Below are 144,179 nucleotides of genomic sequence, written 5' to 3'. Positions count from 1 at the left end.
AAGACAGTATGTTTATGGGTCGAAATCACACCTGAATACTGCGGTTGATTAATTTCTTCATGCAGGAAGCATCTTGAAGCTGTCATTAGAAACGAAGTCTTCTCCACTAAGTATTAAATAAATTTAAGTTAGCGTGTTAATATTTTTTATGTCATTCCGCTTTATTAAAATTTTATCGACTTTAATGTTTGGATTTCTTTATATGTGTGGATTTCTTGAGTCTGGTAAAAATGTCATGTGAATAACCTCATTGGAAATATATTTGCTGAAAAAATTTTTGACGTGTTCAATACTTATTTTCTCCAATGCATATAGTGTCTTTCACAAATTTTAGTCCATTGTTCCCAGGATAAAGTGGTTACTGAGGATGAATTAATTTATGATGTTTTGAGAGTACTTATTACAAATATCATTTAGTCCTGAACTAAGTTTAGTATGTGCCTGGGATCCAACCCTATGCTACCCTCTCAATAAATCAGACTCTTAACATTTAAAATGGTGAGACATGCCTTTATTTGGTTAATTATTGTCAACTGTGTCTATAAATCAAGTGATTTGTACAACATAGCAGTTGGAGAATATGACTGTAATCTTTAGGGCTACACCCTGTTCTTATCTTCAGGCATAACAAACAGGAAGTACAACACATTAAACCATTTTATTGGCTGGACTCATATGAACACATGTCCTTTTGTGGAACAATGTCTGATAAGGTATCAGTCAGAGGGAGTGTCAAATAGGACGTCCCTCTGTGGATTCCTACGCAGATCAATCTCCATGAAAAGACTCACAGCAAGATACAAAGGACAAAGAGAGACACTGAGCCAAGTCACCAAGAAAAGACAGATGACTTAAAAGAGGAAAGCAATTCTGAGATTGTATTCATATTCTAACTGAGTGAGTATCAGTGTAAACTAAATAAAAAAAAAGACGCATTAAAATTGCGAGAGGAACTTCACATCGGGAAAGGAACTCTATAAGACATCACCCGTTATAAAGAAGGACAGCATTTTTCAAGGACATTTAATTCATCATGGTTACACTCGACACTCGTTCTGTGACCACACCTGTTGGCATTCTACGGATGTTTGAGGTTGTGCTGTCATGTGTCATCTTCAGTCTGGTGGCCTCTGTGGGGCACAGCAACTCATCATACTGGGCCTGGTGCATGTTTACTTGGTGCTTCTGCTGCTTCATGACTCTTTTAATCCTTATCCTGGAGTTAACTAGTCTCAATGTAAAGGTGCCCATCTCCTGGGATGACTTCACTACTGCATTTGCTATGCTGTCTACACTAATGATATTTGCTGCCTCAGTCATCTACCCAACCTTTTTTATTTCTTCATCTTGTTCTCGCCAAATTGTTGCTACCATCATGTCCTGCCTGTGCTTTATTGCATATGCTGTGGAGGTAGGCCTGACCCGGGCAAGACCTGGTGAGATCAGTGGCTTCCTTTCGACAGTTCCAGGCCTTATGAAGGTTCTTGAAGCTTTTGTTGCCTGCATCATCTTCATCTCCCTCACCCCAGTCAAAGAACCTGCCTTGCAGTGGTGTGTGGCGGTTTACTCACTTTGTTTCATTTTTGCTCTCCTCATTATCATCCTCACTATCTGCAGGCTGCTGACTTTGTTCCCCTTTCCTTTTGACAAAGTCCTTACTGGTTACAATGTGCTTGCTGTTATGATGTATATGACAGTAGTAGTTATATGGCCTCTTTACAATTTCCAAAATAATCCAAGACCGGCAAACTGCAGTCACTGTTATTGGGACAACCAATTGGTAGTGTCCTTTATGTCCTGTGTTAACCTCATTGTTTATATTGTGGACACATGCTACTCAATCCGCCTAGTATTCATCACACCTGCTTAAGAGAAGACAATTGTTATGGTAACTTTGCAAGCATAATAAATAAGTGTGTTTTGTTTATTTCTGTAAGATTAATTAAGGAAATTCAATACAAATTCTTGTGATAACCTGGCAATACAAATAATAAAACTACATCTATCTATCTATCTATCTATCTATCTATCTATGTCTAACTAGTAAAACCTACATATATATTTTTAAAAGCACTCAAAATAGAATCCATAGAGTGTCAAACTACACTGCTCCTCTTTCTTTCTTTAATTTTTAAATGATAATATTTTGCTCACTGGAGCTAGTTTGGACTGTTTTTATGATGATTTTACATTCTGTTGTGTTGTTTACCATTTCATAAATCACAAAAATATAATTATAAATAAATTATATTTTAATACGCAAGTCTTGTAGTCATAAAATTTGATTTAGGCATGTGTGTGTGTTTGTAATATGTGTATATGAACTTTATATAGCGTCTTTCACAGATTCAGGAAGTTGATTCCATAAAAATAATACTTTGAATGTGAAATCCTGACTACCTGCTGAATTTTTCTTAATTCTTTGAATAGATTGAAAACTAGATCCACATAAGTGTAGCTAGTGTGTTGTACAGTACTCAACAAGTAAGTCAGACAGATACTGTGGAGCTAAGCCATGCAAGGATTTGTATATCTGTAATAGTAATTTGTAGACAAAATGCAATTTTATAGGAAGCCAATGTAGTATGGATAGGATTGAGTGAGGTGGTCAAGGTTCCCGGCTCTGGTAAATACTGCGGAAGCCACATTCCGGACCAGCTGTAGCTTATTTACAGACACAATAGGATAGTACAGTAGTCAAATCTTGAAGTTACAACTTCTTAGCTGAACAAGCTGCACTGTTGTTTAGTTCAGCTTAAATTTATTAGAATAGCATTTTTAACAACAAATAGTCACAAAGTGTATGAATGGGTGTGTGAGTGTGTATGTGAGTGTGCCCTGCGATGGTCTGGCACCCTGTCCAGGGTGTACCCCGCCTTGTGCCCGATGCTCCCTGGGATAGGCTCCAGGTTCCCCCGCGACCCTGAAGAAGGAGTAAGCGGTAGAAGATGGATGGATGGATGGATGGATAGTCACAAAGCATATTTTGTGTTGAATAAAAAGGTCAAATTGACCTAACTAATAATAATTTGTTCAGCCAAAACTACCCCATAACTAAATAATTGGCATACATAAGAAATATAGGTTGAACAGACATAGCAAAGATTGAGTTAACTTTAAACTGCTTGTTCAGTAGATGACTATATTGTGTAAACTCAAAATACCTACTGTAATCAGATACTTTTTAAAGATTTTTAAAGCTTAGAGCAAAATGTCCCATTTTGAACAAAAAGGCCATGCTTTTAGCAGTGGTTGAAGCGGTTTTATTTGTATACTTAAAACAGTAATTTAGCAAATTAAAAAAAAAAAATTATTCAACAATAGTCACATGAGAATTTTTCGAATGTTGCTTGTATAGACAAACAAGACAAAAGTGCAACTTTATGTTTAATAGATATTTTAATAAAATCTGCTTTTTTCCCCCTAAATGATCACAAAAATATGAATGTGGAATTTACATATAGATTGCGACAAACCCATAATACAATTACATATTTAAACAAGAAAAATACTGCAGCGCATGAAGAGTCTAAAATGGATGACAGAAACATTTAAAATAAGGCATGACCTGTAGCTCTGCTAGTAGGTTTGGAGATGGATCAATGCAGGCCAATTTGTGCCATAGCTCTGATGCTGCTAGATTGTTTATGACCAAAGTTCTTTCTCTATGGCATTTTTGGCAACAATACATATGGCAACAATCTATTTCCATTTATTTAAACCTCCTTTTATTTTCTCAGCTGGTTCTTCCTAGTACTCCCTCCCTCCAATGTACACTCCCAGATATTTAAAACCTCCATGATACATTAACTGGAAGGTTCAGTTTCCCATCTGTCACTTTTGTTCCACTTAACTGTAGCAGATGATAAAATGTTAAAATCATTTATAATAACATTTAAAACATTAATGTCACCATCACCGTGACCATGACCATATCAGCATCTGACACACAGTAATGGGAATTACAGTTTTACATTGATAGGCCAGTGATCTTGCTTCTTAACTTGCATAGTAAAGGTTCTATGGCTAGGGTGTATACAGTGGTGCTTGAAAGTTTGCGAACCCTTTAGAATTTTCTATCTATCTGAATAAATATGACCTAAACTTCATTAGATTTTTACACAAGTCCTAAAAGTAGACAAAGAGAACCCAATTAACAAATGAGGCAAAAATATTATACTTGGCAATTTATTTATTGAGGAAAATGAGCCAGTATTACATATCTGTGAGTGGCAAAAGTATGTGAACCCCGTGGATTAGCAGGTAATTTGAAGGCGAAATGAGAGTCAGGTGTTTTCAATCAAAGGGATGACAATCAGGTGTGAGTGATTGCCTTGTTTTGTTTAAAGAAGAGGGATCCATCAAAGTCTGATCTTCAAAACACATGTTTATGGAAGTGTTTCATGGCAAGAACAAAGAAGATTTCAGAGGACCTCAGAAAAAGAGATGTTGATGGTCATGGTTAGACTCCACCAATCGACAGTCAGACAGATTGCTTACAAATGGAGGAAATATAAGGTCATTGTTACCCTCGCCAGGAGTGTTCAACCAACAAAGATCACTCTAAGTGTAATAGTCCGAAAGGTCACATAACTTGTAAGCAACTAAAGGACACTCTCACATTGGCTAATGTTAATGCTCTTGAGTCCACCATCATGAGAACACTGAACAACAGTGGTGTACATGGCAGAAGAAAGTCACTGCTCTCCAAAAAGAACATTGCTGTCCATCTGCAGTTTAAAGATCATGTAGACAAACCAGAAGGCTATTGGAAAAATGTTTTGGAGATAGATAAAACCAAAATAAATCCTTTTTGGTTTAAATGGGAAGCGTTATGTTTGGAAAAAGGAAAACACTGCATTCCAGCATAAGAACCTTATCCCATCTGTGAAACATGATGGTGGTAGTATCATGGTTTGGGCCTGTTTTGCTGCATCTGGGCCAGGACGATTTGCCATCATTGATGGAACAATGAATTCTGAATTATATAAGCAAAAGCTAAAGGAAAATATTAGGACACCTGTCTGTGATCTGAATCTCAAGAAAAAGTTGTACATGCAGCAAAACAACCCTAAGCACACAAGTCATTTTAGCAAAAAAATAGTTAAAGAAAACTAAAGTTAATGTTTTGGAATAGCCAAGTCAAAATCCTGACCTTAATCCAAAAGAAATGTTGTGGAAGGACCTGAAGCAAGCAGTTCATGTGAAGAAACCCAGCAACATCCCAGAGTTGAAGCTGTTCTGTACTGAGGAATGGGATTAAATTACTTCAAGCTGATGTGAAGGACTGACCATCAGTTACCAAAAATGTTTACTTGCAGTAATTGCTGCACAAGGGGGTCACACCAGATATTGTCCGGTGACAGGGTACGCTGGCGCATTTTGCTGCCGCTCCTGTTACCGTTTTGTTCGTTTCGTTTGTTTTTTAAGTCATATCGTTTTAAATATCTGCAAGTTTTTTAAGTTATATTGTTTTTAGCACCGTTACGATTGCGATGTAGTGGTGCCATTTTATATACTTTGGTCTGTTGTTTTTATTTCTGTGTTCCACCTGGAATAACCTGCAGCGTGCAACGCGGAATCAACGCGTCGGTTCGGCTGCATGTGTGAATTATACGACTTTGTGCTCGCTGTGCGCTTCGGAGTATCAACGCCTTGGCCTTGTGAGTGTGCACTCAATAACCATGGCCTTAAGGCAGGGGTTCCCAAACTTTTCCAGGGCAAGGCCCCCCAAATGGCATTAACATTTGACCGAGGCCCGCCTTTTGCAAGATGTCTTTAAAACACATTAAAAATACAGACCTCTGAATATATTCCCCTTTGTTTAAAAATTATAATTACATCTTACATATTTACATTACATTACATTAGGAATTGATTGTGTGTGTGTGTGTGTGGCTGTCTGAGAGTGAGAAAGAGAAAATCATGTATTTATTTATATTTCACACCAAATTGTTGAGGCCCCCCATGCGCCCCCTGGCGGCCCCCACTTTGCAAACCACTGCCTTAAGGTACACTACACGCCAGCTTCTGAATTTAAAACAGAGCTCTTATTGTCTAGCCAAAGACTCTTACAAACTCTGTCGAGACGCTGGATTGCTACATCCTAAACCATAGATCCATCGGGGTTTGAGGTGCAGTTTTGCTGGCTCATCCTCTGCTAACATCTTTGTCCCTACCTGTCGACGTAAGACCAACAAATTGCTCCATACTGGTGTTGATCACAGTAATTTAATATTGGTTCCCCGTGTGGAGAATAAACCACTGTCGTCTCCGCTTCAGAGCCTGGCTTACGCTGCATTATTCAATGCGTGGTCCGTGAATAACGAGTCATTGCTTTTATCGGATTTTCTTGCCGATAAGAAGAAGGACCTGTTGTTTTTAAACGTAACCTGGCATAAAGAAAATAATGGACTCTTGTTTAACCAGATTACTCCAGCGGGCTTTGGGGTATTTGACCTCCCAAGGTTATCTGGCAGAGGCGGAGGCATTATTGTGATTTACAACCTGAAGTTCAAAATAAGCTCTGTGTCCGTTCCCCAGTTTTCATCATTTGAATGCCTGGTCTTGAGTATTTACGCTCCTATATCTACCATCATTGCTACAGTCTATAAACCACCTAAGGCTAAGACACATGCAACTTTTATGACAGAGTTTGCTGACTTCCTGTCAATGTTGAGAATGAAGTTTGACAGAATTCTAATTGTGGGAGAATTTAACATTCATGTGGACCAGAGTGACTCTGTGGTGGCTAAGGAATTTTTGTCGCTAATTGATTGTTTTAACTTCACACAGTTTGTAACTGACCAGACTCATAACAACGTCCATACCTTGGATCTCGTGATTGCAAACGGCTCTTTTGTATCGCAGTTTTCATCTATTGACATTGGACTGTCGGACCACTCAGCTGTCTTTTTTAATCTGGAACTATATCATCCAAGTGAGCCTACCAACCGAACAGTAACCTTCCGGAAGTGGAAGTCTATCGATCAGACAGTTTTCTCCAATTCGGTTGTTTCCACCTTAAGTGATCTGCATCCCTCATCGCTGGAGGAGAAAGTTCTGCAGTTAAAGTCTGCTCTTGCTACTAACCTAGACTCTTTTGCTCCCCTAACGTCACGTAAGGTCACATTCGCCCGCTCTGCTCCCTGGTATAATAACAATCTGCGCTCTAGAAAGGCTGCTTGTCGGAAATTGGAGCGCAAATGGCGCCTTACCGGACTGAATGTCTACTATCAAGCGTGGAAGTATCTTCTGGGTGATTACCGAGCACTAATGTAGACTGAAAGATCATCTTACTTCTCTCAGGCTATTGGAAACAATCAAAAAAAATCCCAGACACTTGTTCCAAACTATAAACAGATTGCTTCAAGTTAATGCTGTTACCACTTTGCCTGTTTCTCAGCAGCTATGTAATTCTTTTCTTCAGTTTTTTAATTTTAAGATTGATAATGTTCGCAAAGAAATTTCTGTTAGACCCGACTCTGCCTCTTCACTCCTTCATCTATCTGGGTTCATTGGTGTTTCTTTCACTCATTTCACACTGCTTGATTCTGAGGCTCTCACAAGGGAGGTATCCAGCATGAAATCAACCACTTGCTTGCTTGATCCAATTCCCATAAACCTATTTAAATCGTGCTTCGATGCTTGGTGCCCTACTATCCTCAGCATTATAAATGAATCATTGGAGACTGGGGTCGTTCCAGCAGTACTAAAGACTGCTGCTGTTACACCTGTGCCAAAGAAAGAAAATGTTGCTGTGGATGATTTTAACAATTTTTGTCCCATCTCAAATCTTCCGTTTTTGGCAAAAATGCTTGAGCGTGTTGTTGCCTCTCAATTATGTAATCATCTTACAATTAATAACCTCTTTGAACCCCTTCAGTCAGGTTTTCGTAAATTTCACAGCACTGAAACGGCGTTGGTCAAAATTACCAATGACTTGTTGATGGCCTCAGATTCTGGCGCTACTTCCATTCTTATGCTACTTGATCTTAGAGCTGCTTTCGATACTGTGGATCATGGTCTTTTACTTACCTGCCTTGAAAGTGTTTTTGGTGTGTCTGGGACAGTTTTAATCTGGTTTAAATCCTATTTTACTGACCGTTCCCAGTTTATTTCTCTGGGTGGTTACAGGTCTGACACTAGCTCTGTGCTCACTGGTGTTCCTCAGGGTTCAGTTTTAGGCCCTCTACTCTTCTATATTTATCTATCTCCACTTGGGCATCTGCTGCAATTGCTCGGCCTCCATTATCACTTTTATGCTGACGATACCCAACTCTACATTCACTCAAAATCTGGTGAAAACCTTGTTTTGTTTTCTTTCTGACTGTATTTCTGAGATAAAAACATGGATGAATAATAAATTTCTGTGCCTGAACAGCGGGAAAACCGAAGTTATGCTTATAGGTTCCCATCATCAAATTCTCAAAGCTGGTCCACTGTCTCTGTTGGTTGATGGCTCTGTTCTAGAGACTCAAAGTAAAATGAGGGACCTTGGAGTAATTTTCGACACCAGCCTTACATTTGATTCTTTTGTTCAGAGCACTGTTAAAGCATCCTTTTTTCACCTCAGATGTATAGCTAGACTGCACCCAATGCTAAACTTCTCCGTGGCTGAAAAGCTGATTAATTCATTTGCTGTAACTCGGCTAGATTACTGTAAAGCCGTTTTAGCCAGAGTGTCTAAATCCACAATCAACAAATTGCAATATGTTCAAAACTCTGCTGCCAGGATCCTGACAGGAACCAGGAAATGTGAACATATTACTCCTGTTTTGGAGTCCTTGCACTGGCCCCCGGTCAGGTTCCATGTCGATTTTAAGATCATGATGTTGACATACAAGGCAGTACATGGCTTGGCTCCTCATTACTTATCTGGTTTATTAATCCCTTACACCCCAAATCGCAGACTGCGCTCCTCACAGTGCAATTTGTTAACTGTTCCACAAACCTGCCTAAAATCTATGGCTGACAGGGCTTTTTCTGTCTATGCTCCTTCCCTTTCGAACTCTCTTCCTCCTGTATTCAGGGAAGCTCAGACTTTTGGAATTTTTAAAGCTCAACTTAAGACACACTTTTTAAAACTTGCATTTCACTGCTGATGTCTTCTTTTATTATTATTATTATTATTATTATTATTATTATTAATGTTGTTATTCTTATTAACTTTTATGTTTTATTTTTCTGTGTATTGCTTATTTTGTGTACAATGCTTTGAGAAGTAGCTTTTAAAGGTGCTTTATAAAATAAAGTTTATGTTTATGTTTATTATTATTACTGAAAACAAAATTTCACATTCTTTTGCCACTCACAGATATGTAATATTGGATCATTTTCCTCAATAAATAAATGACCACATATAATATTCTTGTCTTATTTGTTAAATTGGGTTCTCCTTATCTACTTTTAGGACTTGTGTGAAAATCTGATGATGATTTAGGTCATATTTATGCAGAAATATAGAAAAGCCAAAAGGGTTCACAATCTTTCAAGCATCACTGTAGTATGCTGGACAGTGAGCAGCTCTGCCTGATACCCCTGTACACTAAGGTGTACATAAAGCACTGCTAACGTCTGTACCATCTCAATGTCACTGTACAAAACCTTGATCATGGCTATGAAAATGGAGTTTAATCTGAAATTCTCCAATGTCCTCCACAAATATTCATGTTCAACCCGGTCAAAGGCCTTTTCCTAGTCCATAAATATAAGACCAGTCTTCAAGGCCCAATAACCTGGAGACGACCAAAATTGTATAAATAAAATGTACACTGTCGAAGATTGACCTGCCAGACACACAGAATGTCTCGTTAAAGTGAATGACTACTTGTTCAGGAATGGTTTGAGGAACCATTTTTGTTTTTTATTTTTAATAAATTTGCAAAGATTTCAAACAAACTTCTTTCTCTGTGTCATTACGGGGTATTGTTTGTAGAATTTTGACAAAAATAATTAATTTAATCCATTTTGGAATAAGGCTGTAACATAACAAAATGTGGAAAAAGTGAAGTGCTGTGAATATTTTCCGGATGCACTGTATGCTGGACTATACTCTGTGAGTGTGCATCAGAGGGACTGTATGTACTGGAGTAGCTGATCACAGTACTCAGAGTTGCGCTGTTTCTCTCTCAATTCCTCCACTTTCTGCTGCAGGAGAACAGGATCTGCAACACAGCTGGCTTTCAAAACCTCTGGAGAGAAGAGGGAGATACACAGAGGCACATGAGCTATGTGACATGATTGCACTGAGCTTATCAGTGCCAGTTTCTAGTTGAGGAAAAGGTAAAAACAAAACTAACTAACAATAAACACATTTAATTGATTCCTGTTAGGTGAGTTATATAAAAGTTCATGATACACTTAAACAGAGGACATATATATATATATATATATATATATATATATATATATATATATATATATATATATATATATACACATACATACATATATATACATACATACATATATATATACACACACACACACACACACACACACACACACACACACACACACATATATATATATATATATATATATATATATATATATATATACACACATATATACACACACACAGAGTATCTCACAAAAGTGAGTACATCCCTCAGATTTTTGTAAATATTTGATTACATCTTTTCATGTGACAACACTGAAGAAATGACACTTTGCTACAATGTAAAGTAGTGAGTGTACAGCTTGTATAACAGTGTAAATTTGCTGTCCCCTAAAAATAACTCAACATACAGCCATTCATGTCTAAACCGCTGGCAACAAAAGTGAGTACAGCCCTAAGTGAAATGTCCAAATTGGGCCCAAAGTGTCAATATTTTGTATGGCCACCATTATTTTCCAGCACTGCCTTAAGCCTCTTGGGCATGGAGTTCACCAGAGCTTCACAGGTTGCCACTGGAGTCCTCTTCCACTCCTCCATGATGACATCACACAGCTGGTGGATGTTAGAGACCTTGTGCTCCTCCATCTTCCATTTGAGGATGCCCCACAGATGCTCAATAGGGTTTAGTCCATCACCTTCACCCTCAGCTTCTTTAGCAAGGCAGTGGTCGTCTTGGAGGTGGGTTTGGGGTCGTTATCATGCTGGAATACTGCCCTGCGGCCCAGTCTCCGAAGGGAGGGGATCATGCTCTGCTTCAGTATGTCACAGTACATGTTGGCATTCATGGTTCCCTCAATGAACAGTAGTTCCCCAGTGCCGGCAGCACTCATGCAGCCCCAGACCATGACACTCCCACCACCATGTTTGACTGTAGGCAAGAAACACTTGTCTTTGTACTCCTCACCTGGTTGCCACCACACATGCTTGACACCATCTGAACCAAATAAGTTTGAGATGAGACAAGACAGCCATGCAGACCAATTTGATGCAGTGTGCCACGTATGGTCTGAGCACTGACAGGCTGACTCCCCCACCCCTTCAACCTCTGTAGCAATGCTGGCAGCACTCATACGTCTATTTCCCAAAGACAACCTCTGGATATGACGCTGAGCACGTGCACTCAACTTCTTTGGTCGACCATGGAGAGGCCTGTTCTGAGTGGAACCTGTCCTGTTAAACTGCTATATGGTCTTGGCCACCATGCTGCAGCTCAGTGTCAGGGTCTTGGCAATCTTCTTATAGCCTAGGCCATCTTTATGTAGAGCAACAATTCTTTTTTTCAGATCCTCAGAGAGTTCTTTGAGGTGCCATGTTGAACTTCCAGTGACCAGTATGAGGGAGTGTGAGAGTGATGACACCAAATTTAACACACCTGCTCCCCATTCACACCTGACACCTTGTAACACTAACAAGTCACATGACACCGGGGAGTGAAAATGGCTAATTTGGCCCAATTTGGACATTTTCACTTAGGGGTGTACTCACTTTTGTTGCCAGCGGTTTAGACATTAATGGCTGTGTGTTGAGTTATTTTGAGGTGACAGCAAATTTGCACTATTACACACGCTGTACACTCACTACTTTACACTGTAGCAGAGTGTCATTTCTTCAGTGTTGTCACATGAAAAGATATAATCAAATATTTACAAAAATGTGAGGGGTGTACTCACTTTTGTGAGATATATATATACACACACATACACACACACACACACACACACACACACACACACAAGGTGCATAAAGTGAAGTTGACTTTGTGCTACCTGGAACCCATTTTTGTTGAGTTGTTTTGGTTTTGTGAAGGTTTTGAAAGTGCGCTAAAAAACTCAGGCTGAACAAACGTGAGCCCATAGCTCAGCTAAAATTTTGCCTGTCTTCCTCAACACCCTCACACACCAGGTTCTAAAGTTCCTATACATCCATGCTTCCAAGCTTTTCCTTTGCATACCTTTGCTGCTCAACCTCACTCAAACTGAGGATAAAATTGGACAGTTATGTGAAAAAAATAAGTACACCCCATGAAAATGGTTGGCTTTTTTGACATATTTGGACAAGCAAATCCTCTTTGAAACAGTGTCTATTAATAAAGTTGGTAGACTCTATAAAATGACATCTTAAAATTGACATTTTGTAGTAATTTTCACAATTTAAATGAACAAAAAAAACCCAACAGATCAGTAAAATGGAAAAAGTCAGTACACCCCTTCAAATCCATAAAATTAGAATCAGGTGTTCAAGATTGGATGCCTGCCAGTGATTAGAACCTTCTTAGGTAGTGCAGGTGAAGCCTGTCTTATTTAAATCTCTCACATCTAGTGTCTGGTGTTCCCTTTGTTATTGAAGTGTGTGGTGTCATCATGCCAAAATCTAGAGAGTCCTGTAAGGCCTTCAGGAAAAAAAAGTTTGTGGATGCCTTGGAGTCAGGCAAGGGATTTAAAAAGATCTCCAAATTATCTGAAATACAACATTCCACTGTAATGAAAATCATCTACAAGTTGCACAGATTTCAAAAGACTGCCAATTTGTCCAGGACTGACCGTCCCAACAAATTCAGCCAAGAACAGTCTGATGCAAAATGAAGTCTTAAAGAACCCCAAATTTTCATCACAGGACCTGCTAGTAAGTATTGCAACTGTTGGTGTCAAAGTACATGCTTCTAGAATCAGAAAGAGACCGCACACATTTGACCTACATGGGAGGCATGCCAGGAAAAAGCCTTTGCTGTCTAAAAAAGAACAGACTAGACTGCAGTTTGCCAATAACCATATAGGCAAAGACCAGGCCTTTCGGAATAATGTGCTCTGCACAGATGTATCAAAGATAGAGTTGTTTGGCCACTAAAACAGGAGACATGTTTGGCGCAGACCAAAGACAGCTTTTCAGGATAAGCACCTCATAACAACTGTGAAGCACAGTGGTGGAAAAATTATGGTTTGGAGTTGCTTCAATACCTCAGGGACTGGACAGCTTGCATTCATTGATTCAACTATGAATTCTGCATCAAATCAAAGAGTGCTTAAAGATAATGTAAAACCATTAGTTGACCAAAAGTTGAAGTTTAACCGAAAATAGACCTCACAATAGGATAATGATGCTAAGCACACTAGCAAATCCACCAAAGAATGGTTCATAAAGAAGAAATGGAGGGTTATGGAATGGTCTAGTCAAAGCCCAGATTGAATCCCATGGAAATGTTGTGGGGGTTTTGAAACGGGCAGTACATGCAAATAAACATCTTGCAACTGAAAAAATATTGCTTGGAAGCGTGATCAAAAATCCCAGCAAGCCTGGTGGACAATTATGCAAAATGCCTACAAGAAGTTATTTCTGCTAAAGGGAACAATATTAGCTTCTGAGGCCAAGGGTGTACTTACTTTTTCCACAGAATAATATCACATCTATTGATATTTCTATTGAATTAATGATTGAAAAAGATACATGAACAAAACCACAAGGAAATGTAGAACAACTTTATTAAAAGGCACTGTTTTGAAGATGATCAAATGTTTGCTTGTCCAAATATGTCAAAAAAGCCAACAATTTCCATGGGGTATATTTATTTTTTTCACATGACTGTATACCACCAATGTAGAAATGAAAGCAAACATTATGTCTCTGAATTACAGAGACCAGGGGGTTTAAAGAGAACTTTGTGGTACATTATATTTAAGCTCTGAAGAATCTCCATTAATGCTAACAACTGACGGGCTGTCAAATAGGATCTAAACCAGGCAAGATATTTACTGTCAAACCAGACCATATCTTCAAGCTTGATGATTAAAATATGCTCAGTAGTGTCAAATGCTGCATTCAAGTCCAACAGTGCCAAAATAATAGCACATCCATAATCTGAGACAAGCAGTAGGTTATTCACTTATTCTTTACCTATTCAATTATTCTTTTAATGTATTAGTGTTTGACTTAAACAACTTTGCTCTCTCTACAATTGAAACATCAACAGCTATTGCCGACAGGGAGAATTCACATGCACATTCTCTCATTACTTAAATGATGAAAAATGGGTCTACATGTCTGCAGATATCAAGTAAACACATTTTAGGACTTTTAGGACAAATAATTTTAGAACCTGTAGACATTGTTATACCTGACAACTAGGGAAAAAACTTTTCTGGCTTTGTCAAATACTAACATTTTATTAACACCATAAAAACAGTCATGATTTTACATCAACATATGACATTAATCCTTACCCAGTACTATAAGCTGGATTTGGTGGTCAGGGTCATCCAAGTACAGCAGCAAATGCTGGAAAATGAACTCCAGATTGGGGCGGTATGTGTGTGTCTTATGGTTCTTGTCTAAAGATGAGAGCCACACACTCAGAGCTTTCAGAGCTTCTGCTCGCACTTCCTGGCTGCTGTCATCTATCCGTTTTAAAAGCACTACAGTGCACACAAATAAGTATATACAATATGTGGTTCAGAGATAAAATTAATGTATTAAGAAATGTATAAGGATCAACCCTTTAAAGAGAAGAGAAGCTTGTGATTGATGAGATTGTGAGTGAAGGCTGTATCTGGGTAGATCTTGTTGAGCATGTCATGGTAAAGCTGTGTTGTAGATGTTTTAGTGTTATTTTGCATGTGTGTACCTGGGTAGATCTTGCTGAGTGTGTCTGGGTTAAGGCATTGTTCTGTAACAGTAATGAATGAGGAAATTGATCTGCAGGCCAACAGGCGAGAAAGCTGCGAGTCTTCCTCCAGTGCTGAAATTAGATAAGCACTGAATTCTGCCTCCATATTCAGAACCTAAAAGAAAACACACACCAATTAACATGTGACCCAGGCTGTGCAACACTTCAAGGCTTTTATATGTATGGATAAAAACCCCCAACAATGATTAAAGTGAGAGGAAGCTTTATGACTGAAAATTCATGTCTGTGGAGTCTCTCTTCAACATGTATGTACCACACATTAAGCATTATAAAGTCCAAAAATTATGAAAAAGGTGGTTTTAAAAAGATTGTTCTGTAGATACACATAAGTATAAAAATGTCATGGAAATGTTCTGGGGGCAGTGAGCAGAGAAGTTAAAATGTAAGTAGAACAGTGTAGCTGAGACTTATTATTATTGATAATAACTGCTTCCAAATCAGACATGGCCACAATTAGTTTAAATCTCGTCACTTCAATTACCATCTGAACTGTCACTTTTGTGCATGGCAACCTGCAAAAACCCTTCATGTGGTCAAATTTTTATATTTTGTACATATAGTTAGTACTGCATAGTTCTAAAAACTACAAGTTTCCCTGAACTGAAATATGTTTCCATTTTGAACACATCAACCACAAATAAAGTTATATCATTATAAAGTGCCCCCAAAGGTAAAGAGAAGAAAATAATATTTAAAGATTTAATTTCAATTCCACTAAAGACTCCCACTTACATCTGCATTTCTAACCTAATCTAACTTATAGAAAAACATTATTAATGCCAAATTTTAATTAATTATATATTTACAGTGGGAATGAGTTTTCAATTTTGTTTTGTTGGCTAAATTTCTTGGTATTGTCTTTTCATTATGACATTTTCCTTCAGAATCTGCTGATATAATTCAGAATTCATTGTTCCATCAATGATGACAAGCTGTCCAGGTCCAGATGCAGCAAAGCAGGCCCAAACCATGACACTACCACCACAATGTTTCATAGAAGAGTTATGGTTCTTATGCCCAAATGCAGTGTTTTCTTTTCCTCAAACACGGTAAACCAAAAAGTTCTATTTTGGACTTATCCATCCACAAAACATTTTTCCATTAGTCTTTAGCAAACTGCAGAGGGGCAGCAATGTTCTTTTTGGAGAGCAGACTCATGAACATTAAAATTAGCCAATGGGAGAGAGGCCTTTTGTTGCTTTGAAGTTACCATGGGTTCCTCTGTGTCGTCCATTGTCCATTACACATTGTCATCCCACTGATCGAAAACACCTTAATCTAATTTCACCTTCAAATTAACTGCTAATTCTAGAGGTTCACATACTTTTGCCACTCACAGATATGTAATAATGGATCATTTTTCTCAATAAATAAATATAACATTTTTGTCTCATTTGTTTAATTGGGTTATCTTTTTCTACCTTTAGGACTTGTGTGAAAAATCAGAGGTTGTTTTAGGTCATATTCATGCAGATATATAGAAAATTCTAAAGGTTTCACAAACTTGTTCAGGAGGGTCTTCTTCCATGCTGTTTGAAATACTAACATTACTGAGATTCGAATTTCAATGGAGTTCAATGGAGTAGGACGTGAAGCTGGAGGCTCCTGCTGATTTCGATTAAAATTGTAATTAATTAGCGCGTTTCGGTCATACAATAGATTTTGACTTATTCTACACCGTTTCCTTGTTTGCACTTTTAACTTTGTGGTACGTTAAAATGTCTGGAAAGAACATGAAAACCCGTGGTAGCATTCAGACAGGAGTGAGGCCAAGTGTGCGCGCCGCGAGCGAGTCCCTTTCTTCCCCTGAGTCCGCGTCGCCGAGCGGTGACCCAGACTACGTCGCACTCGGGCTCAAGCTGTTGGCTTTGCTGAGGAGGGACATCGCCGATGTTTTTGAAGGGGAGCTCCAGGAGACTTTCAGGGTTGCGCTGTCTGCTGTTCAGCTTGACCTGCAGGCCGTGAAAACACAGCTGGCTAGTGATAAAGTTGTTACCGAGGCTACCATATCAACACTGAAATGTATTGTTGGGGAAATGGAGCACGCTCTCTCCGGTTGCACCGATGACATAGCTCGAGTGAAGACTGCTGTCGAGTCTCTCACTGCGACCGTGACTCAATTAGAGAATAAATGTGAGGATTTGGAGTTGAGGTCATGGCACAATAACGTTAGGATAGTGGGAGTTCCAGGGTGCTGACACATGTACAACTGCTGCTGTGGCGGCCTTGTTGGGGGAGGCGTTTGGTCTGGAGAAGGAGCCGGTTTTGGACCGGTCCCACCGGACCCTTCAGCCGAGGCCTGAGCCTGGTGGGTGACTACGAGCGATTGTGTGCGGATTCCAGTGTCACAGTGACTGTGGTGACATTTTACGCCGTGCGAGAGAGATCCAGCGGATTAAAGTGAGGGATTTGATCATCTCCGTTTTCCCTGACTACACAGCCAAGACAGCCCGGGCCTGGGCCGCGTTTAACGAGGTTTGACGTCAACGTCGGGTTATTGAGGGCGCTCGCTATGGAATACTTCACCCAGCTCGGCTTCGCATTACATTTAACGGTGTTCAGAAGGAATTTATTTCAGCGGAGGAAGCAGGAGACTATGTTAAACTCTTGATATCAGGGTGAACTGCATCACCTACACAGCTGCGTCTTTTTCGCTCTTCTTTTATTATTTTTTACACTCTGCCTTCCAGCTCTACAGTATTTGGATTTTTATTGAAGATATTGTCGTTGCATTACTTCGCCTAGATTTTGTGGACTCACTCCTATTAAATCTACTTCTTTATTAATGTGGTTCACTGTTTTGAGGCTCTGACTGGGTTAGAGTTTCTGTTTATTTAATTGTATTAGTGTTTTTTCCTCGGCTTTACGTCCTACACTGTTATGTTATTTGGTACAAGTCTTTAAAAATTAAGGACATTATATTTGTTATTGTGCGCAGACTGTTTATCAGACTTGAAGTCAGTAGGGGTTTTTTCCTCTTACTGGAACTTTTTGTCTTGGTAATTTTGTTGGTTAGTTCAGCTTACTCTCTGAGTTGTTTTCACATTGTGGACAACTTTTGGTTATTGTGGGGAACACTGCTGTCTCATTTTTTATTCTTATTTTTATGGAGACTTTTTTTGGGTGTGTGTGTGTTTGGGGGATTGTGAGAGTAAACAAAACATGTCAATGCTTTGAAGGATGCGAACTGGAACGGAGTAATGTTAGCCAATTGTGAATCTGTTTTTAGAGGATTTAAACCTAATATGGTGAACAAATTATATTATAGAATTCAGGCAGTTTTTCTGGGGTTATCTCATACAGTGTGGAAAGTAATAATCTGGAAAGACCTTTGTTATATCACAGTCTAAAACTGGATTTAAAGAGAAGCAAATCAGTAAATGAATCACATGAAAATGAATCACATGAAAATGTATCACATATAAATGAATCATATGTAAATGAATCACATGAATATGAATCACATGAAAATGAATCACATGAAAATGTATCATATGAAAATGAATAAATAAATTAAAATGAAAAGAAAACCATAGAAATACTAACAATTTAGTTTATCACCATTTATGTTGTAATTTCTGAGTGGTCTATTTTAAGGTGCATGTGTGATTGCTATACCAGGGTGCTGTTTTTTTTCTCCAATTATTTTTCTTTTAAGTGGAGCTACATTATCTAGCATGTAGCGGAACATGCAGTTGCCTGATCAAGTTCTATAGGATTAGACAGTGATCCAGTCATAGTTTATCACTCGATGAGATTACTGGTAAAACTCTATGCAGTAGCTGATGTGAATGTACGTTTGACACAGTAGTGTGACAAGGTGCATATATTATGATTTAGACACATTTGAGATAATGATCTGAGATAGCTTCAGACTGTGGAGATGTTACTATATTTTCTATATTTAATCCAATGTTAGTATTAGATCAAAGTGTCATCACCATTATGAGTGGGTCCTATTACGTTCTGATTAACCACTACTGAATCTAGACTGGAGACAACAGCTGTTCTTATAGGGTCATCTGGGTTAATAAAATGAATATTAAAGTCTCCAACAATTAATGCTTTGTCTAAAGAAACAACCAGGTTAGAGATGAAATCCGCAAATTCACGAAGGAATTCAGAATATGACCCTGGGGGTCTGTAAATAATAATTAGTGGAATCGACTAAGTGAACTTACTTTTTTTGTGGCTACATATGTTATGTTAGTGTAAAGAACTTATTGACGCACTGAATTTATGACTAGGTTTGTTTGTGCGACACCTAGATTATCATTATAAATAACTGCAATACCTCCTCCTCTGCCAGTTAGATGGGAATGATGTATAAAGCTGTATTTGGGAAGGCTAGCTACAAATAATGTTACATAATCATTTGGTTTAATCCACATTTCTCTTGGATATAGTACATTAAACTCCTTATCAGTAATAGTTTTGTTAATTATTAAGCGTTTTTGATGTAAGAGATCTAATATTTAACAGTCATAATTTCAGACCAAAGGTGTTGGCTGTGCATTCGGTATAATTTAATTTATTCTTAATTATATTGCTAAAACAAACTTTGAATATTCCTACATTTTTGTTTAGCTAGGGGAACAGACAGTCTCAATATAGTGGAACCTAAGTGATGATTCAGTGCACCTAGCAGTTGGTCGGTTTAGCCTGCTTGTCTGCTCCCTGGTCTTGGCTCTGAATAGTCACCAATTAACTAGACCTGTTCTGAGACTAAGCTATGCTGCAAGAATTGAGAACAGCACTTCCCAAGTGGGATGGATACCGTCAGTCCCTAACAGGCCAGCCTCGCCCTCAAAACTACTCCAATTATCTATAAAGCCTGCATTGTTTTTGGAGCACTGACTGGACATCCAGCAGTTCAGCAAGCATAACCTGCTATAAGCTACATCGCCACGTAGTATGAAAGCGCATACTACTGCACTGGACATCACCTTCACTAATTTACACAACTCTACAATTTTACTCTTAGTAACCTATGACTGACAAAGATGTATATCATTAGCTCCTACGTGAAAAACTATCTTTGAAAACCTATGCTTGCCTAAGACCCTAAGATGTCTGGTGTCCTAGCTCCCAGTATACACCTAACTAGTGCTGGTGGTGCCCCTAAAGGCCTAGCTAATTTCATGTGCCTTAAGATAGAGTCTCCAATAACCAGAGCTCTTTCAAGCTTCTCAGCAGGTGCCTCACTGAGGAGAGCAAACCTGTTATGCACATGAAGCGGAGAGGAATGGTGCTCCTGTGAGTGAGCCTTAGCTTTGATTTTGTGATTATGCCATTGAATTGTCGCCCACTGTCCCACTGTGAGGCTCTAATGGCAGAGTTGGGGGATTGCTAACTCTGTCTAAGCCATCCAGACTTTCCCCTACAGAAACTATGCTGCTCTCACTCTTGCTAACCTTCTCTAGAGCCTGGATGTGCACCTCTAATGCTGCAATCTTCGTCAGAGAGCTAACTAAGATACACTTATCACAAATAAAGCTATAACTAAGGACAGTGGAAGAATGACTTAACATCCTGCACTCAACACACTGAACAAGCTGAATGTTTGCCATGTTGGGTATTCAACGTTCCCTTATTATGATTATTGATTATTTTATTTTATATATATATATACGATTGTTTTATATATTTTATTTAATGATATTTTATATATATAATTATTTTATATATATGATTATTTTATTTTATTTTAGACAGATCCAACATGGATGGGTCTCTGCTTGCTATCTTTAAACAAGAGAACAAAAGCATAAAAATGAAAATGTGGGAGAAGGGGAAAGTGAAAAATACAACAAATGAAACGATAACGCAAAATTATTGATGAAAAAGAAAAAAGGGTATAATTTAAATGCTGACACCGGCAAGAAACGCCCAAAAAATTATTTAAAACTAGAAACTATGTCACCCCCTTGATATTAGACTATCGACAGCCTCTTTTAAGAGACAGCTTAAAAACTGTTGCTGTATTTTAGTTTTTATCAATCACGATCACAGGTAGTGTGCATGTGTGTGTTTTTTTGTGTGTGTACATTTCTTGGTGTTTTACTGTTTCTATCTGTTGGTGGCAGTATTGTGCGTATTATTTTATGGTGTTTTTTCCCCATTAATATATGGATTTAATATTTTATTGTGAAGCATTTTCTAGCCTTAGAAACATATGTAAATAAAGCTTTACTTACTTAATTACTTATATTCGACTTATAGTTGTCTGTTGGACCAACTATTGGTGGTGCACTTCAATCAATGGATCATGCCAAAAGTATTGAAATGAATGTTATTTTGCATGTGAAGTTTCCTTAACTAAACGTGGTTCTTATTGCAGGTGTTTGTTTTACACATTTTATACAATTTCTGGTACTGCTGAGTGGGATTAGTGAAATAAAATTCATTTTTCTTATAATGTCTTTTCTATTTATTATAAACCAGATTTAATGTTTTGTGGTAGAGTTTCACATGAAATGTGTTTTTCAGTTTAATGGCAAAACTTAATACTTCTTACTACTGATTTTCATTAACGTTTTTGTTAACGTCAGAAAGTTTTATCATTCACAGTTTAGTTGCAGTTCTTGACATTAATTGTGATCTTTTAGTTTAATGGCATAACTTAATATTTCTTAGTACTGATTTCCAATTTACTTTTTTTTTGCTAACTCAACTTCAAAAAGCTTTGTTAAGCAAGCAAGAATGTAGTACTCATATAAACTTGTTTTTCTTGCAAATTAATACAACTCTAAACTAGTTGCACTTTTTAGTCCAACAATATTTATTTTAGTGCTGACAACAGAATGTCAGTCAGTAACAGTATTTACTTACAGAAGTTGATACGAAAAAGCAAGTGGTACTAAGATTTTTTGTTGCACAAAATTTTCTTTGCTGCACAAAAATGTAACAGTCCCACCAGTCCCAACCCAGAGAAAGCATAAAACTAATGTATCCGTTTGTGTTACCTGTTCCTTTGAAACAGTTCCACCCTGCAGCATAGCTAGTAGACAGCTGAGAGCTGAAGTCCGAACTGCGGCAGCAGTATGGCCCGCATGCCACACCAGATTAGGCAACAGAAGCTCCTGCAGAAATACCTCTAGGTACTTGTAAAAATTCCTAAAGAAATGGAGGTAGATATAGATACATAATGATTCACTTCTTGCATTAGCCACAAATCAGCATTTCGTTCGCTTACAGCCCACAGTAAATGGGAGAAAAGCAGCAGCCTACTGCTTCCTCTGCCAGTGCTCCTCACTGTCTGAACTTCTGATATAAAACCATTAATGCAAACTGTAATGCCATTTCCATATGTTAAATAAACAAACCAGGAACAACACTGATGGCCATAAAAAGTATATTATACATTATACAAAAAAGTATATTATACTCTATAGATGCTGAATGAATATCTGCCTATAATTATTTGCCAGAGTCAATGACCATTTGCTAAAGTAAGTCACATTTAGCATAAAATTAGAGAGTCAGCAATAAACATTATTGGACATAAATCATTAATGTTTATTGCGGACTCTCTAACGTTATGCTAAATGTGACTTATGTATCTCTCACACATTCTGTCAACACGCAGGTACAAATTTGTGCCTAGGGCTGTCTTTTAATATGTCTCTGAATATGCTGTATATTTCTTATTTCTCGTGTTTCAGGTACCCACCACAATTGACTTGGCCAGTCTAAAACCTTGCACTTTTTCCCCTGATGAAGTCATTTGTTATTCTGGCAGTGTCATTGTCTTACTGCATTTTGAAGCTCCTGCTAATTAGAACAGATGGGTTTCCCTGTAAACTGGCAGACTGAATGTTTCTGAAGTCACGCTGCTACTACCATCATGAGTTACATCATCAATAAAGATTAGCGAGTACGTTCCAGAAGCAGCCATGCAAGCCAAAGCCATGGCACTACTTCCGCCGTGCTTGACCGACCAGCTTGTACGATTGGGATCATGAGCAAACCCTTTCTTTCTCCACAGTTTGGCATTTCCATCACTTTTGAGGATCATCTCTGTAGTTCTTTGTGAATTCTAATCTGGTCTTCTGATTCTTGGTGCTGATGAGCGGTTTAAAACTTGTGATATGAATATATGTCTGCACTCAATGTCTAGATTGTGATGCATTCACCACTGCTCTGTGGAGGTGGTTGGTGATGTCACTGACTGTTTTGGGGTTTTTCTTCACAGCTCTCACAATGTCATCAACTGCTGTTGTTATCCTTGGCAATCTGTTTGATATCTAGTTGTTTAGTACACTAGTGGTTTCTTTCTTTTTCAGAACATTCCAAACGGTTGTATTGGCTATGGCCAATGCTTGTACAATGGCTTTAATTGATTTTTCCTCTTTTCTCAGCTTCAAAATGGCTTGCTTTTGACCAATAGACAGTTCTCTGTTCTTCATGTTGGTTTATCCTTTTTATTGAACAATAAATACAGTCCACAGAGCCAAAACCCAGGGCTCAGACCAAGATTAGATATTCAGAGCAATTAATTGTTTAAACACTCTATCAGGGCACACCTGGGCAAAAAGAAACATCAGGCACAACTCAATATTTTTGACCACTTGAAAAATGGGTGTATTGTGTAATGCAGCAGCACAAGTATAGCAGCAATACTGGTAGCAAAAGCAAGTGCCATGGAGATCAAATAAAGAAATAAATTTATATATATATATATATATATATATATATATATATATATATATATATATATATATATAATATATATAAATTTTTGTCCTTTTGATTTGATTTGTCATTATGACTGATTTGATGTCACTGTTATTTTCAAATCTAATTAGGACAATGTACTTGAACCGAACGTTTTTGCTTGTACTCCGTTACTCCATCAACCATACTTATTTATGTTATTTAAAAGGTTAATTTCACTTATTATTTTTTTTTTTTATTTTTTCCTCATGTCTTTCAAAATGTAGTTATGTTAGTTCAACCCAAAGAACACAAAACATGCGAATCAAACTGTTATTTGGAGGGCTAGGTACAAAGGTGGAAACAGTACTGAGCTGGGCCTGCCATCCAAATGAATTATAGATGGAAAATAAAAGAACCAATATACAAGTCTGGAGCTCAACTAATGCTGCAGGCAGCGGGGTGCAAACTGAGGAGCTCGTGTGCCCCATTCCGACACAATAACCACTGGGCTATCTGCAGGAATATTGAGCTGCGAGCATATGTTTTTACAGTGTAGCTATAAATGAATAAATATGAAATAGATATAATTATCAATAAAGGGTGGATTTTGAATTGTGCTTAATTTTAACACCATGTAATTCTTATATACATTTTGTTAAAGATCCATTCGGTAATCAAATCAGGGGATGCATCGACAAATGAGAATTTTATTTAGATGTAAATTTATCATTTTATTTATTTATATACAGTGGTGCTTGAAAGTTTGTGAACCCTTTAGAATGTTCTACATTTCTGCATAAATCTGACCTAAATCATCAGATTTTCACACAAGACTTAAAGGTAGATAAAAAGAACAATTAAAAAAATGAGTCAAAAATATTATACTTGGCTATTTATTTATTGAAGAAAACGATCCAATATTACATATCTGTGAGTAGCAAAAGTATGTAAACCCTTGTATGTGGTGTGACCCCCTTGTGCAGAAATAACAGTAACTAAACATTTCCAGTAACTCTTGATCAGTCCTGCACATCTGATTGGAAGAATTTTAGTCCATTTCTCAGTACAGAACAGCTTCAACTCTGGGATGTTGGTGGGTTTCTTCACATGAACTGCTTGCTTCAGGTCCTTCCACAACATTTCTATTGAATTAAGGTCAGGACTTTGACATGGCCATTCCAAAACATTACCTTTACTCTTCTTAAATCCTTCTTCGGTAGACTTGTGTGCTTAGGGTCTTCTTACTGCATGACCAACTTTCTTTTGAGATTTAGTTCATGGACAGATGTAATTACATTTTCCCTTTTTTTCACTGGTTATTCACTGGTTCACTGGTATAATTCAGAATGTATTGTTCCACCAATGATGGCAAGCTGTCCCGGCCCAGATGCAGCAAAAGAGGCCCAAACCATGATACTACCACCACAATGTTTCAAAGAAGAGTTATGGTTCTTATGCCCGAATGCAGTGTTTTCTTTTCCTCAAACAACATGTTAAACCAAAAAGTTCTATTTTGGACTTATCCATCCACAAAACATATTTCCATTAGTCTTTAGCAAACTGCAGAGGGGCAGCAATGTTCTTTTTGGAGAGCAGACTTATGAACATTAAAATTAGCCAATGGGAGAGAGGCCTTTTGTTGCTTTGAAGTTACCATGGGTTCCTCTGTGTTCGAAAACACCTTACTCTAATTTCACCTTCAAATTCACTGCTAATCCTAGAGGTTCACATACTTTTGCCACCCACAGATGTAATATTAGATAATTTTCCTTAATAAATAAATATAACATTTTTGTCTCATTTGTTTAATTGGGTTCTATTTTTCTACCTTTAGGACTTGTGTGAAAAATCAAAGGTTGTTTTAGGTCATATTCATGCAGATATATAGAAAATTCTAAAGGTTTCGCAAACTTGTACAAACTTCCACCACTGTACATTTATGAGATGAACAATAGGGTTATATTATTGCACTTGTTTTAACACGTTATCGCTCAAGGACCTTTTTACCCCTCCCTGAATTAAAAAATTGGGTGTTGGTCTGCCATTTTGTTTAAGTCTCTTCTCCTAAGTATGAGCATCAAAAGACAAGTGAACAATAGAAGTGTCTGCCATTTCTTTCCAAAAAGAAAGAATGACAATTAGCTAGTTTATTTCAGAAATGAATGCAAATAATCAAACAGAACTTTATACTTACAGTTTATTTAGAATATTTACAAATTACACCTACAGTGGCTTCCAAGCTGTTCCAACTGATGCTGATTAGTTTCAGATTGAGATGTCAGCCTTGTTCATTCCTGATTTACTGATTAACAGCTGTTTACGAGGTTCTGCCCCTTTGAGAGTTCTACCAATAATCATAAAGGAGAAGCCATGTATTCAGACAAGACAATCAAAGAGCACAATGTCCAATAAACATTGAGCTGTTTTTTTTCCCTGTGCAAAACCCACCTGTCCATACTCCAATCACTCCCGATGAAGTCATGTGCCCGGGCAGGACTCAAAAGGAAGCGTTAAAAGCCTGTTTTCCTATGAGTGTTAATATTTTGTCCCATTAAAACAGTGAGTACATGAACATCTAATCAGACACTAATTGATGCACTGGCTTCAATAGCTGTGTATGTTGGGGCTTCAAAGGAGATTTTCATGCAGACTGCTCTGTTCGCCTTTAAGAGTTTGAGTTTAATGAATGAACAGTGCAATATTGCAGAGATATTTGATCATTTGATTTGTTCAAATATTGAATTCCACCAAAATTAATGAATAATATAGACACTTTGATAAACATTTCATTGCTACATTTGAATAAAATTTTAGGGGAAGCCAGGCTTCCTATGTAGTCTTAAAGCAATTACCTGTGTGCCGCACAAATATGTGCTATAAATTATAATTGTTCTAGCGAGGTACAAACTCAATTGTTCTAGCCAGACTGTGGAATATTGGAGCCTCAGTATTTCAGGGAGTTTTTTTGTTGCAGTCAAAAATGCTTGCTTTTGCTGCGGCCTTTTATCAAAATCACAGAGTTTTTTGTGCTTTTTTTATGGAAAACTACTTGAATTGGTGAAATTGCAAATGCACTGTCTTTTGCAGTGATGTTTGGTGGTACATGAGACCTTTTTCCTGTATTCATGTTTAATGCACTTGAATCGAAGAGCGCTTTGAATGAATGTGCGCTGTGATGACATAACATTAAAATAGCAAAATCCTAGAGGGACTGCTCAGTTACTTTCCGATATAGCTGTGTGTGAAAGAGTTAGTAACTTACCCCTGTGAATCCAGTGTATTGCTAGAATTCAACAGAAGCTTGGAAAGCATAGTGAAAATGTGTAGCCGCATCTCTGGGTCTTGACTGGGCGATAAACAATTCTTCAATAGAGGCATGAGCTCTGGGAGAAATTCTCCAACCACTGGGCCTGGGGAAACATCCTCACACAATTAGCAACATACTAATATCCAAAACATGTCCATAGGACATGATATTTCTCCAGCAGCAGTGATTATAGCAGTACTAAGACAACCTAAGATTTTTGCAGTAGTTCCTGTGAAACAGCTATGGTGACAGGCATTTACCCCTGCCAAGCTGACATTATTCCATACAAAAGGACCCCATCCAAGTTATAGTGTTGAGCTAGCTTACATAGCAAATATTTAGCTTTTGCATTGATACTTATTGCTGTGATAGCCAAAAAAAAACACACACATTACACTAGGGGCTAACAGCAGAACTTCCAACACTGAAAAAATTTGTGATATCAGGTCCCAACTTGGGGTTAATATGGAGAACACAGTGCCCGTGAAAATTTTGTCTTGTTAGTCAGTGAACATAGGAAGACATGACATATTGAAATATTTAATTGCATCATATTCCAATGTTGTAATAAAACAACAAAAAACAACAACAATTTAGCTATTTTTGGTGTAATCACTGGACATTCTTGCATTGTCATTCATGGTGTACCACTGTAGCTGTAAATGTATACAGACAAGTCACACTAAGCACTAATTTCTCTTGATTTTCAGCCTCCAAAGGTACAGCAACGACAAACAATCTCCTCAATCTGATTTAACTGTGGGCCTAAAGGAGCCAGCTACTTACTGGCCACTAAATTACAGAGTTCAGCTACTTACTGGCCACTAAATTAATTACAAATCACAAACTGTGGTGAATTTCCAAAAGAGAAAGGTTAACTATGGAAGATTTTTTTTAAAGCCATGCCTTGGGCTGCTTTCACAATAGGCATTTTGCTATAACTGCCAACACACATGTACATGTAATCAAACATGTGGCTGCTTTTAAAAAGCACTACTGTTGTCTCTTTCATCACAGTAGACTGCCTCCAAAAGTTTATAAAGTTTAACTTTCAGAAAAGCACAGAGTGACATCAAGTGATTTTCTGTATGTTTCATATCTCAAATATTGAAGAATCAATTTAATCTTGTTATTGATGTTAATAATTCTAGATCGATAACCATTCAGATTAGCAGATACAATCGGAAGGCAGAGGAAGTGGTGTTATGGTTACAGTGTGAGTGTCATACAAGTTGATTTTTCATAACAGGGCTTTTGGAATTGCCGTTGATTTAAATGCCAAACAACGTTTGTGTGTGTCCCTCACCCACAGAGCATGGCCAGTTTTGCCTTGGATGGCTGTGGAATCCTAGGGATTCAAATTCGCAATCTCCTGATGATAGCCTGGGAGCCCTAATGTCAAATGTCTCTCCATTGACAATGATTAATGCGGCTAATTAATCTTCGTTTAAAAAAAAAAAAAACGTTTTACAAATGTTCCTCACAAGGTCAAAACTGTCAGATATTCCCACCAAGATATAAAAATATGCCAACACATACCGGACTGAAAGGTGATAATTTCCAGTTGGGTTTTCTGGATAGAGTGTGTGGACCAGGAGTTTTGGGATTCCAACAGCCACTGCAGCAACTGTGCCATGTGCTGTCTGTACAGCTCATGCACATTACTGAGACCAAGCACTAGAGACAATCTCAATACACACTCCTCTGCCTGAAAAAGAGAACATGTAAGAGATATTGTTTTATATATATATATATATATATATATATATATATATATATATATATATATATATATATATATATATATATATATAATCATTACTTTTAGACATTAACAGTTGGTTATTTTATTGTCAAATATTGCATTGGTTTGCATTTACACAGGTCAAAATAATAAACACAGTAGAGAGGAAATGAAATCAAGTTAAAGAATGCAAACGTAGTGTAAACATACAACTCTATGATTCTGAGGCCATGTGAGCTGGCTGCAAATCGTGAGACCACCCCTCTTCCCACACAGAGCTGTTACAATGATTGCGTTTATGGCGAACATTTCTTTAGAATGAAAATTATAATCAATTATAGAATTATTGGCTTTCTTCATGAAAATGAGCAAAATGAAGAGATAAAATGGATAACAGATGAAATAAAACTGCTTTGGTTTTCTCAGATGTCACTCTGTGGCACTGTTTGCAATAATGATCATGTTTGTTTACAAGCTTAATTCATTTTTAGGTTAAATTTAAATGAATTCTTTTTACATACGCGCACAGGTCAGCCATAACATACTCTACTAACATGCTGAGGTTGCTGAAGACAGTTTCATCTAAAAATTTTTTTACAACATAGCAAGACTGAGCACAGCAACAAGACACAAGGTATGTTCCTAGATGTGCTGTCCAAGTTCTTCTGCAAAAACACGAAGAAACGGGCAGCAGTGAGGACCATAGACCACAGGTCGGCCAAGGAAACTTGGTGGAGCAAATGAAAAACATCATGCAGACATCCGTTCTCAATCAGATGTAGTACAGCGGCACCATCAGCTCAGACCTACACTACTCACACACCTTACGCACGATAAAGTAGCCGGAGCTACTTTTCTCTGTTTATGGATATGACAAGACACACATGGGCGAAAGACGCATGCACATAATTTCCCACAAAATCCATCCTGACAGGTCTAAAATATAAATTCTTAAAACAGGCTTACCTTAGTGAATCAGAGTAAGACAAAAACATGGTTTAGAAGATGGATTTATGATGTACATGATTTCAATTTTGAATATTTTGAACAAAAAAAGTTACATAGTGTACCTTTAACACCAAACCTGTAGCTGTTATTTTTTTATTTTATTTTTTTATTTTTTAAAAAATAATGATTCTACAGCAGTGGATATACAAATTTGAGGCTAATAGTAGCTTGCTTTTAAGTGCAAAAACATGAATTGCACCCCTCAGAGGCCAAGTTGAGTAAAACTATCAATTATTAGGGGCTCCTTAGAGGGACCATACTTTCAAGATTGTCAAATGGCTGATAGCAGCCATGTATTTTACGCAACCAGGTCATCATCAAAGATCCACTTGCAGATTAGCATAGAGATGCAGTACAAAGTTTCAGCTCAAGAGGATGTACAGTTCTTGAAAAATAGTTATCCGACCTTAGCTCTGTCCCTTATGCATGACCACGTACCAAACTTTGCACATGACCTCAGAATCTTGTCCTGTATAGCTGTTTCAAGCTTTGTGCAAACCCAGTCAAAGTCATGAGGTAGAGCTGTTTGAGTAAATTATACTCCACCTCATTAGAATTACTTGTGCAAAATGGTAAATGGTTCTTGAGGTTTTTTTTTTTGTTTGGGAGAAGGAATAAGGAGCAAAACCAATTTTCACAATAAGACATACGGAATCCAAGGCACAAGCCAAAATGTGTGCTTCGCTACAGCACCACCATTAGAATTTTTTGTTATTAAATTTTTTTTTTAGAAGAAAAAAAAAAAACGTTATGCATTTTCTGTCTAAAAGCATGTGTTTTTGGCACATTTTGAAACTAGTAGACATTAAAGACACTGCATATACCCAATATAAACAGAAGCATTTCCCACATTACTTTAAGGTGGTTGAACATAACATTGTTTTACCTTAGTATGGATCTGCAGATCTGTGGATACACATTGCACGGTCACTAGAACCTTTAGCAGTGGAAGACTGATGATGCCACAATCTTCCTCACACACCTCCAGAAGAACCTCCACACATGCAAGCAGCTGCTCAACGTACACGGTCTGAGAAGAATGTGCAACAGAGATTTAAAATAGATATGGGGCCTATTTTAGTCATCATAGCACAAAACTAAAGCATAAAATTGATTTTATATATATTTTTTTATATTTACATGACTGTAAAGTGGTAAACTGGCTGTAAATTGGGAAAGAGCAGTTAAATTGTTAAAGAAGTGGGATTAACATAAACAAAAATTTGTGGACACCTCAACATCAGACCCATATGCGGGCCTACCCCAAACTGTTGCCTCAAAATTGTAAGCACACAATTGTCTGGAATGTTATTTGCTTTCACTGGAACATAGGAGCCTCAAGTGGCCTGCACAGAGCCCTGACCTAAACCCCACTGAACACCTTTGGAATGAATTAGAATGGTGACAAATCCCCATAAACATGTTTTAAAATCTAGTGACTTTTTACATTCACAAATAAAAAAATCTAGACTTTTTACATTCACAAATGGCTATATAACAGACTACATGAAAGGTAGCATAATGGGACACTTTAAATAAGAATCTAGGTTTATTTTTTTTTCAATCTTCAATTAGGGTGGATAGATACATTGATCAAGCATAAAGAGATTTTCTATAGTTAAGGAGGCTCTCCTTCTGTTAGTTTGATGCCATCTACATTCTAATTTTCAAGTGGTCTGTTGGTGTGCGTCTGATTATTATACCAGGGTACTAGCTTTTTCTTTCTAATTAATTTTCTACCTTATCTGGAGTAGGATTTGAAGGTGTGATAAATGTAGGGGTATACTTAACTTTATTAATAGGCACTGTTTCAAAGATCAAATGTTTGCTTGCCCAAATATGTTTAAAAAACAAACAAACAACAATTTCCATGGGGTATACTTATTTTTTCACATGACTGTAGGTCATGAGATAATGCCCTGATTATAACTTCAGACTGCAGAAGTGACAATATTTTCTATATTTAATCCCGTTAGTATTAGATCAAGAAAGTGACTACCATTATGAGTAGGCCATATTACACTCTGATTGACCCCTATTGTATTTAGAATGGACAAATCTGCTGTTCTCAGAGGGTCTTCTGGGTTATCAAAATTAATATTAAAGTCTCCAACAATGAATGCTGTGTCTACAGAAACAGCCAAGTTAGAGATGAAATCCACAAATTCACAAAGGAATTGAGAATAAGGCCCTGGGGATCTGTAAATAATAATTAGCGGAATCAACTGGGTAGACTTATTTTTTGTGGCTACGTATGTAAGTATAAAGAACTTCAAAAGTGTTGAATTTATGAATAGGTTTTTGTGTGACACCTAGATGATTATAATAAAAAAGAAGTGACCCCTCCTCCTCTGAAAGTTAGACCATCTCCATTTAATGCTACATACTCATTTGGTTTAATCCAGGTTTCTGTTAAACAGACTACATTAAACTCCTGTTAATGGTTTCATTGACAATAAGCACTTTAGACATAAGATATCTAATATTTAACAGTCCTAGCTTCAGATGAAAGGTCCTGGCTGTATATGATAAATTTTATGTTAATCAGGTTACTAAAACTTTGAGTAGATCTAAATTTTTGTTTAGCTCAGGGAACAGACACAATATTTTGGAACCTAAGTGAACATAAGTGCAGCTAGCAGACGATTGGTTTGGCCTGCTTGTCTGCTCCCTGGCCTTGGCTCTGGATTGTCACAGACTAACTAGACCTTTTCTGAAACTTTACCTTATAGCTAGGCTGAACCACACTCAAACCAACTAGGACAGCCAAAAACCTTGGGGTAACTTTCAATGACCACTTGACCTTTACAGACCACATTTTAAAAACTGCACAGTTCTGTAGGTTCATTCTGTACAAAATCAAGAAAATCAGACCTATCTCACTGAACAGACTACACAGCTACTAGTCCAGGCTCTTGTTATCTCAAAACTGGACTATTGCAATGCACTACTCACAGGCCTCCCAACCAGCTCCATCAAACCCATTCAGATGATTCAGAATGCAGCAGCACACCTTGTTTTCAACCAGCCCAAAAGAACCCCCTCTTCATCTCCCTCCACTGGCTTACTGTAGCTGCCCACATCAAATTCAAGGCCTTGGTGCTCACATACAAGACCTTGCCTGGAACAGCACCCCCTTACCTCAACACTCTCCTTGAAGTTTATGTTCCCTCATGCAACCTGTGATCAGTTAACGACTGATGCTTAGTAGTGCCTACTCAGCGTGGCTCAAGGTCCCTTTCCAGAACATTCACACTAACTGTCCCTCAGTGGTGGAATGAACTTCCAACCTCAATCCAGACAACAGAATCTGTCACTATCTTCAAAAAACCGCTAAAGACCCACCTCTTCTGTGAGCGTATAACTAAGCCCTAAACTGCCAACCCCACATTATCCAAAAAAAAAAAACACACTACTCTGCACACTTTCCTTCTCTAGAACTCAATTTAAAATCTTGTATGGTAGCGCTACTTGTATTGTTTATTGCTTTGCTTGTATTTTCTCATTTGTAAGTCATTTAAAAAGTGGTAAAAAGTGCAGACCATTTACCATCTATAAAGGCCACATTGTTTTCAGCGCATCAGCTGGACATCCAACAATTCAGTAACCATAACCTGCTGTAAGCTACACTGCCAACGGCCAGAGCATATTACTGCATCGGACATTGCCTTCGCTAATTTACACACCTCTACAATGTTACTCTTAGTAACCTCTGACTGACGAAGGCATATATCATTAGCTCCTACATGATAAATATTTGAAATCCTGTGCTTGCCGAAGACCCTAAGATTATTTGTTATGTCCGGCACCGTGGCTCCCGGTATACACCCAACTAAAGCTGCTGGAGCCCCTGAAAGCCTAGCTAACCCTCTCTACCATCTGGATTCATACCTCTAATGCTGCAATCTTCTCTGTCAGAGAGCTAACTAATATACACTTAGCACAAATAAAGTTATTACTAACGACGGAGGAAGAATGACTAAACATCCTGCACTCATACTGAACAAGTTGTATCTTTGATATGTTGAGTGTTTTTCGCACCTAGGTCAAAGATTAGTTGAGATTATTTTAGATGGATCCGAAGTAGATGTCCTCCGCTTGATGTCTATAGACAAAAAAAAAAAACAGAAAAAGTGTTCTCCGAAAAAAATTTAAATACATCAGAACTGAAAGTGAAAAATGCGACAAATGAAAACGATAGCGTAAAATCATTGATGAAAAAGAAAGAAACAGTGTATAGTTTAAATGCCAACACTCCCGGCAAAAATTCGAAAACTACATCAAAGGACATGGGGACACGCGAGTTAGGTTTGGAGTGTACTTACTGGTCTGTTCAAGCTTGTCTACATGTAATTAAAAAACAGTCCTGCACACTCCTCTCAGGGTATCTGCAGGTATCAGCACTTCAAATGTAATAATTTTTAATACCATATTCAAGATATATCCAAATAATTTTTTAGGTCTGCATGTCACTTCAATCAGGCTACATGATACATCAGCTATAATGGATTGTGTTCATGCATTTACATCCATTTCCGGGTTTAATAAACTATAGCAGGTTAAACTTCTATAGCGATATATGGGCGACTGTAGCAAATATCCTTTTTGAGTTACCATTTGCTCAAACAGTGAAAGAAAAATAAATGCAGTATTTCCTTCCCATGATTTTCCAAGGTAGTAAAAAATATATAGAGAGATGGATTATGGCAGTCAGAACAGAAAAAGATGTCAAATTTACAATCACTCCCTCAGCACATGTATTAGAAACCTCTCGCAGCAATGTTTACGAGTTTTTTTTGTAATTTAATGCAAGGGTAAAGTAACAAGTAATGTTATAAATGTACAGAAATTTTTGTAAAGAAGAAAAGATATATATTAATAAATCTTTGCTATTTTGTAATATTACTATTGCACTGAAAAATACTTAATAATAATAATAATAATAATAATAATAATAATAATAATACATTTTTATTTGAGGTACAAATAGTAATATAACAATAGTAATATTTTTCTGTCTTAATTCACTTTGTTAGAACTGGTGTTAGAACTGGTGGCTTTTAATTTGGCGGAAAACCACAGGAAGTCCTCCTGCAACAGTTTTTAAAAATTCACTTCTCATTACCAATCAGGTGAAATGCTGTAAACTGCTACCCACAAAAATGTTTGAGATTGCACCATCGTAAGTGAACCTGGCACGTATCGTGTCTAAATGCACATTAAAAGCGACTCAAACTCACAGCACAGACGGAGATGAAGTTGGTGTTGAGTGGCATTTACTGCGAAACGAGCCGCTCTAACACACCGATGAGCCACACACACGCTGAGTGCAACACAGTCACATGGATTTACCATCTCAAAAAGCAACAAGCAAAAATAAAATCCAAATCTTTACAGACTTTTTAAGGACCCACGGACACCCTGCCTCTAGACCAATAGATCAACAAAATCATTATTCATTGTTTTACCTGCTGAGACTCCTGGCAAACATCAGGATGGGCAAGTACATGTCCAACCTGGAGAAGTTGTGGACCCAGAACCTTCCTGTTGCTCCCCTTTAGCATTGCTGCCAACACCATTAGAGGAGCCCAAGGAGAAGAACGGGAGCAGGAGGAAGAGCTCTTCACATGAGCCAGCAATAGCTTGATGAAGACCTCTGGGCTAACAAACACCCCTAGGAGCCTGGCTGACTCCAAACCCTGGGGGGAGGAAAGATGCAAAAGAGAGAGAGACCAACACATGCACACACACAGAGAGAGAGAGAGAGAGAGAGAGAGAGAGAGAGAGAGAGAGAGAGCAGGTAACAGTAAGATAAGTAAAAATAAAATCATTAATCTGAACATTTATAAACAGCTCCTGTTGGTAGTGTCAAGTGCATCTATTCAATACTCACACTATTTGGATGCAACTATGAATATATAACTCATAGATGCTCACACAGTAGATAAATTATGTACAAAATGATCTAATTATTATTATTATTATTATTTTACATAATTATCTGCAAAAAATTTGAAAACTAAACTTTCATGCACTTAAGTAATCTGGGCCTACATAAATAACTCAATTATCTGATTTATTTTAGTAGTATCACTATACATAGCAAAGCTATTACTTCAGTTACCACAAAGTGTCTGCCCTTTATTAAATGTAGAAATTTGTAAGTTGTATGTTTTTTTTCTTAACATATGCTAAATTTATTTTTAATCCATCCCATTATATAAAATTTCCAATGTCCACTGTTGTGTCAGTTAAGGGATCTGTGGAAGTCAAGGCAAGATCTGGAAGACCAAGAACACCTTCAAAAAGAACTGCCAATATGTTGGCCAGAAAGTACTGCTTGCTCAATCATGATCTGCATGGAAGAGTCATCAAAAGGAAACCTTACCTAAACTCTAACCTAAAAGTGAACTGTTTGAAATATGTGAAACAACATTTAAATAAACCTGAGGCATCTTGGAAGCAAGTACTGTGGACCAATAATGTACAAATTAAATCATAATCACAAAAGGTATGTTTAAAAAAAAAAAAAAAAGGCAGCATTTGATGAAAAGAACACCTTGCCATTAAGCATTTAATCCTCATCCTAGCACAGAGACAGCATATTATGCTTTGGGCTTGTGTGGCAGCCAGCTGCACAAAAAACATTGCATGGGTAGATGGAAGAATGGATTCCAGTAAATATTAGCAAATTCAGGCAGCAAATATGACAATCAATCATGAAACTGCAAAGCTGACAATTGAATGGGGGCTGGCTTCTACAACAGGAAAATGGCCCAAAACATACCTCAAAATCTACCATGAATACTTCAAGAAATGGTAGCTTAAGTTCTTGAAATGGTTCACAGTTCCCTGAGATTTTAATCATGCTATGCATGCAAGATGGCCGAAAATATCTTAAAACTAGAAATGTTCTGCAAGGAAAAGTGGATGAAAATTCCTAAAACAAGAATAGATATAATCCAAACTGGCTAAAAAAAATTAGGAAAAAAGTGTTTGCAAGCTGTGATATGTCCATACTTTTGCTCATGTGATCAAAACAACTTGACAATATAATTACACAATAATTGTAGTATATGGTTACACAACCATGTTATAGCATTAAAAAGAGCTCTTCAGTAGCTTTGCGATTTACAATGCGAAAGAAAAAAGAGGATACAGATCTCAGCCATTTTAGCTGACTTGGGAGCTATTTCTGGTTAAAATGATGCCTTAGGCACTGCTACAGAGCTGATTATGTTTCAATCGATCATTTTGTCCTGGGTCAGAGACTTTGTTTATTCAATCAAATTTTTGGGAGAATTTATAAATGTATTTATTTTTATGATATGGTTAACCTGTTGTAAATTTTATTTGCAATATTAAACCTCATAGCAATATTTATTTATTTAGTTAGCATAAGTGCACACGATCTTTTCAGTTAATAATTTTTCCTCATGTGCCCTGCGATGGACTGGAACCCTGTCCAGGGTGTACCCCGCCTTGTGCCCGATGCTCCCTGGGATAGGCTCCAGGTTCCCCCGCGACCCTGAAGAAGGAGTAAGCGGTAGAAGATGGATGGATGGAATTTTTCCTCATTCAAATTTTGTTCAAAATATCCTGAGAATCAAACTGAATCAAATCATGATGCCAGTATTGTGAAGCCAGTATCATGAAGCAAATCAAACCATGACCAGAGTATATGATGACACCCTTACTCTTGAGTCATCTTTTATTTATTTGGCAAATCCTATTGTTTCAAATTGCAAACAATAATAACCTTTGTTAAGGTACTATTTGGATCTAATATAAAGACATGATTTTCCCTCTCTATGTTTGCACATGTGCAGATGTGAAAAAGTGAGATATCAGCTTATACATGCACTATAAAATTACTATTAGACTAAAATCCAGATGGCTTTATCAGTCTTCCTGAATCCTTGGAGATTTTTAAACAGTTTTAAAATTCAGCATAATTTGCAAGTGCATCAAGTTTTGTGTCAAAAGAACACACCAGAGTTTGACGACACATTTTGCTGCAACAATTTTTTGCTGCTCTAAAACCTCCTATCATTTTAGGCTCATTTTAATTTTAAAACAGTGATTTATTTTTGATTCACAACAGACAGAAACGACATGGTAAAGCAGCCCCTTTTCTGAGTACACCCATCTTCGGCCTGTGGTTTGGGCAAACTATACCTGTGGTTTGGGCAAACCATTCCATAAATAATAAACATTGCACTGAGGATTTACAGTACATAGAGTAAAAATAAGAATGCTTTATTTATCCTGAATTTAAAAAATAAGTACCCACATTATCAATACAAGGACAAGGATTAAAAAAGAGTAGCTTACGTTTGTTCTAACATCTTGTTCAGAGTCAGTGCAGGCATGGTAGAGAGTTGTGAGCAGTTGTTGGAGGTGTTGCGTGCAGTGGTCTTCGGCATGCAGCAGGAGAACATGCAGTAGCTGCACTGTCTTCACACGTGTCTGACCAAGCCAGTCACAAGCATCACGACACAAGGCTGGCATTAGCTTAGACAAGTTCCTCACCACCAGCTCCCTGCAGCCCAGCCCTGGACGCTCCACTGAGAGGAGAAAAGAGGAGAAGTGTGCAAAGTAAACCAGTGACCAGAAAAGGGACAGTTTTAAGTGATGCGTGGTCTGCCCTGCCTATCTCTTGTACTTCCTAGATTGGGAACACTCAAACACACACAAAGCATTCACTTTCCATTATAATAGTTAATTCTCAGCATATCTGATGACAAACTAACAAGTGGGTGTGGCAGCAGGGGCATAGTCGACCATTGGCTGTTGAGGAGGCAGGTTGAACCAGCGGTAATGCATGATAAATCTTACATGAGCGTAAACATGGCAGGTTTATCCATGTCTGCTTTGCGCTGCCTTTTCGGAAAGAATGCTGTGAGTCAGAGAAAGATGGAGCTGACACAAACAACATGCTCAGATTGAACTTAACCTTGAGCATAGCATGCTGTGAGCAGCTTTTGATTTTTATTTGTGTAATATGTGAACAGTGCACACTGAAAAGTGCTCATTCTAATTGCTCGATTTTATTCAACAATGGATTTAACCAAGGAGTATTGGCAGATTAACAACGCATAGAAAACCTGTTGGGTGAACTGAAGAGGAGAGTCCACCAGCATGTAGCTTGAATTTTGAAGGATCTGGAGAGATCCTAATGGAGGAATGGTCTCAGATCCCTTGCCAACCTCATCAGGCATTAAGGAAAAGACTCAGAGCTGTTATCTTGACAAAGGGAGGTAGCACATAGTATTGACTAAAAGCATGCCAATAATTGTGGCACACATATATTTAACAAAGATTTGTTTTGATAAACCTGTTTTGTTTGCAATTGTGTGATATCCATGAGAGCAGCAAAAGATTAACAATAAAGATTAAACAATAAAGACACTTTTCCACAGCCTTCTTTGCTCATATTTACCAAGGGTACCAATTTTAATGGAGGGCACTGTACAGTAGGTAAGGGATCTAGTATACTGTACAAGTTAATGATTTTGATGAGGAATTAGCTACATTTGTTTGGTCTCTCAAAGGGGAGTAAAACATTCGAATCGTTGTTCTGATAGTTATACTATTATCTAGAGACTTAAAACTGGTTTTAAATTAATATTATTTTGTCTAATAATATTTTGTCTAATATTTAAAATTTTTCCAATGAAAAAAATTCATGAAATCATTGCTGCTATATGATGACTGTGTGCATATTTCTGTTATGGTCTTAGTCCTAGTTAATTTTGCTACAGTATTGAATAAGTATCTAGTATTATTTTTATCATCTTCACTTAGGGTTGAGAGATAGATTGATCTAGCAGCACTAAGAGATTTTCTATAGCTCAGGAGGCTCTCCTTCCATGTTGTTTGAAATACTACCAATTTGGTTTGATGCCATTTACATTCTAATTTTCAAGGGGTCTGTTTTATGGTGTGCGCCTGATCATTATACTAGGGTGCTAGCTTTTTCTCGCAAATTATTTTTCTTTTAAGTGGAGCTATGCTATCTAGCATATAGCAGAATGTTGACTCGAAGCATTCGGTCACCTGGTCAGGTTCTTTGGGGTCAGACGCTGATACAATTTATAACAATATTATACAATATTTGATAACTATGGGAGGGGGAGGGGCGGGGTTATTGCTAAAACCACACATTTTATTAATAAAAATACACGTCTGATGCAGTAGCGTGGCAAGGTGAATATATTATGGTTAAGACACATTTTAAACGAGATGAGATAATGATCTGAGGTAGCTTCAGACTATATCTTTTATATTTAATCCATATGTTAGTATAAGATCAAGAGTGTGACCAACATTATGAGTGGGTACTATTACATTTTGATTGACCCCTACTGAATCTAGAATGGACACAACTACTGTTCTCAGAGGGTCTTTTGGGTTATCAAAATGAATATAAAAGCCTACAACAATTAATGCTTATTCTAAAGCAACAGCCAGGTTCAAGATGAAATCTGCAAATTCACAGAGGAATTCAGAATATGACCCTGGGGATCTGTAAATAATAATTAGCGGAATCGACTCAGTAGACTTATTTTTTGTGGCTCCGTATGTTATGTTAGTATAAAGAACTTCAAAAGTGTTGCATTTATGACTAGGTTTTTGTGTGATGCCTAGATTATCATTATAAATGAGTGCTACATCTTCTCCTTTAGACGAATCCAACGTGGATGTACTCCGCTTGCTGTCTTTAGTAAAAACAAAAAAAAAACAAAAGCGTTCTATGAGAAAATTAAAATACGGCAGAAGGGAAAGTGAAACTACAACAACTGAAAATTATAGCGCAAAATTATTGATGAAAAAGAAAGGAACAGTATAGTTTAAACGCTGACACAAGCAAGAAGCTCCTGGCAAACTAATCGAAAACAGGAACGACGTCACAGGAACTAACGCGGGTAGACAGACTAGACTTCAAAAGTGGCCAACCTTCCAGCTACTCATCCAGGAAGTCACAAAAGAGCCAAGGATAACAGCAAATGACAAAATTTGTTAAACTCACCTCCAGGAGGGTACTGCAAAGTTGGGGAAAGTAAGAAGTCCATTTTGTCCTTCAGATCATCTTCATTTTCTTTCTCCCACTGATTACCAACTTGTCTCCAAAGCTCACATGCCAAAGCCCTGAACAAAGAAAATAATATCCACTTAGCTGTTTTATGTTTTTACCAAACTTGCAACACCAAACTTAAAAAGGTTATATATAATTATGATCAGGAATGGCATAATAATGTAATTGCTTAGTGATACCTTATCTCTAGATCTTCATCAGTGAGGCTGCTCAGCAACAGTGGAATAAGCTTGTGAAAGTATGAGTATCTGTCCTTGAGGTTGAGAAGCCAGTCACCAGAAACCAAAGTCACAGCCTTCCTCACCTAGAAAGAGCCATGGCAAAGAATAGCAAGATGCAGACTATTAAGAGGTTATTTCAACATCTCACTATTACCCTGAGTGACTGAGAAATGTGACCCTATTTCCATGATGCAAAGCACAACATCCTATGACAAAGAGCTACTATAAACTACAAAATGATAAAGATCTGTCCGAAGTAAAATTATAAAATTGTAGAAAAACATAACACATTAAGGTTTTTTTTTAATATAATCCTTTTACATATCAACCTCTTACTTGCAGAACAAATTAAATAAACTGTGTTTCATTCACTGTCTAATGATCATTACAATTAAAAAGCTTTTATTTATTTTTGGCCAAAAACCAAATGTTGGGTTTTTGACCATTTCTGGCTAAACATTTTCAGTGGCATCCATAATAAATATAGTTAATTGATGACAACCATTTACTTGGCTAATGTCATTTAAGTCAAACATACTTTGATATATTTGTAAACCCTAATTACGAAAAAGTTGGGACAGTATGGAACATGCTAATAAAAACAAAGAGGAGTGATTTGTAAATGTACTTTGACTTGTATTTAAACAAACAAACAAAACATATAAAGACAAGTTAAGTTTTACCTAATTAACTGCATAGTTATTTGAAGATAAACATTTGTTTTGAAATTGATGCATGCAACATGTTCCAAAAAAGTTGGGACAGGGGCAATTTAGGACTAAATAGCAATGTGACAACTTGAAATAAGAAGGTGATGTGAAACAGGTGAGGCAATCGTCTAATCATAGTATATAAGGAGCCTCCAAAAAAGGCCTACTCCTTCAAGAGAAAGATGGGTCGAGGCTCGCCAAGCTGCCAACAGATGCATCAGTGAATAATCCAACACTTTGAGAACAACATTCCCCAAAGAAAAATTGGCAGGATTTTGAGCATTTCACCTTCTACAGTGCACAACATAATTAAAAGATTCAAAGAATCCGGTCAAATCTTGGTGCGTAAAGGGCAAGGCCAAAAACCACTTCTGAATACGCGTGATCTCTGATCCATCAGACATCACTGTCTTAAAAACCGTCAAGACTCTGTAATGAATATCCTGATATGGGCTCGGGAATACTTTGTTAAACCTTTGTGAGTCAACACCACTCGCCGCTGCATCCACAGATGCAAGTTAAGGCTTACTATGCAAAGCAGAAGCCATACATCAACTCTGTCCAGAAGGGCCGCCGACTTCTCTAGGCTTGGTCTCATCTGAAATGGTTTTGTGCTTTTGTGGTTCGACGAGACAACTTTTGAAATAGTTTTTAGACAAAACAGCCATCATGTTCTCCAGGCAAAAGAGGAAAAAGACCATCCAAGCTGTTATCAGTATAGTTTGGGTACTCGATCCTGGACTCGAGTCAATATGAACGAACTTGGACTTTCATGCACTTGGTAAATTTGTAATCAACTTGACACAGACACTGACATTTTGGACTCAAAAGAGCGAATCTTGAATCTGTGAATGTTCAATATAAAACTATGACGGCGTTTTTGTGCCAACTAAAAACACTTTTTTTTTTTCCTCACAGATTCGAGATTTGCACTTCTATTTCACAATAAACACACAAAAGGACAAAATGTGTATTAAAAATATATTCAGTTGTACTTTGTTTTCTGTCCACTCTAGAGCAAGAAAATACACTATTAAAATAAAAGGTGATTTTACACAGTGGTAAACAGTCAGCTGTCCCAACTTTTTTGGAGTTTGTTGCAGTTATCATATTTTAAATGAGTGTATATTTAAAAAATAAATTACATTCACAAAGTAAAACATTAAATAATGTCTTAATAATGTGTTTTAAATATAGTACAGGGTGAATTGAATACTCAAATGACTGTTTTTTTGCATTTTCCATACTTTCCCAACTTTTTTGTAATTGGGCTTGTATTACACATTAATTAACTCAAACATTCTCCAGTTAACTTGACAGAAAGCATCTTTTAAGCTGGAAAATCAAGTTGACACAAGAGCACTGATCAAAAGATTATTCATTTATGATGGAAGTGGGGCTTCCCCTTCCAGTTCGAAACATATATACGTAATTAAAAATCATTCCAGATTAATATGCTGGTGCACATCTGTATTTTTTTATGCAGGGAAAAAAAGAACACTGTACTTCTGATGCATTTTTGCTCATACTACCTTACTTTAATATTAAAATGTAGAGCTCCACCACAAAATGTGGAAAAGTTGGCAGGTCTGCAGTTCATGAATGGCATGATAATTAGCTGAGATAGATCAGGTGTGTTAAATTAGGGAAAACACAACATTATTAAATATGAGAATCTAATCTAGAAAAATAATCTTGCCTGGGGTGAGTTATCAAACAGCCTTTGTGCCATGTGAGCAAGCACATCGTCCATAGTCTTTGCTGTGCCATAGAGGACAACAGCCCCAGTGGCCTCTATGACAGCAATTCGCACCCGTGAATGCCGGTGTGAGATAGTCTGCATCAAGGGCTTAACCAGGCACTCTGCTTGCATGTGGAAGTGGTCTGTCAATTTTCAAACAACAAATAACAAAAGATTAAGTCAATAAAGAGAAAATCTTAGAAACAACAATACAAAACAAGTTTTAGGCAGCTTAACAGAAAGGGAAAGGAAGAAAAAGAACCATGTCTAAAAAGCACTGGGGATAGGGTGATGCAACCTGTTATCTTTTTGATCCAATACCAAGACTAATATCTACATTCTAATACTTTGAATTATGTATCTAAATTATGTATGTATCTATAATTATGTATATAAAACAGGAAATTTACAAAAAGGGACCAAGAAATAAGTAATTATGTTGGCTTGAGAAAGCCAAAATACTGAAACGCTATTTAAACTTATTATTCTTCTCTTTTCTTTTTCTTCAGAGACTAAAATTTCTGACTTTAAATAGTCCTCTGCTAAATTAATAAATGTAAACATAAATGCCATAGAGCTTTAAAGCTACAACCACCAAACTCGGGTCAGACCTTCAGTTTTGACTCATGTTGCTATATCTTTTCTAACTGATTGGACTTAAAGTTTTCCTAAGAATGACGATTAAATATCCCAAAAACTCCCACTCACTTAAACTGACATAATATTCAGAGCCTGGCTCGGAGTGCTAAAATTACTGAAAAAACTATGAGTTTCACTTTGGAGTGTATTTTTGTAGGTTTGATGGGTTTTTAAAGTAACGTGAAAGTAAAGTAATTCTTTTTTTTTTTTTTTTTTTTTTTTTTTTTTTTACATGCAGTAATCAGTAATTTAATCAAATTGCAATTTTAAACTAATAATTAGTAATCTGTAGTGGATTACTTCTTTTGAGTAATTTACCCAACACTGATCATGAATCATCGTAAGAGCTTATTTTGATTTCTTTGTTAGGATTATTCCTTAGCTTTCTGTTTCCAATAAACAGCATTAATATTCATTTATTTTAATGCTGAAGGCTAGATACGTGGATATGCCAAAAACTCACCAGGTACAATCCGGGCAAAGTGTACTGTACATTTACAGCTCTCCTTTATAACGTCGGGGAAAGGGTCAGTTATAGTTTTTTGCAGGATTTTGATCATATCGTCCAGGTAGGGAGCAAGGTGCCTCCCACAGACCTCCACAATAAGCGACAGAACCTCCATCATGGACAGCCGCAACTCTTCTGCTGGTTCTACGGTCTCTTTTCCACCGATTCGCTGAGCCAAGGAAGGCATGATATAAGGCAGCGACGACTCTGGGTTTGAAACGCATCTTATGAAGTCTCCAATTATCTGAATAGAAACTTCTCGGCATCTTTCACTAGGATCTGATAGGCATCTCAGAAGCGACTTCAGTAGACACGCAAAAACCTCTTGTAACACGGTACTTGACAAACCTTTCTCGATAGTTTCTTTTTTAATATCATCCAATGCTCCTTTTCTTGTTCTTTTCTCACATCCATTTAAACAGTTTAAGTGTGGGGCCAAAGATCTTATAATTTCCGCTGCAGCACGTTTTTCTTCTACCGCCATTATTAGACGCATGTGTTGTGTGGTAGTCGCTCGTAGCTATGGTTACGACAAACAGGCGTTATCTTCTTCTTCTGCTATTTCTATAGCGGTTGGCAAACAACCTAGAAGGTGCATTTCTGCCACCTACTGGACTGGAGTACAATTTGGTCGAGAAGGAAATAAATAAAATAAAAACTCAACAACTATTCAATCCTATTTACTAATCCTGTATCATTCATAACTCTAAACAATTCCCTACGAATTATATAATCTGTTTCATCTCCTAATATGTCCTTGAGTGAATAATTGCTTACTCCCCATTCTTTTAGTGCTTGTAATTATTGCAATCTTTCTCGACTGTATGCTGTACACTCTAGCAATACATGTTACTGTTTCTGGGTGTCCACACTTTTCACACTCACCTGTTTCATGTTTCCCTATTTTGTAATAAACATTTGATTTAGTCTTGTATGCCCATTTTGCAATCTAGTCATTGTCACATTCTTTTTTTCCCCCTTTTATTAATTGTTCTTATTTCCACCCCTACATTTCCTTATACATATGCCTTCCTGTATATAAAGCCAGAAGCAGAAGCATTCAAAGGTCTGAGGGTCATGTTTATTACTTTGATTGTGGCTTTGTCCTTTATTTCATCCATGGAAGTCATGTTCATAAACTGGTTATCAAAAAGGGCATCCATGAACTGCAGTCAAAAGGGGTCTGGTAGTTTGCATTGACTTCTTCTCACATCCAGTTCTGTCACGGTTTCAGGCAAGCCAGACAGAAAAACCACTCTCTGGCTGCTGTTCTCACCTAAAATTATTCTAAGTACGGCTGATGTCATCATGGTCCATCATGGTCCTATAATCCGTTTGTATGAGATGGATAAGGAGAAAAACAAACAAACAAATAGTGAACATAGAAAATACCTGTGGCAGCACTAAAAAACACGTTCATGGGAAACATGTTCTGCTATAGCACTTTTCATGCTGAAAAACTTTATAAGACCTAAAAATATGCACCATCAGTGTTAATGACAATAGCTTTTCCATTTATGGAAACAAAATCATTAAAAAAAAACTACTTTGTTCATTCTAGACTGCACAGCCATACTGATAGAAACTAACTGATGTTTAACTATAACGTGTTAGTTTTAAAATAAATATTGTTTTCTAATATATATTTATTACCTTTCTACAACAGACAAAACTCTTTAACGTTACCATCTGCACACGTCCAACCAAATAGTCAGTCAGTTGGTAGTCATCAGTTATTTCACTGACTTCTACAAGACTAAGTGCTTGTGTAGGGGACTGACTCAGCTCGTAAGCTCCATAGTGTTTTCTATACCACCCACAGAACTCTTTCCAAATGAAAAACAACCTCTGTTCCAAACACAAATTTGCTCAGTTTGACCAAATTCAGGTAATCCACCTTCAGGTCCATGAACTACAATCATTGCTGTCCTGTAGTTGATACCCCTACTCCAAATATTTTTTGTCATATGGATAGATGTGGATATCACTGCCTTACAACTTGAGCTATTTCATCCTTCAAAATATCCACTCGGACTGAGAGATGTGTTTGACACATCTAGCTCTGATTTATCAAGACATATAACTTCATTTTTCTTCAGATTATTAATATGCATTAATATGAGCCCAGTAATCTTTCTCAGAGTTAAGACCTCCACAATCACATATATGGCAGCTAAATATGCAATTTTCTGTATAAATTTATTTACATAAAATCTGTTCAAATGAATCAGAAGAGCATTCCACATTCTAAAGGTGTTTCACACATATGCTGCAATAATTTCAACCTATTTCAACAAAAACTGAACAGGCCTTGCAATATACAGCAACTGTCACTGAAAAGAGAGAAAGTGCAGCAATTAGTCATGAATAGCAACAACAATAAATAAATGTAACTGTTAGTAATAATTTGCATCACAGTTACATTAACTTGTGTCTCTAGACGGATTATGGCATTGGCAAAGTGGACATGTGCCCAGGGCCCTGACGTTCCAGAGGGGCCCCTAATGATCTGATGAATTGCAATTTTACTATCATTGTTCGACGTGAAGAATTAATTCACGATATGGTCTTAGAAAGACTTGGAATATAAATGGGCTACTCACTATACGAACCAAAGATACTGATCCAATGAGTTAATTTTCATTGCGAAGGAGTCACGTATAGATTATATACCACCTTCATCCCATGTGCATTACACTTAGGGTGGTAAGTCATAACCCGCATATTTTTATTTGTCCTTACTTAGAAGTTACAGAAAGTTGCATGTATTAATATTAAATATTAGGCATATTTCTTCTTACTACTCACTTTTTTTAACAACAATTTTAATAACAATTAAATGTTTTTCTTTTCAAAAGTTATAAGTTCAAAGCATGCTGGGAAATGCCCAGTTGTTCAGAATAAGGAATAAGGACTAGGATGTTACAGAGACATTTGAACAACTCATGGCCATCGAGGTCGAACTGGTTCAGGATTTGGACTTTGACGACCTGATTAATGAATTCTCTGCAAAGAAGGCCAGAAGAAAGGCACTGTTGTAGGTAGGATATTGGTCACCATTTTCACATTTTTTCAAAATGGTAATCCATGAGAAAACACATAACACCAAACGATGATTTAATGTATTAGTTTGTATACATATCTGTAGCCTATTAGATTGTGTGTTTCCTTCTGACGTGCTGTAAAGCTCTGTGTGCTCTTTGCGAGGGTAAACTTGTAGGCTACTACTTGCGTGCATCCTCTAATATCACTATCTTAAGGAGGGTGCACAATGTGCAATTTGTAATAGTTCTTTGCGACTGTTGCTTGTCAGACTGTACGAACATGATCCCAGCTGTAAGCCATGTCACACTGAAGGCTCTCAGCTGTCATTAATGTTAGACTGTACAACAGTCAAGACGCAAAAAATGGACACACGCAAGAAGACTCATACGGTGTAGGAGAAGCCACATGTGCCTCAAATCGTCTAACGCTGCCAGAACTGAATCGGAGGAAAAATTTGATTGCAATGGCCATTAATCAGCTGTCGGGAAACATGTCAAACCAGCAATCAAAGACTACCGATTTTGGCCTAGGATTATAGGAATCTTTTAGGATTCTCAAAATTTGTCTCAGACGACCAAATCGTGGCCAAAATCGTACAGTGTAAACCTGGCTTTAATCCATTAAGCCAAGTGTTTTCTTTAAAACAGTTTTCATGGGAAAACACTTAATGTGAAACTTTGCGAATTGTGTTGATATTCAGGGTTCATCTGTTTGCCTGTAAATACAATGCATCATCAGTCAGGTGTACACTGATTTTGCTCTTTTAATATCATTGTCTTAATGCATTAAGCCATTGAGTGTTTTCTTTACACAGGGTTTGTATGGGGAGAAAAAAAAAACGCTTAACGTAAAAATATTGTCTTTACACTTGGATTATGGTGCCGTTGTCTTAGCAGTAGTGTTTATGACAAGAGAAAAAAGTGTGAGAAAAATGGTTTTCCCTGGTCGTTGTTTCAGTACATTAAGCCAGGTTAAGCGTTATTAGCCTGTCCCCTTGCACGTGTAGACGTCATTCCGTGCGTTTGCAGAAGTAACCGCAGTGATTCGTGTGAGTGTGACACAACACGCAGTTTGTGGCGTTATCAAATGTAAACACAAACGTAAACAGAAGTCAAATCAGCACAAGACGGTCCACATTGCCTACGTTGTGGCCTGGATATTAAGTGTCCCTTAAAATAACAATGAATATATGGTTGCAGGATGTGTTTGGAAAGCAGTTTTGAGGTTCCGCGCAGACGCACTGACGTCACTGACATCGAGGTATCAAGAGAGAAGAGAAAGCAGCAGGAGAAAGCAACAGCGGACAGTATCCATAATTGTATCAACACCAGAGAGCTCCTTTCGCATCTCCTGTATTATACGGTAAGAACGTCTAGATTAATAATCGTGAAGCATTTGATTACGTTTGCATTAAGGCTCGTGATCTTTCCGCAGAATGAGAAGACTCGTGCTATCCCTGTGCACTCAGTCTTGGCAGGAAGGTGAAATGTAGAATATCGACAGAGTATGTAGGATTTACAAACCCATGTTTTTGTTTGGCGCAATTAGTTGGTCGGCGTTACTGATATAATTATGTGTGTTCATCACGGTTAATGAATTCATTATTAATAGACGATTATCTCGCTTTCCCAGTTTTAAGGTAATAAATAACGGAAATGAAATGACAGATTTGGAGAAGACAGGGGAGCTTTATCTGATGATAATTACATTAGTGATATGTAGACCTAAACGACAGACACCGGTTTATCCTCTTTTTTTTTTTTTTTTAATGTATATAGCAAATAAATATAGTTTATCTGATTACATTGTATAAATAATAATCATCATTAGTATGGCATTTGCACACGTACATATAAAAACCCATGAGGCATCTGTTGATTTAATCTCTGGCTGTGCTCTGATTTGATACTGAATGTCAGGTTCAGCATTTCCCTGTGACCCATTCTCTTTTCCCCCTGTTCAGTTACCTCTACAGCAGTGCTAAGATGGCCACCTCCTCCCCCAGTCTTGAAGAAGATGAGAGTCTAAGGGGCTGTGAAGTTTTTGTGCAGAAATACAACATCCAACAGATTCTCAAAGAGTGCATTGTGAATTTGTGCATCGCCAAACCTGAGCGTCCTATGAAATTCCTACGGGAACACTTTGAAAAGCTGGAGAAGGTGCGTTCCTGAGACTAATTTCCTTTTGCGGTATACTGCTATTGATAAGAAATCAGTCATGGTAAGCCAAAGCTTTGTGATTGAGATTGCATGTTTTTTAGTTGTGTATGCTATACTAACTGAAAACATTAATTTAGAACACTGTGTTAACTAGCAAACGATTCCTCTGCTTTTACTCAACAGTGTGTTGGAGTTAACTCAGTTTAACAAAATGATTGTTGACAGTGGGGAATAAGTATTGGACACATCAAAAGATTTTTCAGTAAATACATTTCCAATGAGGCTATTCACATGAAATTTTCACCAGACATCAGTTTTAACTCAAGAAATCCGGAAATATAAAGAAGAAATATAAACTTCACTGTTGGTATAGTGTTTTAAGGGTGATGTGCAGTACCATTTCTTCTGCAAACATGGTGTGTAGTATGACAGCCAAAAAGTAAAATTTTGCTCTCTTCTGACCAGACTACACTCTCCCAGTATTTCATAGGCTTGTCCAAATGAGTTGTAGCAAACTTTAAACGAGCTTCGACATGCCTTTTCTTTAGTAGTGGAGTCTTGCGGGGTGAGTGTGAGCAGTGGAGTGCATTGCCTATTGTTTTCTCTGTGACGATGATACCTGCTGCCTCCAAGTGTTCCTGAAGCTCTTTCCGAGTGGTCCTTGGCTCTTGGGCTACTCTTCTGACTATCCTTCTGACTCCCTGGTGAGAAATCTTGCGAGGAGCTCCTATGCATGGCTGGTTGATGACGTAGTGATGTTGCTTCAACTTGCGGATAATGGCCTCAATGGTGCTTACTGGAGGATTCAGAAGTTTTGAAATATGTCTGTATCCGATTCCATCAATATGTTTTGCGACAATAAGGTTCTGAAGGTCTTAGGAGAGCTCTTTGTTTTTACCCATCATGAGATGTTTCTTGTGTGACACCTTTTTGACGAAAAGCCTTTTTATAGACCATCAATTTACTAACCCAGCTGATATTAATTTGCACAGATAGGGGATATAATTATTTAGGGATTTCAGCTGGTTCCTTGCCTTACCTTGCCTTGGAGAACAGCTTTTTCTTAGCGTGCTCAATACTTTTTTCCTGTCATTCAACTTTATTACACATAAATTAATTTATGGATTTTAATTTTGTGAATTATTTATATTTCCAGATTTATTGAGTTAATACTGATGTCTGGCAAAAATTCCATGTGAATAGCCTCATTCGAGATATATTTACTAAAAAAAATGATGATACATCCAATACTTATTTCCTCCACTGTACAGTGTATACAGAAAATATATATATATATATATATATATATATATATATATATATATATATATATATATATATACACACACACACACACACTGTATACACACACACACACACACACACACACTGTATACACACAAACACACAGTCATACAGACAGTGACCATTTTTGTCATTTTGCGTCTGTACACTACCACAATAGATTTGAAATGAAGCAGTCAAGATGTGATTTAAGTGTAGACTTTCAGCTTTAATTCAAGGGGTTTAACAAAAATATTGTATGAATCATACAGCTATTTTTACAGAGTCCTTCCATTTTCACAGGCTCAAAAGTAATTGTACAATTGACTGATAAGTGGTTTCATGGCCAGGTATGGCATGGTTCATTGTTATTTCATGACAGATTAAGTAGACAAAAGGTCTAAAGTCGATTCCAAGTGCCGAATTTGCATTTGGTAGCTGTTCATGGAAACTCTCAATATGTGGTCCAAAGAGGTGCCCATGCAAAAGATAGACTTATCAGAGAGATAGCAGAACCTTTAGGAGTGGCCAAGTGAACAATTTGGTACATTCTTAAAAAGAAGGAATGCACTGGAAAGCTCAGCAACACCAAAAGGCCTGGAAGAGCATGGAAGACAAAAGTGGATGATCACAGAATTCTTTCCTTAGTGAAGATAAACCCTTTCACAACATCTAGCCAAGGTAAGAACATGCTTGAGGAGGTAGGAGTTAGGCATTGTCAAAGTCTACAATCAAGAGAGGCCTTCATGATTGTAAATACTGACGGTCAAGAAGCAAACCACCGGTAACACTCACGAACAGAAAGACCAGATTAGACTTTCTAAAAACCTCTAAAAAAAGCTTGCTCAGTACTGGCCAAGATTAACTGAATGATGGGAAGAGAAGAGTGTGGAGAAGGAAAGGAAAGGCTCCTGTTCCAAAGCATACCACATAATCTGTACAACATGGTGGAGGTAGTGTTATGGCATGGGCAAGTAAGGCTGCCAATAGAACTGGTTCAGTGGTGTTTACTGATGATGTGACTGCTGATAGAAGTAGCAGGATAAATTCTGAAGTGTATAGAGCTATACTTTCTGCTCAGATTCAGTCAAATGCTGCAAAACTGTAGGATGGTGCTCCACAGTACAGATGGATAATGGCCCAAAACATACCACGAAAGCAACCCAAGGGCTTCTTAAGGCATAGAAATGAAATGTTTTTAATTGTTTGATGACCTCAACCAATTGAGCATGCTTTTCACTTACTGAAGACAAAACTGGAGGAAGAAACTCCCAGAAACAAGCAGCAACTGAATTCAGCAGCACTAAAGGCCTGGCAAAGCATTTCAAGGGAGGAAACTCAGCATTTGGTGATCTCCATGGGTTCCAGATTTCAGGCATCCATTGACTGCAAAGGATTTGCATCCAAGTATTAAAAATAATCATAATATTTTTATGTTAGTTTGTCCAATTACTTTTGAGCCTGTGAAGATGGAGGGACTCTATAAAAAATGACCATAATTCCTAAACAGTCAATGCATTTTTTTCTTTTAAACTGCTTGAATTAAAGTTGAAAGTCTACACTTCAATCACATCTTTGTATATATATATATATATGTGTGTGCGTGTGTGTGTATGTATGCATGTATGTATATGTAACACAAACACACTGAACACTTTATTAGGAACAACTGTACACCTACTCATTCATCAGTCTAATCAGCCAATCATGTGGCAGCGTAAAATACTATATATACGGGCCAGCAGCTTCAGGTAATGATCAACCATCAACCATCAGAATGGGGGAAATATGTGATCCCAGTGAATGATTGTTGGTGCCAAATGGGCTGGTTTGAGTATTTCTCTAACTGCTTATCTCCTGGAATTTTCATGCACAACGTCCCTAGAATTTACTCAGAATGGTGCAATAAATAAAAAACATCCAATGAGTGGCAGTTCTTGCAGATGGAAATGCCTTGTTGATGAGAGAGGTCAATGGAGAATGGCCAAACTAATTTGAGCTGACAGAATAGCTACAGTAACTCAGATAACAACTATGTACAATAGTGGCGAGTAGAAGAGCATCTTAGAATCCACAACACATTGAACCTTGAGGCAGATGGGCTACAACAGCAGAAGAAAACGTCTGGTTCCACTTCAAGAACAGAAAGCTGAGGCTGCAGTGGGCACAGGCTCACCAAAACCAAAACAGTTGAAGGCTGGAAAAACATAGCCTGTTCTGATGAATCCTACCTCACAGATGTAAGGATCAGTATTTGGCACCAACAGCATGAATCCATTGACCCAACCTGCCTTGTGTCAACAGTCAAGACTGGTGGAGGTGGTGTAATACCGTGGGGAATGTTTTCTTGGCACACTTTTTACCCATTAATGCCAGTTAATCCCCTTAATGCCACAGCCTATGTGAATATTGTTGCTGACCATGTGCATTCCTTCATGGCCACAATTTACCCACTTTCTAATAGCTATTTCCAGCATGATAATACACCATGTTACAAAGCAAAAGTCTTCTCAAACTGGTTTCATGAACATGACACTGTGTTCAATGTGGTCTTCCCAGTTACTAGATCTGAATCCAATAGAACACCTTTGGGATGTGGTAGCATGAAATTGTACCTGAAAAATGTGCAGGATTGTGTGATGAATTTATGTCAACATGGACCAGAACCTCAAAATGATGTTTCCAAAATCTTGTGGAATACATGTCCTTCCTTGGAACACTTCGGTAGGTACTAACCACTGCATACTGGGAAAACTCCACAAGACCTGCCATTTTGGAGATGCTCTAATCCAGTTGTCTAGCCATCACAATTTGTCCCTTGTCAAAGTTTTTCATTGCACCTTCCAAAACTCAACAAAAAGGGACAAACCAACAAGGGGATGTCACCAGGTCACTGCTTTGTTCAAGTTCAAAGTTCACACTCTCTATCTCTGTCTCTCTGTCTCTCTGTCTGTGTGTGTGTGTGTGTTGCTAGCTCTGCCAGCTAGGCCACTATCTGTCTCTCTCTCACTGGTCAAGGGAATCACGGAAAGCACAAAGAAACACAAATGAGTAGACTGGTGGTAATAAGACACTGGTGAGAATCATCTTGCGTAACCTGCTTGTTCAATGATACATTCTGGTCACAATTTGATTCGATTCAAGATATTGGCTTTATGATTTGAGTTCGATTCTCAAAATATTTTGAACAATATGTGAATGAAGAAAAATTATTACCAAAAAGACAACATTTTTATTGCTGAATCATAACCAATGCAAAACAGTGTGCATTTATGTCTGTATTAAACTAAGTAAATTGCTACAAACAGAGGTTTAATATTGTAAACAAAATGTACTACACGATCACTATCTCTGTATAAATAAATTTAGAAATTCTTCCCAAACAACAAACCTGGTAATGGTGAGTGATTGAAACACAATGTGCTCCATAGCAGAGCCTGAGGCATCATTTTAATCATGATTCCTGGTAATGGTGCAGGCTCGCCATGAAAGAATATAATCACGTGATCAGCCTGCACTGTATGCTGGATATTTTCTATGTGCTGCGAAGATTGAGACTGTCAAACAGTGCAATTACTTTAGATGCTTAATTAATAGAATGCTATTGCACATTTCCACAATACACATTGTCACAGTTTTGCATTGCAGTGCATCGTCTCATGATTCATGGTTACATCCCTAATAATGCAGAGTGTGCATAATTATTAGGCAAGGTATTGTGTTCATATATTATCTCTGGGGACATTTTTCCAACTCTAAACCATATAAACTTGAGTGTTTACTGGGTAGAATAATTTTTTTGTCATGGGGAGAGTCCAGGGAGACAGATGCACATGCAGAACCTCTTTATTTACAGATAAGACACAGAAAACAGACTCAGGGAAACATGCTCAAGGGACAAGAAACACTAGGGAAACAGAACAACCAGAAACTAAGGAAAACTAGTAAAAAACAAAAACTAGGAAATATGAAATACAAACAGTGCATAAACCAAACAATAACTATACTGGCTTTATTAGACTTCTCTGGCCTCTAACTATCCAGTATGTTAAACGGTGACTCAAAAAACTTCACTGGAGACATCAAGTCCTTTATGAAGTTTATGATTCAACTGTGAAACTGCAAAAATATACAAAAGATACAATCGCTAAGTATGAAATTGAAAAATTATCAGTTGACAACAGTAAGGACAATTAAACCAGAAAATATGCATCATAACATTTACATAAAGGTAATATTCTTACATATATCACACAATAAATTTAACATTGTATACTCACAAACATTGCATCTAACAGATGCAAAGAATGATTTTGGATGAGTCATGCAGAGCAGCTACCACATTCTGCTTGCTCACTACAGTACTACTGGAACTTCCTGCTTCCTGAACTAAGAGGCTGTCTGTCTCTGCTTTTAAAAATGTATTCTTTATTTACAGACAGGACACAGGGAAACAATCTCAAGGAACAAGAAACACTAGGGAACCAGAACAACTGGAAATTAAGGAAAACTAGGAAAAACAAAAACTAGGAAACAGTAAATATAAACAAACAGTGCATAAACCAAACAATAACAAATGTAAGAAAAATCAGAAAAACAAACATGACCTGAATTGATGCAATGCTCCAGCAGCTAAGGAGAAAAACCAAGAAACTTACAGTGAGGGAAAGAAGTATTTGATCCCCTGCTGATTTTGTACGTTTGCCCACTGACAAAGAAATGATCATTCTATAATTTTAATGGTAGATTTATTTGAACAGTGAGAGACAGAATAACAACAAGAAAATCCAGAAAAACGCATGTCAAAAATGTTATAAATTGATTTGCATTTTAATGAGGGAAATAAGTATTTGACCGCCTCTCAATCAGAAAGATTTCTGGCTCCCAGGTGTCTTTTATACAGGTAACATGCTGAGATTAGGAGCACACTCTTAAAGGGAGTGCTCCTAATCTCAGCTTGTTACCTGTATAAAAGACACCTGTCCACAGAAGCAATCAATCAATCAGATTCCAAACTCTCCACCATGGCCAAGACCAAAGAGCTCTCCAAGGATGTTAGGGACAAGATTGTAGACCTACACAAGTCTGGAATGGGCTACAAGACCATTGCCAAGCAGCTTGGTGAGAAGGTGACAACAGGTGGTGCGATTATTCGCAAATGGAAGAAACACAAAAGAACTGTCAGTCTCCCTCGACCTGGGGCTCCATGCAAGATCTCACCTCGTGGAGTTGCAATGATCATGAGAACAGTGAGGAATCAGCCCAGAACTACACGGGAGGATCTTGTCAATGATCTCAAGGCAGCTGGGACCATAGTCACCAAGAAAACAATTGGTAACACACTACGCCGTGAAGGACTGAAATCCTGCAGCGCCCGCAAGGTCCCCCTGCTCAAGAAAGCACATATACATGTCCGTCTGAAGTTTGCCAATGAACATCTGAATGATTCAGAGGACAACTGGGTGAAAGTGTTTTGGTCAGATGAGACCAAAATGGAGCTCTTTGGCATCAACTCAACTCGCTGTGTTTGGAGGAGGAGGAATGCTGCCTATGACCCCAAGAACACCACCCCCACCGTCAAACATGGAGGTGGAAACATTATGCTTTGGGGGTGTTTTTCTGCTAAGGGGACAGGCCAACTTCACCGCATCAAAGGGACGATGGATGGGGCCATGTACCGTCAAATCTTGGGTGAGAACCTCCTTCCCTCAGCCAGGGCATTGAAAATGGGTCGTGGATGGGTATTCCAGCATGACAATGACCCAAAATACACGGCCAAGGCAACAAAGGAGTGGCTCAAGAAGAAGCACATTAAGGTCCTGGAGTGGCCTAGCCAGTCTCCAGACCTTAATCCCATAGAAAATCTGTGGAGGGAGCTGAAGGTTCAAGTTGCCAAACGTCAGCCTCGAAACCTTAATGACTTGGAGAAGATCTGCAAAGAGGAGTGGGACAAAATCCCTCCTGAGATGTGTGCAAACCTGGTGGCCAACTACAAGAAACGTCTGACCTCTGTGATTGCCAACAAGGGTTTTGCCACCAAGTACTAAGTCATGTTTTGCAGAGGGGTCAAATACTTATTTCCCTCATTAAAATGCAAATCAATTTATAACATTTTTGACATGCGTTTTTCTGGATTTTTTTGTTGTTATTCTGTCTCTCACTGTTCAAATAAATCTACCATTAAAATTATAGAATGATCATTTCTTTGTCAGTGGGCAAACGTACAAAATCAGCAGGGGATCAAATACTTTTTTCCCCTCACTGTAAATAGAGCACTGATCAAGCAGAAAATAAACAGGTGAGCATGGTTGCAACAGGAAATAGTAGAGACAACAGACGTTGTTCTATATGGGGAACAAGGGTGGTCTGTACTGTCTCTACACATACGACTGTAGACCAGTCCACAACAATAATCTTATCATCAAGTTTGCTGACGACACCACAGTGGTCGGACTCATCTCAAAAGGAGATGAGGCAGCCTACAGAGAGGAGGTCCTAAACTTGGCAGCCTGGTGTTCAAAGAACAATCTGACTCTAAACACCAAGAAAACCAAGGAACTCATTGTAGACTTCAGAAAACACAACACTGAGTTGGCCCCCCTTTTCATTAATAGTGAGTGTGTGGAGAAGGTCCACACCGTCCGGTTTCTTGGCGTCCTTATCTCTGCAAACATCTCCTGGACGGACAACATCACAGCGGTTATCAAGAAGGCTCAAACGCGGCTACACTTCCTGAGGGTTCTCAGGAAGTACAATCTGGACTCCAATCTGCTGCTGATCTTCTACCGCTCGTCCGTCGAGAGCCTGCTGACATACTGTATCACGGTGTGGTACGGTAGCTGCACCGCAGCAGACAGGGAGAGGCTTCAGAGAGTAGTAAGAGCAGCACAGAAGGTCATTGGCTGCCCTCTCCCCTCCCTGATGGATATTTACACTTCCCGTTGCCTCAGCAGAGGAAAAACCATCATTAAGGACAGTTCTCACCCTGGCTTTGATCTGTTCAATCTGTTGCCCTCAGGGAGACGTTACAGGTGCATCAAAACAAGGACTAGTAGATTTAAGAATAGTTTCTTCCCGAAAGCTATTACCATTATAAACACATACATGTACTGAGTTCACAGCATATGTATATAGTGTCTCAAAACTGTGCATTTCATAGTACCTCCCCCATCCACCCCAATATCTTGTTTATTTATCTTGTTTATTTATCTGTTTATTTATCTGTTTATTCTTCTTGTTTATTGAATGTACATTTGCACGGAACAAAAAGGAGTGGCTCTTAATTTCATTGTACATGTGTATAGTGACAATAAAAGGCATTCACTCATTCATTCATTCATTCATTCATTCAGTCTTTAGTGGTCCAGAGTGAAACTTCCTATGGGGGGCCATGACATTTTTAGGTAATATTAAATTACTTCAGGAGAGAGGGTATGGCTTAAAATGATTAACACCTTTTTTCAGGTGTGCTTGATTATTACTCAGTTTATATACTACAGGTAGAATGAGCCAAAGAGATCTAACTGACACTAAAAACTCCAAAATTGTAAAATACCTATCATAAGGATGCTTCATTCTTCAGATTGGCAAGCTGTAAGGCGTGACCAGTAAGGAGAAGAAAAGGAACAAATTGACTGCAAAAATCTTGCAAAGAATTAAACATGAAGCCACCAGGAACCCTGCCACCATTTTTCAGAACTGCAATCTACCTGAAGTCTCCCAAAGTACAAGGTGTCAACTGCATTGCTAAAGTAAGGAAGGCTGAAACACAACACAACCCCAACTTAATAAGAATCATACGCTGAAGCATCAGTATTAGACCAAGAAACATCTGAAGACTGATTTTTTAAAAAGGTTTTATGGACAGATGAGATGAGAATGACCCTTGATGGACCAGATGCATGGGCCCATGGCTGGATCAGTAATGCAAATTAGGACTGTACGATTTTGGCCAAAATGAAAATCCCGATTATTTTGATCAATATTGAGACCTCGATTATTTATCACGATTATTCATTGATTTTAAGGAAAACATATTTTTATTGCACTTTCACATTTAAATAAACAGACTGCTGCTTTCACCTCCATGTTATGCTACATTCCTGCTAATGTACAAATCTTGAACAGTGTTTACAGGAGGAGAGACGCAAGTCAATTTCTTTTAGGAGCACTTGTGTTCCTAGATTTTTGTGATTAGGAGCACAAGTGCTCCTAAAAGAAATTGTTTAGGTGTTTTTTTTTTGTTTTTTTTTGTTTTTTTTTTAGAGATGGTAACATTAATGTGCCACAATATAAGTAAATATAAGTAGGCATGAGAAAACTTGAGCTGGGCAATTATGACAGAATTTAGGAACATAGTGTGAGCCAAGACACATTAATTTGCCTTCTGATAAACTAAATTTAATATTTTCAGTTAATTATACAGACTATATGCAAAAAAAAAACAACAAAAAAACAACCGTTAACCTGTTCTACCTTGTAAACAAATACAATAAACCTCAATGTTCAGTCTTTGAAGTCGGCTCCTCTTAAATATATTTAAAGCTACACTTAGACATTTTCCACTGTCATGGTTCTGGGCTGGAGACATTTCTTGAACCGCTCTGTGTATATTGTGTATATATCTGAATAATCTCATATAGGATGTGATTGGGTGAATCCATTTACCTGTCAGATGCAAAGTGCTTTAGTTTAATGGTGTTCATTACTGATGCCCCGATCAGGAATTTTACAACCGAAACCGATCCAGATACCAATCTTTTTTTAAAAATCTTTTTCAGGTCTGTCATAAACAGTTAAATGCAAGCTCTCTGCTCGTGGTCACTGTTAATTGAATTAAAATAATAGCAATGAGAAATACTGTTGGTTAATTGATAAATAAACAAGCATAAAATATTTATTTTTAAATAGCTTAAACAATAAAGAGTCCTAATTAAAAGCAAACTAACACAAGCATGATCCATATTAGGAAAAAGGCTAATAGCTTTCTAAGGAGATAGCTTACTAAGCTTAATGTCAAATTGGTATTAAATGCAACCCATAGCAATTAAACATCATTTAATTTATCATTTTATTTATGTTTAATGAAGTTATTATAATATCTATTTTTTATATTAAATTATTTATTTCAAATTAAGCACATTTTCTGTCTGTTTGTTTATCAGTTGTTCCTTTTAAATCAGTTCTCTAGTACAGTGTTGCCATGTCTGCTGATAATATTGTGTTTGGGGGGGTTTAAATCAAAACATTAGAAACTGGAGTTGACTTTTCTAGTGATATCTGGCAACCGTGAGTTTAAATGAAGTGAATTAGAGTTAGTGAAGGAGAGCGGCAGCGTACTGTAGGTTTACAGACTGAACAGTTGCTACTCTTGATTATGATTGGTGAGGAATTATTTAATAAAGAAGTTTGAATTAAACTCACCTTGTAGCATTAGCATTATTATTAATTACTCCGCGCAAAGCCGCTGTGTCTACACGAGCAGGTGCAAGTTTAGGCCATTTTGCGGGATCAATAAAAGTTGGAGGTTGTGAGATCGGAGAGTTGAGAGAAGCAGATGATGTACAGAGTTACTCTCTTCATCATAATGGCTTCTCTGCAGTATTTCCACACTGGTTCGGTTGACTAAAGTGATGAAAAGCAGTGTGAAAGTAACTGTTGTGCGGTGTAGATGCATTTTGGACTTCCTGTAGTTTTTATTCCGATTGTATTATACAACTCCGAACAGGTCACTCACACCGGGGCGAATAAATATTTATTCACAGTCGCACAAAATACTTTTCAATCGCAAATGCGAGTGAAATGGTCGCACTGTAGAGCTCTGAGTTTATCTGAAAGTTTTTTCCTGTTCGGCGTGATGACGTTTAATGTCCCCGACAACCTCTGTAGTGCCATTCAATATCATGTTAGTTTCATGATTTCTCCTCGTGCAAAGCACTGAAGCATACAGCGAAGCTGGCCGCTCGAATGCCAAAATGCTAAATCCATTTCCGGGTTTTGGCATTACAAAATGACGTCATCCCTGTGCCGCTCTATGGCGATTGGCTGTAAGTGTATGAAGCGCTTGATTTAATCTGCAGTGGAGTTTTCTATGAGCGGAGGACGAAATTTAAACGTTAATAAATGTTTATTTAATTGTGGGCAATTAATTGTGCGATCGATATCCGATTAATTGGGCAGCCCTAATGCAAATGGGACACCAGTTTGAATCAGGTGCCAGCAAGGTGATGGAGGGGTAAGTGTGTGGGCTGCTATTTTTAAGGGTAAGCAAGCTGGACCTTTTCAGGTTGAAGGGCTAACTGAAAATCGATTCTGAAAACTACTGCCATTTTCTGGAAGATTCTTTCTTCAAACAATGGTATGGGAAGAAGTCAGCAACATTCAAGATTTATGCAGGACAATGCTCCATCACATGTGTCCAAGTACTCCACTGCTTGATTAGCCAGAAAAGGCTCCAATAAGCAAATAATGACCTCGCCTTTCTTCACCTGATTTAAATAAAGATTTAAATTTTGTAATTATAGATGAAAATACTAATAGCCCCCACCCTCCGCTGTTACACAAGTTTATAATGGCCAACTGTTGTCAAGAAACACAATGCTTGATTAATGCTATTTGACTGGGAGAGCACAGGTAGCTTTGAATGTGAAGAGAAGCACTGAACAGCAGACTATATTGCATTGCTGGTTAGAGAGGGACAGTAAAAAAAAAATAAAGCGTACTCAGAAGGAGGCAGGATAATATGGTGTATTCTAACTGACGACATTTCACATATATATTGTAGCTAGCTTGTAGCTAATTCATTGCAATTTATCCATAACTATTAATATAACAAGTTAGAGAAAAAGCCTTGCAATGTTAGCTAAATTTTATTTTTATTAAAATAGTTTATCCACAGAAAGGTTGTTCACACTGAACGTCATGTTCACACTGTGCACTAAAGTGGCATGTTAAAATCTCACAATAAGTGATATATATAAGTTTTAAACAGTTACAATGTGCATACATTTGGACTGTAATCATGCCCTGTGTAATTTGTTTTAATGAAACAATCATTTGATCATAAATGCTTGTGGACATAAGGTAGATATATTGAAAGATAGATAAGCAGAGGAAAATTGTCTACTGACACTGCAGATATAACAAAGCTTTTTCAATGTATTTAATTTAATAATAATAAAAAACTCAGATAGCATACCCATTCACACTTCAATTCAACCCCAACCCCCCATTACTATTCTTTTATTGGTTTTGATGCAAAATAAAGTTTTGGATTCACTCATAGCATTTTATCTGTTCAACTGTAAAAAAAAATCTTGAGGAACACTAATTGCCTAATAATTGTACATGCAGTGTATATACACTATATGGCCAAAAGTATGTGGATACCTGACCATAACTGTCAAGATACTAAGTAGAGTATGGATGCAAGCGTGGATTTTCAGACATTTAATAACAAATTAACTGCTCGTTAACTAGGAAGTGACTACAGGTGCAGGTGGTCATGTGACTGATGAATGTGGTGCAGTGGCTGCTGGGAACTGGAGTCCAGAGTTCCTTCCCTGATACATGGCAGAACCCCCCACCAAGGGTGCTCTCCAAAATACACTCCCTCCCTCTGGTGGTCCTGGCCCCCTGGGCAAAATATCCCCAGCTGGACCAGAAGACTGAGCGGCATCCTCAGCGGAGCAAGAAAGCAAAGCAACGTCCTCAGTGGAACAGGTAAGCAGAGCGACGTCCTCAGTGAAACAGGTAAGCAGAGCGACGTCCTCAGTGGAACAGGTAAGCAGAGCGATGTCCTCAGTGGAACAGGTAAGCAAAGCGACGCCCTCAATTGGGCAGGAAGGCAGAGCTTGGTTGTCTGTGTCAGCAGACTCAGGCATGATATCCCCGTATGACGGGCATGACGCTCCGCATGACGCCAGAAGGGAGCGAAGTTCTCCGCGAGGCTAGTGAGGGGAACGAGGTTCTCCGCGAGGCCCGAGGGAAGCTCCAAGATCTCTGTGAGGCCAGAGAGGGGAGCGAGGTTCTCCATGAGGCCACAGGGAGGAACGATGCCCTCTGCAAAGCACGAGGGGGAAACGATGCCCTCTGTTTAGCATGAAGGGGGAGTGACATACAGCGTGAAGCACAGAAGAGGAGCAACGTCCTCAGCGAAGCAGGATGGTAGTGCAACGACCTCAGCCAAGCAGGTAGACAGAGTGAAGACCTCAGCCGAGTAGGTAGGCAGAGCGAAGTCCTCAGCCAAGCAGGTAGGCAAAGCGGCATCCTCAGCCTCAAAAAATAATATTTTACTATTGTAAAAAATACAGTTTTTCATTAAAATTTCAAAATAACAGGTTTTATTTTTTAGGTCCATAGACAACTCAAAAATAAACAAATATGCAACAAACAATAGGCAACGTTGCAAATAGAATTAATTGTGCTTTCACTTTGAGGTTGAGTTTCCACCTGAGCAGCATAAAACCTCTTCTGTTTGTGTGTGTGTGGGGGGGGGTGTGTGTGTGTGAGTGTGTACTCATCCAGCACAAGAGAAAAAAAAAGTGCCGAAGTTATATCCGTGTTCTTTTCCCTCTCTATCTCATATGGATCATGATAGCATGGTCATGCACTGTTCGGGCTGACTGGGGCACGTCTTCTTTGGGAAATCCGCAGACAGTTCAGTTGCCTTACTGAACATTCATGACCTTACATATCCTCTGTCTGTAAAAGGTTTTCCTTGTCTTACAATCTCCAATGGGCCAACTCCAGTTGCCCCTGTCCACACTTGCAGTTTACGTTGGAGCTTCGTGCACACCTTCCTTCGGCTTTCACCCACCGGGTACTTTGCTGCAAAAGGAATCTTTCTTAACAGTTAATTTTTTAAACGAAGCAACATGTTCTATGCAAATCAGATGCAGTAGAGCACCAGAGCTTTCAATAAAATTATATGTTTCAGTCCAGTCACCAGTCGCCCCTCTGAATTTTTTCTTTTTGCCATGTCCACAAACGAAATAGGTAGCTGCTTGAATCTGAGGGCGAGAGGTTACCATAGAAATGTAAGTGGTTTGCCTTTGATTGGCATCGTGACACATGCAGTGGCCGGAACAACTTGAAATATATTATTATGTTGCCAACATACTGTTTTGCTTTGTAAGCTTATTATTATCCTTCTGAGACCCAAAAAATGAATTGTAACTCCTCCCAGAGCTTTCAAGTTACATGCAAAAAACTCGGCACAGACCTTCACCCTGTAATGACTCGAGTTGCTATATCTTTTAAAATGATCACAATTCCAGAGTTCCTGGGACGGAAGCTCAAATTGGCCAAAATTCCCATTGACTTGCATTAAAAATTTCTGACTTTTATATATGGAAGTATAATAGTGCCAAATGTCCTCAAAGCAAAATAACATGTTGAATTACATAAATTGAATAAAAACATATCGCAATGACATTTTTCTGCCCAGCAATTTGACACAAATCGAAAAAAACCCAAAAAACCCAAAGCAATAACAATGCTTGAATTAGTTTCCTCTGCACTTCATTGGGGTTGTATATTTTGATTGAAAACAAAATTCCAGCATTCAAAATTCAATGCACACATATTCACCTTCCTAAAATACAGTTCCAAAATATTCAGTTGTTAATATACCATCTTCACTATTCGTAGGTAGTATTTCAACACATTATTTTTCAACCTCAAAAATTCAGGTCTTAAAATTTGTGTCTTAAAATTGAAGTCTTCACATCAGGGTCTCACAGGAAGAGCACTGGATTGCAGATACTATTATAACATGTTACTCTGGGCCGACCCCTAGTGGTTCATCAAGAGAAGATGAATCTAGCAGACTGGCATAAATTTGGCTTGACATTGGACCTTCGATATTCACAGATATGCGCAAATTAAGGGACTGTCTCTAAAGTTACACATTGGTATACATGTTTCAACTTCAATAGCATTTGAAGTGAATGACTTACAGTCACAAAACCAATTGTAAAGTGTTCCTGTAGGTGTCAGGTATGATGCACACCTTTTAGATTTTTGATAAAAAGGTGTGCATTATATCTGACACCTGGATGAACTCTGATGGAAAATTCTCAAGGGGAATCTCTGCAAAGGATGGAGTCCTCCCCACTCTCCTTGTCCCCCTGATGCAGCGCTGACATTGACGGCCCCAGCACTGCCTCCCCAGCTGACACTGCACATATTCCACACCATGCCTCACTACTGCCAGGCCCATCCACAAACATGTCCCTTACTAATGCCTGAAATGCTGCCCAATTTGTCCCAAGAATTAGTGGATAGGTGAGGCACGGACTGCTGCCTCCACTTTATGCTTTTGCACCTGGAATTCAATAATGACTGGTACCAGAGGATACTTGTCATCATCCACATGCATACACCTCACCTTCACTAACTGTGCATTTTCCAATTCCCTGCATTGAATTAGGTTTTGATGGACAGTGGTCTGGTTACACCCACAGTCCACCAAGGCCTAATGTGTACTTCCCTATATATTCACTGACACAAGAGAGATAAGAGAGACATTGGGGGGATGTCAGTAGGGAGTAAACCAGGTTTGGGAGGGCAGTTTTGGGGAACCTCAATTATGGGGAGATGGGACCGGGAGAGGAGTAGGAGAGAGAGTGAGAGAGCAGGGGGGATGGCAAAAAAGGGCACACAGGTCTGTTGTTCAGTAAATGGACTCGGACGTGGATGTGTATATATACAAAAATATCTTTATTTAACAATGCAGTATAAAAACACAATTCATTAAATTGGCTTAGCATAACTAAGCAGTCACATTTCAGTGTTCCCACAGGCTCAAACACATGAATAAACCACATAAACAAACTATAGAGTCCATTCACTGACATTTTGGTGTAATCAACAGGATTCGCAATAATTGGGGCAGAGACATGGCTCTATATTTGAGGTGTCTGCATTTTGCATCAGGAAAAAAGCACCAGTGTTGACAATGAGCTGGGAACTTCTTGTTGGTGGGTCCACTTTGGATAAGGTTCCTTAGGCTGTGGAATTCCCCCAGGGTTGTGATGAGTGTTATTGGGCTTTGTGGTAATGGTGGGCTAACTGTAAAACTGGGGGACATTGTAGCTCAGTTTAGGGCAATTAATGTTGTTTTTGACTGGGGTACCTTGTAGCTCAGTTAAGGGCAGGGAATGCTAGGAGCAGGCCCTGGCTGTTTTGCAAGGCCCTAACAGTCATTCTTCTAGTGCATCCTGTCCATTGTTCGTTGTTCATCAGCCCGTTGATACTAGTGCTACATTGATGGAATGATGTGTTTTCTTTCCATCCCTTGGTAAGTGTTTGAAATGTAATGGTAGGCCCGTAGAGGGATTAATAAGGAGGTGCAGGCCTGTATGTGGGCCCGTCACTTGTTTGTCGAGGCCTAATCCATTGGTTTTTTGTTCCCAGTTTTATATTGTGTTGTAAGAGGGTGAAATTTTGTTTGTGCTCGGGATTCTCCTGGAGAAACCTACATAGCAGTTGTCACATGCTATGCAATATCGAGATATTGTTGTGTCACTCATGTTGGCAACCTGAATCCGGTGAGTTGAGAGGGATATTAAAACTGCAGTAAAATCAATCAAATCAGCTCACCCCAAGGTGTAGCTCGGGTTTAAGCCTTTCTATCTGCGTACTTGCATGCATCTTTTTCAGGGTAGTGTAGCTATGTCGCTGGTGTCTGTAAGAACTGGGGGACCTTGTAGCTCAGTTCAGGGTAATTGGTGTTGCTTCTGACTGAGGGACCTTGCAGCTCAGTTTCAGGGCAATTGGTGTTGCTTCTGACTGAGGGACCTTGTAGCTCAGTTCAGGGCAATTGGTGTCACTTCTGACAAAGGGAACTTGTAGCTCAGTTAAGGGCAGGGAATGCTAGGAGCAGGCCCTGGCTGGAATCTTTCTCCTTGTCTGTGGATTAGTCAGGTAGGGGATGAGGCAGCTCTGTGACTGATTGGCCATGACAGGGTTGGTCATTATTCTAATCCTAACTATTTTCCTTGGTTTATAAGGGATGTCGTCCTTTTTGGTTTTGTGTTAGTCTGTTACCGCTGCATTTTTATTGTGATAAATGGAGCATTATTGGCTTTCTGCTGGTTATTTTATCCAGAGTTGTTAGTTACAGGAGTTGTGTGTTTCAGTCGCTTCCCAGTGAGTTGTGAACTTTGTGAACTGATGAATGAAGTGGTCTCTATATGTTTCAGTATGTGCAACCCTTTTAGTAATATGATGGCGATCTGATGTGTTTGTGATGTGATGTGATATTTTAGCTCATATCTTTTTGATATTTTAGGTGAGCTAATGAGCCTGTCTGGGTGAATCCTTCTCTGCTGGTGCTGCATGGCTTGAGCTTTCAGTGCTGTTGCTTTTGCGCCTATATTTTGTATTTTCTTTTTTTTCTGTTTCATGTTTTTGCTCTTTTGCCATTTTGTTGCTTTTTCTTTGTTTCTGTTATATTGAATTGCTTCATTGATTTTTGTTTTGCTTTGCGATGCACCATCTCAAACCTGGAGGTTAATTGAGGTCACAAGTCCGTTGCCCTGTAAGGTCACGCTGTTACAGCAGGCCAGGTTTGTTTGTATTGCGTCTCTAACTGTTGTTGGATTCTGGTGAGCCCCAGGTTTGAGTGGCTTGCTGTCTATGCATTTATTTATTTATTTATTTATTTATTTATTTATTTATTTATTGTGGAGTTGGTTATTTTGTGTATCTGTTTCTTTGTGTTATTACATTATGTTTTGTTTGATTCCAGGTGCTACAGGTGCAGAGTAGGTGGGCTAGCAGCCTTTTGTAGTGGTGGTTCTCTTTATATGGCATGCGGTGTGCAAACCATTGTAGTGATGCTGTGAACGAGCGTGTGCTGAATTTTTTTGGGGGAGTAACCCAAGCCCACTCTGCTGCTGGTAAACCTGAGCCCTGTCATTTGTTTAAATTGTCTTTTTGGTTGGTGTCTACTTGGTCAGTAACAAATTGTGAGCATGTTGATTGTCCTTGAGTGTAGTGGACATCAAGTTCTGCATTTTTCTTAAAATATTTTTATCTGAAACTATTTATTGCTCTAATAAAGACATTTTGTAAGGTTATCAATGTCTCATGGTCCCTCTTTGAGAAGTCAAACCTGTGTGTCTTTTGGGTATTTCCTTGGTATATTCCCTGGTATATTTTCTTTATATTTCTTATTGTATTTATTTTTCCCTAGTGCCATATTTTGGTGTCCTTTTTATTTATTTTTTTTACCAATGGCATCCTTTAGAGAGGACTAGTTTGCAAAGGTATGTTTGGCATATTATTTAAATTAACACAGATTTAAGTGCTTGAGCTAAAGGATCCAAAAGGCAAATATTTAGACTCTGAGCAAACACATTAAAGAAAATTATCACTGTAGGACTTTTATTCCAAGAGACATGTTTGTTTTTGTGTGCACAAACATGAATAGTGCCCCCCAGTGGGTGTGATTGCATCGGGTAGTAGTGGGTCCTCAATGTTAACCCTGTCACATGTCTGCTGAAAACTATTTGGCTGACGATGGCCTTGTGTTTTTAAGTAATTAAATAAACAATGTCAAAAATCCACTTACAGATTACGATATAGATGCACCGTACCAAATTTCAGCTTGATGAGACTTAAGGTTCCTGAGAAATCATAGCTCTGCCTGCTTTGTATGACCACACTCCAAACTTTGGAAATCACCTTAGAATAAAAATTTTAACAGCACCCCCACTGGCCAATGATAGGGAGATTGCATCAGGTAGTATTAGGTAAATACCTGAACTTAACATTCAAGTTTCATGGCAGTAGCTCAATGTTAACCCTGTTAAATGCCTGCTGAAATGTGATTGGCCAATAGCAGCCATGTTTTTTAAGTAATTAGGTCATCATCAAAATTCCAATTACAGATTATAATAAAGTAAAATAAATAAATAAATAAATAAAATCTTTTATCATGTTTTGGATCATTATTGAGGGTCATAGTCTGGTGAGTGGTTTGATACCAATAATTCTGAAGAAATGCCAAAAAGCCTAATACAAGTTCTCAAAAGTATGTTTAGCATATTATGCAAATTGGCTAAAAATCTAAGTGGGCAGAGCTAAATGGTTCTTGAGGCTTTTTTTTGTTTGTTTGTTTGGGAAAACCTAAGGAATTATGAGCAAAAAAAATTTTCACTGTAGGTCTTGCAGTATTTGAGATATGAGCTAAAACATAAAACACTTTGCTGTAGTGCAACCACTAGGCCAGGTACGGCTCATCTCTCTAGCCTGAGTAATGGGAGGAATTACTACATCCGGCCATTTGTGCTTGGACCCTTAAAGAAGAAGAAGAAAAAAAATCTTAACAATTGCAATGAGGTTCGAGTATCTTCAGTGCCTGGACTTCTAATCATGCTTTGAAGTTTGGAGTAAGTTCTGTGAATCCATAACAAACACAGTTTCATTATCAAACATTTTATGAACATCCAAAAAGTACACTCCTTGTGCAGAAGTGTGAAATAGAATTCCACCCCAGGACTTACCTTTGATCAACAACCAATCAGCAGCACTGAATGAGGAGAATCAGAAACAGTGACTCACCTCATCAAGGCTCAGAATAAATCCCAAAGACTAACAAACATCTCTCAGTTGGGCATTAGATTTCCAGCTACCAGGAACATCAAACTCAGAGGCATTTCTGGACAACTCAAGTGAGGCTGTGGCTGAACCTTCAGCATGATTTCCTCATGAATTTTCACGAGTGAATCATAAAAACTCCATTGAAATCACACAATCACTCTTTCTATATGCTGTTAACTTTATTTAGAACCGATCGTAATCTACAAAGATGTCATGATTGTGCAACTTGTAGATTTATAGAAAAATGTTACACTGTACAGCAGTGACAACCAGAGATGGGCACTCGAGTTTGGTTTTGAGTTTGAGTCACACTTAAGTCACATAAAGATAGACTTCAGTCTTTCTTAAAACTTGTCCTTTATGACTTCCAACTAGGACTCGTAAATAGTACCTTGTGAGCAATAAGTCTTTCCATGCTTACCCACACACGGTGTGTGTGAAACAATTTTTATTTGTGCGTTTGTAGTTGCTTTATTTCATTTATTTATTCTGGGCTGCAGCCTCCCCTGCAATATAGTCTTTTTCCAATCATCAACTGTTAGGTTTCAGTGAGCTTGTGCCTACTGTGGCCTCAGATTCCTGTTCTTTGCGGACAGTAGTGGAACCCAATGTGGTCTTCTGAGTTTCATTGTTTTATTGTTCATTGTTATTATTTTTTGTTTAGAGACAAAAAGTTTTAAAAGAGGTCAAGACCAAATAGGGATTGTCATGTTGGACCTTTTATGTGTGTCAAAATATGTACTATCAAAACAAGGGAATTTTTAAGGACTTAAGTGGCATATTTAAAAATATTTTCAGCCTTTTCTTCTATGAAAATAAAAATGAAATAAATATTATATTTCTAAAAAATATAGTTGTAACTTGCAACTGTTGATCTATTGTGTTTTTTCCCGTTTACTGTAAACAATGCAGTTCTTTATCATTGCTGTACAGTTACAGCTTCCATCAAAGCATGTGAATGAAGTGGATGCTCTACTCAATATTTCATTCTCTGCGTGTGCGCTCTGCTCAATCACTCACAACCCAAGCGAACACTCCACTCATGCACCGCCCACACTGACAGGTAAAACAAAGTTCACTCAAATCCCGCTCTGACATGAAATTTCTCTGTAGTACAGACATGGACAAATTTGTTGTTACCCTTACAGCTCATTGAAACAATGCTCATTCCTCCTGAAAAGTGACAAAAAATTAAAAGCAATTGTCTCATTTATACCCGCTGTCACGATCTCGCCGGCAGATGGCGCTGTGGCGATAAAGTGCACAAGCGGCTGCAGAGCGCGCGCGTGCACGTGCTTGAAGTGCGCATGGACGCTAAGACTTTGTTAAGCTGTCAACAATTAAGAGAATGGTGACTGGTTATTTAAACCCCTCGCTTTGCTGCGCATTTTGCGCGGTATTAAAGTAGAGAAAAGACTAACAGAGAAAAAGGCGGAAGAATAATGGGGCCAGGTGGTAATGTTACCATACCCTGTCTATTTTCCTGTTCCTTAGTTCATGCTAAAGTTAGACGAGTGTTTCCTGCCATAGTTAGATGAGTGTTTCCTGCCATAGTTGAGTGTTTCCTGCCATAGTTAGAGGAGTGTTTCCTGCCATGCCATAGTTAAGAGTGTTCATGCCATGCCATAGTTAAGAGTGTTCATGCAGTGGCTTAGTTTAAAGAGTGTTCATGCCTTAGTTTAAAGAGTGTTCATGTCTTAGTTTAAGGAGTGTTCATGTCTTAGTTTAAGGAGTGTTCATGCCTGAGTTAAATGAATGTTTCATGCCTGAGTGAAACGAGTGTTTCAAGTCATAGTCCTGTTCTAAGTTTTGTGCTTCATGCCTCATTCCAAGTTAAGGGATAAGTGTTTAAGTTTCCGGTCCTTAGCTTAAGTCTAAATAAAGACGTCACTCCTGCGCTTACTTCCTGCTTGAGTTGTGTTTCGTAACAGAATACCGCGCCCACCATGGAAGTAGCATGAGAGCACCTTATTGGGAGATGCTCAAACTACTGGCCGCGTTTCCAGTCCATGCACTTCCCACAGAGGTTCGCCGCTGAACTCCGTCCGGCGACAGCGGGATTGGGGAATTCCTCTGCAGCTGCTAGGTTTATTTCTGCAGCCTGGCGGATCCCAAGCCCACTAAGAGCCAGTGGATCGGGTTCTTGGTGTCCCGGTTTTGCTGCCCGGCCAGGAACTGGGCGGAGGAACTAGTGAGTACTGGGTCCCCCGCTCTCCATGACGTCACCCAGTTCGTGGAACTTTTTGTCGAAGAGTTCTACCAGCCAGGACATCTTCGTGGTCTGGATCTGCTGGGGTGGCGGGTCAATGGAAAGCCCCAGCCTGACCACCTTTTCTACAAGTGGGTGGACATGCTAGGCTCCGCAGCTCCCAAGTGGGTGAACGTGCCCGAATCCGCAGCTTCGCGTCAGGTTCCAGTCGGCGTGGTGGAAAGGACACCGAGATGCACGTCTGAGGGCTGCGGGAGGGAGACTCAGCTACAATGCCCTACCTGCAAGAAGCTGGATCTCCAGGAAGCGTTCTTCTGTTCGAAGGAATACTTTAAGAGTAGCTGGTGGGAACATAAGCAACTACACCGGAAAGCCCGTGCAGAGATCCAGCCCGAGGTCAACAGGGCGACCTTGGAACTCCCGCCGGAGGTCAACCAGGTGATCTCAGAGCTCCAGCTTGAGACCGGTGGGGAGGTCTCAGCTCCGGAGCTCCAGCCCGAGGTCAACCTGGTGACCTCTGGGCCCCTGTCTGAGGTCAACCTGTCGACCTCAGAACCCCAGCTTGAGACCTACAGGGAGGTCTCAGCTCCGGAGCTCCAGCCTGAGGTCAACCCGGCGACCTCAGAGCTCCAGCTTGAGACCTACGGGGAGGTCTCAGCTCCGGGGCTCCAGCCTGAAGTCAACCTGGCGACCTCTGGGCACCCGCCTGAGGTCAACTCGGCGACCTCAGAGCTCCGGCTAGAGACCTGTGGGGAGGTCTCAGCTCCAGAGCTCCAGCCCGAGGTCAACTTGACAACCTCGGAGCTCCAGCCTGAGGTCAACTTGGCGACCTCGGAGCTACAGCCTGAGGTCAACGTGGCGACCTCGGAGCTCCAGCCAGAGACCCGTGGGGAGGTCTCTGCCACTGAGGAAGCTGTCCCGCTGTCCTGTCCCGCCGAGGAAGCTGTCCTGCTGAGGAAGCTGTCCCGCTGTCCTGTCCCTCCAAGGAAGCTGTCCCACTGTCCTGTCCTGCCGAGGAAGCTGTCCCGCTGTCCAGCCCCGCTGAGGACATCCCTCCAAGCTCCAGCTCCACTGAGGACATCCCTTCGAGCTCCAGTCCTGCTGAGGACATCGCCCAGCATTCCAGTCCCGCTGAGGACATCGCCCCGAGCTCCAGCCCCGCGGTGGACGTCGCCCAGAGCTCCAGCCCCTCTGGGGGTGGTCCTCCGCCTGTCTGCTGCCCTGTGGATGCTGCCCTGTTTCCTGATACATCAAAGGACAGATTACACAGGGGCCCAGGACCACCGTTGGAGGGGGGTGCTGTCACGATCTCGCCGGCAGATGGCGCTGTAGCGACAAAGGCGCATGAGTGGCTGCAGAGCATGCGCGTGCACATGCTTGAACTGCGCATGGACGCTAAGACTGTGTTAAGTGTCGCCAGCTGTCAGCAATTAAGAGAATAGTGACTGGTTATTTAAACCCCTCGCATTGCTGTGCACGTCGCGTGGTATTAAAGTATAGAAAAGACTAACAGAGAAAAAGATGGAATGAATAATGGTGCCAGGTGGTAATGTTACCATACTCTGTCTATTTTCCTGTTCCTTAGTTCATGCTAAAGTTAGATGAGTGTTTACTGCCATAGTTAGATGAGTATTTCTTGCCATAGTTAGAGGAGTGTTTCCTGCCATAGGTATGAGTGTTCATGCCATGCCGTAGTTAAGAGTGTTCATGCTGTCGTTAAGAGCGTTCATGTCTTAGTGTAAGGAGTGTTAATGCCTGAGTTAAATGAGTGTTAATGCCTGAGTTAAATGAATGTTTCATGCCTGAGTGAAACAAGTGTTTCAAGACATAGTCCTGTTCTAAGTTTTGTGCTTCATGCCTCATTCCGAGTTAAGGGATAAGTGTTTAAGTTTCCGGCCTTTAGCTTAAGTCTAAATAAAGACGTCACACCTGCGCTTACTTCCTGCTTGAGTTGTGTTTCGTAACAGCTGCATGCCTTTGGTATGTCATAGAGTAAAGCAAAGAAAGTGTGAAAAGAGATAAATTATTGCTTATACTACAAATATATTTTAAAATGGCCTGGACAGATTTGTTGGTACCCATTGAAAAGATTATAAATATATTATATATTTATATTATATAAATATATTATAGTGACACTTCAAAATTGTTTTATTTAATTAGTATTACACATTTCTTCAGTCTTGTAATCAGTCATTCAGCCTATTTAAATGGAGAAAATGTGTCACTCTGTTCTCATTCATTGTGTGCACCACATTGAACATGGATCAGAGAAAGCAAAGTAGAGAGTTGTAGAGTAGATCAGAAAGAATATTATAGACAAGCATGCAAAAGATAAAGGCTATAAGACCATCTCCAAGAAGTTTAAGGTCCATGGGACTGTAGGTAACCTCCCTGGACGTGGCCGCAAGAGGAAATGGCTCCCATCATTTTTGTCCATGCTATTTTCATTTATTTTATTATTTAAAATATTCTGTTAAAAAAAAATCAAAAGGTTTTTATTAAATAATGGAATAAAAACTAATGGATGCCAATTACTTTTGTCAGTTTCATTTTATTTCAGAGATTTAATTTTTTTTTTTTTTGTGAAAGGGTACCAATAAATTTGTCAACGTCTGTATGCTTGTTTCTGTTTGTAATACAGTGCATAAATAAATGTCTTGATTAAAGTAGTATAAAAATATTTATGATATTTGTTGTCAACATTGTGTTACAGGATGTGCCTTTTATTCATTTTATTAATTTATTCACTTTTATTAAATTAAATTGATTCATTTAACCAGGGTTGTTAGCTGGACTGTTAGTCAACCGGGGCTGTGCCCAGATTCTTCTTCAACAAAAAACTTTTAAAAACATACTTCTAAATAGCTTACTTCCGTGCATTTTTTTTTCTTGCATGTGAGGGCTAATTGATTAAAAATGTTTAAAATTGGACAAAATGTTGGCCCCACATCACATTTCAATTTATATTAAGCTAAACATTCATTCATTCGTCTTCACTAACCACTTTTTCTTGGTCAGGGTCACAGTAGATCTTAAGCTTATCCCAGGAACACTGGGCATGAGGCATGAATAGATCATTAATGAGACCCCATTAATGTCCATTCTTATAAAAAGGTGAGGGTAATTTTTTGTGAGTTTTATTAGATTACTGTAAGCAAGAACAGCTACCTATATGATATGGAATGAATCCAGCCTACATAGCATTACAACGAAAGGTATGTAGTAAGAATGAAACAATTATAGGTTTATATAGCAATTATATAGCAACAAAGAACAAATGTTGATAATAGAAACCATTCTATAGAAGAGAGTCTCCTTTGCAAAATATACAAATCATGTTGGTGCTTTAGTATGAATAGTGCTTTACAACATGGTGCATTATCATGTTGGAAGGAATAGTTATGCACTGGGTAAATTGTGATCATAAAAGGATGCATGTGATCAGCACCGATACTCAGACAGGCAATGGCATTCAAATGATTTTGTATTGATCTTAAAGGACTCAAGCCTTTACTGTCGACACAAGCCTGGTTGAGGCCATGGATTATGTTGCTGACAACAAATTCTGACCCTACTATCTCCATGTCACAGCAGAAATCAAGATTCATCAGACCAGGTAAAATTTTTCTAGTCTTCAACTTTCCAGTTCCAGTGAGCCTGTGCCCACTGTAGCCTCAGATTCCTGTTTTTGGCTGACAGGAATGAAACCCAATGAGGTCTTCTGCTGTTGTAGCCCATGCACCTCAAGGTTTGATTTGTTGTGCATTTTGAAATGTTTTCTGCTTTCCACTGTTGTAAAGAATGGTTATTTGTGCTGTAGCCTTCCTGTCAGTTCAAATTAGTGTGGCCATTTGCCTCTGACCTCTTTGATCAACAAGTTGTCTTTGTCCTCAGAACAGCTGCTCACTGCTGTTGATGTTTTTTTGTTTTTGTTTTTTTTCACCTGTCTGTGTACACTTTTTATCATATGAAATCATAGTTTCTGACATACTCAATCATGTCTGTCTGAAACCAGCAATTATGCCACAGTCAATGGGATTGCATTTTTGACTGTGTGTCAAAAATGTTTGAAGTGAACATTAACTGAAGTTATTGAACTGTATCTGCATGATTGTATACAGTGAGGTGCTGAGCAGCAATTTGATAGGCTTATTGGACAATTTGCATATACATGCATCTGTATATGTGTTCTTAACTAAGTGGCCGGTGAGTATATTTTAGTAAAAAAAAATGCACATTGCACATCAACTGCCTGTTCACGAGGTAAAGGGAAGTAAACCATTAACATAAGTGAAATAAGTAATGGCACTTTAATGTGATGTGGAATTCAGACAGTGATACTGGGAAACCAGTAATTACATTTGACAGTGATGTTGTGTATCACTGTAGTGGATCACTTCTACTGGATGTAGAAGATCTAGAGATCAAGATCGCTTTCTCTCTGTTTCTCTATCTCTCTGCAGGAAGAAAGCAAGCAATTCTTGGCACGACAGAAATCTAACTCTCAATCAGACTCGCATGATGAAGTTTCTCCTCCTCCTCCAAACCCAGTGGTGAAGGCCCGACGCAGGAGAGGGGGGGTCAGCGCAGAAGTCTACACAGAGGAGGATGCAGTCAGCTATGTCAGGAAGGTGAGACACACACACTTGCACATGAAATCAATCTGCTACAAGTTGGACAATTGAGTACAAAGTTCTAAATGAGTGCTTGATTGGTTGATAAGCCCAAATGCCCCCATGATAGGCCCATGGGCTCTATTTTTGTGCAAGTGCAAATATAACTTGCTGTTATGATGCCACAATTACAGACACATACACACAATGCTAAAGCAGTGTCTTAAGTCTTGTCTCATTTATTACAACCTGGTTTTGTGGATGTACAATATGTCTCACCATATAAATAGGCTACTTTACCCAACTAGTAAATACAACTAACTAATTTGTTTTATCAATGACAAATCAGACCAAAGATCTCACCTGTGGCTACTAAAGATGAATCAGAACATCACAGAATTTTAACATCAGAGTACTTAAAGTCAATAAAATGTGTAATTAAATACTTGATTCACCAAACTGAATGCGTGTGAAGAAACAAGGAATTAACATATGGGTCAGTCTGTCTCAAGTTGTCTAATATTTGTAAAGTTGGTTGCTTGGCTTAACCATCTTTGTCAACAAACGTTTTGCACGTTCTTGTTCCTTAGACTTAGAACTTAAGTCCAAATATATTGCTCAAGATTGCTCACAGTTCCACTTTTAGGACGAGTTTATAATGGGTATCATGATATGGAGGTTGAGACGGATGCAAGTGCAGAATATACACGTTTAATAAAGAACAAAACAAACTACAAAAAGACACTATGTCTTACAGGCAAAACACTGAAGCAAAGACTAAACATAACCCAAGGAACAAAACACAGCGACAGGGATAAAGGCAAAGAAAGACAAACGTAAGACAAGGAAAGCAGTGCAAACTGTGGCTATATACGAGTGCTCGTTAAAAGAAACATGATTCAGGTGCAGGTGGTCATGTGACTATGATGCAGTGGCTGCTGGGAACTTGACAATGGCAATGGTTCAAGTCTCAGTCTTAATTTTTTTAGGGGGTATGTATAGTATGCATGCAGAATATTTCTGCTTGAGACGTCTCTTTTTTATGCAGGCGAGAAGTGCAATTTTTTTTAAATTCCCCTCAATTTCAGGTTGAATATCTCTTGTGGAGGACCAGATAAAAACCTGGAGTTTTCATAGAAATAAATAATCTATAGTAGCATTCTGTTTTTAAAAAATTGAGTTTGAGATTCCACTGGTTACAGAGATAGGGTTAGTATAAATTTTGGGAAAAGCCTACTTTATTCATTCATTTTGAGAAATGAACAGATGTAATATGAGCATAATAAATAATTCAAATGAACAGTATTTTACAGTAGTTATGTTTATAATTGACATACAATAGCTTATGAGTGTCATTGAGGTCTATTTTGGCAACAGTGAAGCATGATCTATCACAGGGTTCTTCAAATCTGCAGAGTTTAGCTCCAACCTCCAAATTTACCCAGGGCTTGACATAAAAAAAATGTTGTGTGGTTGTATTTCTTACATGTAAATTTGTTATTCACTTGTCCAAATAAAAAAGATACTTGCCTGGAGAGAAAAAAGGACATTTCTTTTCAATTGGGGTGTGGTTTATATGCTTCCCCTTGGTCACATCATTCAGAAACACAACTTATCATATCACTGTTACGCTGACAGGATTTTTTTTTTTTTCCTGTAAATTCAAATAACAGCTGTTCTCTGTCAAATCTGTTTGAATGTCTTCATGACATTAAATGCTGGATGGACATGATTTTTTTTTATTTTTACAGCTAAATAGTGATAAAACTGAAATAATCATTTTTGGCTCACCAATTTCAACTACTGCTATTTTCAGTCAGTTAGATCCTCTGTCTATCAATGTGCATGATTGTGTCAAAATCCTTGGTGTCATTCTAGATCCTACATTGTGTTATGATAAGCAGACCAGTGCTGTTGTCAAAAGCAGCTTTTTTTTAGCTGAGTTCTATTGCAAAAATAAAGAAAATGCTCTCTAAAAAGGACCTGGAAATGGTTATTCATGCTTTTATAACATCAAGGTTAGACTACTGTAATTCCCTCTATTTTGGATTGCCTAAAACTGCTCAAACTGCAGCAGCTAGATTATTGACTGGCACCAGAACAGGTGAGCATAGTACTCCTGTCCTTGCCTCTTTACACTGATTGCCAGTCAATTTCCACATTGATTTTTAAAATTCTGCTATTCCTTTTTAAACCTTTGCATGGACTTGCTCACCAGTACATATGTGATCTCCTTACCCTGTATACTGCCTGAAGATCTCTTTGATCAACCAGTCAACTATTTCTTTCAGTCCCTTGTTCATGTTTTAAAACTAAAGATGACCGGGCTTTCTCAGTAGCTGCTCCCAAGCTCTAGAATAGGCTCCTTTTCATATTAGATTTCCTCCCTCTATTGCTATGTTCAAATCTTCTCTGAAGACCTACTTTTATTTGTTATCTTTTAATTTGGTCTGAGGGTGTAGAATTTTTATTTGTCTACTGGTATTCCATACTGTTAAATGTTTGTTTTATACTACTTGTACAGCACTTTGGTGTCAACTTCTGTTGAAACCAAACTAAACTAACTAACTAAAAATAATTATTGAATATAATTTTAATTATCAGAGTTCTATCATAAAACCTTACTTGAGTCATTCAACTTTAAACAGCTCCACAGCAAACAGTGATGTGGTAGCTGGCAACAGCATTGTTGTGGTCATGGAAAGAAGCAAATGAATAAATATAACTTTTAAAGTCATGTTTGCCTTCATGTTTTGCTGGTGGCGTTTGCTTTTGACATGGTACAGAAGTGTAACATGCTTGAAGGCACTTACCCCCTTGACTAATGAACATGAGCTGTAATAGAGGAATACTTCTCACTTTCTTAAAATCACAATATATAAATATGAGCTACTTTTCTAGTTATATAGCAAATTGCTTTAAATTCACTAAGAGTTACATGCTCAAGCAACATGTCAAAGTTTCAGGTTTTAGTTGTCTAAAATTACGAAAGACTTAATAGTACATATGCAATAAACTTGATTCTCTGAGGCAGAAAACTTATACTGAGTAGCGATGTAGCTAGCTACAGTGTTTACAGTAACATCACAGCAAGTGTACGGCGCTGTGAAAATGACCTGTCAAATTAATCTCTCCAAGTAGGGATGAATTTCCTCTCCCTTTTATTTTCATAATCTGTGTTAGATTCCGTGTTTTTTTATTTTTTATTTGATGATTTACCAGGTGCTTGGCCGGGTTGTGGAGGTTTAAGAAACATTGCATTTTAGAACATGAAAAAGATGTGCTTAAAAGTCGAATCAAATTTTGATTGGTCAAGCTTGTTTCTAAGCACCTGTTTGTTTAAATCTGCACTTTCCAGATTTCTACTGTTACACACTCTAGATTATTTTGAGCAGCAGAAGAACGTGAACTTGGTTCCCTTTCAAAGGGTGTGACCAGTATATGAAGCTTGTGTAACATCATGCCTACTTATAGGCCTGCCGTGATCAGGTGACATGGCAATTAAGCAAGTCGCGTGATATAAAAATGGCACCTGTGAACCGCACCATCAGCCTTATTATCTTCAGTGAGACTGCATGTAGGTTGTTTGTGTAATGCTCACAAAAAGACTCTTCATTTCCTCTCTGTCTTTTCAAAAAAAGAAAGAAAAATCTCTTTACTTTTCTGTCCCTATGAGTGAGAGAGAATTCAGGAAGTGTGTCACGCCTTACTCACATTTCATCACAGGGGAGACGGATACACTTTCTGTGTGAGGTGTCTAGGGTTAGAGCACACCAGGGCAGCCCTTGAGAGGTCTACTGCCACAATCTACTGCCAAATGTGTCTCCATGGGTTCTGTCTACCATAGAAAATGGTTACCGGGTCCAGTTCAGAGCTCGACCCCCCCCGGTTCAGAGGTGTGCTCAATACAGTAGCTAGAGCAGAGCCTGACGTTAGTGCATGAAGTAAGATCCCTCTTGAACAAATGGGCCATAGAACATGTACCCCATTCCCTGAGGGAGGAAGGTTTTTACAGCCATTATTTTGTGATCTACAAAAAAAAGAGGAGTATGTGGCCAATTTTACACCTGTGTCATCTAAATCATACTCTTCAGACATATAGGTTCAAGATACAGACGCTCAAACTTTTCGTTCTACATCTTCAGTTTGAGGACTGGTTTGTGACAATAGATACACATATTTCCACATAAAGATATCAACCAGTCACAGGAAGTTCCTGAGGTTCGCATTTGGAGGCAATCCGTACCAATATCGGATTCTTCCCTTCAGGCTAGCTTTATCCCCTCGCAACTTCACAAAGTGCATGGATGCAATTCTGGCTCCCTTGCAACTTGATGGCATCCATGTACTAAACTACCTAGAAGACTGGGTAATTCTAGCACGATCCAGGGAACTGGCGATTCAACATCGAGATGTTGTTCTTACCCACATGAAGGGCTTAGGGCTCAGGCTGTACCTCAAGAAAAGTATGCTTTCTTCAGTGCAGACGACAGCTTTTCTAGGGATTATAAGGGCATTTCTATCCCCTACATGCGTAGGGTCAATCCTATCAACATTGAGCAAGATAAACCTGGATCTGGCCATCCCCTCCATCCCCTCCATATGAGAGACTCTTGGGGCTTATGGCAGCAGCAGCCAATGTCATACCGTTGGGTCTATTGTACATAGCAAGTGCGTTTCAGTGGTGGCTGAAAAGTTGGGGGTTTTGTCCCAGGACGAAACCTCTGAGACTAATCAATGTCATGCAATGATGCCTACATGCACTGAGAATTTGGAGGTGTCCCCAGTTTTTAGCATCGGGTCACTTTCTAGGGGCGTCTCCTTATCAGAAGACGGTAATAACAGACGCTTCCCTCGCAAACTAGAACATGGTCTTAGATGGCTGTCTAGCTCACGGTCTCTGGATCGGCCCTCATCTGATATGGCATATAAATCACCTAGAAATGCAGGCTGTATTTCTAGCGCTGAAATTCTTTCTTCCTCAATTGAGAGGTCACCATGTGTTAGTAGTGACAGACAACACAACGGTGGTCTTGTATACCAACCACCAGGGAGGGTTATGTTCACACCCCCCTGTTCAGGCAGGCACAACTAATTCTTCTCTGAGCAGAGGGAAAGTTTTTGTCAGTGAGTGCAATGTACATTTTGGGCAACCAGAATGTGGGGCAGACATCCTGTCGAGTCAGGGGCTGAGGCCTAGGGATTGGAGGCTCCATCGACAAGTTGTGGAGTCCATATGGCGGAGGGTTGGCCAAGAGGAAGTGGATGTGTTCGCCTCTGAGGAGACAACACACTTCCCACTGTGGTTCGCCCTCACACCTCCTGCACTATTGGGGCTGGATGCCATGGTGCACACGTGGCTGAGGTCGTGTCTATACGCTTTTCCCCCGATTGCTCTGCTCCCACAAGTTCTAACAAGAGTTTGCCAAGACCATCTACATCTGCTGCTAGTAGCACCTTATTTTCCAGCATGAATATGGTTCTCGGAGATAATATCCCAGCTAGACAGCAATCCTTGGGATTTTCCCATCCATAGGGCTCTACCGTCTCAAGCCTGAGGGCTGATTTATCACCCTCGGGCAGAACTATGGAAACTGTGGGTCTTGCCCCTGAGGGGCACCAGCTCATAGATTCTAGTCTCACAACTGAGCTTGTAGAGAATATGTTTAACACTAGAGCTCCATCCACAAGGAAATTGTATGCATGCAAGTGGCTACTTTTTGTCTTGTGGTGTCAGGAACGCCAGCTAGACCCAGTGAACTGCGCAATAGCTACAGTCCTGGAGTTCTTACAAGGATGTTTCTCAGCAGGGTTGGCTCCTTCTACAATCAGGGTCTACGTGGCTGCCATTTTGGCCAACCATTCCCCTATTGATGGAGCCTCTGTGGGGCAACATCCTCTAACATTGAGGTTTATGCGTGGTGTCGGGCAACTGAGGCCCATTTGCAGGCCACACATACATTCCTGTGGTCCTGGAAGCTCTCAGTCGCCCCATTTGAGCCCTTAGATTTAGCCCCAGAGAAACTTCTGACTCTAAAGGTAGCTCTTCTGCTGGTGCTGACATCTCTCAAACGAGTAGAAGATCTACAAGCTCTCTCTGCCCCTTCCTACTTTGACTTTGCCCTGTGATTAGCCAAGGCCTTCCTATATCCTAGGCTGGATTATATTCCTATGTGCCTACATCTGTTGCACATCCGGTAGTGTTGCAGATAGTGAGAAACAGAGTCCTCCTCTGTTCCTCACACTGGACCAAGAGAAATTGCACCTAATATGTCCAGTAAGGGCTCTCTGTACTTACGTCTACCGCTCCGACCAGTGGCGTAAGTCGGAGCAGTTGCTGGTCTGCTTTGGTGGTGACAGTAGAGGTGATGCAGTCTCAAAACAGCACATCTCTAATTGGATAGTGGAGACAATCTCTATTGCTTATGAGGTGCGCTGTCTCGATATGCCTTTGGGCAAAAGGGCTCATTCCACTGGGGGGGTCACCTCATCAAAGGCTTTTATCCAACGGGGTATGCTTACAGGATGTGTGTGCTGTGGCGGGATGGTCTACACCGCACACATTCTTTTGATATTACAGTTTGGACATGGATTCCATCCTGGGTTCAAGTGTCTTGCAGTGACCCTCTGGCTCAGACTCACTCTGTAATATCCTCAGTATGATGGAGTGGGTATACTCGTTTCCACAGCGTTAAGCGTGAAGTGAGTTGACTTTGAAAGGGGATGTCTGGTTTACGCATTTAACCCTTTTCCCTGAGAAGGGAACAAGACATCGCGTAGCTTTGTCATATTGGGGCATGTTGTTCATACTTGCCATTTTTACATCACGCAACGCGCTTAATTGCCACATCACCTGAAATAGGCATGATGTTACATAAGCTTCAGATACTGGTCACGTGCTGTATGCGCTTGACTGCGCTTGACTGTGCTTCCCACAGCATATTGTTTTGAGCTTGCTGTTAACGTTAACTTATATTTTTTGGAAGTGGTAGCAATAATATTTCTTATTACTGTTGTGGCCGGATGCATTTTAAATGTTGTTAATATGTATCCAGGTAATCCCAAAGGACTACAAGACAATGACTGCCTTGGCTAAGGCCATTTCTAAGAATGTGCTGTTTGTCCATTTGGATGACAATGAGAGGAGGTAAGTGAAAGATATTATAATGCTATATTGTTATTAAAAAAGTGTTAAAAATGTGCTTTAAAGTCTAGAGTGCCTGGTATCCATTGGTCTTTTTTCAGTGGTGCTTGAAAGTTTTTAGAATTTTCTATATTTCTGCATGAATATTACCTTATCAGATTTTCACACAAGTCCTAAAAGTAGATAAAGAGAACCAAATTAAACAAATGAGGCAAAAATATTATACTTGGTCATTTATTTATCGAGGAAAATCTCAATCTCTCTCAAACAACAGTGCCCACTATCACCAGTGATACCAAATAATCTCATGCAATCATAAAGTGGTATCTGAGTAAGAATGAAAATAAAATTAACTAACTCATTAACAATAATAATAATAAATAAATGATGTACTCTCCAGGGGCGCTAGCTAGACTGTTAATCATCCGGTGCTGAGCCCATATTCTTCTCCATCATGCATTTTTCTTGCATGTGAGGGCTAATTGCTTAAACAATGTGAAATCTAGAAGGAAGGGTTTCAATTTGATTTACCATATAGTCTGCACATGAATAATCCAGCCACTCAAATGTCAAACCAGTATCATATCAGATACTTCCATATTTCCATTATTACTAGGCCTACATGATGAAAAGTCCTCAAAACCCATAATACAATGGCAGTTTCATGAATGAAAGCTGAAAACAGCTAACTACTCAGTATGACTGTGTAAACATTCATAATATGATTGTAAAAAACTTGCGGATGGACCTACTTGATATGAACCACAATTCCCACCTCGATGGTACAGGTAGTAAAACATGAGAAAAATAATGGCCAATTCTCCAGCTCAATGTTCTCAGTTCAGCTAGTAGCCTAAAGTTTTGTTTTATGTAAGCTGTGGTGACTTAGCTGTCAATGTATAACATAATCAAACAAATAATTAGATTTATCTTAAAACTTGCCTCTGTGTTATCACTGTTTGCAGCACTATCAGACCGATAAAATATAAAACTTTTGGCTATCTAACATGAGACTAGGCTAGTTTGGTGTCGCTAGCCAAGGGGAGGCACAACTAAGCTATCATTGTATGGGTTTATCTGGCTGGGTTTACAGTGCTATGCAGAGTATGTTAGCTGTTCTTATATCATGTTCACGTAACTTGGAACTCATATGGACATTTATACACCTTGTTTTCCTGGCTCAGCATCAGAGGATTTTAAATTTCAAATAAGTTTCAAATTGGTGTAAATACATTTTTCCCTCACACTAATTGACTATATGAGCTAGCATTAACATATTATTTGCACATATTTTCCTTAAACCCTGTCTGATTGTTATGTAGTGATCCTGTCATACTGAAATAGTAACTACAGCAACATGTTGTCAAAAAAAGTGGTTTTTATTTCTACATTTTTTTTTATTGTAGGAGTTACTTGTGTAAAACACATTTCTTTTAAAAAATAATAAAATAAAACAAACAGAAGTTTTAAAATCTATTTGTTTTAGTTGATCACAATAATGAACTGTATACTAGTATATTTGGTTTTACATGAGTAACTCCTACAATCAAAAAGTTATTGAATTTTAATTATTTTTCTTTTCTTAACAAAAAAAAAATTATTTTCAAAATTGAGTTGTATCTCTGATAGGAACAATGGAGTATAATATAATGTGAATCATAACATTTGTTTACTTTCATTTCTATTTGTTTTGCTGATTTATTTATTTATTTATTTATTACAGCATTTTGCTTTAGTTGCTAACATAAGCAAACATAAGTAAACTTGCCATGATCACACACAGGATACATGCCGGTTCAACGCATGCTATCACTCAACCACGTCTCCACTGCCACAGATGCTTAAAAATATGATGTACAAGCTTCTCAAAAGTCTCAAACCTACTGTCCAAATGGCAAGGACCATGAGAGGTTCCACGGCAGGTTGTGAACGTCGAAGTGTTGCAAATGGATGGGGGAAACACTTGGCACTTACCACATCAATCACCTTAAACAGTGGAGAAAGTTGGTCCTTGTTGATATGCTGATGGCAATGTTAGAGAGAGATGAGTTGGGACCAGTGCTAAAAAATCTTCAAATCCCTCTCCAATCCCATATAGCTAACCCCCCCCACCATTGAACCAGAAAGTAATGGCTGCCAAGTTACAAACCCACTTTTCAGACCACATTGACATTTCCCATGGCATGCTTGTGTGCAGCCAGCCATATCACTTGCCTGAACACAAAATGTGTTTCAGGATGAATTGGAGAAAATGATAGAGGTAGGAGTAATAGTGTCACACAGTGACTGGAACAGTCCCATTATGCTTGGGCCTAAACCAGACAGTCTGCATGGATTTTGACAAAGTGAATGCAGTTTAAAAATCTGATGCCTGTCCAATGCTTTGCATTGAGAAGAATGGCTTTCCCCACCCCATCTGATCACACCAGTTTGTCAGTTTTATGTTCTGGCTTGTTGGAGCACCAGCTACATTTCAATATCTAATGGACCACATGCTCTGGCCCCACTGCACATATGACACTACTTATTTAGATGATATCATAATATATGGTAACAATTGCTTGTGGCATATGGATGATGTTAATGTAGTTATAAAGTCCTCAAGACCCACCGATCTAAAAAAAACAAACAAACAAGTAAAGTCTGTAATCGAAAGGGTAGGAGTATTGTATCTGGACTCCCACTTGAGTCATGGGCAGATGCATCTTTAAGACTGCTGTGTTTGTGTCCTGACATCAGCCTAAGGCCAATAAGGAGGTGAGACATTGTCATAGGTTTGTACCAAATTATTTGTAACTCACCAGCCTACTGACTGATCTCACCAGCACCAGATCTTGTCCAGTGGCCCCAGACATGGGGATGGGGGCAGTCCTGTCTCCCAGAGGGAGGAGAGTGCGTACTCTCCATTACTACTTATTGGGGGGTCTTTGCATCCTCTGTTTAGACCACACTCTCACCACTTATTGGTATCTGTTGTTACAGCTTTTTAAATTGACATTGGTCCACAGGCCAAGGGTGCAGATGATGGTGGATGACATGCTGAGCCTACGTCAGGAAGTGTTGGTATGTAGCAGTTGTGAGTGTGGGACTGCACTGGGAGGGAGTTATTTGGGGACGATCTAGAGTGGTGATGATTGAAACAACACACTTGAGTCTGATTATTTCACTTTATGTGATCCATATTTGTATATTTGTCCCATAGTTATGTGATCTCTCTCTCTCTCTGAGCAGTGAGCTGTGTGTGGCAATGAGTGGAGCAAAGCCAAAGATGTACTGAATAAGTGGCTAGTGAGGTAGAAAACAGCAATGTTCTTATTTTTTAGGAAAGGTTTTGATACCATCTGACTAGCATGCACAAGCACAAAATGTAAAAGCTCCCATGTGTCTTAACCTGTTGTAATCTCTGAGCAGCATACTCCCAGGATTGGCACACACATACGCACACGCACGCACACACACACACACACACACACTTGCACATACATGTGCTCAGACATTGCAGTATTGCCATTGGGTTTAAAGATCAGATACATTTTACCCACCTTCTCCTGTTCCACTAGCATAATTCTCCTTGCTCTTTGAAAAATCTGTTACTCTTATCTCCCACATTTTCACACAGTAATAAAAGAAGAGGGAAGGATACAGGCATGTAGGAAGTACTACAAGGGAGGCCAATTACCTGATAAACTGCAGTAAGTTGTGCAGTAAGACAGACCCCACATTCATCACTCAAAGTGAAATGCTGATTGAGAGAGAGTGAGGACAATAGGAGGTCATATTTGCACTTATAATAAAAGCAAAGAGAAAAGATGTGTTTTCTATAAAGGAATTAAACATTCCTACTCGCACAGATGTTAAACTTGATCCTCTACTTCCGTAATAGGGATCAACCATATAAAGCCTGTCAATTTATATTTCATAATTAGTTTCCTAACACGAGCTACCTTCTGTGGTAAATGATTTGATTGATTTGCAGATATACACTCACCATGAACTTTATAGTATGACCAAGTACCTGTAAAACTGCAGTAAGGTGTGCAGTAGGACTGACTCCACATTTATCACTCAAAGTGAAATGCTGAATGAGGGAGAGAAAATTATGTTTCCTACTATGAACTACCTTCTCTGGTAAATGATTTGAATGATTTGCAAATCTACACTCACCATCCACTTTATTAGGTACAACTGTACACCTTCACATTTATGCAGTTATCCAATCAGCCAATTATGTGGCAGTAGCACAGTGCATAAAATCACGCAGATACAGGCCAAAAGCTTCAGTTAATGTTCACCTCAAACATCATAATAGAGAATAGGTGTGATCTCTTTGACTTTAACTGTGGTATAGTTGTAGGTATAGTAGTTTTTCCCCTAATCTTCAACTGTCTGGTTTGGGTGAGCCTGTGCCCATGATTTCTTCAGATTCCTGTTCTTGGTTGACACGAGTGCTTTTCTGCTCACCACAGTTGTAAAGAGTGATTCCATGAGTGACTATATCCTTCGTAGCAGCTAGAACCAATCTGGCCATTTTCCTCTGACCGCTCTTATCAAGACTTACAGAAATGTTTTTAGTTTTTTTGTACCATTTTGGGGCACACAGTGGCTTAGTGGTTAGCACGTTTGCCTCACATCTACAGGATTGGGGGTTCAATTCCTGCTGCTGCCCTGTGTGTGAGGAGTTTGCATGTTCTCCCGGTGGTGCAGGGGTTTCCTTCAGGTACTCCAGGTTTCCTCCCCTAGTCCAAATACATGCATGGTAGGCTGATCGGCATGTTTAAAATGTCCATAGTGTATGAACGGGTGTGTGAATGTCTGTGATTGTGTCCTACGCTGGATTGGCACCCCGTCCAGGGTGTACCCTGCCTTGTGCCCCATGCTCCCTGGGATAGGCTCCAGGCTCCCCACAACCCTGTAGGATAAGCAGTATAGAAAATGGATGGATGGATGGATGGATGGATGCACCATTCTGTGTGAACTCTAGAGACTGTAGTGTGTGAGTCTCTGGAATACTTAAACCAGCCCATCTACTACCAACATCCGTGCCATAATCAAAGTTACAGAGATCACAATTTTTCTTAATTCTGATGTTTGATGTGAACATTACCTGAAGCTCTTGACCTGTACCTGAATGACTTTTGCATTGTGCTGCTGCCACTTGATTAGCTCATTAGATAACTGCATAACTGCAACGGCAGGTGAACAGGTGTAACAAAGTGGATGGTGTATATTTAGGTGGGGCAGATAGACATAGAAAGATTACTAATGGCTGTCTTTTTGTCTTTTTCAGTGACATATTTGATGCCATGTTCCCCGTCACACACATTGCTGGAGAAACAGTCATTCAACAAGGTGTGTAGAAAATAAGTTACACATACTGTATCTAACTTGCTTATTCTAGGTAGTTGATTTAAACTCCTTATATGTCAATCAGCAACACACATTGAATCAACACACAAATGCATGTGTGTCTCATTTGGTAATGTGTGGAGACTTTTTCTCTGAATTGTTTCAGTCTAGGGTTAATTTAAAAAAAAAAATCAACCTAAGTAAACTGTTCCACAGGCACAGTAAGAAGTGTTAATGTGTGTGTGTGTGTGTGTGTGTGTGTTTGGCCTTTTCAGATATTTGCCCATTCACTGTGACTTGGGGATCACTGATTATATAATTAACTGTGATAGTTCTATACCATGCAGTCAACTCCAGTATTTGCTTTCTTTATTATAATGAACAAGAATGAAAAACGAGATGAGATATTTTAAATGTATGCGGATTGTGTATAGTTTTATTATCAGTGCAACTTAAAACACTGTTACTCTTTTCAATATTAACAAAATAACACTCTTCCTGGAAAGACTAACATGGTTGAAAAAATGTGTACAATGCTCTCCCTATGCAAAACATTTTAAACACCTGTAAATTTGTAGATGTGGACTGCCAAAAATCGAGAACCCCTGCATTTTCATGCCTTACTACGTATATAGATTTTATATATGCTACCTATGGCTGCATGATTATGGCCAAATTGATAATCCCAATTATTTTGACCAATATTGAGATCTCGATTATTTATCATGATTATTCATTGATTTTAGTAACAACATAGTTTTATTGCACTTTCACATTTAAATAAACAGACCACTGCTTTCACCTCCATGTTGTGCTACATTCCTGCTAATGTACAAATCTTTGCATCAAATTAGACTAATCCTTAAAGTGCATTATCTCGTAGAAGCAAAACATAAATAAAATAGTACCCAAAATATAGTATAAGTAAAAATAAAAATGCCATCAACCAAATGAAAATATGAAATCAAATATAACAATATGCAACCAAATGAAAACAATTCAGGCCTATGCAGAAAAGGCAATAACAGTGTTTACAGGAGGAGAGACGCAAGACAATTTCTTAAATAATAATTACAAAAATTTAGGAGCACAGTTGTAGTTGAGGTTTTATTTATTTATTTTTTTAAAGATCGTAACATTAATGTGCCACAATATAACACACAAGTAGGCATGAGAAAACTTTGCTTGTCAATTTTGAGAGAATTTAGGAACATAGCATAGAGCCATGAGTAATTAATTTACCTTCTGATAAACTAAATTTAATATTTTCAGTTAATTTTACAGACTGTATGCAAAAAACAACCGTTAACCTGTTCCACCTTGTAAACAAATACAATAAACATCAATGTTCAATGTTTGAAGTCTGCTCCTCTTAAACATGTTTAAAGCTACAATATTGGACATTTTCCACTGTCATGGGCTGGAGTCAGTTCTCGAACCACTCTGTGTATATTGTATATATATCTGAATAATCTCATATAGGATGTGATTGGGTGAGTTCATTTACCCGTCAGATGCAAAGTGCTTTAGTTTAATGGTATTCATTAGGGATGCACCGGTCAGGATTTTTACGACCGAAACCGATCCAGATACCAATCTTTTTGTTTAAGCTTTAATCAGGAGGTCTATCATAAACAGTTAAATGTAAGCTCTCTGCTCATGGTCACTGTTAATTGAATTAAAATAATAGCAATGAGAAATACTGTTGGTTAATTGATAACTAAACAAGCATAAAATATTTATTTGGAAATATCTTAAACAATAGTCCTAATTAAAAGTAGATTAACAGAAACATGGTCCATATTAGGAAAAAGGCTAATAGCTTTCTAAGGAGATAGCGAACTTATCTTAATGTCAAATTGATATTAAATGCAACCCATAGTAATTAAACATTATTTAATTTCTCATTTTATTTATATTTTATGAAGTTATTATAATATCTATTTTTTATATTAAATGATTTATTTATAACTAAGCACATTTTCTGTCTTCACATTTTATTAGTTTTCTGTTTGTTTGTTTGTTTATCAGTTGTTCCTTTTAGATTCGTTCCCCAGTACGTCTGCTGATAATATTGTTTTTTGGGGGCCTAAATAAAAACATGGAAACTGGAGTTGACTTTTCTGATGATATCTGGCAACCTTAAGTTTAAATGACATGACTACGCTATGTATTTGAGTTAGTGAAGAGCGGGAAGGAGAGCAGCAGCGTACTCCTTGTGAACAGTTGCTAATCTTGATTATTAAATAATTCCTGACCAATCATGAAGAAGTTTGAATTAAACTCACCTTGTAGCGTTAGCATTATTATTAATTTACTCCACCCGATGCTGCTGTGTCTACACGAGTAGGTGAAAGCTCAGGTAATTTTGCCGGATCAATAAAAGATGGCGGTTGTGAGATTGGGAAGTTGAGAGAAGCAGATGATGTTCAGTGTTACTCTTGTCATCATAATGGCTTCTCTGCAGTATTTCCACACTTGTTTGGTTAACTGAAGTGATGAAAAGCAGTGTGAAAGTAATTGTTGCATGGCGTAGATGCATTTTGGACTTCCTGTAGTTTTTATTCTGATTGTATTATACAACTCCAAACAGGTCACTCACACCGATGCAAATAAATATTTATTCACAGTCGCACAAAGTACTTTTCAGTCGCAAACGCGAGTGAAATGGTTGCACTGTAGCGCCCTGAGTTTATCTGTAAAGTTTATTCCTGTGCAGCTTGATGATGTTTAATGTCCCCGATAACCTCTGTAGTGCCATTTAGCATCATGCTAGTGTCATGATTTCCCCTCGTGCAAGCGCTGGAGCTCGCAACGAAACTGGCAGCTCGAGCGCTAAAATGCTAACTCCATTTCCAGGTTTTGGCATTACAAAATGGCGTCATCCCTGTGCCACTCTATGGTGATTGGCTGAAATTTAGGAAGCGCATGATTTGATCTGTAGTGGAGTTTTCTATCAGTGGAGGATGAACTTTAAAAAGCAATATCGCAATAGATCATGTTCATTTAATCATGGGCAGTCAAAATCATAATCGCGATCGATATTCGATTAAATGTGCAGCCCTAACGCTACCTAACAAACATTTATCTCTACTGTTCAAGTTTTTTCTCATGGTAATGGATGACAACATCAGGAAATCAAGGCATCATCAAAGGCAATAACAGTGTTCCTTGGGACTGAGAGAAATGAAAGACCAATAATTTTTTGCATTTATTTTAAATATCAATTAAGGGTGTCAGTAGACATAACACTGTCAGGCGGCAGGCAGTGACAATGACAGTTGCGTTGAATGTACTGATTAAACACTAAGACTGGCAAGCACAAACAAATCCAAATCACAATCTCAAGGTCAAAATCCAAAACGCTTGAATCATAAAACAAGAAGGCGAACTCGGTCAAAACCAGAACTAGCAAACATGAACAAAGTCTTGGTATGTTAGAAGGTAAACAGCCTTCCTTCTGGGTCCTTGGGATGCTGGGCATTAATCATGAAGGAGTCAAGGGGGTTGTGAGCTGGGATCGAGCACCTTTTGTTGAGACCATAGTACTCCCAGTTGATTAGGTACTGTCGCATACGCTCCCTGTGAGGTCAAGGATGGCTTTGATTCAGTAGGCAGGTTATCCTTCGTTCTCCAGGGGTTCTGGTGGTATGGATGGAGATACCCCTTCTACCAGGGACCTTGGATTGTGGGCTTGAGACATGACCTGTGGAAGGCGGGCAGTGGTAGTTCAGAGGTTAAAATGTTGGACTACGAATTGGAAGGTCATGAGTTCAAACCCCAGTACCGCCAAGCTGACCTGGTTGGGCCCTTGAGCTGTTTGGCCCTTGAACTGCTCAGATGTACAGATGAGATAAATGTAAGTTGTTCTGGATAAGGGTGTCTGCCAAATGTAAATGTATGTGGGAGAAATACTTGTTCCATGGGAGGAAGCAGGCCCAGTGAGAGAGGGAGCCAAGGGATAGGTTGCTGCCATTTTGGTGCTAGGAAGTGTCAGTGTAGCAGACAACTGTGTGATTTTGGCATCGAACAGGACTATCTGTTGTTGCTCCCCGAGTAGGCCAAGTAGCCGGAATAGCCTGTTGCCAGTCAAACATTCCTGCTGCCTCCACGTTGATGGTGAATTATACTGTCAGGCAGCAGAGACAGCAACAGTTGCAGTGAACATATTTATTAAAAACAAAAACTGGCAAGCACAAACAAATGGAAATCATAATATCAAGGTCAAAATCCAAAAACAGGCAAAGGGTCAGGCAATGTACAAACAAGCTATCAAAGTATGAGACTAGAATCACAATCACATGGCCAACGTTGGGTCAAAACCAGAACTAGCAAAAAAAAAAAAAAAAAAAAAATATATATATATATATATATATATATATATATATATATATATATATATATATATATATATACACACACATATATATATATATATATATATATATATACACACACATATATATATATATAAAGTGCTGGAGCACGCAGCGCACTCCAAAGTGCAAGCACGCACTTTTGGGTTTCAGTGACACAGACTTTGTATAACGATAATGATGAGTCTTTATTAATCACATATACATTACTGCTCAGTGAAATTCTTTTCTTCGCATACCCCAGCATGTTAGGACATTGGGGTCAGACCGCAGGGTCGTTCAGCCTCCCTGCTCAGTTGAGGACGCCACTTCGTTCTCCCTGCACACTTGATGTGCTCTGTGATGTTCAGAGGTGGGGCGGTCTCCTGCGCACCACAGACAGAGGACGTGATATGCCCGGCCTGGCTTGAATGTGGAGCGACGGCTACTGCACAGCCAGTGGGAAGAACAAAGCTCAAGGTGGAGCCCGAAGGGGAAGCGACGTTCACCATGAAGTTAGAGGAGGGAGCCACGCTCTCCGCGAGGTCCCAGAGGGGAGCAAAGTTCTCCGTGAGGCCAGAGGGGGGAGCGAAGTTCTCCACAAGGCCAGAGAGAGGAGTGATGCTCTCCGCAAAGCATCGGGGGGCACTATGTCCTCCGTGGAGCAGGAAGGCGGAGCGACATACAGCATGAAGCAAAGAAAAGTAGCGACATCTTCAGCGGAGCTTGGAGGCAGAGCGACGTCTTCAGCTCAGCAGGATGGCAGAGCAAGATCCTCAGCCGAGCAGGATAGCAGAGCAACGTCCTCAACCATGTAGGATGGCAGAGCGACATCCTCAGTAGACTAGGAAGGTGGAGCAATGTCCAGATCAGAGCCTCGTGTAGTGATGTCCAAGGCAGAGCAGGGAAGAAAGCGAAGCTTTTGGCTGATTCGGGAGGAGGAGCAACATCTTCAGCTGAATAGGGAGACTGAGCAGCATCCTCAGACAAGCAGGGAGGCTGAACGACATTCTCCATCGACTCTGCAGGCTGGATGAGATCCACAATGGGGTAGGGAGGGTGGGAGGCTCCTCTTTGATATACCCCCTAATGGCGTACGTCATGTCCCAATTGGCTCGAATTAGGGAGAATTTCCCCTCCTTCTCCCACCTTGGTTTTTCCCTTTTATACAGGGCCTCTAAATTCTGCTGCATCCATTGTAGGGACTTGCGTTCTGTCACGACATGGAGGTAAGGACGGATGCAGATGCAGAATATCAGGTCAAATGTTTTAATGAAGAACAAACCAAACATAAAAACAAGACTTACAAGAACCTGGACTTAAGTGACGTGAGACAGAAGGATAAACCAAACCAACGCAACCTGTGTAGTGCAGAACGTGACTATACATATGTGCTAATGAGACAAATGTGAATCAGGTGATCCAGACATGTGACTAGGTGCAGTGGCTGATGGGAATCGTAGTTTTAGTTTCTCCACTATTTACATGACAATCGTTTCTATTTTATTGCAAGGACAAAATAATACAAGAAACAATTATATAAATAATAATGCACATCTTTCTAAAGTTTAATAAAATAAAACACAGGGTAGTATTACTACTTTATACAATACATGTAAAAGTAATCAAAACACAGTCTTGACATTTAATATTTGGCTTGAATTCATTCTAAACAACAAATTCTTACATGGGCTTTTGAGTACTAAATTTGTTTTTGTTAAAATGATTTGTTTTTAACTTCTGCAACCATAACATCTAGCTCACTGGCACAGCGCAGTTGACAGTTACCTGCAAAAATGAGCTGTAAAAATGAATATTTGTGGTTATTGTGCCACTTAGCAATCAAGAGCAGCAAATGCATGTTGAGTTGAGTACTCAACCAGAAACCCAAATCTTATTCTGCTTGAGTACTCTGGTTGAGTATATATATATAAATTATTATTTTTGCCCATTTTCCTGAAGGGTGCCATTCATTCTGGATATTTCTCTCTTCATATCTCTGCCTCATTCTTTCATCTCTTTCTTTCCATCTCAGGTGATGAAGGGGACAACTTTTACGTAATTGACCAAGGAGAAGTTGATGTAAGTGAACTATCTACTGGACCTCAACAAAACACAGACATTTGATTGTTATTGTCAACTCTGTTCTGGGTCACTGTTTTCAAATACTTGTATTGTGTTCTCAGAATAGTGCTAGATCGTTTGATGTTTAGTAGTTTCTGGTCTGTAAAGAAATCCACTTTGATGTGGAATATCCAAAGTATCACCATGTGAATTCATCATATCCTCAAATGGTGTTATGTTGTGAAACAGTGCTAAATTTGTCACTGAACATTACTTAACAATCCTAAGCAAGCTTCAACCTACCTTTCCCCTGAACACTCACCCAAACATCTACAAGCTTAGCAAGCACAAAATAAATAAGCTGTAAGTGTAAAGATAAAGAGCCGCAACACAGGTAAACAGGAAAAGACCTAATCATTTTACATGCTTACAATGACCTACTGCAAGGGTGGCAGGTAATAAGAGTGGAATTTATGTGTTTGTATAAGATTCAATCATATATGACACCACTTATAAAAGCAAGATATAATAGCAAAAGCTAATGGTAAAATAAAAAGCGACAAATCATGAGGAATTTTTCTATTCCTAATAGGAACAACCCAAGAGGTTTCAAAGATGCTGATTATTGTTGCTATTGTTGACTGCAGTAATGCATCCGGTAAAGGGCCACTTTAAAAACTGTGTTTTTTTTTTTTTATTATTTTTTTTTCATAATAGCCTCTGATATGAGTTTAAGACTTGACTTGATCTTTTTATTAGACACTGACTATGTTTGCATGGACAACAATAATCTAATTATTGACCTTATTCTGAATAAGTCAATATTGTGATTACAGTGTTTACATGAGCTGCTTTTAGAATATTCCTTTCAAGTTCCCGTTTTACATGTTATAGAATATAGATCGACTAATGTCACACATCATTACATCCCTGTGCCACGCCTGTTCGACGTTCCCTCCAGTATATCACGTATCAAGATACAGTTCGTCTAAGTTATGGTACTGTATACAGTTTTGGGTGTTTCAATTTTAATTTTCCGAAAGCTTAAAGTGCAGTTAATTATTTGTCATGCTATACGTTCAAATGCTTGAATCCATGGGTTGCGTCCGAAACCGCATACTTACCCACTATATAGTAGCCGAAATATATGTATTTTGCGTACTATGTAGTAAGTACGTGGTTTTGGATGCAGCCGTGCTCTCTTGTTTGCCGCCAAACAGTTGAGCACTGCCGTGTGTGTACGTGTCCTGTCACAAAATGCAGCGAAAACTCCCACATGATATTAGTTCGATTAAGGTGTGTGATATAGTGTGATAATCCACTTCGATAATGCGACTAAAATAGGAACACTCCCCATGTCTTAATTTGATTTGTGTTTACTTCAAGTATGACTTTAGTTGGATTAAGGTAATCAATAATTAATTTCTTTATTAGAGTATTGTCTTAATCAGGTTAATATCAGATTATTGTTGTCCTTGTAAACATACTAAATGACACCAAACATACATTCAAATTAACACTGAAATGGCTGCTGGATACAAAATCAGTGTTTCACACTAGCCATTTCAGTCTCTAAATTTAAACACTATTGAAAACATGTGGTCTGAATTGAAGAGGGTAGTTCACATGCTGATACCTAATAATATAAGGAATCTAAAATGTTATGCATGTCCAAATGTCCAAAATCCCCCCTAGAACTTTTCAGGAAACTTCACCAATTTATTTATTTATTTTTATTTTTTATTTTTTTCTAATCTAGAATGTCTTATATATTCAGGAATGTTTAAGCACAAAACATGACTCATTGAGTTCTTCTTTTCATATATTAATTGTTTGTAAATTTGATGAAGGGTGCCAGTAATTATAGAGTTGACTGGAGCTTTGCAAATGTTCACCTGGTCTTTTCTTTCTTACAATACCCATATTTTGACTATAAAACTTCTACTGTTCTACTTTCTCAAGACAGACTTGGCAATACCTTATATGTACTTATCTAGACACACATGCATACATGTATGAGAAGGTTATTTAACTGTTAGAACAATTTCCTTCAGAACTTTGGCCCTTGTCAAAGTCACTCAGATCTTTACGCTTGCCAATTTTTCCTGCTTTCAACACATCAACTTCAAGAACTGACTGTTCACTTGCTTTCTAATATATCTCATCCCTTGCCAGGTGTCACTGTAATGAGATAATCAGTGTTATTCAATGTTATGGCTGATAAGATTTAGCTGTATCTGGGAGGATGAGCCAGATTTAAAGCTACATACTCATTTGGTCCAATCCAAGTTTCTGTTAAACATAGTACATTAAATCTCTGATAAATTATCTGAATTTTATTTTATATAATCATTTTCAATAAGCACTTGGGAAGTAATAGATATAATATTTAGCAGTCCTAGCTTCAGAAGAAAAATGAAAAGCACTTAGTCAGTTTAGCCATTTTGTCTTCTGCCTGACTCTCATTTCTGGATTGTCATCAATTAATAAGCCCTCTTCTAAGAATGTGAGATATGTTACAAGAAATAAGAGCAGCACCTTCATGAGTGCGATGGAGACCATACTGCCCTAACAGGCCAGACGAGACCTCAAAAGTAGCCCAGTTGTCAACCAAGCCACATTGTTTTAGGAGCACCACTTGGACTTCTAGCAGTTCAACGGTAACGGTTATATAATAATCACAATTTAGCTAATCATCAGCTAATCATTAGCTAATTTTGTTTACTAACCAGCTTAACATTTAACTTCTGTGGCTAAAAGTATCTGCATACCACATCATAATGTACACTGGTAACAATTTACAATATTGTTCAACAACTCATAGGTAACTACGTAGGAACTAAGCAGGAATGAATGAGTAATTCTTCATTAACACTTATGTTAATAGTTAATATGAATATCAATTACTTAGAACTACTAGTTAATTACTCAGTAATTATGTTAGCATAATTAGTTCACTATTAAGTAGTCATTACAGAGTCTTAAACAGAAATTACCGAATCTTACATTTCTCCTGCAGAACTGAAAAAGTCTTAGGCTACCTATTTTTAGTACAAATGTTGTTATGTATGTTTATTTAATGGCTTCTGCATTAATTAATCTGTACAAATATATTTTATATTTCCAAACATTACTTTTCCAACAGTTTTTTTTAATGTTACAGAAAAATGTTTGCATGTCAGTAAAGAAAGCAACACATTGTTAAACAGACCACCTTTCAGACAAAAACCATAATTAAGGCTGTTGATTTTCTGATGCAAAAAAAGCGAGCAAGTGCGACAGTCAAAGTCTCCAGAAGAACTGTTGGAGATTCACAAAGATGCTCAGTATAACTTACCAGCAAATTTCTTTACAAAACTGCAAAAATTGTACCTGAAATTACTAATTAAAAAAAAAAACAAATATTGGCACATCAAATATTGTTCAGTTTATTACTGCCTTTAATGGTATTTTTTTATGTCGTAACAATTAATTTCATTTCTTTTGAAGCATTTCTTTGCATGTGCCTAGAACTTTTGCACAGTACTGTACATCATTTAGGAAATTTGATGAGGTGCTTCGTAGAGTCACTCATTTTTCAGTGGTTAACTCGCAAATAACATCATAGTACCCAGACAGTGTACTACATGGGTAAAACCTATGCAGTTTTTTCTGCATAACAGAAAACACACATTGAAGATTGTGTGGTTTTATATTGTTCTGAATAGGCTAAAAATAACCAGGCTAAAACATTACTGCAGCACAGGCGATTGTTATAAGACCACACAGGAAGCCTGGCTTCCCATAACATTTTATTATAATGCAACAATCAAATGTTTACCAATGTGTCTATATCAATCATAACTCTTGGTGTAATTAAATATTTTAGTAAATCTGGGGAAGTGGATAAGATGTTGGACTTCTGAGCGGAAAGTCATGAGTTAAAATCCCAGCATCACCAAACTGCCACTGCTGGGTACTTGAGCAAGGCCCTTAACTTTCAACTGCTCATGTTGTATAAATGAGATAAGTAATGAGATTGTAAGTCGCTCTGGATAAGGGTGTCTGCCAAATGCTGTAAATGTAAATCAAATATCTCACTGCAATATTGTGCTGTTCATTCATTTAATGAAAACTGTTTTCAGTGGACAGCACAGCCTGCATGAAAATCTCCACTAAAGCCCTTGACGCAGCACTCATAAAAACTAAAGAGAATCTGTGCCTCTCTGGGTATCTATGGCAAATTCAAGTGCACTGTGTTTTAATGGAAGGCAAGACTAACACTCATTGGATAACAGGCCTTTAATGCATCATTTTAAATTGTGCCTGGAAGCCATGCATCTCTGGGAGTGAATGGCACTGTGGACAGGTGGGCTTTACATACAAAAAAAAGTCTCAATGTGTATTGGATAGGGCACTATTTGCTTGTCCTGCCTAGATGCACAGCTTATGCATATGATTATTGGGAGATCTCTCAAAGGCACAGAACCTCATAACTGACTGCCAATCACTGAAATGGCAATGAACATAACTGATATCTCAAACTTTTTGATCTCAGTCGGAATTGCTTGTACCTGTAGTAGTGGTGTAACGTGTAATATTGTAAATAAACTGTAAGTATAAAGTTCTGTTTGATTATTTGCATTAATTTCTGAAATTTTCTGTTTATACGTCAAACTAGCTAGCTGTCACTTCCTTATTCAGCAAGCTTTTTGCTTTTTTGGCAAGAAATGGCAGGCACTGCTAATGTTGATCTAACTTTAGAAAAGTCTTTTGATTCTCATACTTATGAGGAACTACTTATGTAGTAGATGTCCAGGAGGAAGGTAAGGTTTATCTTTTGGGAATTAATATCAATGTTTCCAATAATTAATCAGTAGTTATTATAAAAGAGCCATAGCTAGCTAGTAGTTCGGCAAAAGAAATGTAAGACTCAGTAATTACTGCTTAGTTAATAATGAACTTCTGCTAACATACTGAGTAACTAACTAGTAGTTTTTAGTAGTTAATATGAATAAATGTTAATGAAGAACTACTCATTTATTCCTGCTTAGATCATGCATAGTTACCTGCGGTAACTATGCATGTACATTACGGTATTGTGAAGTGATACCCATCCTATAATAATTTAAATATCATACTGTGATTGATTGACATTGTGGAGCTCAAACTGTGCTCTGTCCCCTGCATTTTATAAGGAAGCACTGAGATATGTTTTATTTTAGATGGAAAAATGTGACTGTGCTGTCAACAAATTTGACTCAACAGTTAAGCATTTAAAAATCACATTGTTCATTACATGGTTGCTTTTGGCATAGTTTAAGCCAATGTCCATGTTTCAACAATTAATAATTCAATTAGTAATATTCTTGCAGGTTAAATACACACATACAAAAAATGTAAATGCCTATTAATAGCTGCTTTTAATCTCCTCAGGTCTTACTGCTCTTTATTGCCTTGACAAGCCCATACTCCATACAGGTTTTGTATGTCTGTTCTACATGCTGGGATATGTGTGGAATGTAATTTAGTTTCGTGTCCGTCTGGCCAGGATGGGGCAGAAGTTTTTTGTCACATTGATATTTTGTGCTTGCTATTCCCCACCTCACAAAGTGAACAACTGGATCATGTATTGACAGCTGAAACTGGCCTTGATAGAGAGTGAAAGAGACTCAGTGTGTGCCTGCGTGTGTGTGTGCAAGCGTGTGCGTGCGTGTGTGTCATACTACTGTAGAACAGGAACACAGAGGTAAACATAAATATCATAGTCTAGAATTCTTCATTCTGTCCACATATGAGACATTCAAGAAGACCACATTATGTTAAGATAAGTTTTAGATATAAAGCCACTATGTAACCCTGATGCATATGCAGCCCTAGCTGTAATTTGTTGGATCTCAGCAAAACTGTTTACACATGCTTGTGCTATCTTTGAACTTGTTTTAACTCATGTTCATCATAATGATTTTGAAACAGAATTATATGCTGTGCTTTATATACAAAAAACCTTATATATAACATATTGGTGGGGTAAACAGTTGCGTGTGTATATATATTATTATTCTTTTTAATCTTTCTCTGTCTCTCACCAGGTATATGTGAATGGTGAGTGGGTGACCAGTATTGGAGAGGGTGGCAGTTTTGGGGAGCTAGCTCTGATATATGGAACTCCACGTGCTGCCACTGTTAAAGCTAAGACTGATCTCAAGCTTTGGGGTATAGACCGTGACAGCTACCGGCGCATTCTTATGGTATATGCTATTACAGTCATAGCACATTTCAAATCCAGGGAATCCCCCCCCCCACATGCCCTGACCGGGAAAAAAAATATATAGAGAGAAAATGCAGTATGCCATAAATCCACAGAACTAGGACTTAAGAGACCTGGGAACCATTGCATCAACTGCTCAGTTTTTGTGAGCCTGTGCCAACTGTAGCCTCAGATTCCTGTTCTTGGCTGACACTAGTGGAACCCAGTGTCATCTTATCCTGTTATAGCCACCACAGTTTTAATTGTAATTGTGAATAAAAGTGGTTATTTTAATTAACATAGCACTTTTTTCAGCTCAAACCAGTCTGGTCATTCTCCTCTCCTTCTTTTGTTGTTGTTTTACACCATTCTGTGTAAACCCTAGAGATTGTTGTGTCCCAGGAGAAGAGCAATTTCTGAATACTCAAACCAGCCCGAAGGAAGAATTGTGCTGCTTAAGAGTTTTCTTTTTCATCATTTGCAATGAAACTTTTCACTGAAATGTTTTATAAAAATCTGTTTATTGCTTCAACAATGACAAACTTTTAACAAGGCATGTGAGGTAGAAGTTCATTTTCACAATGTTTTTTCCTTGCTTTCACCGATACTATGCCATTAGAATTTATGTGCAAAACACTTAACAGCTACTTGCTGGTAGCTAATTTTTTGTCTCAGTAATTAGGTAGCTTTTCCTTGACATCCATATTTCCCAACAACAGTTATCCACTTGAACTTTGAGTCTATCATGTGTTCACCTTTCTGTGTTGAAAAAAGTTCTATCTAAACGCACCAGCACCCTTTTCTTTTACTTTGTTGCTGTGTGTACGTGTGTGTGTGTGTCTGTGTGTGTGTGTGTGTGTGTGTGTGTATTTATGTGCTTGTGTATAGGGATAAAGAGGGTGAGCAAATGCGTCTACACACTGCAATGATGTTGCTTCAAGAATGTATGAATGCACTGTCTCTTTTAATTTTTTATTTAAATCCTTTTATTTTGCCTCATTGCTTTCTTGCACCGTTGCAGCATAGTTATTGCATTCCTCAAATTCCCTGTTGTTTTTAAAACTCTTTGAGATCACCATTAAATGGAACACTCCATTGCCAGGCCACTCTTAAAGTGAACAACATTTTTCATGTTTAGGCATTCATAAACAAACAGCCAATAAGGTTGGATTAAGTGCTCTGTCATTACACATAGGCATTTGTGTATAAAGGCATTAAATAAATAAATAAATAAATAAATAACCAGAACCAGTCCAGTACAGGAGTGACTGGTACTCAGGATTCCTGTTCACTTTCTACCAACTTGAGAGATGACTGGAACAATTTTTGTATGAGGAAATCCTCCCTTTCACACCCACCCCGAGACTTTAGGAACCAAACTTTGGGAAAATTATTACATTTTAGGACATTAGGCCACTTGGTTTCAACCTAAAATATAATCTGTGGCTCTTGTCTCCCCAGGGCAGTACACTGAGAAAGAGGAAGATGTATGAAGAGTTCCTGAGTAAGGTGTCAATCCTTGGTGAGCAGTGCTCATGTTTAGAATAACAGAACACATATATACATTCATTTAGGTCCATTTTCTGCCAGAACAATTTGGAAGAATAAAATAATGAAAAAATAGACTATGCAACAGAGACCACCTTTAAACTACACCGTTTATAAAATTGCTTCCAAGAAAACAATCACAAATTAATAAAATTGTTTCTGTTGAGATTGTATGCTGTTAATGTAGTCTTCTGCTACTGGTTTTAACTTGAAGTCTCTCATACTCACCTGTGATCAGTAGTCACTCCCAGTGTTTCATTTACTGTCCCATTGATCCAATTGACAGTGTGTTCTATTACTACATAGCATCTACAGTCATGAGAGTGTAAATCATTATTACTCTTACTACAAATTATCATTTTGCTACAATACATGCAGACAATAGGTTTCTTCCTGGCACCTGACTTATGCAAACCATTTAAGCATTTGTTAATTCTTTAAATCATCAATTCACCCTTCTTTACATCCCATTGCTTGTGTTGGTGAAATAACAGTACAAAGGTGTTGAGAAGCAGATCTGGGCTTATAACCAGATTCACTCGACAATTCACTGTTGGGGTTATTAAGAAGAAGACATGAGGTTATAAAGAAGACATGCTTCAACACCTTAGGCAGGGGATAAGTTTATCAGTAGCTCAATTCAGTGTGAACCCTCTGACCTCATTCAAGGCTCACATGCTGCTCTATGAGCAGTTACAAGCTGCCTGTGCAAACACACACTCCTCTTCTTTCTTCTCATGTTCTCTATTTTCTGTTTAGGTTGAGGCCTGTATTCAAATGCCCACCTCTCTCATCTGACATTTTTTTCCTCCACTCTTTCTCTTCTTTGATGAGGAAAGGAAGAGGTGTTTTTTTCTCATTTTCTTTGAATTTTGTGATATCCATGAAATTGGTGACAAGCCTTTGGCTTCATTTAGGGACGAAGGGGGAATAATGCAAACACACACACACAAACACACACACAGACACAGTATATACAAATCCATCCTTTACTCACTGGGATCACATTATGCCTGAAGCTGTTAAGCATCTGCACAGTCATTAGGTTGCTTTACACAGCCAAATAAACTAAGCAGCAGTCTGGGGCATGAAGACAGCCTGGTAACATGTAATGTACACATTCTCTGTAAAATCTCAGTAAAACCCAAAACCCTTTTCTGTCACCCTGTCACATATATACTTAGAGACTTCATAGCTAACTTTCACAGCTTATACTGGTCATAGAGTCAATTCCAGAAACTTCATGGAGGTGAGCAAAAATGCATACTTAAAATAAATAGCACATGCAAAGTTTTAAATTAATTTTTTAGCATAGATTATAGTAAGTACTTTTTTCCTGCAAAAACATTTACACTATCTCAAAGTTATTAACAGCCCCACAGTTATTATTTGTAGGAGGCCCTCTAGGAAGAAAAACATCACCATGCCTCTTCCTGTAAAGTAGATCTGCCAACCCTGGATGAAAAAAATCTATAGTTTTCTTGGGGTGTGGGGGGTTCAGGGGCAGCTGTAAGGCAGGGTTGTACTTTGACACCCATTTACAGTAGGTATTCAACTAGAATGTCTATTACCATCACGTGTACTGCCGCTGCAAGGCCACGGGAGTAAATACAATCAGTTACATTCGAAAGTCATTCGCAAAATAACCACCAGGTGGCGAAAAGTGACTGCTTGCAATATCTGGATGTGTGACATGGGGATATAAATAACGAAATAAATTAATACTAGAGATGCACCCATACTAAATTTCTTGAGTTTACAAACTGCAGTTTTGTCATCATTCCACACAAGAGACATCATCTATACATGAATTGGATATGTTTTCTTGCCCTCTTTTGATTGACAGGATATAATCGACCCTGATCATCGGATGTTTTTAAACTATCAGCCGATAGCCGAAAGCAGGAAAAATAGCCTTTATAGGCCGATGCCGATTATCAGTCAATACATCGGTGCATCTCTAATTAATAGTAATAAAAATGTAATTTTATTATGTTCTTTTTGTTATTTTGTCAAACAAAAATCTAGCAGTGATGGATTTCATGTCATTATTTTCAAAGTTTATTAGAACAATGTACTCGAACGAAACAAAAAAAAAAACATCTCTGTGAAGTTGGCACCCTATGAAATGAATAATCACCAAAACTATGCCATTCGATTATGCTATGCTTGTGCTGATTTGTGCCACAAAAATTAACATTTGTACTGGTTTGGGTTTGAGCTATTAAGCATTATTATTTTGGCTGTGTGAAGTTACTCTCCACGCCATGTTGCTCAAATCATCCAAATCGGCACCATTCATTTGTGCTCGGTTTGTACCGTTAAAACAAACACTGTAATTTTTCCCTTCCTTAGATATAACAAAAAATTTTCAGGAGCAGTGAAGTCACTCTCCACCCCATTTTATCTAAATCGCACAAAACCAGTGCTGTTGTTTTGTGCTTGATTTGTGCTGATTTGTGCCATTGAAATAAATATTGTATCTATTTTCCTACATTCTACATTTCCTATATTCAAAAGTTTTAGAACACCTCCATTTTTCCAGGTTTTACTGAAATTTACGCAGTTTAATGTCTCAATGTACTCTGAAATTAAAGCATAGAACAAATAAAAAATTGTTGATAAAAAGAAATCATGGAATAGTTTTGTTTAACAAAATTTTATTTCAATTTTTGACTCATCAAAATAGCCACCTTTTGCAGATATAACAGCCAAGCACACTTTTGGCATTCTTTCTACAATGGAAATCAAATATTGTCTGGAAAAATCTTCCCAATACTGTTTCAGAAATTCCCACAAATGTGTTGCTTTGCTTTCACTGTTCTGTCCAGTTCATCCCAAACCAGATCGATGGGATTTAAGTCTGGAGACTGTGTTGGCCATTCCATGATTTGATGCCTACCATCTTGTTAGCTTCTTCTAAGGTAGTTCTGATATAGCCTGGAGGTATGTTTTGGGTCATTACCTTGCTGTAAGCCCTTGCCCTGACCAACTAGGCATATACCAGAGGGTATTACATGGCGCTGCAAAATTCTGTGGTAGCAGTTTTGGTTCAGGGTGCCACTCAAGTCGCCGAATCAGGATCCAGCAAAAGTGCCCCAGACCATCACACTTCCTCCTCCATGTTTGACAGTTGGTGTCACACATCAAGGAAACATCCTACTTGGCGGCATACAAAAACCTTGCATGATGAACTGAAGATGTCAAATTTAGATTCACTGGTCCATAAGAACACCTTCCAGTTTTAAGTGGTCCACTGGCTGTGCTTCATTACCCAGGCAAGTCTGTTTTTCTTATTTTGCCATCTTAGCAATGGCTTTCTTACTGCTACTCAATCTGTCAAACCTGCAACTTGAAGTCTTTTCTTCACAGTTGAAACTGAGACTTGCTTACTTCGACCAGTGTTGAGCTGTGCTCGAAGCTGTTGTCCTGTGTGCTGCCTATCATGCAAGCTGTTGACTCTCAGAAACTTGTCTTCTGATTCTGTTGTGGCTTTGGGTCTGCCAGACCTTTTCCTGTCAGAATTTCCTCCAGTTTCCAAGTGCCTTTTGATGGTGTAGGAAACTGTACTCACTGACACCTTGGCTTTCTTTTAAATTTCTCTAAAGGAAAGACCTACACTTTTAAGGGTTATAATGGTCTGTCTGTCTTCCTTTGTTAATTGCCTTTTTCTTGCCATTATGAGAGCAATATACTACTCCCTGCAGTACAGTACTGTCCAAATAATGCTTAAGAGGGACTGTGTAGTGACACAGTCTGTTCCAACTGTTCCTACTGTTCCAACACTTCTTTTATACAGAGAGATTGTAAGTAATCAACAAAAGTTGGGACACCTGTAGGAATTGTTAGCATCAACTTTCAAGGCTTAATTTACTTCCATTGCTGCAGAACAGCTGTAAGTTTTTAACCTATCACTTGTTTCCTGAAAAAATCCTGGTGTAATGCTCCCTTCGCTCTCCTGCTGCATCCATGTTGAAGGCGAAGTATTCTGTCACATTTAATGGGCTTTAGATGGGTGCAAGTGCAGTTAAGAGCTTTATTGAAGAGAGGGAAGCAGACAAATCCAAATCGTGTATCACAATCATAGTCAAACAAGCTAAAGGTCAGGCAAATGGCAAACAGGATAGACTAGGCAAAACCAGAATCAATAAACTGGAGGATGAAAACAAGATCAAAAACCATGAAATGAGAAACAAGGTTTAAAGGCTTAGTACGGGTCTGGTGGAAAACACAGAAACACACAATACTTCGCACTGAACAAAGACACATGTGGGGTCTAAATAATTAATGTAATAAAAGGTAAAACATAAACAGCTGAATGATGACAGGGTGGAGATAGGACAGAAGCCAAAACAAAACACACTTGTCAAAAGATTTTGAGCAGTTCATGCACGCTGAATATTTCGGCACACAGTGCAAGGGCAAATCCATGACATATCCCCCCACCCCCTGCCAACAGGCATTGTCTATACTATGCTCTTTTCCCAGAAGAGTCGGAGAGTGGACAGAGTGTGCATATAGGCGGGAAACAGGCGGTGGGTTGGCAACAGATTCGCTGGGGTTAGATGGCTGGGCTAGGACATGATTGCTAGGGAGACATGATTTCTTTGGCAGAAACCAGGCTTTGGAGGGTGCATTGCTGGCCTCTGGCATGAACATGGCTTGGGAGGCTGTCTCATCGGCCTCTGGCTTGAGAATGTTGTGGGAACCGTAGTCTCTGGAATGAGCAAGACGTGCTAGGCTGTCCCGTCGGCCTCAGGCATGAGCGGAGCTTGGTTGGCCGTCTCATCGGCCTCAAGCGTGAACAGGACATGGTAGGCCATCTCGTCTGCCTCTGACTGCAATTGAACCTGGGAGGTCATGTGATCATGTCATTGTTGGCCTCAGGTGTGAGCAGAGCATGGTGGGCTGTGTCATCGGCCTCAGGCATGAGCAGAGCATGGTGGGCTGTGTCGTCAGCCTCAGGCATGAGCAGAGCATGGTGGACCATGTCGTCAACCTCAGGCGGGAGCAGAGCTTGGTTGGCTGTCTCGTCGGCCTCAGGTGGAAGCAGAGTTTGGTTGGCCATCTCGTTGGCCTCAGGTTGGAAATTGGCATGGTGGGCCGTCTCATCTGCCTCTGACTGGAACATGGCATGTGAGGCAGTGCCGTCAACCTCAGACAGGAACATGTCTTGGGAGGCCGTCTCATTGGCCTCCAACTGGACCATGGCTTAGGATGCCATCTCGTCGGTCTCTAACTGGAACATGACTTGGGAGGCCGCCTCATCGGCCTCCGACTGGAACATGGCTTGGGAGGCCAACTCACCACCCTCCAACTGGAACATGGCTTGGGAGGCCGTCTCGTTGGCCTCTGACTGGAACATGGCTTGGGAGGCCATCTCATTGGGGATAAGCTCTGGGGCTGAGGTTGCCACGTTAACCTCTAGCTGGAGCTCTGCAAGGGAGACCACCTCGTGGGTCTCAGGCTGAAGCTCTGGAAATGAGGTCACCATGTTGACCTCTGGCCGGAGCACTTCAGGAGAGACTGCCTCGTGGGTCTCTGGCTGGAGCTCTGGAGTTGAGGTCTCCACATTGATCTCTGGCTGGAGCTGAGCTATGGAGGCCACCACGTTGGCCTCTGGCTGGAGTTGGGCTGTGGAGGTCACCCTGTCAGCCTTCTTGACAGGTAGAATGGTCAGTAGAATGGTCAACTTTTTGATCTGACAGACTGGCTCTCCCCCAAAAATATTCCAGGTTAAATTTAAAGTCCACTTTATCATAAATCACTCTCATTAGGCAAATGAACTCAGCCAGGCTCCCTAGGCCACGGTTACCTGTAATGAATAGGAGCTCCACCCAATGGTGAGCTGAGCCAGAAAGCTGGGACAGCCATTATCTCTGTTCAGGTTTAGGGTTTGATAAGCTCTGAAAATACATTTGGCTCTGAAGAAAGAATCCTTTCAGGGGGTCTTCAGAGCCATCAAAGGGGTCTGGGGGATACATGAAGGTCCACTGGGGAAAGAGAATGGAATCAAACACCGGCATGGTGATCTTGGTGTAACGCTCCCTATGTTCTCCTGCTGCATCCATGTTGAAGGCGAAGTATTCTGTCACATGTAATAGTCTTAGATGGATGCAAGTGCAGTTAAGAGCTTTATTGAAGAGATAGAGGCAGACAAATTCAAATTGTGTATCACAATCATAGTCAAACAAGCTAAAGGTCAGGCAAACAGCAAACAGGATAGACTAGGCAAAACCAGAATCAATAAACAGGAGGATGAAAACAGGCTCAAAAACCATGAAACGAGAAACAAGATTTAAAGGCTTAGTACGGGTCTGGCAGAAAACACAGAAACACACAATACTTCGCACTGAACAAAGACACATGAAGGGTTTAAATAATTAACGTAATCAAACGTAAAACATAAACAGCTGTGAATGACACGGACATGTGAGGGAGACAACCAATAACATAACATAAGGGCAGAGACAGGACAGAAACCAAAACAAAACACACGTGTCAAAAAGTAGACAGTGTCACTGACAATCTGGAAGTGCACGCTGTCACGCTTTTGGCAGTTCTTGCGCGCTGAATGCTTCGGCGCACGGCGCGAGGGGAAATCTGCGACATTTATGTTTGGAGTTATAATTACCCTGATGTGATATAAGCATGATATATGCATTATAAATGTGTCACATAAGTTAGACCAAAATAATAATAATTTGAAGTGTAGCCAAGCCATGTTAAAGAATGTGTACAATTCAAATATCAAACAGTATAAAAACAAAGACCTGTGTGACAAAAAGAGTGTGTGTGTGTGTTGTGTCAGCATCATACATTTAATGTTTTCTTGTAGGCAATGCTAAAAGTGAAAATACTGATGTATAATAAGGAAATATTAATTCATTACTTTAATTCAAATGTATACATCGGTTCCATGTGATTGAACTGAGTTACATTAACATAATTTGTTTTCGTACATCCAATGTGATTTGATCATGTATTTTCAATGGCCTGAATAAAATTAAACAAATGTTTACATGGGCTTTTGAGCAATACATTTGGTTCTGTTCATATGATTTCTTTTTAATTTACAGTTTGTGTTTTTCTTGTATTCACCACTGACTGAAACCATCAAATCTAGCCCTTTGGCACGGCACGGTTGAAATTTACCTTGCAAAAATGAGCTGTGAAAATGAAAATCTGTGGTTATAGCACCATTTAGCAGTCAAGAACAGCAAATGCATGTTGCTGCAGTACCCATGGTGGCAAAAACCTTCTAGTTGAGTACCATCTGTACTTTGGTGATGTTTTTCATGAATTACAGGTTGAAATATATAGTCACCTACTTAGATAATACCATGTCAAAACACAGTATTCGATTTTTGCATAATTTTGCATTCCAAAACTAAAAATAAGACATAAAGGAAAGGCATAGGTTGAGTTGCCAGTTGCATTGGACCTTTCGTTTTGAATGGCTAGAACTTTGGTGTGCTTTACAGAAATTACATGCTAAGTTAACACATGTAACTTCATCATGTTAGGAATAACAAAGGACAGACCGTGTGCTTATACAAAAATAGTGCATGCCAGGGTGATGTGACAACATGATGAGCAGCAACATCTTTGTTGCAGATGTTATTCCGCTTATTTGCCAATGATTACAGTAGTTCCAGCTCTAACATCAGCTATAGCACTATTACTATGTTAACGCACTTGTAATATGTTATTGTTTCTACAGTAATCGTTTTTTTAAAGGGACTTGTACAGCAAACACTCCTTATCAACTAAAAATAAATGTATTTAAAAACACGTTGTTTAACAAATTAAAATGTATAACTGTTGATGTGGTGAAATTTTTTGTTAGGAGACATTCACTTAACATTTATGGAAGATGTCTGTGTGTAGGCCACTTTTGCCTATATTCTCTGAGCAAAAATACTACTACTTTACAAAATAATGTTTTTATAGGAAATGTAAGTAGTTTCTTTATATATCTGTACACATTACATAGAACAATGTACAGTGCCCTCCACTAATATTTAACCCTTGTTAAATATATGCAAAGAAGGCTATGAAAATTGTCTTTATTGTTTAACCGTTTGATCTTTTGTTAAAAAAAAATTCACAAAAATACTCTGATCTTATGGATATCAAACAATTGCAAACAAAACACAGGTTTACAAAAAAAAAAAAACTTTGTTAAATATAGGTGTGCAACAATTATTGGCACCCTTTTGTCCATATTTTGTGCTACCTCCCTTTGCCAAGATAACAGCTCTGAGTCTTCTCCTGTAATGCCTGAGACCATTCCTCCATACAGAATCTATCAAGATCCTTCAAATTTCGAGGTCCATGCTGGTGGACTCTCCTTTTCAGTTCACCCCACAGGTTTTCTATGGGTTTCAAGTCAGGGGACTGTGATGGCCATGGTAGGACCTTGATTTTATGGTCAGTAAACCATTTCTGTGTTGTTTTTGATGTATGTTTTGTATCATTGTCTTGCTAGAAGATCAAACCATGGCCCTTTTTAAGCTTTCTGGCAGAGGCAGTCAGGTTTTCATTTAATATCTGTTGATATTTGATAGAGTCTATGATGCCATTTATCCTAACAAAATATCCAGGTCCTCTGACAGAAAATGGGCATTTTCAATGCTTTAGCTATATTCTTATAGCCACTTCCCATTTTGTGAAGCTTAACAACCTTTTGCCACACATCACAACTATATTCCTTGGTCTTACCCATTGTTATGAATGACTTACTGAATTTGGCCTTTCTGTTACCTCATATTATACCCCAATAATTGTTGCACACCCATATTTGACAGAGATATTTTCTTATAAACCTGTGTTGTGTTGGCAATTGTTTGATATCGATGAGAGCAGAGAATTTTTGTGAACAAAAGTTCGAAAGGTTAAACAATAACGACAATTTTCACAGCCTTCTTTGCTCATATTTACTAAGGGTGCCAATATTAATGGAGGGCACTGTAGCATTAAATATTGATTTCTTTGCAATCCAGGAGATTTAAAAAATAATGTATCTTTCTCTCAAGTTTCTTTCATGTACTGTTTTAGAATCTCTGGAGAAGTGGGAAAGGCTGACAGTGGCTGATGCTTTGGAGCCTGTACAGTTTGAAGATGGTGAAAAAATTGTGGTGCAAGGAGAACCAGGGGATGACTTCTTCATCATCACAGAGGTGTGTGTGTGTGTGTGTGTGTGTGTATGTGTGTGTGTGTGTGCGTGTGCCAATGTGTGTGTGTGTGTGCCAATGTGTGAGGGACAGACATATTATTGAGTTTTACTATAGCAAAGCTGATGCTGTTACTCACCTGTTCTGAGCAGACAGATTGAGATTCAGGATGTTTCTCCTTCTGCCTCTTTTTGCCTTTTTCTGCCTTTTTCCAACAACAAGATGCCAGCGCCGATCGTGGAATTTTTAAAAAATGTATATTTGAGGACAATAATGTATTTTTTAATGAATGGCACCATTTTTGTTAGATACAGTAAATCAGTCCCCTCCAAAACTATTGGAATTCAAGGCAATTCATTTGTTTGTGCTATACAACAAAAACATTGAGTTTGAGATCAAAAGATGGATATGAGACAATAGTTTAGGATTTGAGCTTTTATTTACTATTATTTTTACTTTATCTACATGTGTTAAACAACATAAAATATAGAACCTTTTGTTTCAGACCACCCAATCTTTAGGCGAGCAAAAATATAGGAACAAATAAATCAAAGTAATTTGAAGTAAATAACACATAATATTTGGTTGAGTATCCCGTTTGCAATAACTGCATCAAGTGTGTGACTCATTGACCTCATCAAATTGTTGGTTGCTTCTTTTGTGATGCTTTTCCAGGCTTTTACTGTAGCCTTTTTCAGTTCTCGTTTGTTTCAGGGGGTTTCTCCCCTCAGTTCCCTCTTCAGCAGCTGAAATGCATGCTCAATTGTGTTAAGGTCTGGTGATTGACTTAGCCAGTGAAAAACTGTGCATATTTCCTCAATATAAAGTCCTTTGTTGACTTGGCAGTGTGTTTTGGATCATTTTCTTGTTGCATGACAAAGTTTCTCTTGATTAATTTGGATGCATTTCTCTGTAAATTGGCAGATAAATGTTCCTGTAAACTTCTGAATTCATTCTGCTGCTATCATCATGAGTTATATCATCAGTAAAGATTAGTGAGCCTGTTCCAGAAGCAGCCATGCAAGCCCAAGCCATGACACTATCTCCACCATGTTTCACAGATGAGCTTGTATGTTTTGGATCATGAGCAGATCTGTTCTTTCCCCTCCCCACCTCAAAGCCTAAAAAATCTGAGAGAGTATCATTCTTACTTATACACTGCAAATATACTACAACACTGAAACTTTCAAAGCTGGGTGGTCATCGGCTATAAAGACTAGTATCATCTTTCTCATTCCATCATCATTCTCTCTCCTATGTCAGTCTCTCTAACAGCGTATGGCTGTGACCCAAATGGTGTGGAAGGTGCAGTACAAACTACATAATTGAACACACTGCACCTGTTATAGCAGGCATTGGTATGTCACAGACTTTATTTTTTTTAGTTGGGATTCTAACAGGTCCTGTCTCATCTGTGCCTGAGCTCTGTAGTGCATGTTCTGGCTAATAAGTTAAATCATGAGATGGTCAGATTTGACCATATGACTACTGTTGATGCTTGCATTGCATCACTGTTGGTCTCATCAGAATAAGGATTACACCAAGCTGTGCACTGCCCAAGTACTGAGGGCAGATGCACTGATGACTCTCATCAATTCATCAATCTCACTGATGAATTTCAATATTGTTTCATGTGCAGCACACACTGACAGTATGTTAACTTTATGCAGCTAGTACTGAAGCAGTCTCCAATTGCAGATGAAACCTCACTAAGAGAGCTTCACTCAAAATATGGGACAGCTCTAAGCTAGTTTGGTTTAGATCCACCTTTATATTTCCAGGTGTGTTATTGTCATTTATATCCATCTCCATAGCACAATCCTATCTGCTTGATGTGTGCAAATCCCTGAGCCCTGTGGAATTTGCTTTGTTTCAGGGGGTCACTCTTTGGAACTGCTACTGAAAAGGCTCTGGGTAGGAGGTAGGAGGCTGCTGGTTTTGGAGCCACAGAGCCAAACCTCAGCTCCAGGATCTAAAGGGCCCTATACAGATCCTCCCCATCTCCACCAATGAAAATTCTTATGCAGCACATCCCTGACAAGCAGAGGATGGCAATGGGGAGTTTTACAGATGAGCAGATTGCTCATTTGATGTATACATCAGATGTAATACATCAGTGAGTCTTAATTTCACAGGGATACAAACTACTGCTCACAAACTGGTCAGCTTTTTCATGGCTCAAGGTCTCGCTGGTGTCAGAGACAGCAAAATTGTTGTTCTGTTATAAGAAGTTCATTCACTCTTGGCCAGAGGTGCTATAGTAAACTATACCCTACTGTTAAAAACAAAACAATGTATTTTCTTGCTCTGAAAAGGGATGACTGTTTGTATCCAATTCTAGATGTGAGAGGGTTAAACTGGTTCTCTTTCTTATCCCATGGTTTAAATATAATAGTCCAGGCTGTGCAACCACATAACTGGTTTGTGTTTGTGGACCTGTGTACTGCTTATTTTCATGTTCCCAATGCTCTGGAAAACAAATGCTTTTTAAGATGTGCTCTCCAAGACTCACAGTAAACTCAAAGTAAGCTAAACCAAACATAAAACCAAAATATGTCACACACAGTTCATTTGTATGAGGCTGGATTCAATGACAATTTTAGGCACTGATCACCATAAAATTTGGTGGATATTTTTATGCTGGACAATTTGATTCAGTCAACATGCAGTGTCAGTGTCTGTTCAAGGTGCTGATGACATATCAGTAATCCTCTAGGCTTGCTAGAACTCTGAACATTCCAAAAAGGACTGTGAATGGACACATAAGTGTAAGGTCAGAACACATCAACCAACTGGAATCGATGACAGTCCATCTGGCCCTGATGTTCGGACAATATTGTGACAGTTATATCAGCCATGGGTGTGGAATGTGGTCAAACAGCACTTGCTCTACCTTGCACCTTAGGTGGGCCCAGTCCATGGCCTCAGTGAGAACAACTCATCTGCCAGCTGTACAGTGATGCAGTAGATAAAGTCCCACAGGGGTGTGGTTTCCATACTCAGGGGTGATACCTCAGATATGAGAGAGGTTTGGAATGTCACTGGACCTCATCACCAGTGCCATATCAACATATAGCCAGCTGTGGTTCTCCCTGGAAGAGCTGGACAGCCTGCTGGGACTTAACTGGCATTGTTGTGCACACAGCAGCTATTGGGAAAACATACTGTTTAATATGATGATCCAAGCATGTCTTCTTACACATCAGTTTGTCCATATCTGCAAGCAGAGATGCCTTTTAATATATAATAAACAGAGAACATTATTTTGTCCTCCTATCACTATTTGTTTTCCAACTGTTGAACATATCTGTAACGTCTCTAATGCTCTGTAGAAGCGGGAAGAGGTGTGGGGGAGGCCCTCATCCAGCTATGCCAAGCACATCCAGGCCAATAGCTGGACTAGGTCAGTGAGAAGTTCATTCACTCTTGGCCAGAGGTGCTATAGTAAGGTACACCCTACTGTTAAAAACAAAACAATGTATTTTCTTGCTCTGAAAAAGATGACTTTTTGTATCCAATTCTAGATGTGAGAGGGTTAAACTGGTTCTCTTTCCTATTCTATGGTTTAAATATAATAGTTCAGCTCAGTGGACTGCTGATCAGAAGGTTGTGAGTTCAAATCCCAGCACCACCAAACTGCCACTGCTGCCCTTATCCCTCAACTGCTCAGTTGTATTAAACTCTCTTGCTCCTCCTCTTTGCCCTTCCCCATCCCTGCACCACAGAAACAAAACCAGGTAACAGAACTCGTCGTGCTTCTCCTCCCTCTCCCCCTTTGTCTGTCTCTTCTCTGCCCCAGGGTATTTGAGCACTTTCAGATTAACAGTCCGTGGTGTAAATATAGTGTAAATATAGACATATAAATATAAATACCTCTGTAATGTATAATCACATTTCACATTTTTTTAATGTCTCAACCAAACAATATGCTTTTTTGAGTATCAAGACAGGCACATGAAAGGTCATTGAGGAATAATGTGAGGCATAAAACAAACACCGTTCATTCACCTTTATCTTCCATATCATGACCATCTGACCTCTTATTCCGAGCTTTTTTGCCAGATGGTCCAAAGCAATATAGTATTTTTTTCATCCTGCCCAACTGGCTGTCTCCCTCCCATTCAAACTTTTCTCTCTCTTTCTTGCCTTTTTTGACTATCATCAAAAAAACAGAGTGACAGCTTGTGTCAGTGTAATAAAAAGTGGTACAATAAAAGCCTATAGTGGCTTGAGAATCTGCTTAAATGACAGCTAAAACACTTTACAAACATTACATATCAGAAACACCCACCCCCCATTTCCAGCCATGTGTGTAGCGGTGAGTGTTCAAGGGGGTACATACCATGCATTGGTGGATTCAGGCTGCAACCAGACCTCAATTCAACAATGCTTGGTTCAAGGTGAGGCATTGGTGAATGCACATATGGTGAAGGTGAGGTGTGTGCATGGGTATGATTTTGAATATCCATGAGTGCTGGTTATCATAAAATTCTGGGGGCAAAAAAACATAGTGGAGTCAGCGGTTAGTCCTCACCCCACCCACCCAATAATCCTGGAGACAAATTGGCCAAGATTTTGAGCATTAGCTAAATAAATGTTTTTGTATGTGTGCTGTAGTCGTGAGAAATGGTGTGGAATGGGAGGTGGCACCAGGTCTTTCAATGTCAGCTCCGTGTCAGGGACACGGAGGGTGGGGATAGCGCCACCCTTCAAATCTTGGCAGGGATTCCCCTGGGGCATTTCCCTTTGGAGCAGTCACATGACAAGACCCTAAAGCATGCCATTGACCAAGTGACAGTAATATATGGTCAGCGAATCCAGCTTGATGTTGCGCTAATCCCACCCCTATTTTGCTCTTATTAAAGATAGATTATCTCAAGTGACACTCAAACCCAAGAAGAAACATCCCATCTGTTGGTCCTGAAGAGCCATCTGGAATTGTTATTCCACGCGCCTCACCATAATCCGATGATGGGGCACTTAGGACAAGAAAAAACGTTAAACTGACTCTTGGCCCATTTCTATTGGCCGGGTATTTGTGACGATGTTTACTGGTGGTGTGCAACATGTTGCGAATGTCAGCTGGTGAATCTGCTGACCACTTCAAATGCACCATTGTACCCCCTTCCATTAATTGAGGTACCCTTTGAAAGAATTGGTATGGACCTTTGTCAGGCCATTAGACTGGAATGCATGAGGGCATCACTTTGTATTACTTTTAGTGGACTACGCAACACGATACCTGGAATCAGTGCCTCTCCCTAACAACTCAGTACGCAGCGTTGTGGAGGTACTCTTCTGTGTCATCTCCTGAGTTGGGATCCCAAAAGAGATCCTAACTGACCGGGGCACATTTTTCATGTCACGGACAAGCTGTATGAACTGTTGGGTATTAAATAGATTTGCACCAGTGTTTATCATCCACAAACAGATGGGCTGGTCAAATGATTTAATCAAACATTTAAAAACATGATTTGTAAATTCCTTCACGACGATACATGGAATTAGGCTAAGTGGCTCGAGCCCCTCTAATTTGCAGTGCAGGAGGTCCCACAAGCCTCCACGGGGTTTTCCTCTTTGAATTATTGTACAGGCAGAAGCCTTGCAGCTTCCTCAATGTCATTTTGGAAAATTGGGGGAGGGGCCTTTTAACAGTAAAAATGAAATTCAATACATTCTTGACCTGACAGCAAAACTCCACACCTTAAGTCACATAACACAGGAGAATTTGCATCAGGCGGAAGAATGTTAATCCTGTTTAAAAAGGGGTACTCCACTACAGGAGTTTGCACTGGGAGATAAGATGTTCATTTTGCTTACCACATCAAGCTCTGAATTACTCACTAATTGGCAAGGACCCTTCCTTATGGAGACCACCTCTCCTTGTCCCAAATCACAGACGTTGCCAATTTCCAGGTGGAAGTTTCTATCGTGTTCTTGCGTCTACTCAGTCACACTAATCTCATAGAACTTCACATAAAGACACCCCCAAGGGTGATGAAAAGCATCATCTACCCAAGCATAAAAAACAGGTGGTTCGGGATGAGCTCAAAGCCATGTTGTATATGGGAGTAATTGAGGAGGTTACTGATCCAGCCCAGTAGTTTTGGTTCCCAAAATGGACAGTTCAATCAGGTTTTGTGTGGACGTTAGAAAAGTTCATTCAGAGTTTAAATTTTATGCATACCCAATGTCTCGCTGGTTTTGATAAAGGGGTATTGGCAGATTCCCTTGACTACAATATCTTGTTTGGGTTACACCAGTTTGTCACCCTTCAGTTTGGGTTGTTTGGAGCACCAGCGATGTTTCAGCGACTCATGGACAGAATCCTGCACCTGCACAATGCATATGCCGGGGTCATCTGAAGGGTGAGACCACAGAGACCACTTTTACATTCTCTTGACTTATGGCTCCCTTTTGTTTCACAGACAGACGCTTCAGACAGAGGGTTGGGGGCCGTGTTGTCCCAGGTGGTGGAGGGGAAATAGCGCCCCATGCTGTACTTCAGCCACAATCTCTCTGTGTGAGAGACAGTACAGCATGATAGAGAAGGTGTGTCTGGCCATCAAATGGGCGATCCTCACCCTCCGGTACTATCTGCAGGGATGGGCCTTCACCCTCTGTTAGGCCATGCCCCACTCCAATGACTCCACCGCATGAAAGATGCCAACATGTGGATCACCCATTGGTATCTGGAACTTCAGCCAATTAAGTTCAAGGTGGTCCACAGCCCTAGGGAAACAAAAGATGGCTGTAGTGGATTTCCTCTTTCGGGGTGGGAATGAGGGGGTGGTTGGTAGGGTTCGGTAGCAGGCCGGTGGGGGTATGTGGAAGCGGGGGCGTGCTTGAGCATCGATTTGTGAATGGAGGGCGGAGCCAAAGAAGGTGAGTGGTAAGGATTGTGCACCTGCAGGGAATTATGCTAATGAATGTTCTGTGTTGCAGTGAGCTGTTGCGAGGATAAAAAGGAAGGAGATGAGCGCCTCAAGAGAGAAAGCCACCATCATATAGCTGTGTGTGCATGTGTGCGTGCATGTGAAAATAAATGAGTGAAAATAAAAATAAATAGAATAAAGCACCTTTTGAGTTGTCCCAAGCCTGCCTCCCGCATCCTCATTTCTGACGAAACCCAGAATAAGTGTCACACTCACATTTATAGGTTTTTTTTTTGTTTTGTTTTCTAGTCAGTTTTCAGCATATTCGTGCAGCAGCTATAGTGTATATGTACATGTGTGTAATAATAATATACAATATTGGCAGAGGTGGGTAGAGTAGCCAAAACATTTACTCAACTGCAAGTAAAACTGCTTATCAAAATAATTACTCAAGTACCAGTAAAAGTAATAATGTTAACAAACACTTGAGTGAGAGTAATAAAGCAACCAGTGAAAAGACTACTCATGTAGCAAGTTACTACTGTAGTTACTTCACATCTGATTTAAATGAAGGGAAAATCCATAATCTCAGACTACATGGCAAACTGTAAGTCACACCTCTCCGTGAAAGTCTGTCTGTTCTGTTTATATGTTAAAAAACCTGGGTTCTAGACAAAGCAGCATACCCCAGTCCTGTGATGGGTACAATAACACAGAACCTGTCGTTTTCAACACAAAATCTCACACACACCAAAAAACAAACATTTTCCCAATGGTTGACAGTCTTAACATGTTAACAACACAAACTTTATAGCATCTGCATTTAAACAAGATAACAGAGAACAAAAGGACAGACTATGGAACAGAACAGAAGAGAAAGTGTTTGTAGAGAGAGAGAGAGAGAGCCTGGTTGTGTTTGTTAGTATGTTTGTTTGTGTGTGTGTGTGTGTGTGTGCGTATGTGTCCTGCCTCCCTCGACAGGCTCGCTTCTTCCCCCTCTCCAGGACTGAGCTGCTAAAAAAGTGAGCGGTTGTTGCATCCTCATTCAGACCACTGCAGCATATCGCGAGACTCTTGAACTCATTATACATGATATAAACAAATTATCATAACTACATATATTCATTAACATTTAACAGTAATGCAGGAACACCACCAAATGTAGCAAAGTAAAAGTACATTTCTATGATTGAAAATTAACTTGAGTAAGTGTATAAGTTAAACCTACTCTTAAAAGTATTTTTTTTTTTAAAGTTACTCAAGTATATGTAACAGAGTAAATGTAGCACGTTACTACCCACCTCTGAATATTTCACATTTCCAGCATATAGTACATACATTTTTCACTGGTACAGTAAAAGGTGATCATGTGTTTGATAGTTTATTAAATCTTTAGACAATTTTTGTTCTGTGAAATTCAGGGTGTGAGATTTTATTAGTTTTTCTATAAAGCAAAGAATCTAATCTTTCAGATACATCTCTCTCTCTCTCTCTCTCTCTCTCTCTCTCTCTCTCTCTCTCTCTTTCTCTCTCTCTCACACTCACTTTCTTCAGGGGACAGCATCTGTCCTGCAGCGCAGATCTGACAATGAGGAGTATGTAGAGGTAGGCCGCCTTGGACCCTCTGATTACTTTGGTGAGTGCCTAATGATTCACTACTATGGCCATAAATATACAATGTATCATATAATTTCTTCCCTTCAGTATGAGGCTCACAGTTCAATGCTTCAACATATTGAACAATACATTCAACAGGCTGCATAATAAAGTAGACTATTCATCATAAAACACTGCTTATATTATACAAACTGAAATAATTATTCAGACTTCATCAAGCCCACACTTCTTACTCTGAAAAAGGAGCTTCTTATTTACACTATATGGCCAAAAGTGTGTGGCTTACCTGACCATCAATATGTGGGTCTTCCCCAAACTGTTGCCACATAGTTGAAAGCACACAACTGTCTAGAATGTCTATGTACAACCGCAATTCCAAAAAAGTTGGGACAGTATGGAAAAAAACTAACAAAAATAATAATTTGAAAATTCAATTCACCCTGTACTATATTGAAAACATCTGGGTTATGCATGTAACCCTGTTCCCTGAGAACGGAACGAGATGTTGCTTGAGCTCCACACTGTGGGAAGTGCCCTTGCACATGATTGGCAGCTGAAGCTTGTGTAACATCATGCCTATTTATAGGCATACTGTGATCAGGTGACGTGGCAATTATGCGCGTTGTGTAATCTAAAAATCGTCACCTGTGAACTGCGCCATCAGCCTCTATTATCTGAAGTTAAGACGCAATTCACAGGCATGCCCCGGTATGACAAAGCTACGCAATGTCTCATTCCCTCCTCTGGGAACAGGGTTAACCCAGACGTTCCCTTTCAAAGGGAACTCAACATTGCGTGAGCTCCACGCTGTGGGAACAACAATACCCACTCTGTCATACTGAGGGTATGACCTGCGCAAAAAGATCTGAGCCCAAGGGTCACTGCAAGACACTTGAGCCCAGCGTGGAATGTATATCCAGGCTGTAATATCGAATGAATGTGTGTGGTGTAGACCACCCCACTGCAGCACACACATCCTGTAAGGGTACCCCTTTGGACAAAGCCTTTGAGGAGGCGACACCCCTAGTGGAATGAGCCCTTATGCCCAGAGGCGTAGTGATACCGCGTCTCTCATAAGCGATAGAGATTGCTTCCATTATCCAGTTAGAGATGCGCTGCTTCGACACAGCATCACCTCTACTGTTGTTGCCAAAGCAGACCAGCAGCTGCTCTGACTTATGCCACTGGCTGGAGCGGTGGCCGTAAGTACAGAGAGCCCTTACTGGACACATTAGGTGCAATTTCTCTTGTTCTGGTGTGAGGAATGGCGGAGGGCAGAAAGCCTGCAACACTACTGGCTGGCCAGTAGATGTAGGAACTTTAGGAATATAATCTGGCCTAGGATATAAGAAGGCCTTGGCTAGTCCAGGGGTAAAGTCAAGGCAGGAAGGGGCAACAGAGAGAGCTTGTAGATCTCCTACTCACTTGAGAGATGTCAGGGCCAGCAGAAGAGCTACCTTTAGAGTCAGAAAGTTCTTAGAGGCTGAACCTAAGAGCTCAAATGGGGCACCTGACAGACCTTCCAGGACCACAGAAAGGTCCCAGGAAGCTATGCGTGGTCTGCAGATGGGCCTCAGCCGCCTGACACCATACTTAAACCTCGAAGTTAGAGGATGTTGCCCCACACAGGTTCCATCAATAGGGGTGTGGCTGACCGTAATGGTGGCCACATAGACCCTGATTGGAAAAGGAGCCATCCCCGCTGAGAAACATCCTCATAAGAACTCCAGGACTGTAGTTGTTGCGCAGTTCACTGGGTCTAGTTGACGTTCTTCACACCACGAGACAAAAAGTCGCCACTTGATTGCATACAATTTCCTTCTGGATGCGTTCAACATGGTCTCTACAACCTCAGTTGCGAGACCAGAATCTATGAACTGCAGCCCCAGTGGTGTGGGAGGAGTGAGGGTGAACCACAGCGGGCAGTGTGTTGTCTCCTTGGAGGCGAACACATCCACTTCTGCTTGGCTGAACCTCTGCCATATGGACACTTGTGGATGGAGTCTCCAATCCCTGGGCCTCAGCCCCTGCCTCAACAGGATGTCTGCCCCCACCTTCAGTTGCCCAGAATGTACATTGCACTCACTGACAAAAACTTTCCCTCTGCCCAGAGAAGAATTAATTGTGCCTGCCTGAACAGGGGGCGTGAACATAATCCTCCCTGGTGGTTGATATATGAAACCACCGCTGTCACAACTAACACATGGTGACCTCTCAATTGAGGAAGAAAGAATTTCAGCGCTAGAAATACTGCCCTATTTCTAGGCGATTTATATGCCACTCCAGATGAGGGCCACTCCAGGGACTGTGAGCTGGACACCCCTGCCCATGAGGGAGGTGAATGACATTACCATCTTGCGATAAGGAGATGCCCCTAAAGTGTGACTCGAGACTAGAAATCGGGGACACCTTCAACTTCTCAGAGCACGTAGGCATCGCCGTATGACCCTGATTATTCGTCCCTGGATGATACCCCCAACTTTTCAGCCACCGCTGAAATGGTCTCCTGTGCAATAGGCCCAATGGTATGACCCTGGCTGCTGCTGCTATAAGCAGGTGATGCCCAGATCCAGCTTTATCTTGCTCAATGTGGATGGAATTGACCCTACGCATGTTGGGGATAGAAACACCCTCATCATAGTAGAATCCTTATAACCTCTAGAAAAGTTGTCCTCTGCACTCTAGAAAGCATACTTTTCTTGAGGTTCAACCTGAGCCCCAAGCTTTTCCTGTGGGCAAGAACAACATCTCAATGTTGAATCACCAGTTCCCTGGATCATGCTAGAATTGACCATGAAGTCATCCAGGTAGTTTAGTACACAGATGCCCTGGAGTCACAATGGAGCCAGAATGTCATCCATGCACTTTGTGAAAGTGCGAGGGGATAAAGCTAGCCTGAAGGGAAGAACCCGATATTGGTATGCATTGCATCCGAATCTAAATCTCAGGAACTTCCTGTGACTGGGCAAAATTTCTATGTGGAAATATGCATCTTTTAGATCTATCCTCACAAACCATTCCTCAAACTGAATCTGTGGAATGACATATTTGAGCGTCAGCATTTTGAACCTGTATGTCCGAAGAGTACGGTTCAGATGATGCAGATCTAAAATTGGCCGCATACTCATATCTTTATTGCAGACCAGGAAATAACAGTTGTAAAAACCCCTTCTCAGAGAATGGGATACATGTTCTATGGCCCCTTTATCCAAGAGGAATCTTACTTTCTGTGCTAATGTTGGGCTCTGCTCTGTGCTGATTACTGTGGTGAGCACACTTCTGAACCGGGGGGTTGAGCTCTGTACTGGACCCGGCAACCCTTTTCTATGGTAGACAAAACCCATGGAGACACATTTGGCAGTAGTTTCCACGCTGCCAGATGGTCTTTTAGTGATGTTAACTGTTGCACATTCTATTTGAGGGAAAGCATCAGATTTTCGGTACCCTGTGACAGCTCGCTGACCAGAGAACACTGAAAACTTGGGACAGCCTTGGCTAGGGGAGGCCCTACAGTAGTACTTGAGGTGAACTGCCCTAACAACCTCATGTCCCCTGATATATCCATCTGCCGCCCCTCAGGACCGCTCCTTCTTTGTCTACTCAGCCTTTATGATCCATTCCCAGATGAGGCCTATTAGCAGGCTGTGACTGTGGCCACCCGGTTTGCGGGCCACCACACTCACCTTCTGTGCCTCCCTTGCGCTAGTGCTGGCTTGACACAACGAGCAAGGAACTGGCTGAACACCGCCATATGGTGATGGAGAGGTAGCTCGCAAGTGCGTCCTCCACCTTTGGTATAGCTAAATAGCTGTACCGTTCATTCCCCACAATGGCCAAATAGTCTGACATCATGGGGTTATAAATATGGCTTATGTATGGTTTTCCCCAGACGCGTGATATTTTGTCATGCACTTCTGGAAAGAAGGGGAGTTTTCTGCAGTGTGAGGGAGAAAAAAGCTCATCCATCCTTAGTAATCACTTTAAGCAGCTCTTTATATGGTTGAGAGCTGCTCTTCGTTTTTGGCACACCCTTCTGGCTCCGCGGAGTCAGAGAGGATTTTTTTGTTTGGCTTTCCATAGTGGAAGGAGGAGTCACGATGCGAGCTCCGATGTGAGTGGTGAAAGAGCCGGACCCGGAAGACAGAGTAAGAGATAGAGCAGCACTCATCTCCGGCTCCTCTTCCAGATCCATACAAGATCCCCAGGACGAGACCTGCAAGGCTCTGAAACTTAACTCCCTTCGGCCGAGAAGAGAGCGAGCCTCGAGAGGAGCTGCCTGATTGTAAGGCATTAACAATGTGCACAGTCAGACCTCTTGAGGGCTGCCCTGGTGTGCTCCACCCATAGACACTTCACACAGAAAGTGTGTCTATCTGTCCCCATGATGAAACGGGAGCAAGGCGTAACACACTTTCTAAATTCTCTCTCACTCATAGTTTTCTCCTTTTTTTTAAAGGGACAGAAAAGTAAACAGATTTTTTTTCTTTTTTTTTAAACGATAGAGAGGAAATGAAGAGTCTTTTTACGAGCATTACACAAATGACCGACATGCAGTCTCACTTCAGATAATAGTTCACAGGTGTCGTTTTTATATCATGAAACGCGCTTAATTGCCACATCACCTAATCATGGCAGGCTTGTAAATAGTCATGATGTTACACAAGCTTCAGATGCCGGTCACACACGAGGGTGCTTCCAACAGCAGGGAGTTCACACAACTTTGATTTCCCTTCTCAGGGAACACATTATAAACACATTATTTGATGTTTTACTATGGGAATTTAATAGATTTTTGAAAACATACACTCATTTCAAATCTGATGACTGCAATACACTCCAAAAATTTGGGACAGACGACTGTTTACCACTGTATATCATCCCCTTTTCTTTTAATAACACTTATTAAGCATTTGGGCACTGAAGACACCAGTTGGTTAAATTTAAAAAGTGGAATTTTCCCACAATCATCCATTATGCAAGCAGGCCATGCTAGCAAGCAGGCCATACTAGCACCCTCACTCTCATGCGCTTGTAATCCAGGCAGAATGTGCTTTGGTGTTGTCCTGCTCTGGATGGCAGCAAAATGTGTATATATTTGTCTGCATTAATGGTGCCCTCACTGATGTGCAAGTTACTCACACCCCCATATGATGCCAGACGCAGGCTTTTGGACCTGATGCTGATAACAGCTTGGATGGTCCTTTTCCTCTTTGGCCCGGAGAACCCAATGGCTGTTTTGTCCAAAAACTTTGAAATGTTGACTCATCAGACCACAAAACACAATTCCACTGTGCTACTGTTCATCTCAGATGAGACCAAGCCCAGAGACGTTGGTGGTGCTTCTAGACAGTGTTGATGTATGGCTTCTGCTTTGCATAGTAAAGCCTTACCTTGCATCTGTGGATGCAGCGGCGAATGGTGCTGAGTGACAAAGGTTTACCAAAGTATTTACCAGGAGGTCATTTGTATGAGAGACCTGGGACGTTATGCTTTCAACAGCATGCAATATTTTTCTACATTTTCTAGATCGTAATAGTAGTTTGAACTGCTGCTGAGGAAATGAGAACATTTTTCAAGATTCACTGAAACCTTTTGAATGATACCAAACACGTTTAGTCAATTTCTTATTCACATTAAACATACTATCTAATCCTTATAGATCTTGTGTGAGTTTAAGGTGATCTCAACACAGAAAGCAAAGGGTGGAGGGAGAGAGAAAAGGAAGCAATGTAGAAGAACAATAGTTAGGTGTGATCTTCCAGTCTCCAATTAGTGTGATGTGTTATCTCGGATGAAGATGCTAATTTTGTGGGAGAGAGTTATAATTTTCATTTTCATAAGAGTCCTTTGTTTTCTCAGAGAGCAGTTCTCTCCAGGTTCAGACATCTTGGCACCAGCCTTACAAACTCAAGGTTTTATGTTTTGTGCATTCTGAGATGCTTCTCTGCTCACCACGGCTGTAATGATTATATAAGTTATATATCCTTCCTGGCATCTTGAACCAATCTGTCCCTTTCCTCTGACCTCTCTTATCAACAAGGCGTTTCCACCTACAGAACTGTCCGTCATGCAATGTTTTTTTTGTTGTTGTTTTTTTGTTTTTTGCATTCTGTGTAAACTCTAGAGACTGTTGTGCCTGAAAATCCCAGGAGATCAGAAGTTTCTGAAATTTCTCAAAGCCCATCTGGTGCCAATATCCATGCCATGGTCAAAGTCACAGAGATCACACTTTTTCTTAATTCTGATGTTTGATGTGAACATTACCCAAAGCTCTTGACCTGTGTCTGTATGATTTTTTATATTGCGCTGCTGCCACATGATGGACTGATTAGACAAATGCATGAATGTGCCGGTGCACATATGTTCCTAATAAAGAAAGTGGTGAGTGTAGATTTTCCAGCACATCCCATAGATGCTTGATCAGATTGAGATCTGGGGAATTATGCACCCTGCTACACTGTATACATTGTTCAGCAATACTTTGATGAACATAAAGAGTTGAAGGTGTTACCCTGGCCAAATTCCCTCAATCTGTGGGATGTGCAAGAATACAGGGTTTGGTGACACAGAGGACCAACAATCATGTTAAATGAAGACTAACAACACCTTATATATCAAGCATTGTATAAAAGGTAGAAAGATTAATACTCATTCAGTGCTTCTTTCTGCAGGTGAGATAGCGCTGCTCTTGAACAGGCCACGTGCAGCCACTGTGGTGGCCAGAGGTCCATTGAAGTGTGTAAAGCTGGATAGGCCACGCTTTGAACGTGTTTTAGGGCCCTGCTCTGAAATCTTGAAGAGAAACATCCAGAGATATAACAGCTTCATCTCCCTCACTGTCTGAGCCACCACATCCATGGCCTCAAGGCTTGGTTACATGAAATAGTTCAGGATAATTCAGTTTACATTTATTTAAAGGGTTTCAGCTTGCTTCTATGTTACTCTATGTAACCAGGCTTCTTTTCTTGTTTTTCTTTTTGCAATACATTTTTTTTTAAACAAAGATTGAATGATGGTATGCAAACTGTAGGCATTATTCAGCATCTTTTTGTGCATTTTAATTTACCTAATTGTATATTGCCTTTTTGTTTAGGGTTTTGGTTCTTGCTCCATATTGTGTGTCACTGAATTGGTGTGTGTGTGTGTGTGTGTGTGTGTTTTTCTGAAGACAAATCTGAGCTATTCAGTCGTAATAATATGTTCTTAGTAAAATCCCATATAATTAGGGGATCTAAGCATGAACCTCAAACTTTCCCTACAGTGGATCTCCAATTTATAGTAATATGAAAATTAGGTTTACAGGGGTGTTGTTCTGAAGTAAGATGTGTTTTTTTGTTTTTTTCTATTCTGGAGAGTGTGCTTGCTGTAGCCTGATGTTTCATGAACACTTACTGAAATTACTTACAGTATTTGTTGTTTGTTGTACAATACCATTATTTGGTTGAGACTTTGGTTCAGGGAAAGAGTGATTTTAGACAATTTACAGATTTGATTCTGTGTAGTGTCAATACACAAAATGCAAATGAAGACATATTCATTCCATTTTTTAAAAGTCAATAAAGAAACACACCTGAACATCACTGCATCTTTGTCTTTCCATGTCTTATCCATCTCTCTAAATGTTCTCACAGAAGTGGTTGATGAAGCACAAACAGTAAAAAATAATTTACGTTAAAAAAAGGTGCTACAAACATCTCTACACTCTGTTCTCTACTGGTTTTCACTTCATTAACACAGTATTCAGGTTTTTATTATCTAACTATTGAACACTGCACATAATTACAAATCAAATCTGTTGAACAACAAAGATGGGAAATGATGAAAGATGTACAGCAACATTATGTTCAAAAAAGTTAAAGAGTGGTTACAATTATTTAATCCATGCAATCATTCAAGACAAGTAAAGTGGCTTATTGTCATTTCAACTATATACAGCTGTCGCAGTACACAGTGAAATGAAACAACATTCCTCAAGGACCATGGTGATACATAAAACACAGAATTACATTAGAGTACAGAGAACTAAGACTATACAGGATGTTCATGTGTGCAAAAAGAGAAAGACAGTATGATGATTACTAAAACTGGACAGTAGGCACAGTGCCGCACTGACCAGTACATGGGTCTAGTGTAGCTAAAGTGTAAGATGTAACAGGTTGTGCAAAAGGATATAACAATATAATAATAGAATGCTGTAAATTTAACCATAACATACTATCACACAGAGTTCAGCAGATATGCATAAAACGTATATAGACATAGCAGTTGTTGCAGTAGCAGCCAGATAGAAAGTATAATACTGACAAAAAGAAATACAATTTTTTTTTATAAATACAATGTTAGCAGCAAAATTGTAGGGGGTCAATACAGTATTCTGTTCATGCTGTAAAATTCTTGTAAAAAGAAAAAAAAATTGCAATGGAAGTTGAATGGTGTTCTGGAGTCTGATTGCTTGGAAGGCCCAAATGCTTTGGTACCTTTTGCCAGACGGCAGGAGGGTGCAGAGATTGTGTGAGAGGTGCCTGGGGGCATCCACAATGCTGGTGGATTTGCAGATGCAGCATGTAGTATAAAAGGTGCAATTTCCAAACCAGGCAGTGATGCAACTGCTTTGGATGCTCTCACTATTCTGTCTGTAGAATCTGGTGAGGATGGGGGTGGGAGATGAGCTTTTCTTAGCCTTTGCAGAAATTAGAGATGCTACTGGGCTTTCTTGGCTATGGAGCTGGGGTTGAGGGACCAGTTGAGGTTCTCCACCAGCTCTTGTTGATCTCCACAGAGGAGCCATCAATGTTCAGTGGAGAGTAGTCGCTCTGTACTCTCCTGAAGTCAAAACTATCTTTTTTTGTTTTGTCCATGTTCAAAGACTCTTGGTTAGCTCTGTAGTAGACCACTAACCGCTGCACTGCCTCTCTGTATGCTAACTAATAATTTTTGCTGATGAGATCCACAACAGTCGTGTCTTCGGTGAACCTGATGATGTGATTCAAGCTGTGCAGTGGACTATCATCTGATGAGTGGTTGGGAGGATACACAAACTGGAGGGGGTCCAGTGAGGGGGCAGCAGGGTCTTAATGTGCCTCATGACATGCCTCTTGAAGCACTTCTTAATGATGGATGTGAATGCAACAGGATGGTAGTCATTGAGGCAGGACACTGAAAACACTGAAGGCACAGGGACGATGGTGGTGGCCTTGAAGCATGTTGGAATGATGGCACTGCTCAGGGAGATGTTAAAGATGTCAGTGAGAACATCCACCAGCTTGTCTGCACATCCTCTGAGCACCCATTGAAAACTGAGAAACATGCATTGGATATTAACAACAATATATATATATATATATATATATATATATATATATATATATATATATATATATATATAAATATTGTGTCGACAGGCCGGCAGCTGGCGCACAAGAGGTAAAGAGCGTTCCTCCCGTGACTGCCACTGTGGTGCTGAGGAGACAGCTCCGCTTCATCACCACCATCGTTTTGGACAGCTGGTCAGTGTGTGGCCGCGGGGCAGGGCCGCTGACACACACACGGCTGCCGGCTAATAAACAGCACGGCAAAAGAACGATCCTCCGCTCGCAAAGGGAGAGAGAGCCCCCGAGGCGTGCACGGTAACCTGTTTTGTGTTTCTTGCTGAGAAATCGGAGGAAACGGAGGATTTCGCCCCCTGGCTGCACCTGCGGCGCTGGCTGACTGCAGAACGGGACTGCAGCTGCTTGGAAAAACCCCCAGCATGGCCCCGGCAGCCCTGTAGATGACACCGGCGCCTGAGCACGTCACTCCACTGCACCTTCTTTGCACCTCACACTCTCATTGCACTTAAATAAATTCTGCACGTTTGCCTCAGAAACGGCCTCCTGTGTGTCTGTGCTCAGCCCACCGCTGTCTAAGCTCGCTACAATATATATCTGCTTATGCCCATGGAGTGTGGAAGCAAAGAGGTTTTAGAAAAAGTGTTGGAATGCCAATTCAGCATGCTGAACATATAGTTTAATTGATTTCTGCCATGATACATCCTGGGTGTCTAGTAATTGTTAAATATCAGGCACACAAACATTGACTTTATTATCAAAGATAATAACATTGTAGATATTGGGGCCAAGAAGGCCTCAGGCTGCCAATTAGCAGTGATGGCACAAATGGTTCTTATTCAGCCTCACCCTAGTATAGATGGCATTGCCCGCATAAAACATCAGGCAAATGTTTATGACTAAGCAGTGTGGCAACAGAAAGGAGCCACTAGAGATTCACACGGCATGTGGCGCTCATATGAAGGACACATGATTGCACCCACTGCACTTTTCACTGTTCTCATTTCAGATGCACATGGTTTTGACCATTGTGCAAAGGGGGAGAAATTATGAGAAAGATAAAAGAGCAAGGGTATTGGTCTTCGTACTTACAGGCAATGATGGATAATATTTTTCGGAGTGTGAAATTTATGCTCAAAACAATGTCACAATGCAAAAAAACATCAGCACCAACAGGCACATACCAGTACCAGAAGGGCCATTCAAACACCTGGTGATAAACTACACAGACATGGTGAAAAGTGTTAGAGGGAAAAGGTACATGCTAGTGATGATAGACAGATTTAGCAGATGAGTGGAGGAAATGCCTGCCTCTTGCACTAATTAGCTATCGCATGCAGAATAACAGAAATATGCAACTAACACCACATGGAATGCTTTCAGGGGTCGGCCCATGTCGGTGCTATATCTGAGAGGTCCTTATGAAGGGCCGCCAATGGAGTAATTGCAGATGGAACTAAGAGCATATAAGTAAGTAAGTAGCACTTACTTTTCCAGCCTTTTATTGCCCCCGCCCCGACTTTGAGATGTGTTTCTGCCATCAAATTCAAAATTAGCTTATTTTTTCATTAAATTGGTAAATTTCCTCAGTTTAAACATTTGACATGTTTTCTATGTTCTACTGTGAATAACATGGATTTATGAGATTTGCAAACCATTGCATTTTGGTTTTATTTACATTTTACACAGTGTCCCAACTTTTTTGGAATTGGGGTTGTAGAAAACTCATTACATTTGTTACAGAATGAGACTATATGTGGAAGCAATTGCAGATTCATTCTTTATTCACAAACAAAAGTCAATAAATATGAAACGCGGTCTAGACTGGAAGATATAATCGAGGTCTAAACATGAAACTAGATTCGAGGCATGGAACAAGAACAGGAAACAAAAACACTACCGTTTGACATCAAGGTGGCTAACACCTACATAACATACTTAAACGTATTCACGGATAATACTGCGTGAAGTGCACAGCAACACGAGGGGTTTAAATAGCAAACATAATCACGCTTGAATACAGACAGCTGGAACCAATAATGACACACCCTCGAACGCCAACCAATAACTAAGCAGGGAGGAGACAGAACAGAAACCAAAACAAGTGCATATGTCCATTGTAAACAAAGTCACCATCGTCCATGCGCACTCACAGAGCGTGCACGTGTGCACCCTCTGGCTTTCTGTGCACATCGCGCGCCACAGCACTGTCTGCAAGGGAGATCATGACAACATTTAAGATGTGTCTTAGTCATAACATATGCACTTCACCATGCTACCACATCAAGCATACAATCATGTCAGCTACTGTACACAGTTTTATTGAAAATCTACCAGAGTTGTCGACCTTGCTTGGTTCACCATCTGACCTCACAGAACTTAATCAGGTGACTGAATCCTTATCATATCAATGTTCCCCCACACCCTAGACATGTAGCCCCATTTAAAAGAAAAAATAATTAGAGATAACATTACCCCTCGTGATATGACGATCAAACATGCACCTTAAAACAGACCACATGAAAGAATGTAAATGGTTGTAAGTTTCACTCACTGGTCCAACGACAGTATCCAATGATGTGTGTTTCTGTCTTTTTGAAGCGATGTGGATACATTTGGATTCTTAAATTTGTGATTCTACTTCTGTTTGATGCAATTCAATTCAGCTTTATTTGTATAACACTGGGGGTGCATGGTGGCTTAGTGGTTAGCCTGTTCGCCTCATGCCTCCAGGGTCCAGGGTTTGATTCCCGCCAGGGCCGTGCGTGTGGAGTTTGCATGTTCTCCCCGTGCTGCGAGGGTTTCCTCCCCCAGTCTGAAGACATGCTTCCTGGGATAGGCTCCAGGTTCCCCCGCGACCCTGAAAAGGAGTATGTGGTTGAAGATGATGGACGGAAGTATAACACCATTTAACAATGGACATTATCCCCCTAATGAGCAAATTCAAAAAGGTGACGGTGGCAAGGAAAAACTCCCTGAGACAATATGAGGAAGAAACCTTGAGAAGAGCCAGACTCAAAACAGAACAATGGATAGTATAATTACAAATAAGTCCCTTCTATAAATGTGCTAATACAACATGGTCAAATAATGCAGTTATTTAACCAGGAAAATTCATTACAGTTTTATGTGAAGTTTATATGTTTTGTTGAACTTATCCACTGTTCACTGATGGAGGCTTGAGTGCAAAACTGTTTGTAGTAATTGCAGTGCTGAGGCTATAATAGCAATTGTAGTCCTGGCCATCATAGCATAACTGTAAACATGAATTGAAGCCATTTTTATGGTTTTTAAGTGGTACCATCCTCAGAAATCCCAGTGACCTCCAGGCTGCACCATGTGGTGCCATCCCCCAGCAGCACGTTACTTCCAACTGATGAGAACTCCAACCAGAAGTAGGGCATCAGGATTTATCAGGCAGGTCTGGAGAGCAGAAGGAGTCGGGATCACTGGTATCTCAGGAGTATCATGTGTAGCTCGACAGAAAGAGAGAGGGAGAGTATGGTATTAGGTATGGTTATTGTGCAAGCAGGAACTCTGGCTAAAAGGAAACACACACATGAGGGCCTTTTCTGGCCATTTTGGCACCCTAGGCGAGATTCCTCTTGGGTCACCGCCCAACCAACACACACAAGGGAAAGCCTTCTAAGGCCTTGTTTACACTAGTGTGTTTTCGTTTTAAAACTGTGTTTTAAAATAAAAACAATCCTCGTCCACACTGGCATTTCTCGGTGTGGCGTTTCTCACTGGTACAGTGTGTTTCAGAAACGATCTCCAGCCACACTACACGATCGAAAACACATGTCACATGACCATTCATGCCCACTAGGCAAGTGCATACAAGTGTAAACAGGAAGTTGGTTTCTAGACCAAACCGTTGTTCCATGTAGGGCTTACGCCACTTGAAATGAAATTTGTTGCCGATTGCTCTAATCATAGCTTGCCTTTTGCGCATGAAAGCAGCTGCTGTATTATAAAATACAGAATTTAACTGCACAATGGCTGCTAAGAATGACAACAAAACTAGCAAAGATTGCGGTTCAGTCTCCATGTTGTTGTGTATATGCTCAAGGTAGCGTAATGGCCATTTGGTAGGGGCTTGACGAATCAGTTAAGGATATGCAATGATCCTGGTACAGGAAGTTGGATTTATCATAAAACTTGCCTTGGGTGTTATCACTGTTCACAGGACTATCAGACCAAAAAATATATAACTTTTTGTCTATCTAATGCGAGACTAGGCTAGTTTGGTGTCACTAGCCAAGGGGAGGCACAACTAAGCTATCATTGTATTGATTTAGCTGCTACTGTCACGATTTCCCCTTGAAGCAGCGTGCTCTAAGTGCGAATGCGTGAGCACCTGCTTTTCCGTTGTTGACAGTAGTGACATTTGGACACGTGTGTTTGTTTATGTTTCTGTCATGTCTCCTCCCTGTTCTGTCATTGGCTGGGATTTTCACGTGTGTCTGAATCACCCTCAGCTGCGAGCATTTACGACACTGATCATGTCCGCATATATACCGCGTGACTCCCAGCTCACAACGCGGAATATTGAGTTAGATTAGAATAGACTGTTTTGTAGTTCATAGTCATAGGCCTTGTCATAGTTTAGATCCATGTTAGAGTCCTTGTTAGAGTTAATCATTAGATTTAGTTCACGCTGGGTTATCCGCTCCCAGTTCCCTGTCATAGTTCATGTTTCTCGTTTGGTATCTCGACCCTGTATCCCGTGACCGCGACTTTGATTCCTGCCTTGCCTCGTTTATGCCTGTTTGCCGATCGTCTGAACTTTGCATGTTACTGGATTACGTTTGTGGATTACGTTTTGGATTTGTCTGCCTGTCTCTCTCTTAAATAAAACTGTTAACCTGCAATTGCATCCGTCCTTATCTCCGTTACGTCATGAAACGTGACAGCTAAAGAGCCATGCAAAGTATATTATCTGTCCTTATCTGTTATCTGTGCTTTGCTCATATCATGTTCATGTAACATTTACACACCGTGTTTTCCTGAGTAGCATGAGAGAATATTAGTGTTTCAGTTTCAACCCCTTTACTGGTTAAAAATAAATAAATAAAAATCGTTCTGTATATTAATTTTTCCCTCACACTGACTGTGTGAGCTAGCGTTTGGTAGAATTGAGACCTGTCAGCCAATAAGACATGAGCATTTCCACGTATTTTTCTATAAACCCCTTCTGATTGGTCTCGCCTCCGTTCACTGAAGATAAAATACAACACTTCAGTCTTCTTTTACTGACATTCAGTTACATTGTGACAAACTGCTCACTATGTGAATTATTCACTACTGAATTATTCATGGCTAAAGAAAAAAAAATCTTCGGAACTACAGCCCTGAATGCCCAGTCCAGGTACTGTCTTTGTTGTAGGTGGGGACGGGGGTGTTGGGATGCTCTTCAGCGCCCCCAAGCTGGTGGCACCCTAGGCCTAGTTTGCCTATGCCTAGAAATGGCCCTGCCTGGGACATACAGTTAGCCAGCCAGCCACCCCACCAGCAACAAACCTGGGTGAACGCGTTTGCCCAGGTACTGTGGCACGAGACCATTCAGTGCTTTATTAGGTCAATAGTAGTATTTTATAATCAATGCAAACTGGGAGCAATGCAATGTGGATAAGATAGAGATGATGTGGTCATATGTTCTGGTTCTAGTAAGGACCCTTGCAGCTGCATTCTGGACTAACTGGAACTTGTTTATGCACCTACTGAAACATCCAGACAGTAATAATACAATAACACAATAATCCAACCTAGAGGTGATGAAAGCATGAACTAATTTTTCTGCATCGTGTTGTGATATTATATTTCTCATCTTAGCAATATTTCCAAGATGAAAGAAGGCTATCCTAGTAATATTACCTACATGAGTGCCAAATGAAAGACCGGAGTCAATAATCACAACTATGTCCTTTACTGCTGCACATGACAAAACAGAAATGCCATCCAGAGTTACTATGTAATCAGAAAGCTTACTTCAAGCTGCATGTGGTCCTAGTAAAAGTACTTCTGTCTTGTCAGAATTAAGTAAAATGAAGTTAATTAATAAGCATCCAGTGTCTAATGTCCAGTGTCTAATGTCCTTTACACATTCCTCAACTTTATTGAGCTGGTGTCTGTCATCTGGCCTTGTTGTGTGTCATCAGCATAACAGTGGAAGCTAATTCCATGTTTACGAGTAATTTGACCCAGACATAGCATATATGACGTAAAAAGCAGTGGGCCTAAAACAGAACCTTGCAGAATACCAAACTTTACCTCAGTATGCACAGAGAACTCTCCATTTACATCTACAAACTGATAATGATCAGTCAAATAAGACCTTTGATTCTCTCAAATTAAATTGTAATCCACTACAGACAATAACTTCAGTCAGAATATATAATATATTATATATTAAAGTCAGAATATTATCAAGTCTAATAATTTATTTAACCAAGTAGGAACATATCAAAATCCAATCATACTAATAATAATAAGAAGAAAGAATTCCATTCAACATTACTCAACATTACCAATCAAGTTCAAACATAATATAACATAAGAAAATCAAACTTGTATACCTGGTAGAGAAAACTACACACAGCAATTTTGTGGGAGATCTGTCTACAGATTCCCTGAATCTTTGGCCAGCTCTCCCCTAAATACCCAGACACTTTGTAGGTCCACCAAATGGTGTTGTTTGTGATTAGAATTGGAATTTGGGCCCACTATTCAGGAGGCCAGTTGACATTTGTGATTGCTTTGATGTCTGTGGAAGGATGTACCTTATTTACATACAGGAGGTAATTGGTGTGAAGGACCTGTGGAGGGTATGTCTTTAATGGCATGCAATATTTTTCTCTAGATGTTAATAGAGATTTGAATGGCTGCTGGGGGAATGAGATCATATTTCCAGATACACTGAGACCTTTTGAATGATACTAAACATGTACAGTCAACTTATTCATATTAAACATTATGTATTCCATATAGACCATGGGTGAGTTTAAGGTGATCTCAACACAGAGAGGGAGAGAGAGAGAGAGAGAGAAGGGTGTGGGGAGAGAGGAAGAAGGAAGCAATGTGGTGAGGTGTATTTTTTCCAGTCTCCACACAGCGTGATGTGTTATCACGTGTGAAGCTGCTAATTCTGTGGGAGAGAGAGAAGTTTTAATTCTCATAAGAGTCCTTTGTCCTCAAAGAGCAGTTCTCTCCAGGGTCAGATATCTTGGCACCAGCCTTACAATGGTGTAAAACTAAATTGGTAGTATTCCAAATTGCCTGCAGTTTGAGCCATTTTAGCTATCAAAAGGCTCTTGGTGCTACTAGATGAGTATATTTCTTTACCTTTATAGTAGATAACCAAAACAATCCTAGATTCTTATTTAATACAGTAACAAAGTTAACTAGGAATAACACCACCACAGATATTTAACTGTATGCAGTAGAGATGACTTTATGCATTTTTTCAATGGCAAATTAAAAAAATATTGGACAAAGAATTTAGAGCATAAACTAAAACCATCAACATGTTTACTAGATCCCTTACTTACATATTTTCTCAATCAGATTCTACCAGAAGTGCTCAATCCTCTATTTAAAAAAAAAAAAAAACCACACACTGGTTATGTACCTCAATAAAAACCCTTTATTTTAAAAAAACAGCTCTTGACACTTGTCAGCTGTGTAACTATAGGCCAATATTCAACCTTCTTTTTATCTCCAAGATCTTAGAAAAGGTTGTAACTCAGCAGGCAGGCTAATATATGCATACCTGTAGGAATAACATTCATGAAATCTTTCAATCAAGATTTAGAATGATCAACTGCAAAGCTCTTGCTACTCATGTGATAGAACTCAATGACATTTTGAATGCTACTGTAAAAATTGTAAACTTTCGACAAAAATCACGCAAAAAAATTTAGACTGACAAAAATCAGTCTAAAAAAGTGCACCTTTTTGCTGTCATTTGTGCTGACATGAGAGAAGAGCAGTGAAGTTAGATGGTTGTCGTGGGGAAAGTGTTGCAACAGCTTTAAGAAATATGGAACAAGGTGAGAGTTTTTCTGTTAGAAGCCAAGCACACAAATGCAGATGCACAGTGTATTTCACATTGCACTGTACATTTGGCATAGCTTGCTGACTTTGCTGACATGCAATTCAAACTGGTCTCTCTGCACTAGCCATTCAGAAGTCAACGTAAAAGTTAAAATTGGAGGTGGAGACTTAAGGCTAGCTATTTGCAAGATAAAACCTGATATCAACAGGATCTGTTCAGAAAATCAGGCACGCTCTTCACATTAATACTAGTAACTTGAATTACACATATTTTACATGAAAAATAAAAAATAACACTAATGCTTGTAGTGAAGATCCTTTCAACACACTCAGCACTGTTTAACTTTATATTAATCATTTGTGGATGAGTAATGATTCATAATCTCACTATCTGGTGTCAGCCAGAAGAAGATGGGTACTCTTTTGAATCTTTGATCCTCTCAAGGTTTATCATCTCAGGGAGATTTTTTTTTATAACACTGTCGCCTCTGACTTGATCATTAGGGATCTAAATCTAAATCCATATCTGGATTTCTATAAACCTGCTTTGTGACAATGTCCATTCATAAATGCACTATATAAATACAACTGAATTTAATTTAATTGCATGAAAGAAGACCTTCTTGAGATCATCTCACAAAATGCAACATCTGGGAAGTATCATTATAAATACGACTGGCATTATGTGTTGTGATCATATGAGACCAACATAAAACTTGCACAACATTAGAATGTTTAGTGACAAAACAAGGAAAGTCTCTTGATACTGAATGTAAAATATTGTGGTGGATCATTGATTCTTTGGGACCCCTGATGATTCAAGGGTTCTTGTGAAGATTGATGGTATGAATTCTGCTAAGTATTAGGATATTACAGTGCAAAACCTGTTGCCTGTGCCAGGAGGTGCAAACTTGGCCATGTTAAATGGCACCAGAAAAGACTGCATCATTTCGATTACATTGTCGGCACTAAATATGCCAAGTCTAAATATGGATTAAATGTTGTAATAACCAGATTAACAATTTTCCTTTTTACACCTATTAGTAGTTAACTAACTGGCCAATGTATGTGTAAAAGCAAATACTGAACAATCGCAGCAGTGACTATCAATTAATAATGTAGATAAAATGTAATAACCATTTTTATACATTAATCATTATATATATATATATATATGAATGACATTGTTTCCCTTTATTTTTGTAATAGCATAGTAAACCACAGGTTCAGATAGCAGGAGAGCATGGATACATTTATAGACTCTTGGATTAGTTATGTGTTAAATTAAGGTTGATATATTCACTAGTGATAGCCCATATCAAATACCATAGTTTGACAGACCAAATACAGTTATCTGATATTTAGAGGTTGCTTAGAGACAAGGTTGCCAGGGTCACAGTTTTTATGTCAAAATGGGCTAGATTTGGAGTTGCGGGTGAAAAAAACAAATCTGTTTGTGGCGTTTTTGGTTTTGGGAGTTTAAAATAGTCTGTGGCTGACAAAACCTTGGTATGGAACTTGAGACTGGAAAAATATAGATCATGGAGAGGATAACGGCTATACTAGGCAATTATAAAAAGGCAAAGCAAGATATTGCAGATACTGCAAATCAAAATCTGTGTGCACCATCGTGAACTTGTTTTTGATGCAAAGACTAAGAAAAAGAAGAAGAATGAATCTCACTCCTAGAAAAATCACTGGGGAAAAATTACTGAGACTTGGCAACCCTGTTTAGAGATAAATAAGGGTACCAGCAAGTGGTGGAATGCAAAAGCATATGTCTTGTTATATTTTTGCATATGTTGAATCTCTGCAGTAAAGTTATTCATTTAAAACATTAGTAAAGTTAATAAAAAATAATGATGTTAAAGAGAAGCAGCATATGAGCTTTTATATTGACAGTAGTTTTCTAAATAAAGTGATGTCTAATGATTCTCAAATATTGTCAGGCTGTGTCCTGTGTACTGAACTCACATCCCAGGGTGATTCATGGCTGCAAACCATTGAATATTCACACCATCTACCTGTTTAAAAGCACATTTGCTGAGTGGGTGTAGGTGTACCTGGCAGAACCATTTGACAGGTGGTGAAAAATGTTCCATCTGTGCAGAATCTCACCAGTAGTCAACAGAAATAGGAAAGATCATGGTAAGCTGGTCAATCATTCTGTATATCAATGGGACCTAATAAAAATTAGATTTCCTGCAGTAAAATCCGTGTAAATAGACATTTCTTACCACATGTAATTTTTACAACAAAATAAAAGGTTGGCTAATAAAAGGTGATCATTTAAAAAGGCAATGCATGCATACTAGTAATGCACATGGAATACATTATTCAAAGTTGAAAGCTGAAAACAGTGCAAACTTTGGTTCAATTCAGTTCAATTTTAATTTAGCATAGTTACAAGGATGTAGTTATAGCTGTCCAGGACCCTAATGTGTGAGCAAGGGTGACAGTGGTAATAAAGTGCCTTAGAACTTAGAACTACCACATTTGGTTCCATTCCTGTCAGCCAAGAACAGGAATCTGAGGCTATTATGAAACACAGGGTCACCCAAACTGGACATTTTTTAAAAAATCACCTGGTCTTTTTCCAGTATTCAGCTCTCCACTTTCGGCAAGTCTCCAAATGATAGCCTCAGAGTATTGGCTGACAGGAGTGGAACCTGATGTAGTCTTCTGCTATTGTAGTCCATCCACCTCAAGGTTGATGTGTTTTGCATTCTGAGATGCTAATTGGTTCACAATAGTTTTAGAGTGCTTATTTGAGTTACTATAGACTTCCTGTCAGCTCAGAACACTCTGGCCAATCTCCTTTGATCTCTATCGTCAACATAATGTTTCAGCCTATGGACCCTCTGCACATAGGATGTTTTATTTTGTTTTTCACACCATTTTTTGTAAATTCTAGCGAATTACTGTGTGTGAAAATCCCAGCAGAGCAGCAGGTTCTGAAATACTCAAAACAGCCCATCTTGTACCAACAACCATGACAAGTCACAGAGATCACATTTTTTTGTTGTTGTCGATGTTTGAGCTTTACATTTACATTTATTCATTTAGCAGATGCTTTTATCCAAAGTGACTTACAAATGAGGAAATACAAGCAAAGCGATGTATCAAGCAGAGAACAATACAAGTAGCGCTACAATGCAAGATTTATAATTGAGTTCTAGAGAAGCAAAGTCTGCAGACTAGAAGTGTAAGAGCTAGAATACGTTTTTTAAAATGTATTTATTTATTTATTTAAAATCTTAACATTAACTGATTTCTTGACCAGTATCTGTATGATGTTATGCATTTCGCTGCTGCCACATTGGATAACTGCATAAATGAGCAGATCTACAGGTGTTCCTAATAAAGTGGATGGTTAGTGCATTTTAACATTCTGAATACAACTAAATGCAGTATCTGATTAGCAACTGTTAAAACCCAGCTTGTAATAAGTATTATATGTACTAAAGAAGCTAGACATAAGCCTCAAATCTGGATAGCCCTTTTTAATTTGTGACATGCAGCGTATAAATAGAAAGTGGTCTAGATTGAAAAGCAACCTGTAGCTGACCTCTTTTTTACCTGCAAGTGGAAACTGTAAGCTCTGTGAACATGGAATTGCACATGGGGCATTCCAATTTCACTATTTCATCTGTAGAGACTACATTCTGAGAATGACAGTGGGACTAGGAGAATATTAATTAAATCTATCATATTAGCTTGGCTCTGGACACATCAATGCATGCAAGGGAATATTGACACATGTTACATTAACAGGAATGATTTACAATTACTATTTATAAGAGGAACAAAGAGTGTTGTAGGACAAAAGAGTCCTGAGCATTAAGGATGGACAAAGAACACAGGAATGATGTGGTTACATAATATATGTAAATCTAAAAGGGACTACTTCAAAGTAAAATTAAAAAAACACCTTGTGACAGATACAATAAATACAGAAAACTAAGATAATTTAAATGTCTGTCTGTGAGTCCACTTGACAGATTGTTGACGTAATTTGTGTATTCTTTAGTAGGAAGGATGGGAGGGGCATTGCAGGTATTGCTATATAAATATGACCAGCAGAGCAGTGAAGTTCAGCTGCCTTTTTCATTGCCGTGCAAGACCATAGACCATCAGAGTATTTGTCTGTTTTATTTTATTTCTTTATTTAGTTACTGTTTCAAATTACACAATGGAGCTTTTTAAACTTTCCATTCTGGCCTTTGCTCTATATGTACAGCTGCACACTGGTATGTCAAGTTTCAGTGAGGACATGGATATCTGGTCCCAGGAGAACTGGCAGGTAAGCACATTCTCTCAATCTACAGTCCATATCTCAAGTAGGCAAGTAGAAGCTACAGCTAATTTTCAATCATTTTGTGCAGTTACAATAATGGCATTTGCTTTTTCAGGGTGATCCAGCAGAAATTGGCTTCACTCTGTACTTTGACGACCTCCTGAAGCATTCAAAGTCACAGCAGTTTCATGGTTTAATGGGCCGTAGCTTAGGTAAAACAGGTTTTTATTAACCTGTACTTTTATGAGCAGTTGACTCCTTGAACTGCAACAAATCTCTGAATCTGACATTTCACTTATTAAACTGATTGAAGAATAAGCACTTAAGACATTTGAAATGTACACTTACTGAAACTAAAATTAAATGCTGTCTTCTGGACTCACTGCTCCATAACAGCATAGAAAAATGTATTGAATCTGATTTCATTTCCTCAGAAATTTCTCAACCCCTGCAACTTGGTTGGAAAAGTAAACTAAATTACACCTATTACAGACAGAGAGATCTGTCTCTCTGTGTAGTGTATTCTTGCACCTAATCACATCTCCATGTTAATTTTCTTTTTTATTGACAGGAAACAATGGAGAGATGTTTGTTGGACTGATGGGCAAGCGATCTTCAAAGGGTGGTAAGTATTTCATCCTACACATGAAATCAGTTTCTGATTCTCTGTCTGAATCTAAATATAGACTCAAATTGGGTAAACACAATTGCTCAATTGCATAGTTTAGTCCTGCAGTAGCCTATATTACAATATCAATTCCCCACCCATTTAAAGCCATTGACAGGTCTGTATATATCCAGTAATATGTACAACAATGTATTAATGTATCCTCTCCCTTTGACAGATTTTGAAGAGGTTCCAGAGAAGCCACAGTAATGCTAATTATGCCCCCCCAAAAAAAAGAAGAAAAAAAAAAAGATTGGTTTTGCCTGGCTATCACTATGTATTGCTCTCTCATTATATATATATATATATATATATATATATATATATATATATATATATATATATATATATATATATATATATATATATATATGAGTTTTCAATAAATCAGTGAATGTGTAAATCATGCTACTTATGACATCATGTTTATTTATAACACACCACATCTAAGTTTTTAATGCAAGGCAACCAATATCAATGAAATATTTTATCGAGTTTTTGCAGAGCACTTTTAACATTGTCTTTTGAACACTACGAAAAATGGTTTAAAATATAAATTTGTTCTAAAATATAAACATAAACAGTTAAATACTCTAAATTCTGCCTGGTTATTGATTGTTTGTAAAATTGTAATGTAATTGTAACTGGACATTTGTTATACCTAAATGCAGCATTGTGGCTAAAAGCTGCCTCACCACACTTTATCCTAATTCTTGGCACTATTTGATGACCAGTCCTTTCTGATCTGAACTGCATACTAAGATTATATTTTCCCAACATATTTACAGTCCCATCCCAAAGTGCTGGAACAGCAAGGCCAATTATTTTGGTTTCTGCTATACAC

General features: G+C 39.1%; 4 protein-coding genes across 8 annotated transcripts; 3 read left to right on the top strand and 1 right to left on the bottom strand.

The window, feature by feature from the left end:
• Window positions 1-664: 664 nt before the first annotated feature.
• On the top strand, window positions 665-2,390 carry LOC128622550 (myeloid-associated differentiation marker-like). Its single transcript, XM_053649159.1, has one exon. The coding sequence runs from the start codon at window positions 1,034-1,036 to the stop codon at window positions 1,868-1,870; it is 837 nt and encodes a 278-aa protein (XP_053505134.1). The 5' UTR covers window positions 665-1,033; the 3' UTR covers window positions 1,871-2,390.
• Window positions 2,391-9,468: 7,078 nt separating this feature from the next.
• Window positions 9,469-45,488, bottom strand: LOC128622435 (dynein axonemal assembly factor 5). 3 transcript variants are annotated; one of them, XM_053648951.1, is made up of 13 exons: window positions 44,670-45,486; window positions 43,526-43,710; window positions 41,075-41,199; window positions 40,830-40,948; window positions 38,132-38,364; window positions 35,266-35,496; window positions 30,684-30,827; window positions 28,585-28,753; window positions 27,001-27,148; window positions 22,046-22,196; window positions 15,018-15,174; window positions 14,617-14,808; window positions 9,469-10,193 (listed from the first exon to the last, which is right to left on the bottom strand). In XM_053648951.1, exons 1-13 carry the CDS (start codon window positions 45,208-45,210, stop codon window positions 10,069-10,071), a joined length of 2,520 nt encoding a protein of 839 aa, XP_053504926.1. In that variant the 5' UTR covers window positions 45,211-45,486; the 3' UTR covers window positions 9,469-10,068. The 3 variants fall into 3 exon arrangements, 2 of the variants coding, with proteins under 2 accessions (XP_053504926.1, XP_053504938.1); XR_008388400.1 differs by lacking the exons at window positions 9,469-10,193; window positions 14,617-14,808 and adding an exon at window positions 16,585-17,032 and having other exon boundaries at window positions 15,041-15,174; window positions 44,670-45,488; XM_053648963.1 differs by lacking the exons at window positions 9,469-10,193; window positions 14,617-14,808; window positions 15,018-15,174 and adding exons at window positions 16,630-16,685; window positions 16,822-17,032 and having other exon boundaries at window positions 44,670-45,488.
• A 3,267-nt stretch (window positions 45,489-48,755) lies between these two features.
• Window positions 48,756-130,114, top strand: LOC128622423 (cAMP-dependent protein kinase type I-beta regulatory subunit). 3 transcript variants are annotated; one of them, XM_053648937.1, is made up of 11 exons: window positions 48,756-49,121; window positions 49,723-49,918; window positions 76,487-76,654; window positions 83,692-83,783; window positions 89,068-89,129; window positions 95,517-95,563; window positions 101,617-101,775; window positions 103,236-103,296; window positions 112,383-112,504; window positions 120,928-121,009; window positions 127,662-130,114. In XM_053648937.1, exons 1-11 carry the CDS (start codon window positions 48,949-48,951, stop codon window positions 127,832-127,834), a joined length of 1,335 nt encoding a protein of 444 aa, XP_053504912.1. In that variant the 5' UTR covers window positions 48,756-48,948; the 3' UTR covers window positions 127,835-130,114. The 3 variants fall into 3 exon arrangements, with proteins under 3 accessions (XP_053504912.1, XP_053504895.1, XP_053504904.1); XM_053648920.1 differs by lacking the exon at window positions 127,662-130,114 and adding an exon at window positions 100,961-101,005 and having other exon boundaries at window positions 120,928-121,333; XM_053648929.1 differs by lacking the exons at window positions 120,928-121,009; window positions 127,662-130,114 and adding exons at window positions 100,961-101,005; window positions 119,444-119,861.
• A 12,528-nt stretch (window positions 130,115-142,642) lies between these two features.
• On the top strand, window positions 142,643-143,554 carry tac4 (tachykinin precursor 4). Its single transcript, XM_053640157.1, has 3 exons — window positions 142,643-142,674; window positions 142,784-142,880; window positions 143,240-143,554. The coding sequence occupies exons 1-3, from the start codon at window positions 142,645-142,647 to the stop codon at window positions 143,389-143,391; spliced, it is 279 nt and encodes a 92-aa protein (XP_053496132.1). The 5' UTR covers window positions 142,643-142,644; the 3' UTR covers window positions 143,392-143,554.
• The last annotated feature ends 625 nt before the right edge of the window (window positions 143,555-144,179 follow it).

Source organism: Ictalurus furcatus, chromosome 2 (assembly GCF_023375685.1).
Source record: "Ictalurus furcatus strain D&B chromosome 2, Billie_1.0, whole genome shotgun sequence".
NCBI classification, from domain to species: Eukaryota; Metazoa; Chordata; class Actinopteri; order Siluriformes; family Ictaluridae; genus Ictalurus; species Ictalurus furcatus.
The sequence above is the reverse complement of the archived record's forward strand: the minus strand, read 5'-3'. Positions and strand labels throughout refer to the sequence as shown.

Excerpts from the sequence above, each read along its gene's own strand:
- LOC128622550 (XM_053649159.1), top strand. The coding sequence starts at position 1,034 with ATGGTTACACTCGACACTCGTTCTGTGACCACACCTGTTGGCATTCTA.
- LOC128622435 (XM_053648951.1), bottom strand. The coding sequence starts at position 45,210 with ATGCGTCTAATAATGGCGGTAGAAGAAAAACGTGCTGCAGCGGAAATT. Across the intron at positions 30,828-35,265 it reads TTTGCCAGGAGTCTCAGCAG|ACCGTGTACGTTGAGCAGCT; the intron begins GTAAAACAATGA and ends CATTCTTCTCAG. Across the intron at positions 10,194-14,616 it reads AATCCAGCTTATAGTACTGG|AGGTTTTGAAAGCCAGCTGT; the intron begins GTAAGGATTAAT and ends TCTTCTCTCCAG.
- LOC128622423 (XM_053648937.1), top strand. The coding sequence starts at position 48,949 with ATGGTTGCAGGATGTGTTTGGAAAGCAGTTTTGAGGTTCCGCGCAGAC. Across the intron at positions 89,130-95,516 it reads AGAAACAGTCATTCAACAAG|GTGATGAAGGGGACAACTTT; the intron begins GTGTGTAGAAAA and ends TTTCCATCTCAG. Across the intron at positions 101,776-103,235 it reads GCTACCGGCGCATTCTTATG|GGCAGTACACTGAGAAAGAG; the intron begins GTATATGCTATT and ends TTGTCTCCCCAG.
- tac4 (XM_053640157.1), top strand. The coding sequence starts at position 142,645 with ATGGATATCTGGTCCCAGGAGAACTGGCAG. Across the intron at positions 142,675-142,783 it reads GGTCCCAGGAGAACTGGCAG|GGTGATCCAGCAGAAATTGG; the intron begins GTAAGCACATTC and ends TTGCTTTTTCAG. Across the intron at positions 142,881-143,239 it reads TTTAATGGGCCGTAGCTTAG|GAAACAATGGAGAGATGTTT; the intron begins GTAAAACAGGTT and ends TTTTATTGACAG.